Source organism: Odocoileus virginianus, chromosome 1, assembly GCF_023699985.2.
Source record: "Odocoileus virginianus isolate 20LAN1187 ecotype Illinois chromosome 1, Ovbor_1.2, whole genome shotgun sequence".
In the NCBI taxonomy this organism is placed as follows: domain Eukaryota; kingdom Metazoa; phylum Chordata; class Mammalia; order Artiodactyla; family Cervidae; genus Odocoileus; species Odocoileus virginianus.
This window is the reverse complement of record NC_069674.1, coordinates 54,701,366-54,841,620: the sequence shown is the minus strand read 5'-3', so window position 1 is coordinate 54,841,620 and position 140,255 is coordinate 54,701,366. Positions and strand designations below refer to the sequence as shown.

General features: G+C 38.7%; 1 protein-coding gene, 1 long non-coding RNA gene and 1 other non-coding gene across 6 annotated transcripts; 2 read left to right on the top strand and 1 right to left on the bottom strand.

Annotated features, from left to right (window-relative positions):
* Positions 1-19,941: 19,941 nt before the first annotated feature.
* On the bottom strand, positions 19,942-86,904 carry LOC110144898 (uncharacterized). Of its 2 annotated transcripts, XR_011487957.1 has the most exons (6): positions 86,592-86,904; positions 83,491-85,799; positions 49,053-49,129; positions 24,473-24,573; positions 20,708-20,812; positions 19,942-20,313 (listed from the first exon to the last, which is right to left on the bottom strand). It is a non-coding gene; the product is annotated as an uncharacterized lncRNA (long non-coding RNA). The 2 variants fall into 2 exon arrangements; XR_011487956.1 differs by having other exon boundaries at positions 83,491-86,904.
* On the top strand, positions 26,495-26,568 carry TRNAG-ACC (transfer RNA glycine (anticodon ACC)). The gene has a single exon. It is a non-coding gene; the product is annotated as a tRNA-Gly (tRNA).
* Positions 86,905-86,961: 57 nt separating the features above from the next.
* HERPUD2 (HERPUD family member 2) lies at positions 86,962-133,071 on the top strand. Of its 3 annotated transcripts, XM_020905001.2 has the most exons (9): positions 86,963-87,308; positions 87,506-87,916; positions 111,713-111,790; positions 115,072-115,185; positions 117,678-117,832; positions 127,536-127,658; positions 130,619-130,942; positions 131,630-131,747; positions 132,202-133,071. In XM_020905001.2, the coding sequence occupies exons 2-9, from the start codon at positions 87,770-87,772 to the stop codon at positions 132,361-132,363; spliced, it is 1,221 nt and encodes a 406-aa protein (XP_020760660.1). In that variant the 5' UTR covers positions 86,963-87,308; positions 87,506-87,769; the 3' UTR covers positions 132,364-133,071. The 3 variants fall into 3 exon arrangements, with proteins under 3 accessions (XP_070324512.1, XP_020760660.1, XP_070324517.1); XM_070468416.1 differs by lacking the exon at positions 87,506-87,916; XM_070468411.1 differs by lacking the exons at positions 111,713-111,790; positions 115,072-115,185 and having other exon boundaries at positions 86,962-87,308.
* The last annotated feature ends 7,184 nt before the right edge of the window (positions 133,072-140,255 follow it).

Below are 140,255 nucleotides of genomic sequence, written 5' to 3'. Positions count from 1 at the left end.
AATACCTCCTGCAATAGTCTTGTCTGCCTGTTACCCTGTTCTACTCCAACTTATTCTTCATATTGTACCCAGAGTGACCTTTCTAAACTTTAACTATGTCAGGCCCCTGTTTTAAATCTTCAAATTATCCTTCAGGAAAATTACATGATACATTTTCTTATTAATGGCCAAACTACCATGCCTTTCTCTAAACTCTAGCAAATCTTGCTTCTCACTATGTTTGGGCTACTTCGCTCTCCTTTTTATACTTGGATTGCTTACCAGGTTTTCTCCCTTAAGCATCATCATTGTTTCTAAAAGCCTCCCTTGATGTACCAAGATTGGACATGGTACCCTCTTATCCCCATTTTTGTTGTTGTTCAGTCTCTAAAGTTGTGTCTGATTCTTTGTGACCCTATGGACCGCAGCATGGCAGACTTCCCTGGCCTTCACTATCTCCCAGAATTTGCTCAAACTTATGTGCAATGAACTATTGATGCCATCCAACCATCTCATCCTCTGTTGCCCTTTTCTCCTCCTGCCCTCAATCTTTCCCAGTACCAGGGTCTTTTCCAATGAGTTGTCTCTTTACATCAGGTGGCCAAAGTATTAGAGCTTCAGCAACAGTCCTTCCAATGAATATTCAGGGCTGATTTTCTTTAGGATTGACTGGTTTGATCTTACTGTCCAAGGGACACTCAAGTGTCTTCTCCAGAACTACTTTGAAAGTATCTATTTTTCAGTCCTCAGCCTTCTTTATGGTTCAACTCTCACATCCATACATGTCTAGTAGAAAAAAAAAAAAACCATAGCTTTGACTATATGGACTTTTGTCAGCAAAGTGATGTCTCTGCTTTTTAATGTGCTGTTTGGTTGGTCATAACTTTTCGTCCAAGAAGCAAGAGTCTTTTAATTTCACGGTGCAGTCACCATCTGCAGTGATTTTGGAGCCCAAGAAAATAAAGTCTATCACTGTTTCCATTTTTTCCCCATCTATTTGCCCTGAAGTGATGGAACCAGATGCCATGATTTTCATTTTTTGAATGTTGAGTTTTAAGACAGCTTTTTCACTCTCCTCTTTCACCTTCATCAAGAGGCTCTTTAGTTCCTCTTTGCTTTCTGCCATTAGGGTGGTATCATCTGAATATCTGAGGTTATTGATATTTTTCCTGGCCATATTGATTCCAGCTTGTGATTAACCCAGCCTGGCATTTGGCATACATAGAATTTAAATAAACAGGGTGATAATATACAGCCTTGTTGTACTCCTTTCCCAATTTTGAACCAGTCTATTGTTCCCAGCCCAGTTGTAACTGTTGCTTCTTGACCCACATACAGCTTTCTCACAAGACAAACAAGGTGGTCTGGCACTCTCATCTGTTTAAGGACTTCCAGTTTGTTTGACTGTGATCCACACAGTCAAAGGCTTTAGCATAGTCAATGAAGTAGAAGTAGATGTTTTTCTGGAACGTCCTTGCTTGCTCCATGATCCAACAAGTGTTGACAATTTGATCTCTGGTGCCTCAGCTTCTTTGAAACCCATTTTGTACATCTAGAAGTTCTTGGTTCATGTACTGCTGAAGTCTAGCTTAAAGGATTTTGAGCAAGACCTTGCTAGCATGTGAAATGAGTGCAATTTTATGGCAGTTTGAACATTCTTTGGCATTGTGCTTCTTTGGGATTGAAATGAGTTTTTCCAGTTCCATGAGGCTACTTCTGAGTTTTCCAAATTTGTCAACATATTGTGTGCAACACTTTAACAGCATCATCTTTTAGTATTTTAAATAGCCCAGCTGAGCCAAAAAAAAAAAAAAATACCCAGGGTAATTATCTGAATATACATAAATGAAATGTAATTTTTAGGTGAATGTGCTTTGTAAACTATGGAATGTTATATGAATGTAATTGTTTTGGTAATTATCTGTGATAAATATGGACTAACCTTCTAGCTTTGGTAATAGAACCAGGACTACCTATCACAATCTGATAGTTGACTTGAAGATAAGAATTTTTATAGCTGGTCATTTCACATCAATCAAATTTAATCAATAAAACAGTGTGAAATAGATATTACCCTTATTTTTTAAATGAGGAAACCAATGTTCAGAGAAGTAAAGTGATTTACTCGAGGTCTCAGAATTTGTAAAAACCTGAGACAACTTTCAAATACTTCATGGCTTTCCAATACACAAAACCTCATATGAAGAGACTTGTTCCTCTGTTGTCCTGAATCCTATTCTCATTTGTTAGACATTTGGTCTCATGAAAGGGTAAGAAGGCATTTCATTTGCTTGTTTTTTTATAATTTTCAGGTACTTCTACCTTTAATGCAAGAAGAAAGACATATGAATGATATTAGGTCTACCCAAAGATTTTCCTTAAGGACCAACTCAAAAAGTGACAGTATGGGGCTTCCCTGGTGACTCAGTGGTAAAGAATCCACCAACCAATGCAGGAGACTCAAGTTCAATTACTGATCCAAGAAGATCCCACATGCTTGAGCCTGTTCTCTGCAACAGAAGAAACCACTGCAATAAGAAGCCTGCACAATGCAATCAAGAGTAGCCCCCACTCACTCCAAGAGAAAAGCCTGCATAGCAACAAAGACCTAGTACAGCCAAAAGTAAATCAATTTTAAAAATTATTTAAAAAAAGAAAGTGACAGTATGAGATGGCACTTCTTATAGAACAAGTTTGTCCTGTTTACTACATTGCCAAAACTTAGCAGACAAAGTCAGGCTGGGTTATAGGAGTGGAGCTTTAAATTTCAGATGGGTATTTTATGAAGTGGATCAGGTACTCTGCATATCTGTTTGTTAACAGTAATGTCCTAATATTCAAAAAGCCCTTGAGTACTTTTCTTTCTACCTTTGAAGAGAAGTGGAAGAGCACTGAGAAATGATAAGCCTGGCATGCTACAGTCCAGTCTGGGGTCGCAGAGTCAGACACGACTGAACGAACTGAAGTGAACTGAGAAATGATATGTAAAATAAAGTCATTAACTGACTAAAACTTTTTTCTTGTGAAAATAAAGACATAACTTGCAAAGACTGAAGCTAGTTTAGTTTCATATTATTAATGAATATGGGAATATATTTTATTCAAGTCAAATTTTGAATATGAAGCCTCGTAATTCAAGGTATTTCTCAAAAGGAATATTCTACCACCTACAAAATCTCTTTTAAGTGTAATGAAATATAAACACAGGGAATCAAGGTGAGTATGGTTTAAATATTTTTGTATTTAAATTTTAAATATTTGAAAAACAATAATGCATTCTAGTGTTAAATTCATGACTAAAAAGCATAGTTATTAGAGGAAAGTTCTGTTGAGGTCAAATAATGTAACTAAAATGATTGACTGTTAATGTTTTTCAAATGAAGAGGAATAGATATTGACATGCTCTTTTATAGATTAAGAATCTACACAGTACAGGAAGTCAAGTGACACTTGCAAGGTTATACAAGGAGTGAACAGAAATTAGAAAAAAAGAAAGCCTCATACTTCCTCTTTCTTTGTAAAGATCAAACTTTACCCCACAGAGGAAGAGGAGCCAAAAGACATAGCAGTGATAACAAAACAAAAATAAGACAAAATAGAATGAGAGAATCATGTTTTAAAAACAGCAAACAGCTCTCATTCTTAAATTCTTTACCTTAGAAGGAGGAGTTTTTCTTTTTCCCACCAGCCAAGGAGGGTCTGGGGAGAAAGCGGCACAGAAATAGGATATTTGAATCCAGACTGCCCCAGGAGGCCTGATTTATCTCAACATATCACTGGAGCCTCAAAGAATTTTCAAATTCCGGGGCTCTCCTGGAAATTTACTTCTAATGTTGATGAAAGTCCCACTTTCCTCTGAGGACTCCACGTTCCTGATAATAGATCGGTAGCACGGTTGCCCCTGGGGCTGAGGGAAAAGAGGAAGCCATTTACCTTGAGGTTTTCTTGCCAGTCATCACCTTGTTGTGAACCATCCAATCTGATTACACGGTAGAAATACCACCGAGCACAATATTGGAGAAAAATCCAAAGTACATTAAAAAAAATCTATTATGAGTGGAAAATGCCATTGTTGCCAACTCCCTTTGGCATTTCCTACCACTGAATCATAAACTGACTGAAATAGGAAATAGGAACACATGGTTTTATGGGAAACCAGCTGCCTTCAACAACCAGACTTAATATATTGACTTTGGCAATGATTGAATGCCTCCTGCTATTATAAGAGGTTTGAAAAGTGAATTGAATAGTACTTAAGTAAGTTTGTGTAGATGGAATGTGTTACATTAGAACAAGGCTGTCACTTTAAGCAGTAGGAACTTACCCTCTCAAAATCACTTTTCCTAGTAGACCTCTGAGTGACTGACTGTTTCCTGAAGGTGCAGCTCTGAGATCTCACATCCAGGAAAACAGGAAATTCAGAGAGGAAGCAAATGCCTGTGCCAGACTAATGTGCTTGCTTTATGTGAAGCAATTGCATTGGATTACCATGGAGATTTACTGGTGGAGGACAAATGCTTAGTTAAAACAGTCTGTCATCACTTCCTTTATGAGGTTTCCAACAACTAAAAGACTCTTTCTTGTATTATACCTTTAATCATTTGATGTTCATTGGATCCTATTTTAGATACGTGTCTGAAAAAAAAAGATCAAATGATAATGTTGGTGATTTTTACCCACAGGTATGATTCAACTCATGGAAGGAATTATGATTGAGATTTATTCATAGGTTTCAGTTGATACTCTTTTTTCTTTGATTTGCTTCTAGAAATTTGGCAATAAATGATAAATCTTGCCAGTCAACTGCTAAAAACAGATAAACAGATTTTATGAAACAAAAATAATGGCCATTATTAGCATCCAAAATAGTAGCAACACAGCAGCAAACACTGATGCTTAATTATAGGTATTTCCCCCTAGAGTTCTTATTTCAAAAGGCTACATTTGTGTCTTAATAGAATCTACTATCTTAAACTAGAAGAACCCTAACTACATCAGCCACCTACAAATTCAGGAACTTCCTCAAGTATTATTTTTTCATGTTATGTATAAGGCCACAACACCAACTACTGAAACTATAAATGTTAGAATCTGCATTTAAATGAAGCAGATGTATTGCAGATGATATTATATTTTTTATAGCCTATAGTTCACATATACATGAGTGTAACTCTTTTCCTTTTAAAATTTATAATACACGAATGAGTAAACTCTTCTGAAATCCTTCTTTCTGATAAAAGCATTCATTTAATTGTTTATTAGTTCAAAATAGGTTTTTGGTTTGACCTCAGTGTCCATGACATTTAAATGCTGTCAATGAGCATCAGACAATTAAAATGTTTTCTCTTGTAAAATGTAGCTGCTTTTACAGATCATTGAGCAAACATGACCATGAATTACTTTTGCTATGAGACTGCAGACCCTGAAGATAGACTAAAACTTAGCTATCTTTTCATCTTTTGCAAACCTAGCATAATGCCTTGCATATAGTAGACACCCCAAATTTTTGGAAAATACCAAAATGTTTTGGAAATAATTGCATATGTTTTTAGGATTCATATGTGTCTTAGGAAACTGAATAGAGTAGAAAAAGCAATACCAAAAAAAGGTTAAAAAAAAAAAAGAAAGAAAGAAACCTGAAACTATTGTAAATAGGAAGAGATTGCTGTCTCATCCTCATGTTTGGTCTTTATCCTCAACTTCCATTACACACACATACAAACACATTGAGGAAAAAGTCATGCAAAAAACAAAACCCAAAAACACTTTCCTATGCAATTCCCCTCTCCTCCAAGATTTGACATGGTGGAGATTTTTCTGGGTTGCTTTTTTTTTAGCCTCACCATGAGATTTCTGGGTTTGTCTGTTTTCTTTTGGCATCCTCCTGACATTCAAATGAAAGGCTTAGCTGACTTTGCTATTGGCTAAGTTCGGCAGAGAGAAAGAGGTCCACCTTTACTTCTCTCTCAATCCTGATCAGTTCTGAATAGAGGCAGGCCTGACTCTTTGCTTCCTAAGATACTAACCTGTTGAAGAAAAGTAAGCTCAAGCTCCCCAAACCTACGGTTCAGTGTGGTGTATAAGCAACTAACATGTACTCTGGGAAAAAAAAAAAAAGAGAATGAAGAGATCACAGAAGTAAAAGCCTCTTTTTCAATCACAGGCAGGTACTCTCCCTCATCCTTTCCTTTTGTGTCTAACATGCAGCAGTCTTGAGCGAAGCAATCTCTCACTTTATAAGTAAAAGGAATTGCTGAAAGAAGAAAGAAATATTAGGAGACCTGGAGACCAATTATTCCAGCTACTGTGGCTGTGTAACTCTGGGTGAGTCACTCTTCTTCAGGAAATTGAAACTATGTCAAATATGCGAAAGTTACTGAAGTTGGCTGCTGAGGAGAATGTGGATCCTCGGGTAATTTCAAGTTTCCTCCCTAGTTTTTTCTCTGAGAAGCACACACATAAATATAATGAAGGCTGATGGGGAGGGGACGGTCAGGCAGAGGGAATGTGTTAACATACAGTCTCCAGAAATCTGTGAACTCAACCTAGCCACCAGGCTAATATAGGGTGATATAATTATCTTAATCTAAAGATTTATCTAATGAACTTAAAATATTCTGCAAAGGTGAGCTATTTATTCCCATCAATCAGTGGAAGAAATCTGAGAGAAATTAAGTGGGAAAAATTTTTTTTGTTTCATGGTTCACATAATGAAAATGGAGGATAATTCAACAGGAAAATACCTTATAATAACTTCTTCCTCTTAGTGCCATACCAGAATCAGTTCAGTTCCGTTCAGTTCAGTCGCTCAGCCGTGTCCGACTCTGCGACACCATGAATCGCAGCACACCAGGCCTCCCTGTCCATCACCAACTCCCGGAGTTTACTCAAACCCATGTCCATGAGATGGTGATGCCATCCAACCATCTCATCCTCTGTCATCCCCTTCTCTTCCTGCCCCCAGTCCCTCCCAGCATCAGGGTCTTTTCCAATGAGTCAACTCTTCGCATGAGGTGGCCAAAGTACTGGAGTTTCAGCTTCAGCATCAGTCCTTCCAATGAACACCCAGGACTGACCTCCTTCAGGATGGACTGGTTGGATCTCCTTGCAGTCGGTCTCTCAATAGTCTTCTCCAACACCACAATTCAAAAGCATCAATTTTTCAGCACTCAACTTTCTTCACAGTCCAACTCTCACATCCATACATGACCACTGGAAAAACCATAGCCTTGACCAGATGGACCTTTGTTGGCAAAGTAATGTCTCTGCTTTTTAATATGCTATCTAGGTTGGTCATAACTTTCCTTCCAAGGAGTAAGCGTTTTTTAATTTCATGGCCGCAATCATCATCTGCAGTGATTTTGGAGCCCAAAAAATAAAGTCTGACACTGTTTCCACTGTTTTCCCATCTATTTGCCATGAAGTGACGGAACCAGATGCCATGATCTTAGTTTTCTGAATGTTCAGCTTTAAGCCAACTTTTTCACTCTCCTCTTTCACTTTCATCAAGAGACTTTTTAGTTCCTCTTCACTTTCTGCCATAAGGGTGGTGTCATCTGCATATCTGAGGTTATTGATATTTCTCCCAGCAATCTTGATTCCAGCTTGTGCTTCTTCCAGTCCCGTGTTTCTTATGATGTACTCTGCATAGAAGTTAAATAAGCAGGGTGACAGTATACAGCCTTGACGTACTCCTTTTCCTATTTGGAACCAATCTGTTGTTCCATGTCCAGTTCTTACTGTTGCTTCCTGACCTGCATACAGGTTTCTCAAAAGGTGGGTCAGGTGGTCTGCTATTCCCATCTCTTTCAGAATTTTCCACAGTTTATTGTGATCCACACAGTCGAAGGCTTTGGCGTAGTCAATAAAGCAGAAATAGATGTTTTTCTGGAACTCTCTTGCTTTTTCGATGATCCAACAGGTGTTGGCAATTTGATCGCTGGTTCTTCTGCCTTTTCTAAAACCAGCTTGAACATCTGGAATTTCACGGTTCATGTATTGCTGAAGCCTGGCTTGGAGAATTTTGAGCATTAATTTACTAGGGTGTGAGATGAGTACAATTGTGCGGTAGTTTGAGCATTCTTTGGGATTGCCTTACTTAGGTATTGGAATGAAAACTGACCTTTTCCAGCTATACCAGAATGAGGTACATCAAAAACAAATTGTTCACAAACATCCAAAGATCTTTGAAATCCTAGGCATTGTTAGTGACTAACATGTATTACACCCAGTCCTCAAAAAAAACTTTTTGAGGCAAGTTTTACAATTTTGATTTTATCATGGCAGAAATCAAGGCTCTGTTGTGTATTCAGGATACAGAAAATTGCCTTCCAGCTTAATATCTTCTTATCACATTTACAGATCATTACTATATTCTTTCAGTAAACTACCACCTTTCAATAAACTCTATCTCTGTATATATCCATCCATCCATCTCTCCATATTTGATAGTCACTAATCAGAAATATTTGCCAGAACATTTTTGCACTTACAAGTGATTCTGATAAGTAAAGGAAAAAATTCCATAATTTTGGGCTCTCCTTAACAATGATCAAGAGGTGGTGGGGAGTACCAGGAGAGCCACTCTTGTTTACTCTGTTTATTGTAGGGTAGGGCAGTACTGGTGTTTGGAATACTAATAAAGCAGAGTCTGGGTCTATAACTTCAGTTATCAAAAGAAAGAGGCTTTGATGGATTGTGCTCCCTGATTACAATCTCTGTGAGAAACACACACATATGTATTGTTCCCTGTAAAATGAAGACTTTGTACGGATAGGCTGTACAGTGGGATGAAAAGTGCTTTAAGAGAATCTCTGGAGCAGCAGGACTCTTGATTATCACATCCCCTGAAATGTTATCATTTCTCTTCAGATAGCAATGGGATCAATTTAAATGTGCTACCACCTGCCTACAAGCGTGATTTCAGGGAATTCAGCATATCTTCCAATTCCTTCCTAGCTCCTTCCTCTCATATCGACATCATTCTTCTAAGTGCCTACTCTTCAAAAGCAGTAGGTCCCCAAAGCACAAGGCTTCATCTGTCATCAGACATGTACTGCTTGATGTGAATGGAGGTGAAGACTATGAAAACAATAGTCCCCTCCTAAAGGACAGGGGAAGAAACAGGTAAAATTGGGGTGGCTCGGGACACAAAGACAAATTTGTCAACTTCACTATGTTGCCTAGGACATAATCTGGGGATAATGAGAACCCTGTAGGTCAGGAGTCATGGGGAATTTATTTTAACCACTAGTGAATAAAGTGAGTAGGAAATAGATGCCTAATGCCTCATGTTAGCAGAGTCCTTTATAGTCAAATGATCCTCCTAGCTATCACCCCTGGGTGAGCCTAGCAAGCCTTTGCCCCAGTCTCTGTGCATACCATGGATAGAAAGAAAGAGTAAAGGTTTTGCATTCAGAACAGACTTAGATTCAAATACAATTCATCCACTTATTGGCCATTTGATCTTCAGCAAGTTAGCCAGTCTCACAGGGCAGTCAGGAGGATGTAATGTGATTTTGTAAGTAAAGAGCTTTGTACAGTGCCTGTTACACAAAAGGGATCGAATACACGATCAGTTCTTTCTGGATCTCTGCTGAAAATAACACCAGGATAAAAGCCCAGCCTTGAGCCTAAGTCCAGTCAGCTCTGAGTCCTAACTACTTGCCCAAATTCTGCTGAATTTTTATCTAAGCTTGCACCCTCTTTTCTTATACCTTCCAGTAACAGGATGAAGCTTCAGGTACGTATCTTACCTGCTTTATATTTACCAAATACACTCCATGAGTGGCAGTACCAGTTTCAGTTTCAGTCAGACTGGAGGCTGCTCTGGTCCCCTTCAGACTTGGTGTTTTAAACCAAGGGTTCTCAACACTTCCTGGAACCACCCAGACCTAAAACTTCACTGTATGTAGAGCCAGAGAATATGCATTTTTAAAAAAAGCTCCTCTTCCCTCACTGGAAGGGCCATCTCACTAATCTTCACCGATTCTTGATTCTATGCAGAAGTTGCAAGCATGATGTGAAACCAAGACTGAAGTATCTACCTTGCAGATAGTGGGTGCTTAATACATGTTTATAGAACAAATAAATGTTTGCTGTTCGATGTTATTTTTTTCCTTATGAAGATATTTAGCCATGGAATTTAAAAATAATGGCACATACTATACATGCAATGAAGACTGGTTTCTGAATGATTAAAGCTTGTTTTCTTTTGGGATGTATTTTGGGAAGGCAACTATTTGGGAGAATGCCTGTGAGTACAGAAGTTCCATGAAAGTCAATGAAATGACAGCATATGGAAGAGTTTTATGAAGCATGAAGGAGTATTTGAAATAATAATGATGATATGTCATTCAAATCTTAGGGTTGGGTAGTACATTCTAGTTTGTTCTAGAAAAAAGGGAACTGGGGTAAGTACTTTCTGATAGGTTACAGTGTATGCCAGCAGGAAGGGGAAAAGCAAGAAAGGGGTCTCATTGCTCTACAAGCACAATAAAAGGACTTATCTCCTTTTTCTCCTTTTTAAAAAAATTTGTTAGTGTGGGGAATTTCAAACATATCTAAAGTAGAGAGAAGAGTATCGTAAATCTTCATACCCATCACGCAGCTTCAACAATTATCAACACTTTGTCTATATTGGACCAAGGTACATGATACAAAATAAGGCTTCTGGGTTTGAAGAACATTTGAAAAGAATGTGTAAATAAATGCTTTAGGACTAGATCAACATTCTTTGGGGAGATTCAGAGATAACATGTACTCCCAGAGCCCATTTAGATATATTTTTCAACATCTGGCTAACAATTCAGCTTTGAGTTGGATGATTACAGCACCCCAAACTCTGCACAATCTCCTAATGAGTGTATATAATAGAGTACTTGTCTCTAAAAAAAACAACTTATTTATTTTTAGAACTTTAGAAAATTGTGAGTGTGTTTCCCCATCTGGGCTACAAAGAACCAGTGAGCCTACTTTACTGTGGTTCCCACATTTGTGGCCACAGATATTCCACCACCAAGACAATCCAGAGCAAGATAGGCTGGAGGTCTGGGTTCATCAACTGAAGACAGTCTCTGAGTGTGAAAGTTTATACTCTAAGGCAAAATATTAAGATGAGTAGTTTCAAGTTGAGTACAAGTAATTTCCTGGGAATCACTATTACTTGATTCAACCACTTATTTAAGTATATGGTAGTGTGTCAAGGTTTAGCTTTTCTACCATTTCTTTTTCCAAGTAACCAGTCTGTATTTCCAGTTTTTAGTACAAAGTCATTGAGTGCTACGTTGTACTCTTTGACAGTGGAAAGTGAAGGCTGAATCTTAGTGAAACCATTGCTAGGGAGGAATCTACCATATCATGCTTATTACATACAGTTTCACACACAGATCAATATGTATTTGTTGAATGAACAAGATTGTTGTTCAAAAATACATATCTTCCTTCCAAGTATTCTTCTAGCTGCTGATGTGTTTTATTATCACATCAATGTGTTTTAGTCATACAAAAAATATTGCCTATCTCCAGTGTATTTTCCTTTGGGATTCAAATTCCATGTTAATAATCTTTCTTTCTGGCCTATTAGTTCCTTTACCTTGAGCTCTGTGACTCCATCTCATTCTGCCTCAGATATTCCTTAGTATCACCACACCTTAGTTTTTACCACCATCCATAACCTCTCCACATCTGAGACTTTCAAACTGAAGCCTCCTCTGACCTCTACCTATTTCTCTCTTCTGTTACCTCACTTTTTCTGACCCCCTCCCCCCTTCAGATTTTCAGGCCCAGTCCCTTTTCTCTTTTCCCTTTCATCAGCCTTCCTGGCCTCTCAGGATGTACCTCCCAAGGCACCTACTTTAGGACAGCTTTCCTCAGGGAAAGTTTTTCCACTGTGCTCACTGCACCTGCATCCCGATGACTTACGTCACTCATCTTGGGTCAAAATTGTTCTGCCAATCTCCAGCCCTGGTTAGGCCAGCCATCTGTTTCTTGTTCCTTTTCTAGGCAGCCGAACAGTTCTGGTGAAAATGGGCATAACTGGGTTGATTGGATGCTCTAACATATATTTTTCCAATCTGCCTGGAAATTCAATAACCCTGGGAATTCCCTTTCTTCCCTCTCATCAATTCACCCTTAAAATACATGTGGCTATTGGACTTCTCTGGTGGTCCAGTGGTTAAGATCCTGCACTGTCAACGCACGGGGTACAGGTTCGATCCCTGATCAGGGAACTAAGATCCCATATGCTGTGGGGCACACTCCCACCCCCCAAAAAAGAAAATAAACATAGCTGTTGTTCCAATCTTTTGCACTTCCTTTAAATTTCTACACCTACCTCCACCCTCTTTTTGCTACCTTGGGAAGCTGGAGATCATCTGATATGAATTCTACATAAATTTCATTCTGTTCAAATTATCACCCATTCCTTTTGTCTTCTTTCCAACCTCTGAAGACTTTTCCTAATTTCCTTCTAAGGCTAGTGTTTCCATCTCTCCTATTCTCTCCTCCCTCCCTAGGTCCTTCTAGACTATGATCCCCTTCCATCTTCTCCTCTTCATCTACTCCCCTTCCGTTTCTGTGCCTCCCTCGACACCTACAAACCTTTCTCTCCTGGGTTAATCCTCTCCCTTGATTCTAATTTCTATCTTGGTTTCTTCTCCCTCTTGATCCTCAGCATCATCAGCCTATGGAAAGTCCTGAAGCCAAAAATTCTTAGATCTTCTGCTCAAATTCTGTTTTTAGCAGAATTTGACAATATTCACCACCACCTTCTTACTAGAACTGTCATCTCCACTGGAGCCCACATTATATTGCTTTGGTCCTTCTGTCTCAAGGACTGCTTCTGTTTAGCTTTTTTCCAAAATTCCTAACCTGCCTCACACCTTCCCTACCTTAAAACAAGTCCTTTAAATATAAACTTTCCGAAGGTTCAGTGTTCAGTCCTCTTAAGTCTTGACAGTCCTGGCAATCTCATAGTATTTAACAGTTTGATCTACCTAGCTACCCCCTTTATGAGACTGACTCTCAGCTCTGTACCTTTAGACCTCATCCATCTTCCCTTAATCAGATTCTGTTCCTAACTATATGCTGATGTACATATGATCAATGTATAATACACATTGATGTATTACAGACATCTTAAAGTCTGATCTAAATTAAACTCATCACTTTTCATTCCTGGGTTTTTATCTTCTAATCAATCCAGTGAAGTCTCTTTGCACCGTTATCTTTCAAATCAATCTCCTCTGCTTACTACCTTCTTTCAGAAACTCACTTTTCTCGTCTGGACCATTGCATAGCCAGCCTCTTAAATGGTTTCCTTACTTTCCATTTGTTTTTCTTCCATTTAGTGGAATAATAGCAAATCAATTTTGCCATTCACACGTCAAATACTTTTACATTAAAAACAACACAAAAACAAGACAACAATAACAAAAGCTCTTTCCTTTTCTTTGGCTTATTTAATTCTCCCCCTACTCATACCCTAAATGTTAGCTTTTCCTAACATCACTGCTGGAGTCATCTTCCAAATCTTCAGATTTAGGTGAGTCACTTTGGGCTTCAAGATTTTTCTTTCCTCCCCACTGCCTCTGTAGTCAAAGTTCTCCGTGATTTGGTCCAAATCCATCACTCTAACCTTAAATTCCACTCAATCTTGCACCCTGGTGTGTGACAAGTCATATGGACAACCCCCCCCCCCCCAGCCCCACCCGCGAAACAGGCCCTGTGCTCAGTTGCCTTTTATAAAATTATTGCCTTTGTCACTTGCCCTTCCTTCCAGATAAACTTTTGCAAGTTTACCTGGTTGTCAAGCCTAATTCACATCATTCTCCTCCAAAATGCTCTTTCCCCAATACCAAAATCAAAACAAGAGCCTCCCCACATTATTAGGTACTTGGTTTTATTTGGAACACAGAATTTACCACAATCAGTCTTAGTATGCAATTGTTTCTCTTCTCCATTAGACCATGCACTTAGAAGAAAGGGACAGACTAATTTATTTCTGTATCCAACATAATGAATACAAAGTGCTCCTACAGTGGGTGTTTTATTATTTTTTGAATTGTTGAATTCTATAGCAAGAGTTGCTTTGACTTAATTTACAGAAGAAAATTTAGCTTATTTTGATGAGGAAGATTTTTATTTTGTTCTTCATTGATTTGGTCTTTATTATAGTATAAATTTTCCATTCATAATAGAACTTCTATAGCTGGAAATATTCAATGGATAAAAATTCATGATATTCATAATATCAAAACTAGTCATGGACTAGTGTAACCAATAATAACATGTTAAAAGGATAGCACAGTGTAGATGAAAGAATGTATGCAAATGTTAGGGGAGATTGACTATAATTAAAAAAGATAATACATGTAACATGCTTACTCATTCTCTGGTATAGTCTAAGTGCTCGGTAAATGTTACCTAATACTATTAAATAGCAAGTAATAAGTGGCTGGAAAAAATAGTTTCCTTTTCTCTTGTAGTCTACATAGTTTTGTGTGATAGTTAATAGTAACTTTGCATTTGGTTTTAAGTCAGTAAGATATGTCCTTTTATGATTATTTTGAGAGCAAGTAACAAAGATTAAGGCATGTGAGGAGATAGAATGATGTAATTAACCACGTGCACTATTGATGAAGACTTGGCTTCCCTCTGTACCACTTGATATTCAGTGAAATAAATAATGGTGATAATTGTCACATTCCTAACAAAGACATCTGCTAAACCAGGCTACTCAAGCAAAGCTGTTTGCTACTGACAGCTTGCTTCAAATGTGAATGTTGCCATTAAGAAAAAATAGAATTTCTGTATTTATCACATTACCTAATATGTTGTGTTGGCAATGCTTCATCTGGAAACCAAAAGAAGTATAGATGATAATTAAATTTAGCACTCAAACTTCTAAATTTGTTTCAGGGACTATTAGAAGATCTTTAAATCTTTTTATTGTTGTTTTAATGTAAACACAATATATCTACATGTTAAAAATAAAAAATCCACCAGGGACTTCCCTGGCAGTCCAGTGGTTACAATTTCACCTTCCAAAGCAGGGGGTGCAGGTTTGATCCCTGGTGGAGACCTAAGATCCCACATGCCTTGTAGCCAAAGGACCAAAACATAAAACCGAAGCAATATTGTAACAAATTCAATAAGGACTTTCAAAATAAATAAACATTTAAAAATTCAACATTTAAGAATGGTTCCAACTGAAGGGTAAAAGTCTCCTTCTTTCTCTTTACCTTCCCACCCTCCTCTCTAGACATTACCTTTGAAATCACACACCATGTAAAAACTTCACTAAATAGTAATCAAAATCAAACAAAATCAAACAATCAAAAAGCTCCATTGCTAAGTGATATTCAAAAAGACCCAGAAGAATGAAAACTTCACTCTATCCCCTTGTCTAATCACTAAGCGGTATCATCCTTATACTAGGATGAGAAAAGACCCTGACTCTGAGCTCCAAACTTTTGAAGAGCCTACTCTTGCCTTCCTGTCAGTGACAAAAACACATCAGTAATGTCTACAAGGGAAGCATCCATCAGGTTTTAGCAAATATTCTGCAAAGGAAGAGCAATATATTATAATCATTCAAGGAAGCAAATTAATCCTAAGAGCTTTTGAAAGAAACAATTGCTATTTACTTTTCATCTTCATGGAGGACCTGCATGTGAGCCTGGGAAGACTTTATAAAGGATCCAAATAATAAGCTTTTCAAACACAAGTGAGGACAAAATCACAGCTTAAAGGATGATAGAAAATCACACAGTTTTTTTCTTCCCCTATAATTTCTGTAATTTTCTTAATTTAATAATTCAACAGGTTGTTTTGGGCCTACCATTTTGTTAGATACTGGTAAGAGCTCTGGAGATGTAAATATCACACACTCCCTGATGTCCTACATAATTACAATTTAAGTGAAGTTGACAGACTTGGGAAAAATAATGATGAATTTATATTTTAAGTGCTATTAAAGAGGTATGCACTAAGGAGTGCTACAAGAACTAAAAATAATTCTATAAGGGATTAGAGATAGAAATGAGATGTAAGCAAGAAGAGGAAGGAGACTACAGAAGATAAGAGTGACATTTAAGGCATGAAGATGGTCAAGAGAGACTGAGTTGTCTAATCTCACATTGAACCCTCACTCGATTGGTCCCTTTAGAACAGAACCATCTTCCCCAAAGAATGGTCCCTTATGTTGGTCATGTACAAATTGATACAACTTTAGATAAAGCCGATTTACTCAGAAAAGTATTCTCTCTGTCATTCTCATTGAAATTTTCTGATTAAATCAAGGAGAAAGTCTGTAACTGGTATCCTTTTTAATACCTTCTCATAGAGCCTGGTGAGCTACAGTCCATGGGGTCGCAAAGGGTCAGTCACGACTGAGTGACTAACACTAACTAACACTAATATTGGTGTTACTTTTCTTCCCCCTTGCATTACTTTTTAAATATAGAAATATCGGGCCTCAAGTCCAGAGCAATCAGGAAGCAACAATATTTCATAACACTGTGTTATTCTCATTGTATTTATTTTGAAGTTTACTCTCTGTGTCTAGAAAATGATGCTGCCTTTCCATTTACTGTTATCATATAAAGTTTTTATATATTTATTTATTTATTGACTGTGCTGGGTCCTCGTTGCTGTGTGGTCTTCTCTCCAGTTGTGGGGAGCAGGGGCCACGCTCTAGCTGCAGAGTGTGAGCTTCTCATTGTGGCTCTCTTGTTGTGAAGTGCAGGCACTAGGGCGCAAGGGTTGGTTGTGCGTGGGATCAGTAGTTATGGCTCCTGAGCGCTAGAGGACAGGCTCAGTAGTGTGGCACATTGGCTTAGCTGCTCTGAGGCATGTGGAGTCTTCCTAGATCAAGGATAGAATCCGTGTCTCCTGTATTGGCAGGCAGATTCTTCATTACTGAGCCATCAGGGAAGCCCTCCCTCGCACTACTTTTTAAATATAGAAATACCAAGCCTCAGGTCCAGAGCAATCAGGAAGCAGCAGCATTTAATAACACTACTATTCTCATTATATTTATTTTGAAGATTACTTTCTATTTCTGTAAAATGATGCTGACTTTCCACTTACAGTTCTGATATAAAGTTTTAAATTCATTCATTCAATATACATTTTTATTGAGTATCTTTAACGTGCCACGCACTATTCAATGAACTTGTGGTACATCAGTGGAGAAAACAAAAATTTCTATCCTGAGGACCTTATAACATAGCTTACCACTTTGTTTAATTTTAGAGTTTGAAATAAACTGGGTCAATTCTAAAGAAGCTACCAAGTAAATAACGGCAGAGGTGATAGCAGTATTGGAAGGTAATCTAGAAAAGTTACCATAGACTGTGTTAAGCTACTTAAAAGTGAATCCTGACTCAACAACCTGTTAGTTCAGTGATGCTGAGTCATTTACTTCACTATGCTTCAATTTCCTCCCCTGTAAAATATTGTGAGAAAACATTAAATGTTGGGAATACTGGTAAGAATCCTGAAATTGGTACTCAAATGACTGAATCTGGAGAAACTAGAATAGACAGTTCAAACAAATGTTTAAAACAATGCAAAATCAGGGCTTATGTTTTGTTTGTAACTTCTTGTTTTGAAACAATTTGACTTACGGAAAAGTTACAAACATTGAACAGAGTTCCTGTGTACCTTTGATCCAGTTTCCCATAAGAGTTCAACAGTTTATGTGACCCCTAGCATAATAATCAAAATTAAGAAATTAGCATTGGTATAATACCTAATAATAGCAAATAACGAATCTGCAGACGTCCTTTGGATACCCTGTTTACCCTATGGTCCTTTCCCGTGATGCCTTTCCCAAACACCATGGATTTGTCAGCTCTGGTTAGTCTCCAACCATGTGGACCATTCCTCAGCCTCTCCTTGTCTTTCATGACTTTGACACTTATGAAGAATATTAGTCAGTTTTTGGTACAATTTCCTATGTTTGCTATTTTCTCTTGATTAAATTGAGTTTTATGCATTTTTTATCAGAGTTCACTGAAGTGATGTACCCTTCTCAGGACATCATAATCCAGGACTTCACAAAGTTGGTATCTTACGCCAGTGATGTTAAGTCCCATCACTTGATTAAGGTGCTATTTGCCAGGTTTCTCTACTATAAAATTACTAGTTTTATCTTTATAATTAATAAATATTTGGGGGAGACACTTTGAGATTATGAAAACATCCTGTTTCTATTCCACTGATTTTAGTATCCACTGAAGGACCTTGCCTGCAACAAATATTACTGTGGTGTTCTATGTTCAGTTTTCTATTTCTTCACTTCTATTTTCCTTTTTTTTTTTTGTAAGATAGACAGTCTTTTCATCCCCCTCTTATTTTAAAATTCACTTGTTAATATTAGTAAGATTCATGAATATTTTACTCTGGATCATAATCCAATTCTATTGCTATTTTATTTCTTGCTCAGATTGTTTCATCTTTAGTTATTGGGAGTCCTTTCTGGTTGGACCCTATGTCTTTTTCATATGCTGCCACTGGGTTTTGAGTACTTTCTTACTGTTTTTGTCATCATAAGATGCTCCAGACTCACCTTTTATTTTCTCTGCCCCAACTCTGGAGTTAACAACTGCTCCAGAAAAAGAACTTAAATCAAATCAAATCTTACAGTATAAATATTAAACAGAAGAAAATTAAAAAATAAAAATTTAATTTTCACTAAAAACTTTAATTTTTTTAAATTAAAAAGTAAGACAAGATGGCATCATCTTTTCCCCTTGGAATTTGGCTGCTACTTGAATTACAGTTTCTCTCTCAGTCCTAGGTTGATAGCATTCATCTGATGAGCACAATATAATATCATGGAGCGGTGGAGGGGTGTTATATGCAGGGTGAACAATGCTAAAATTCACAGCTTAAAGATTAAGAATGTACACTCTAGAGTCAGATTGGCTGGGCTCAAATTCTAACTCAACCCCTGACGAGCCATATGACATTAGGCATGTTACTTAATTTCTGTGTGTCTCAGTTTCTTCATGTGTAAAAATAAGGTTAATAATGGTACTTAAAATGTTTATAAGAGTTCTTGGTACATAAGCATAAATTTTTACCACTAACTTATAGTGCTCTTTAAATCTTACAAAGGACTTTCAATTATATTAGCTCATTTTTATCACCAATAGTACTTGGTGTATTCCAGAGAAGGTGAAACTTAGAAAGGTTAAGTGATTTTTCCAGGATCATATAGCTTGAAAGTGGCAAAGACAAGACTCAGACTTCAATCATCCAACCGCAAACTCTAGGTAGGAATGTAAGCACCAAGTGTGGAAAGTAGAACATTAAAAAAACTAATAGGACAAAATTCCATCTTAACAAATTACCTGAGAACTTGTAGTCCTAAAGTCAGAACTTTAGCGAGGTCTTTTCCTGAATCTATTTGGATTTCTTAACCTGGTTTATGACAACAGCTTTAAAAAAAAAAAGAACAACCTGATATATTTATGCAAAATTGCGCATCTGTGTCTTTTTTTCCTGGGAAAAGTGTTCACATATTTCATCAAATTCTCTAAGGAGTTAATAAATCCCAAAAGGTTACGAACTTTGCCTAGGCTTCCTGAATTCTTGGACAACATACTTAGGAGGAGTGGTTATTATGTATTTGGATGTTTATTTAAAGAGCCATATTGAGACAACTCTCATCTTGATGAGAAAATAGTTAAAATTTTTTCTTACCTGTTCTTAAACGTTTTAACATGATAATTTTCAAATATTTACAAAAGTTCAACTCCCATATACCCATCACTCAGCTTAAAAAAATGTTTAATATAGAGTCAATCTTGTTTTACTAAAAACCCTCAAACACAAATAGCCCCCCTTTGATTATTTTAACAAAACCCCAATTCATTTCATTTTACCTGAAAATATTCTAGATTGCCATGTAAGTAAATCTCAATATAATCTCAATGTACCATAGAGAACCAATTATAAACTCCATTATTTATTCATTCAACAAAATTTTGTACATTTCAAGGCACTAGAGAAGGAAGATATCACATCACATGTTACCTTACGAAGTTCTAAGATTTGGGCCTTTAGATGCCTCAAAAATAGCTTAACACCAAAAGTTAGGATTATTCCTTGATTTCTTACCTTCTCTCTGCAACTCCACCTTCCTATTAAATCTATGCGAAAAGTCCCATCAGCTGCATTTCCAAAATATATACTAAATTTCTCCATGTCTCTTCATTTCAGTTGCTGCTACCTTAACTGTAGCCACTGCTGGCTTTCTGCTGCACTCTGAAGAGTCTTCCAACTGGTTTACATTTCCACTCTTGTCTCTCTGTATTCCATTACCTGCTCAAAGAGATATGAATAGAAACATTAAAGACAACATAAATGCCCATCAGTCAAAGGATGAATAAATTGCAGTATTTTAATATAAGAGAATACTAAACAATTGTTAAAAATAAATGAATAAGAAGAACTCTATGAGAATGAGCAAATCTCAAAAAAACTATAACAGAGGGGAAAAAGAGCAAGTCATAGAGCTGATACAGTATGGTACAATTCATATAAAGTTTGAAAACATGCAAAGCCAATTACACATTAAGCTTTTTAAAAAACCAAGGCAGTGTTATACATATTGTTTATGGGTATGTATGAGTGTGGTGTGTGTGTGTGTGCGTGTGTGGTAAAAGCACAAAACATGCATGAGAATTGTAAAAATAAAATTCAGAATAGGAGTTACCTTTAAAGAGAGAGGGGATTAGGTTCAGAAAGGGGGGGATTTCAACAGAGTCTAATTTCTTGAGGCATTCATTCTCTTGTTATCCATACATACATTCTCGGATACCTGGAATATTTTATAATTAAAAATAAATCAAGGTCACATAAAATTCTCCAGTGACTTTTCACTGTGTTTCAAATGAAATTCTAACCTCTTACCAAGGTACAACAACAGGTCCTGTACAATCTGGCCCCTTACTGCCTTCCCAACCACTTCTCTTCCCATCTCCTTATCAAGCACCACATTTTGACCTCACTAAATTCGTTTCCTTGAAGAAGTCAAACTTTGTTCTGACCTCAGGACCTCTGGCACTAGCTTTGCCTCTACCCTTAGAACATTCTCCTGTATATTTACCCATTTGACTTCTCTTTATTCAAGTCTCTGCTCAAGCAAATCTTTGTTTGACCATCCTACTTAAAACAGTCCCCACCTATTTTGTTTTTCTCTACACATCACCCTTTCATTCCCTTAACAGCACTCTTTCCCTTCACAGTCTCTTGTCTATATATTAACTGAATGACTTCTACTGGAATGTAAGCTCCTTCTCTGTCTTTCTTACTGCCAGATCCCTGGCAACTGCAGAAGTGCCTCATGCAAAGGAAGCACTTGATAAATTTTTGTTGAATGAGCAAATTCATTCTTATTCTGAATAACCAGACAAATCTCTCTAGCCTTCTGTTTGTAAAGAAATGGAGCCTAGAAACTACTCTTTTTCTGTTGGCTTCTTTTCCAGCTGTTATTGGTTTTCTTTACGACAATTTGCATCAAAGGGTAATAAATCAAAATTTGTATTTTGATGACAGACATTGGTATCAGCTCCTTTCCACTGTTCCTAATGTTGACTATAAGCGTGGGTGATATAGTAAGTCCATATGTACTTTGATGTACTGCCATGTATCAATGCTGAGTAATGTTGCTTTCTTTATCTTATGTTTTGTCCTCAATGCTAACCTGGAAATATATGTCGAAACCATCAGTTCCTTCCTAGAATGGAAGAGCAATCTCAAGGGCATTTTGTCATGTTTCTATTCATCATAAGTAGAATTAGGAATAATTATTGATATTGTAGAATGTTTTTAAAACACGTGCTCCTTACTGAATTCAACTTGGCCTTTTATAAACAATGGAGATTATTTTGTCAGGAGTGTCCCCTTGATTAGCACTGATTTCTCTAAGGAGTGTCTCTGCCCTGTGGAGGTTGCACTGAGATAACACAGTCTTGGGATGCATAGCTCACTTAATTAATTTTCCTCTGGAAGTTACTTCAAATCTTCAATTTTCTAGAAAGTTTTTTTTTTTTTTTGGATTTGAAATCTATGCGGCAATTCTTGACTTCATCACTTAATTCAACAGTAATTCAAAAAGTCTTCCAAGGTTGATAGGTTTAATCTTTGGGTTAAGGATAAACATATATGCTTTTCTTCTTTCTGGCTAGGTCTAGTTCTCCAGCTAAGAAGCAGAGCATATGTCTTACATTAGAGAATCTTATCAGGCTCAGAAGATGTATTCCCGTTTCCTGTTCATACCACGCTTACATGCTGTGGAGCTAAATTATAATCATAGCTGCTATGCTATTTTTAAAATGCAGTTTCAGTTTGAGCTCCTGACTCCCTTTTAGAACCATGACCATACTGCCACTTTCTCCTCACAGGAGCTATTTTAGAGTATTTATGTCGCTGAAATAAGAAATATGAAATATGCTAACATCCTTCTGGAAACCAATAGTTCTTGCTACCTTGTTGGGAAGTTGAGTTGATAAGTGAGATGTACAAAAAGTTTCTTTGAAAGTTGAATAAGGGGATTTGATATCTAAGTTGCATTTACTTGTTTAACAGAGAGAGGTGGGGGCAAAGTTGATCTGACAAGCCTGAGAAAACAACTCTCTTGCTTGAGAATTATACTAAAACCTCAATATATCCTTGAAACTAAATAAAAGCAGAGATTTGGCATTTATCTGTTACCAAGTTAATCTGGGGGGGAAAAGTACCTTGCAAAGTGGAGTCTGCTTATTTATTGTTGGTGGGAGTTGATATTGGCCAGTTGGCTTGTTTGAAATATCTATGTGACTTGCTGCTTACAACTACTAAATTAGCTAGATAATTCTGTGCTGTGTATGTTCAATGATATCCTATTATTGGTTTTCATATGTAAAAGTTTAGACGAGTCCTCTTCCTAGTTTCATAATTCAATTTAGAGATTGAGTGCTCAAAGGGGAGAGAGAGGAGATTGAAGTTAGACCTAGGAAAGAGACTTGCATTTTGATTTGTTTCCATTTGACAGAAATGTTTATCACTTAGAGTATAAACGGGCAAAGATTAAGGGTGGGTCAGCAAGTCACAGAATAAATCTCTTTCAACTGTTCCCCTGGAGAAGAGTTCCTGAAGTAGTTCTTCATATGTTAGAATTCTAACGTTCCTCATCAGAGTCCTAATTTTGGCATCAAGACATTGGATCATTTGCGTTCAAACATCTGTTGTTTCTGGATGGCTTTAAAATTCCATTGCAACTTCAAAAATGCTCAAATTGCAAAGCATGTCCTTATGAGAAGTATCTACTTGGTGGATGCTTGCCCTTCTCGCTCACGAATCTTCCAGGAACACTTCATTTAGGCCTATAATTTCTGCTCTGTTTCTCTATGCTTAGCAGTAACACGAAGTTTTTCTTTTTCTCGGATCCCAGTTTCAAAGATTCAGCTTTGGGCATGGAATGCCTTTCCCTACTAAGTTTATTCTTTATGTGTTTGGAATGCACTGGAATGTATGTAAATACTTTTCAAAGTCAGAACTTGCTGTTTTCTTTCACTCTTGTACTTGCCATTGCCTGACTACTCCATACCAATTTCTGTAGAACTTTGCAAGTTCTAGCAAGATTTTTTTGGAGAAAGATAATTGCAATCAGATAAAGGGCAAATGTAGTACAAACTTCTTTTTCAGAGAAATGCTTGCATTATAGCTTTCTTTTTTTTTTTTTTTAAATCATTCCTTGAAACATCCCATCTAACAGATAGGATTGCAAGTGGAAAATGAATTAGAAGAATAAATGTTCTCTGAATAAATTTCCTACTGAAAAAATTGAGTTTTTGATGAACGTATATTGAAGAGGGTCAAGTTCTTACAACTCTCTCACCAAGCTACTGAACTCCCTAGCTCTGTGTTCTTCCAAAACGTTTGAGAATATTTTCAAGTCAGAATGGATAGACATTTACAAAAAGTAGGATTTTGGGGGGGGGAGTGGGGCAAACTACTCCATTGCCAATTTGACTAGGGTTTAAGATCATTCAACAACTGCTAGAGTTTAGGCAACCCTTAAATAATGAGTCTTGGCATTGATTTCCTACATTCAGTCCTGGATCTAAAGGAAACAATTTGAGACATGTTTTCTTTCATATACAAACTTTGTGTTTTCTCTTTCAACTCGATAATGGTCATAAATTAATACAGAGTATACTATCCTAAGAACTACAGTGTATTAAGTAAATGATTTATAGTAAAACAAAATAAACCATGGAAAGGTCTCAGCCCAAGGACCCTTCAGTGTTAGTGGTTAATTCTGCAATTCTCAGCCTCTGTACTCTTCCCATAGTAGCAGCCAGCCCTCCAGTAACACTCATTGACTACCATGTGGGTCATTAACTCTATTCTTTCCTTGGCCCCTTGATTTCTTTATCTCCAGATGTACAAAACAAGTTTTAAATACAGACCGGCCATTGACTTTCTGGACTTTTACCCTCTCAGTCTTAACTCTGCTTTTCCACAGAAGTAATTGTGATGTTTGGAAGGTTGCCCATCTCAGAATATGCTCTATGGTTTCCTCTTTTCTCCAACCTCCTAAAAAAAAAAAAAATATCACACACAACTTAAGGATTTTCTCTCTTTAAAGAAATCATTACTACTCCTTATCCATTGCCCTGAGAGGGTAATATTAGGTTGCATTCTATCCTTTATTGTTATCCTTGTGAACATTTAAAAAATCTTTGCTACTGGGTTCCAAGTTCCATGCTGGGCTGTTTTCATCTCTGTCAAGGATAGTCAAGCCCCTACCACTGAGAGCAGAAGGGTTGAGACGCGAGGACGTGACCTGAGGCACACCTGTATTGGAGAGCTCTCTGCAAGGCATGCCACTGTTGCTTGGATAATCTTTTGATGTTCATAATTTCTAGAGCATGAAGAAGGTCTTTACAGGAGCACTCAAGCAAATCTCTAATGCAAATTATTTATATTGATAACCCATGTTCATACAAACTAGTTGACAAAATCTAGTGGCAGCCATTTCTAAACACTGCTTCTAAAGTTAATAATTGCCATTTTCAAATCCCAGTGACAAAATGCATGAACAGCCCCAGCCCAGGCAGCATCTTTGAGTCTGGGGTGTGCTCAGCAGCTGGGCAGTGACTTGAAGCAATGACCTGGTGGCTGGAATTGTAGACATCCTGCTGGGCCTGTGAATCTGGGCCTGGCAAGGCTCTCTGGCAATGAAAATTTCTAAATCATGGACCCTTTGGAGAATGTGAAGAAAGCTATTTATCATATGTGGCAGGAGAGAAACAGAGAGAGAAAAGAGAGAGGAGAGAGAGAGAACAGACAGACAGATACAGAAATTGAGAAAAAAGGGACAGAAGAGAAGCAAGAGAGGATTCAAAAAGCCAGCATAGGGGTAAGAACCAGAGGGAGGGAGTAAGATGCCAGGCTCTAGATTCAAACAGATTAAAACAGATTCTTCATTTTCAAGCTGTGTGATTTTGGGCAAGTTACTTAACTTCTCAGTCTTAGTTTCTGTATCTATAAAAAGGAGCTCAAAAGAACACCCATCTCAGATTTTTGTGAGGATCAAATGAGATAATGCATTTAAAAGCATGTAGCCCAGTGAATGGATTGCTTTAAAACTTTCTCACTTCATACTGTGTTGAAGACCCTTCCTCATATATGGTATTTGTGTTTATTTGTTTACTTAGGTATCTGTTGATTAGAAAAGGGTATCACTACAATCTAATGTGTATGGTCCTATATAACACGTGGAGAGATTCTCATTTCTGTTTTTGCAGGGACAGTTGAAAATAAATGATGCTGGGGGCATTTAAAGGGGATGACTGTACCATTTTTAAAAATACTGATTCAATGGTTCAAATGCCTAAATTGGAGTCACAAGGCTTCTATTCATTCATTCTTTCACTTGACCAGGGTTCACTAGGGCCAAGTCAAGTGTCAAGTTAGGTAGGCATCGGAATGTATGGGGTGGATGGGAGTCTATAGTGGGGAACTAAACAGAGGTTCCATCCTGACTGAGTCCAAAGATTTTCCTCCTTGTCCTACCCCTCTGATGGGCAGGAGAAAGTTTCTCCCATTGTATCAGAAGGCAATGCTAGGCCTTCCCAAGTTGTTATACAGTCAGTGGGGAAAGAGAGAAAAAGGAACCTCAAAGCAGATGATAGACTTCATTTCTGCTCCCTCTATTCCCATCTTCACACCGTTCTATTCTGACTCCGACTGACTGACTCACTCTGGCCAGAGCACCTTACACTTCAGTTCTCATATCTGTAAAATGGAATGATGTTAATTTCCTTCCTTAGAGATAGTTACAATTTGAAAAATTAGTGTTATACTTAAAAGCATTTTAACCTCACAACTGAAAAGGAGAAAAGTTCAAGGTATAGTTTATATATTCATTGCATTTAATAGAATATTTCCTTGCAGATGATGTTATTCAACATAGGCATGGATAATTTCAATTTAATAATTCAACCCAGGGACTTCCCTGGTGGTCCAGTGGCTAGGACTCTGCACTACCAATGCTAGCGGACCCAGGTTGAATCCCTGGTCAGGGAACTAGTTCTCATTTGCCACAACTAAGAGTCTGCATGCCACGACTAAGACCTGGCATAGCCAAATGAATAAATATTTTTTAAAAACTAAAAAAAAATTCAACCCAACTATATTTATTGAGCACTAATTACAAAAATCCCTGGGTTGGGAAATCCCCTGGAGAAGAAAATGGCAACCCACTCCAGTAGTCTTGCCAGGAAAATCTCACGGACAGAGTAGATTGCTGGACTATGATCCATGTGGTTGCAGGGTCAGACACGACTAAAGTGACTGAGCATGCATTACAAAAAGATAGAAAAATAATTAAGATTCCATCTTTACCCCTCAGTTGGTAAATTGAACTACTTTCTGATTTTACTTGGGTATTCCCAAAGGGACCTATTTATCCAATTGCATATTAAAAATTAACCTTCGTATGACTAATTTGATCCTTACCTATTCTTCCATGTACACCCCACAAAAAGGTTAGAAAGAAATTCGATACTTAGCACCTGATGATTTTAATCTATTAAAGGCTTCTGAAAACAAAGTATATACAAGAGGAAGGGTGTTTATTTATTCTATTTGCTAGCTAATAAGCAGGGTGAAACAGAAGAGAGAGAAAGGAATGTGCATGGAGGACTGTCTGTCCACACTTGGAGAGCTACTGTCATCAACAACAACTCAGTAATTTCTCACATTCTTCCTTCTCCTTGTCTATAGACTTACCCCAGCCTTTGCTGGGATTTGAAGTCTATCCTATTATTTAAAGATTGAAATCAGGATATGAGAAAAACATGGGGCATCATGTTTACTTTCAGCCTCAGTCTGTGATAGGGTTTTAACTGTTTAACTAAAGATAGTCTCCAGTTTGATTTCACCAGCATACTCCAACATTTCAGTAGCGTATTCCAAATCTCCATGTAAGGTTACAAACCTATTTTAGCTGGATTTATTTTCCTCTGGGCAGATAAAGCTAAGATTGAAATATCAGAAGCAGTTCAACCAATCATTATGTATAAACCTCAGCCCATTTATATAATGCAATCCTTCTGGTAGTAATGACACAAAAGATGCAAATAAAGAAGATCACAAGCCTATCAAAATCCCAAATCATCTGTGGCAACAGGGCCACAGAACCTCTCCCTCCTTGGAAGTAAAATAGTTGCTCCAATGGTATACAAATGTATATAGTCTCTTTAGGAGGTAATTATAAATATTATGCTAGGAAGCTGAAACACCAAAAGATTGAGTACTGTCGTCTAGAAGGTCATCCCACAAATCTCAGAAAAAGTAGTAAGTGTCCAGGCCTGGAATCCTTTATCCAGGCCATGAGATAGCACAGCCCATGTGAAAAAAGGACTGGCTAGTTTTCCAGCATAACATGGTATTTTATTTCACCATAGTAGACTGCTGGGAAATCTCTGGAGGCCCTGGCAGCTGCGTCTTGTCTTTAATATGAAGCCTGGGGGGAAGAGAAAGGGAGAGAGACTCATAATTCACAAGAGGCGCAGCCATAAGAAAGCCATTCTGAGCAACTGAATCAGACACAGAGGGGGAGCTGCTATTCCATTCCACAGTCAAGAATGCTTTTTGTCTTTCCTTCTCTCCTTATCGGCTGTGTCCTCATGAAAAGATCATTTATGGATGGTGGAATGAGTGCATCAGAGCCAGCTTCTGTTCTTTCCTTCTCATCCCCCATTGCTGTGGTTCTATAAAACAGCTCCTTTGTTAAAGACTGAAACAGCAGATGCAGCTCAGATATTATCGTAAATAATTGGGGAGGGAGTATTTTATCTTGAATTGGTCTAACACCATTTTTGTGTTGAAAGTAGTTCTATTGCTGATCCAAATATTCTAGAAAGTTGAGAGGCCTATAGCAAAGCAGTATTTCACATGTATCTCTTTAAAATGATGCCAAGTATGGGAAGAACTAATAATGTCAATTAAGTAATACATAGAATAAATGGACACAAAATGGCTTACGGGCTGGAACGAATTGGGAGTGGGGGTTTGATGAAGAGGTAATAGAAAGTGTTAGATAAAGTATGAGTAAAGGCATAGGGCTGGGCATGGACTTAGTGAGTGTAAAAAGTGAGTGTAAAAAAAGATTTATTTATTAGTTACAAAGAATTAGAATTATTAACAGAAGGAAAAGGTGCTCAGGTTCTGAAGAAACTAAAAGTAAGTGTAATGTTTCAGACTGTTTCAATAATCAATTAGTTGTTATCCATGTTCATATTTGTGAAAAAATGTTTTAGATATAGATGACAAAAGGATTTATAATTTATATTTTATAATCCCACTCGTCACAGAATAACGATGCAGAACATTGTGGTGCATTTTCTTTCAAAAACTTTTTTTTCAAAGTTTAGATTCCCCAGAGGCAGATCCTGATATTAGAATTCAAGTGCAAGTAGTTTATTTAGGAGATGATTCCAGAAAACACCATTAGGGGAGTGAAAGTAGTAAGACGGGAGGAAGAGAAGCCAAAAAAGGGGTATGTTCTCAGATGAATCAATTGGAGTGCAGTCATGCTGGGGAACTCAGAGTTATTTCACTGAGAAATGAGGAAGCTAGAGTATTTATCCACTAACTCCTGTCAGTTGAGAGTTGATATGGGGGGCATTCGCCCTCCAAATGAGTCTCTCTGGGCCAGAAAAAGAATCCTAAGAAGTTGCAACTATTTGCAACCAAGAGCCCTCAGTGTGTAGTGGGGAAATCGTGCTACATAAGTAAACAGAAATTACATTTCTATTTGTAAAAATAGCTTTCCGTGTATCAGGTATTACACTACATATTTTACTTGGATTAATTCATCTATTTCTCATAGAAGTACTATAAGGTAGGTGCTACTCTTATCCCCTGAGGCTTAGATACTTGGATTAAAGGCTCTAGAAGAAAATATGAGAGTCATACTCCCACAGATAAATACCGGAAGTCAAAGAGATGATATACTTTCCAGAAGAGTTTAAATGACAATCTGATTCCCCTAGCTCCTCCCTCCTGCACATTTTCTCCTCTTTCTACCAATAAAGAGTTTTCTTCTTTGCCACTGTAAAAGTCTCTGTCTCTGAAAGAAACATTTATTTGAAAACAAAACCTTGAAACACAAAGGATCTTTAATGGATACCTGTCAATTGTGTCTATTCAGCATCTCCTCCCCTATCTTCTTCCAGTACTATATATTATTTCATTTGGGAGAAATGATCCACCCCTTCTTGTAGCTTTAATGGGTTGCCAAACCAGTCTTCAGTCTGTTGAACCTGAGATCCAGACTCGACCAACATAGTTCCATCTACTTGGCCACAGGGATTGGCTAGAAACGTGTTTGTGCATCAAGCTGAGCCAATTAGGGTCTTTCCCTGGGACTTTATATCAGGCTTGGGGAAAGGAGGTTGTTATCACTAGATGAGATGATACAACCAGTAATGGTCTGAATCATGCTCTTCTTCCCCACAGCAAGGTAGGGCAAGCCCATCTGTAGTAAGAGATAATGTAAACAGAACAGAGAGGTGAAGCAAGTGGACAGAGAAAGAGAGAGAAACAGAGACAGAGATATAACTGCATTGCTAAGTCTCTGTAATCCTTTGAGGTCCACTCCTCCTGGACTTCAACTGAATGAACCAAATAAAAATAAACTGATAAATGGTAATCTTACTCTTTTCTTCCATCTTTCCTTTTTTCTTTCATCCTTGTTTACTTACTTGTTTGTTTATAGCTGGTTTGACTTGGGTTTCTGTTTCTTTTAAAAAAAAATAATTGTATTTATTTATTTATTTTTGGCTGTGCTGGGTCTTTTTTTACTGCATGGGCTCTCTAGTTGCAGAGAGTGGGGACTACTCTCTAGTGCTGTGCAGGTTTCTCATGGTGGTGGTCCCTCTTGTTGGGGAGCCCTGGGTTTAGGGCATGAGGGCCCCACCCAGGTTCTAGAGCATAGGCTCAGTAGTTGTCGCACCTGGATTTAGTTGCTCTGCGGCATGTGGGATCTTCCTGGATCAGGGATCAAACCAGTGTCTCTTGGACTGGCAGGCAGATTCTTTACCACTGAGTCACCAGGGAAGCCTGGGCTTCTGTTTGTTGCAACCAGATTGTTGACTAATTCAGGATCAAGTGCATTCTGACCATGAAGGATATTTGTGGCCCTTAAGTTATATATTGGTGTAAGAGAGCAGGGGATGAAGAGAATCGAATTATGAGAGGACAGGCATGACCTTCTTTCATCCTTCATAACTTTATTTGCCTCCATAATTCTCAGGTCAATTTCAACTCTCTGAGGCATGAAGGAGGCCCCTGCCTTCAGGAAATATTGAATTGCAATAGCAACATGAAGCCTGGTTTACTATTGACTAATGTCTTTGCCTGCAGCTACTGATGGCCTTCATCAGTAGAAAGGTAACCAATCGGACCCTCTGAGTTTTCCTTCTTACTCTTGAAACTCAAGGACATGGAGAACTCTGGTTTTATGGGGCACAAACTGATGGTTCTCTGAGTCCTAACCATGGCTTAAGCAGACTTTGACTTGTGTGATCCTCTAGAGAGTTAGCAGATCTAAGATCTCAACATGCTTTTATTAATCTGGAAGCTCTGACATACTTGAAAGAATAGTTGACATTTACTAAGCATTTACTATATGCAGGTAATGTACACTTGGGTTTCCTGTAGGCTACTGTAATGTAATCCTCATCAAATCCATCAAAGTAGGGATTATTAGCCCCTTTAAAGGAGGAAGAAACTGAAACTCCAAGAGGTTAATAGTCAACAGCGCCACACCCAGGCCTGTAAGACTGAAAACTTCCCCTTACCCCTCCACATACTCTAGTCCTGGAGTAAATGACTAACAGCCTCCCTTGCTGATAGAGTTTTAGGTTTAGCACATTCACTTTTGGGATACACAACAAAGCTAGAAATTTAATCCTAAACTCCCAAGCACAACTTTTAGAAGGGCTCTCTGACGCTTTGCCATTGGTTTAGTCAGCGGTCCTTAAACTGGGTTTGGAGACCCCCTACTGGGTGGATTTTCATACCAACTCAGCTAAACTGAAACTAGGGCACCCAGCACTCTCTTGCCTACATAGCCCCAGGCTAGTGTAGGCTTTAAGAGACACGTTACATGAACTGGGATGTGACACAGTGGAGCAGCAGCTCGATTTGTTTTGCACATGGTAGGCTGCTGTAGGCACAGGTGCTGTTGCAGTTGATTCATGTTGTGGCTGACCTGCTGGCGCGTGTTGGGATGGAAGAGAAGCCAGGCCTCCGGCTTCTCCAACCTCCCCAACTCCTGGACCAGATACGTGTTTAGCTCCCTGATGAAGGACACCAGCTTCTCCTAGAGATTACCACATCATGAAAACTGGTGGCTCAGAGGCCCTTGCTTTCCTCACTTCACACTTTTCTTTCCCAAATGCTTTCTCTGAGTATTTCAGGCTTCAGCACCGAACACAGAACCAAAAGGCTCACATAAGTTGTGTAACCAGGTCCCCCAATTGTTTGATATTAGATTCCTATAATAAATCCCATATTAAATATATATATTTCCTAATGTTCTGCTTTTCTAATTGAACCTTGATTAGTTCCTTACATCTGGGATAGGGGAAGAATTCGAGGATACAGTTTCAAGGGAATCAATTTCCAAATCTTCAACCTCCTAATTCTTTCATAAATATGATCTGCTAAGAATAAGCCAGTTTGGTTCTCCAGGAAGAAGATGCTGAGAGTTCAGAGTGCAAATGTTCTACAGGGAAGTAGCACTCATGAAAGAAAAAAGGAGAAGGCAGGATTGGGCAGCTGGAGTTGCCAGACTATAATAAGGATCCCACAACATCTCTGCCAGATAATTGGGGAGCTCCAGAGACAAGACTGCCCCTTTGAAGTATTCCTGTAGGGTGGAAATAGCCAGGTCCCTATGCAGCAGCCTTGCTCATTGGTGGGGGTCATCCCCAGAGAGTATGACTTCCACTGAGAAATTGAGGAATCTCAGCTAGACACACTCCTCCTAGCTGGGCAGCAAGTTTTTTCTTGGAGGAATATCTGAGCAGCACATTTCCATGTCTGCCACCTTACTCAACCCAAATCTTACAATAGGGTATTGCCCTGGGCTATGAAAACCTTTTAGGACCAAGGAGAGAATACACTGAAATACTGATTTAGATACCAATTCATCAATCCCTTGGTATCATGAAAGAGGGATCATTCTAGATCAGTATTTCTCAAACTTTTTTTCATTATTGTTCATTCCCCTACCCCCTAAGGCCTTTTTAGACATTTTTTCCTGTCTCCCTACCATCCAATATCACAGTCATACTGTGTATATGTTTATGACTACATGTACTGTGCTTTCTACATAAAAAGAGTAACAGTTTTTTCATCCCTTAAGAACCAATTTTCACTCCCTTATGGACAACATCACCCCTGTGTAGAATGTATGTTCTAGATTAAAAGAGACTTAAGGGATATAGCAACCAGATGCAATATACACCCACGATTGAATCCTGGATTGTATGAACCATCTCATAAAGGGCATTTGGGGGACATGTGAGAAATTTTAACATGGACAGGCTATTTTTGTTAAGGGCTACAGTGCTATTTCGGCTGTGTAGGAAAGCATTCATTTTTTATAGATACATATAGAAGTAAAAATCAAGAAAGAAATATTGGTTTGGTAATGACATGTTTGTTTGTTATTAATCAAGCTTCCTTACATGCAAGGAGCCTCCCTCCTTTGCCTGTCTTACTTGTATTTCTATAATGAGTGAAGTTGGCATTAGAAGTAGAATAACTGGGGAACCTCTGTGGGGAAGCTCTAGATTTGGAACAGCTGAACAGTGTAAGTTAGTGATGCTGATTCTCTTAAAGTTAACTGGAATGTCTTGCAAGACAAGCAAATTTTTTGGATTTGGATAGAACTGGTTTATAAAATTTTTACATGACCTCCTTAAGATTTGAGGTATTTTATTCTTTGGGAAGTTATAACCTATTTTACCAAATAGTGTCATGAAATATTTATCTTAATTACAATTTATCATCATCTTATCCTCTGATGAAAATTTTTCAATGACAACTTAAAATATGTGAGGAGTTACATAGTCTTAAAAATTCTTTTGGGGGTTATGTAAGCAACATATTTAAAGATTCCTGGGCTAAGAAAATACACTTCAAGTAAAGGAGGCCCTGCTTTTTTCCTTTCTAGGAGCCAGTGGCTAATTATAGGCACACAGACACCTGATTAGGATTCCAGAATAATGGCAGCCCTTTGCTTTTGTGGATAGGAATCAAGTTTATTTCAATAAAGTAAGTTCCCCCTTTTTTTCTCAATTTAAAACCCACAGTGACAGACTCCACTGTCACATAGCCACAGGCACATGAGTGGTCTTTATACAAGGATCATACATAAGGGTATAATTGCCCCCTGCAACTTTTCTCCCCAAATTGTATAAACCCCACTCCTTGGTTTTCAGAGATACCCCTTCCCCCATCCTGCTTGTTGGTGGGTGAAAGAGAAATTACTCCAAATAGCAAAGAGATCACTTTTGTTATTTCCAATCAGTGGTGAGATTGAAAAGTCAAATGTGAGGGGCTGTTTGTTTTTTCAGACAGGATGAATCCCTGGCATGCTGCTTTTTGAAGGGTTTCTAAATCATTGCACATAGCACATTTTTAAACAAAAGCCCTCCCATAAGGCTGAAGCATCTGGCATGATATATGTTCTTCCAGATTTCTCAAGAGTCTGAGCTTCCCAAGGCACGTTGTGCCCCACCTTTCAGGTTTTTTTCCTACTTAATTTTCTGGCATGTCTCCCTGTCAGGTCCTGCATATCATTCTCATTACTGCTGACTGAATCTGTAGTCTTGGCATAAGTTTGGAAAATTCCAAAGAGTAATGTCCTACCAGTTTTTAGGACAAAAGTAAAATTCTAACAAGGTCTGTCTGTTGCTCACAGAGTCGGTGACTCTTGGAAGATTATTACAATCAGCTGTCAGGATTTAGATGGGCTACAACCCCTCAAATCTCAAACCCTCAACTCTCTCTCTTGACTCTAGGCCTGCATTTCTGACTGTTTTCTGAGCATGATCTTCTTGAAAACCCATGGTGGCATCAAACTCAAGATGTCCATGCTGGAACTGCTATCCTTTCCCTTTAATGTTTTCTGCAGGGTTGCTCTACCAGGTTAAGCTTCCTATAGTACTGTTTGGTTTCTGTCACATCCTCTAGGATAAAAGGCTCCAGCTGATCACCATTGTCTATAAGATAAAATACAGATTCTTTTCCTGGCATTCAAAGTCCTGATACTCCAGTTGGACTGGTTCATTTTATACTGCCCAAGCAAGCCGTCTACTTAAGTCTATCAGGTTTTTGGTCAAATGTTCTCACATTCTGGAATGTTCTATTCTTTGCTATTTATTTTTCCTACAAATATTCATGTTGCTCATCTAATTTAACCCAGATTACTGCATGGCATTCCCCTCATTTCCTTTAAGTCTCTCTCAAATATCACCACATGAGTAAGGCTTTTCTTTAACACTCTTTAATACTAATATTAATATTACAAAAAGTCACCCATGACCATCTCCCACACTTCCTATCCCTATCCTTTCTCTTTATTTTTCTCCACAGGACTTATCACCATGTTATTTATTCCTGTATTGTTTATCTGCCTGCAAAGGGACAGAGATTTTCATTAGTTCTGTCCATTGGTGGAGTGTCAGCAACTAGAAAAGAACCTGGCACATAATAGGAATATGATAAATATTTATGAATTAAATAAGTGAGTGAATAAGCTCTGAAAATACTTAAGAGCATTTAGAATGAGTCTGGCACTCTCCTGGGTTCTGAAGAGATGCAGTTCTTTTAGAAATACACAGTCATGGGGAGAAAAACGTGAAGTTAAAAAATGGAAGTATTTATCAAGTTCAAGTGGAGCATGTACATGTAAGAAAGAGAAAAGAATTACAGTATTATTATTGAGCTCCTACTATGTTTCAGGTACATTTACATTCTGGTCTCATTTAAGTTTCACAATGATGCAATCCAGTAGGTTTTTTTTTTTCTTTCATTTATTTCCACTAGCTGGAGGCTAACTACTCTACAATATTGTAGTGGGTTTTGTCATACATTGACATGAATCAGCCATGGATTTCCAGTAGGTTTTATTATTTCTAATTTTGTGGGTAAGAAAACTGAAGCTAAGTAATTTCTCCCAAAGTTTTTTGCTAATAGGTAGTTAAAATCAGAAGGAATTTTAAATCATGCAAAAATCTTCTCATGCAAAGGTCTTCTCATGCAAAAATCAGGATGCTTTGCACTATACTAGGTTGCCTTTCAAGTTATTAGGGAATTAATATATTTAACTTAACCTGTGGAAGGCACCATGAAGTAGATGCTATTTGCGTGATGAATGATAAGTTCATCAAAGAAGAGAAAAAATGGCAGGATAGTTACCCTCTGTGTAAACTTCCCAGCTTACCACAGTCCACAGGTTCTTTCCATTCTGACCTCTCATTCCCTTCTGTAATACTAATTCACTAAATAAACATTTGACTATCTGCTATGAGCCAAGTAATGTTTTCTGCTCTGGTGCTAAAGTAGCGAATAAAACAAAATTCCTGTTTCCATGGAGATTTCATTCTCTAAATATTTTGTGTAATATTGGGAGAAAGCAGGACATTTCAAATTTAGAGAATTCAGATTAGTGTTATGGCTTCATTATAGCTAGCAGAGGACCTTAGAGAAGTCATTTAAACTCTCTGAATCTCAATGTCTATATTTGGAATAGGAATAACTACCCACCTCACCAAAATATGATGTTGTAAGAATTGAATAGGATGAAAACACTTTGAACCATGAAGCACTGGATAATTCTGTCTTATTAAATGTAACATGCCATTGATTTTAAGAAACACCATTATTTTATACACTATTAAGAAATTTAAAAAATGACATGCCATTGACTGTAAGACCCATGTCAATCTCAGAGATGTCAAAATGTGGGAAAAAATTATGCATCTCAGAATTGTTGAAATGTGGTATAAGAAAGATAGTATTGTCGTTCTAGTATGTAGCTGCTGCTGCTGCTAAGTCACTTCTGTCATGTCCGACTCTGTGCGACCCCACAGACGGCAGCCCACCAGGCTCCCCCGTCCCTGGGATTCTCCAGGCAAGAACACTGGAGTGGGTTGCCATTTCCTTCTCCAATGAAGGAAAGTGAAAAGTGAAAGTGAAGTCTCTCAGTCGTATCCGACTCTTCGCGACCCCATGGACTGCAGCCTACCAGGCTCCTCTGTCCATGGGATTTTCCAGGCCAGAGTACTGGAGCGGGGTGCCATCGCCTTCTCCGAGTATGTCGCTACATATGCTCTATTATGTAGTATACATTTCAGAGAGGAATGGATTCAGCAACATACAATGGAGTAGATCAATAAGACAAGTGATAAGAGTATTTCTTAGAGATTCTTGAGTCTATTTTTGTACATAATTTCTTCTTGGATAAAATAATTGAAGCCTTTTTCTATGTTGTAGAATTTTGGAGCTCCAACCACCTATTTTCCTTTGAATAATGCCACCATTCTGGCCCCAGAGCACTGTGTATGCATGCTAAGTCACTTCAGTCACGTCTAACTCTTTGTGACCCTATGGATTGTAGCCCACCAGGCTCTTCCATCCATGGGGATTCTCTAGGCAAAACTACCGGAGTGGGTTGCCATGCCCTCCTCCAGGGGATCTTCCCAACCCAGGGATTGAACCTGTGTCTCCTGCATTGGGAGGCGGGTTCTTTACCACTCGCGCCACCTGGGAAGCCCCTAGAGCACTACTTGTAGACTAATTATACAAGAGAGGAATGAGTTTTTTACTTGTATAAGAAGTAAAGGTCTCTGTTTCAAGTCCTTATCCTAACTAATAGAACCACAGGCACACGGTACCTTCTTCATGAAAACTTGCCTGTATCAGGAAAAATGGTGCTTTACTAGAACATTTTTTTTCAACCATACAGGCATTGCTAACTGTGTAAATGAGATCTTGCTCTCTTTTCCTCCTTCGCTTTTATCTCTTCCTCTTCCTCTCCTGCACATCATCCACTTTTCCCTTTTGCTTTGGCTCTTAGGAAACTATAAGACAGACCTATACTTCCTTATAAGGTCCTGACTTAAGTTTCATCCTTTTGCCTGAACTTTACTTTTCTTTTCTCCTAAATCCTAACTTATTTTTTCCCAATATTTCATTATATAATTTGTCGACTAGAAAAAGATGACAGAATTTTATATTAACATCCATATACCATCCATCTAGATTCTATGATTAACCTTTTACTGTACTTGCTTTATCACATGCCTGTCCATGTATACATCCTTCTTTTCAATTACTTTTTGATGTGTTTCAAAGTAAATTGCAAACATCTATACACTTTACCCCTATATGTTTTAGTATGCATATCATTAACACAAATTCAATATTTGATTACAGTTCTTTTCTGTTTTTGAGTAATATAAAATTGACATACAACAAAATGCACGTACCTTAAATATACCATTCAAAGATTTTTGAGAAATGAATATATTTGTGGAACATAAATCCTGATCAAGATACAGAATATTTCCATCAGTCTAGCAAATTCTCTCATGTCTTTTCTTTCATCCTTACAACCTCAGAGGCACCTACTGTTCTGATTTTTTCTCCCACTGTAGATTAGTTTTACCTGTTTTAGAACTTTATATAAATGGAATCACACAGTAAGTATTCTTATATAAATCTTTTATCATTCAACATAATGTTTAAAGATTTATCCACACTGTTTCGTGCACCAGAATTTGTTTCTTTATACTGCTGATTAGTATTCCTTTGTATGAATATACCTCAGTTTGCTTAGCAATTACAACTGTTATGAATGTTTTTGTACAAGTTGCTTTGGAGAAATGCTCTCATAACTCTTGGCCACATTCCTGGAGTGGAATTGTTGGGTCATAGGGTAGATGCATGTCTAATTTCATAAGAAACTGTCAGTCCTTTTCCCAAAGTGATTATACCATCAACACTATATGAGAGTTCAGGTTGTTCTATGTTCTCCCAACATTTAGTGTTGCCAGTCTGTTTTGTCAAATTATTTTAGTTTTTCATGCACATAGTAATATCTCAGTGTGGCTTTAATTTATATTTCCCTGATAATTAATGATATTAAGTATCTTTTAAACTGCTTATAGGCCATTAATATATCTTCCATTGTGTAGTGTCTGTTTAAGTCAAACCAAATTGAGTTGTATGGTTTTTCAAATGTTTGAGATATAGGAGTTCTTTACATATTTTAGATACTAAAACTTTGTCAAAGGTATGTCTTGCCAATATTTTATATCAGTATATGATATATTTCTTTGTATTCCATTAACACTGTCTTTTTATGAGCAAAAGTTTAAAATTTTGGTATAATCTATCCATTTTTAAAGGTTTTGCTTATCTTATCTAAGAAAACTTTGCTATTTAAAGTTGTAAAGATAGTCTCCTCTATTTTTTTCCAGAAGCATTAGAGTTTTCACTTTTACATTTAGGTCAGCAATCCCTCTTAAATTAATTGTGTCATGTGAGGTGGGGGGAGGGTGTCAATGTTTATTGTTTTTCTATTTCAGTACCTAGATGGGGAGACAGTGGAAACAGTGTCAGACTTTATTTTTAGGGGCTCCAAAATCACTGCAGATGGTGGTTGCAGCCATGAAATTAAAAGACACTTACTCCTTGGAAAGAAAGTTAATACCAACCTAGATAGCATATTAAAAAGCAGAGACATTACTTTGCCAACAAAGGTCTGTCTAGTCAAGGCTATGGTTTTCCCAGTGGTCATATATGGATGTGAGAGTTAGACTGTGAAGAAAGCTGAGTGCAGAAGAATTGATGCTTTTGAACTGTGGTGTTGGAGAAGACTCTTGAGAGTCTGTTGGACTGCAAGGAGATCCAACCAGTCCATCAACCAGTCCATCTCCATAAAGGAGATCAGTCCTGGGTGTTCATTGGAAGGACTGATGCTGAAGCTGAAACTCCAATACTCTGGCCACCTCATGTGAAGAGTTGACTCATTGGAAAAGACCCTGATGCTGGGAGGGATTGGGGGCAGGAGGAGAAGGGGACGACAGAGGATAAGATGGTTGGATGGCATCACTGACTCAGTGGACATGAGTTTGAGTAAACTCCAGGAGCTGGTGATGGACAGGGAGGCCTGGCGTGCTGCAATTCATGGGGTCACAAAGAGTCGGACACGACTAAGCGACTGGACTGAACTGAACTGAACTGAACCTAGTCCCAGGCTTCCCAGGTGGTGCAAGTGGTAAAGAACCCACCTGTCAATGCAGAAGATTTAAGAGATGAGGGTTCGATCTCTGGGTCGGGAAGATCCCCTGGAGGAGGACATGGCAACTCACTCCAGTGTTCTTGCCTGGGAAATCCCATGACAGATGAGCCTGGTGGGCTACAGCCCATAGGGTTGCACAGAGTCAGACATGACTGAAGTGACTTAGCATGCACACAAGCACCTAGTCCCAATACCCAATTTATTATTATTTTTTAATCTTGTACTTTATACATTTTTGTAAGATTACTCAAATATTTTTGAAACAAGCAACAACTGGATTCTGCTTAAAGGCCGAAGGATGCCCTCATGAGTTCTTCTTATAGTGCTGTGATGGGTAATATTCTCCCAATGTAGACTATTAAAATAGAACTCCCCACTATCCCACAATAAAAGATGTTCTGTGTCCCTTTTAGCCTTGGCCTTAAGTTATTCACTTTCCTGCCTCTCCTGGAGTGGTAAAAGGCTGTTGTGCTCTCACTTATTCACGATAGTTAGCTTGTTCCTACTGTATCACATGGAGATGAGGCAGGAAGAAGCTAAGGAGGATTGTCTTTTGGATCTGAGTGGCCTAATGGGTTTTTACAGGCCTCCAGGGCTTGTCTTCAGTGCTCTGGAAGGGCATTTGCGCTACAGAACTTTCAAAGGTAGAGCTATTAGACTCTGATGAGATCTAGAGACAAAACAAAGCTGTGCTCTGGTTCTTTTGGTAAATTTGATTCTGGTTTCTCAGTTCTGAGTGCCAGTTGCTAAGAGGAGTGTTTTCTTTATCCTCTTTTAAACTCTTTTCTACCTTTCCCCTTTTTGATCAACAGAGAATCAAACCTTGTATGTACGTATGTATGTATGTAGTACATATATACATATGTGTGCGTGTATATATATTATGAAGGCAATTTTTCTGGCTGCAAAAATAATATAAACTTATTGTTGAAAACTTTTATAGTACAAACAATGTACAAAGAAGAAAGCACAGATGAGCTATAATCCTAACACCCAGAGATAAGCCATGGTGGCATTTTTGATCAACTTTGATTTTGAATCTTGGCTTTGCCTCTTACTAGCACCTCTTTGACTCTTAGCTCTCATCTGGAAAATGGGACATAACTTCCTTCATGGACAAGCTGTAAAAATGAAAGATGAGGTATGTAGAATCTTTGGCAAATAATAGATACTTAATAAATAAAAGTTCAGCAAATGATGTATTCATGGGTATAGGGGGAAAAAGTCTCAGTTCCTTTCCCCCCCATTTTAAGTTCTCTTATTAAATTCCTTTAAAGCAGGCGAAACGAGAAGGACAGCACACATGGTAGTGGTTGTTAGGAGCTAAGGGTGAGGGAGGAGTTGATTAAAAAGGAGCAAGAGAGAATTTCGAGATGGTGAAACTATCCTATATCTTGATTGTGGTAGTAACTACACATCTATATGTGATGTTTAAAACTCTCAGAACTATACTCTAAGAAGGTTTATTTTACTGTGTAAAAATTATACTTTAGTAAACCTGACTTTAAAAAAATAATCGTTTATAACAAAGTCCTACATTTCTTCATTGACTTAAATTGGTCTTTTCAGGTCCTCTCAGGCTTTCCCCTCCAGCTTCTCTCTTTTCTAGACACTTGAGGCTTTTTACCTTCCTGATGGTGTTCTGAATGTTTGTTTAGCTCTCCTGTTAATTGTCATACTGGGTTCTTTGTTCCCTGTCTCCTTGCTTTGCTGCATATTTTATTTCCCTCTCTTGAATAGACACTCTGTTGAGCCAGCCTCAGCTGTGCTTAACAAACAAAATGTTTGGCTGTTTTGTGTGTGTGTGATGGAAGAGGTCTGAGCAGTGCAACTAATTAATAATAGTGAGTGAGATAAGACAAAAGCAAATCCAGAGTCCTTGTGTTAAAGGTTAAACAGACATCCTTTAAAATCTTCTGGATTGTTCCTTCTACTATGAACAAAGAGCATGGGACAATTTTTATAATGAAAAATTAGTAGAACACAGACAGTGGAATTTGTTATAGTGGCTTGCTGTAGCTCCTTTACAACAGATGCAGCTATTTGAGGTATATTTTGGTCATACATCCTGAACTTTTCAGGACAGTCTGGATAGCAAATATTCCATGCCAAATTCTCTCTAAGACACTCATACTGTGTAGGTCAGACAAATGTATCTTGATTTTGATTCATACAATATAGCTGCCAGACTCATAAGTTAAATTTATTAATTTTTTCTTCATCTTTCCATTCTGCAAGTTTTTATTGGGCACCCACTACTGAGTGAGTGCTAGACTCTCAGTAGACTCTGGAGAAATAAGATAAATAAAATTATTCTTGAGAAGCTAATGTTCAGTCTGGGGGATGGACAGGCTAACAAATGGGTTCAGTTTCTTTAGAAAATAACTGCATACAGGAAAAGACCAGAGATAAGGCAATTCATGTACAATATAATTTACTCAGAAACTTTTAAATTTTATTGTGTATATATATATTTTTAAATTGCATAAATAATATAGGCTTGTTTTCCAACATCAGTACTAGGAAGATTTCATTAGATAGCTCTCATTTAAAATGTAGTATTTAAGTAAATGTATAATATTACATATATATGTATTTATATATATTTAAAAATTTATTTTCCCTGCATTGGGTTTTTGCTTCATTGATGTGTGCAGCTTTCTCTAGTTGCAGAAGTTGTGGCTAGTCTTTGTTGCCTTTCACAGGCTTTTTTTTTTCACTGTGGTGGCTTCCCTTGTTGCAGAGTACAGGCTCAGTAGTTTGTGGCTTGCAGGCTTATCTATCCCACAGCATACGGAATCTTCTCGAATCAGAGGTTAAACCGGTATCCTTTGCACTGGCAGGCAGATTCTGAACCACTGGACCACCAGGAAAGTCCCTATATATATATATATATATATATATATATATATGGCTTAGAGGGTAAAGCGTCCGCCTGCAATGCAGGAGACCCAGGTTCAATGCCTGAGCCGGGAATATCCCCTGGAGAAGGAAATGGCAACCCACTCCAGTATTCTTGCCTGGAGAATCCCACGGATGGAGGAGCCTGGGAGGCTGCAGTCTAAGGGGTTGCAAAGAGTCAGACATGACTGAGCGACTTCACTTTCACTTTCCATATATATCTCTCTTTTTTTTTAAAGACATAGAGGAATCTTTTTAAAAAAAAATTGGGGGGGCTTTGTTGGATCTCTGTTGCTGTGGGATGGCTTTTCTAGTTGCAGTGAGCAGGAGCTACTCTCTTGTTGAGAATGCAGGCTTCTCACTGCGGTGGCTTCTCTTGTTGCAGAGTACGGGCTCCGGGCGCACAGGCTTCAGTAACCGCGGCTCGTGGGCTCTGAGCACAGGCTCAGTAGTTGTGGTACATGGGCTTAGTTGTGCCACAGCATGTGGGATCTTCCCAGATCAGGGATTGAACCCACGTCCCCAGCACTGGCAGGCAGATTCTAAACCACTGGACTATCAGTGAAACCCTATATATTTTTCAATAGGCAAGAACATGCTGTAATCCCAGGGCTTTTACTAGTACAGTTTTTGATTAGAAATCTTACTCTTACTATCTTAACCATCCTGCAGTTACTTCCAGTAACAGCTGACAGATCTTGAGTTCTGCCAATGCCCGGTAACTTGCACACAGTTGTTCTGTGACTCATTCAGTTCAGTGGAGCAGACACTGTTCTTCCACTTTGTAGACGAGGTGGAGAGTGGGTTTTAGAGAGGGAAAATGCCTTGTCTGGCCCCACCAGCGGACTGGAGGTAGAGGAGGGATCTAAAGTGCGTCTGCCTGACTGAAGGCAGTGTGCTCTTCTCCAGGCTATGCGGCCAGCCCTTCAGTGTCAGGGAGCTTTGAACTGCATATTGGGCATGCGTTTATTTGAATCTCTGCAGCTACCGGAAAGGAAAGTGAGAAAGGGGGAAGTAATTAAGATGCAGCTACTGGCAAAGCATCCCTTGTAATCCAATATTCTCTCTACAGCCACAGAGACCCTTTTAAGTGCCAATTCGGCCATGCTTCTTCACTCCTCAGGATCTTCGGATTTATTTATTAACTTATTATTTATTTTTAAGGTTTAAGAACTTTTTTATTAAGGTAACACTGGGGTTTCCCTGGTGGCTCAGTCAGTAAAGAATCCGCCTGCAGCACAGGAGACCCAGCATCCATCCCTGGGTTGGGAAGATCCTCTGAAGAAGGAAATGGCAACCCACTCTGGTATTTTTGCCTAGAGGATCCCGTGGACAGAGGAGCCTGGCGGGTTACAGACCCTGGGGTCACAAAGAGTCAGACACGACTGGATGACTGAACAACAGCAACATTGGTTTATAATATTATATAAGCTTCATGGGTACAACACTATTTTTCTATTTCTGTATACACTACAGCATGCCACAACCAAAGATTTAGTTTCTGTCACCAGACGTGGATTGCCTTTACCCATTTTACCCCTGCCCACCCCCCCCAATTCCCTTCTTCCCTTCTGCTCTATTCTCTGTATCTATGTGTTTGTATTTGTTTGGTTTTATTTGTTCCTTTACTCATTTATTTTGTTGTTGGCTCCCATCTGTGTTAGGCACATGAATCTGTTCTATCTTTCCAGCCACATGTAGGCATACCTGCCCTCCCTCGGAGCTGTCCCAGCCACACTGGTCTCGGTTCGTCTTTCTCTTCCCCGTGTGCTCTGTCCTAAGTCCTGTCCCCAGGCCTTTCCTCCTACAGTTCCTTTTGCTTAGAAGAATATCCTCAAGCCCTTCCGCCTTCTCATCCAGCAGCTAACTCTGCCTCTGGTTCTCAGTGCACTGTGGCCCCTTCAAAAAGCCTGTCCTATTGTACCAACCCTCTGCGCACATGCCCACATATTCATCTGCATCATGCTTTCATGGAGGCCACCATCAGATGGTCATTTACAGATAGGTGCAACCTGATTCTGTGAAAGTGCCTCCCCCTGGAGAGAGAGGTGGAGGGAGGCAGGGAAGCCTGCAATTCTTCCTTACCATTATCCTGGCCCTTAGGACTGAATGAACAGAGTAGGTACGCAAAAATAACTGTTGAAAGAAGGAATCCTTCAGTCTTTCCTGTCACCTCCACTAAACTAGGCTTTCTCATCCTACGCTCTTAGTAGGACCCTGAACTTTTCCTTCGTAGTCCTGTAATTAGAGACTTGGCTGATTAGCTGATTACTTATCTTTTCTCCTTACAGCCCCATAAAGGCAGAGTTCATGTTTCCTTTCCTCACCATTGTGAGCTTAGCACAGAGGATGCCCTCAATACACATTTGTAGAATGGGCAAGCAAGGGGCCTGTTGACCAAAAGGGAGTGATTCAAAGGTCTGAGTGTAAAGGCTACATGAAGTGGGTCATTATCTACTAATTCAAATTTTTATTAATTTAATAAACAATCTAGTAGTGCTATTAGCAACTCCCAAGCTGAATAAAACATTACTGCTACAAATGAAACCCAAGGAAACCCTTCATACTGGTCCAAAGCCCCTTCTTATAATCAGCTCTCTGGTCAGTGAAGGTAAATTACTTCTTCTCTAGACAGAGGCAGATTTTCCATGAGAAGCTTAATCTCCAGGAGTCTCGCTTGCGGCACACCTTCCAGGACCCTGGGAGAGCCTAGCAATGTGTGCACAGGGTCATATGTTTTCATAAAATTAGCAAAAGTAAGATATTTTAAGACAATTAAAAACGCTGTCTTGCTACATGCTGACTTCCCTTCTGCCAGCTAGTTAGGGGGATTAGAGTGGCCACGGGTATCCTGGGTCTCTGGCTAAGGGGAAGCTGAGTTGAGGACATACTGAGTTTGGATTTAGTGGGATATGTGATTTTTCAGACAATTCTGTGTATAGTTAAGTCATGGCTATTAGTCTCACCATCGAAATGGCTTCTAGGAAAATCCCTACTACCTGCAGTAACATTTGGTATTGTGACACGAAGTTAGTGGCTGGTATCATTGAGGATCCTTCTGAGAATCTCTTGCTTTGGCACTGAAGGCTATGAGGTTATTTGTGGTGGCTTCTTTAGAACTCCCATAATTCGTGATTTCCTGAAAATGGCCTTTCGAGCTTTGCTCTCCTGGTCTAACCGGTGGTGATCAGCCTCTAACTCCCTGCATTATTGACCATTTAGGAAGTACCTAAAACACACAGAAGCTTCATTTTTCCTAGCTGAACTCTGACCAGGCAACAAAAGCTCCTCCTGTGACACTGGTATGACCTTCATGGCAGAGCTGTCTCTTTGGGCACCTTGAGTGCCTGTCACCCTTAATCTGCTCCGTTACCCTTCTCATGTACCCCATGGAACCACAGGCCAAGAGCCACACTGCTCTCTCCCCAAGACAGAACAACCTCCCTCCCAAACTGTGCCCTAGAAGAACAGACCATTCATAAGAGCAAGAAAAAGGCCGACAACAGGGTGAGGAGGAAGCAGAGAGAGAAGACAAGGGGAAAAAGATTGAAAGCAAGATGACTAAGGAAAGGCCATAGACGGGTTGACTGAGAATGATGCAGAAAGGAGAACAAAGCTGAGCTCTTCCCTTGCCAGATGTGCGTGTGTGGAATCATATTCTAATCCAGAGTTGGTTGGGGTTGGGCGCCAAGGTGAGGATGGACTATGCTCATCTCTCTCTAGGATCACTGGAGGAGTTTCCTAACCGGTTTCCCAGCTTCCAGCCCTGCCCTCCTAAGTCCTTCTCAACCCAAAGCCCGATGATCCTATTCAAATACGAGTCAGCACACACCACTCCTCTGCTCTCATGCTGTCTGACCTCACTTCCCTCCCCTGCCCCCGCCCTCAGTCGGTTCCAGCCAGACTCACTGTTCCTCAAACGTTCTAGGCCTGCTCCTGCCTCAGGGCCTCCGGCTCAGGCTGTTCCCTTTGCCTGGAAGACTGCCCCTTGAAAGTCCACCTGCTGCTCTCCATCCCTCGAATCCCCTCCTCACTCAGGCTCTTCTAGTCACTCCATCTAAAATAGCAACACCCTCAATGTTTCTGAGCCCCTTTCCTTTCAACATAGTATATAATTTATTTATTTTTTATTTGTGTTGTCTATCTTCTTCCACTAGAATGTAAGCTCTAGGGTGGGGATTTTTGTTTGTTCATTGGTGAATCTCCCTCTTCAAACACAGTGCCTGGCACAGAGTCGGAGTATATTAAATACTTGTTGAAAGAATGACCTTATGATGCAGGTGCTATTATTAAGCACATTTTACAGAAGATAAAACTTGGGCTTACCAGTGTAAAGTAACCTGCCCAAGATCACACGGGGAAGTGAAAGAGCAAGTGTTGGACACAATCATGTCTGTTTCAAAAGCCTGTGCTCATAAATGCTGCACTGTAACACAGTCTTCCTTTGGCTAGGAACGGCTAAGAGATGCTAATAGCATCTCCCATTAGCCTTTCTTTCTGGTTAACCAGACCACTGGGCCTTCCTGAGTTTGCAAGGTGAATATTTAATGACCGAAGGGGATGAGGAACGAAATCTTTATGCATGTGCTGTTTAAGGAAGTGAAAGAACAGCTTCAGGTCCACTTAGTTGAGAGCAGGGATGTGAACTTGATGAGGTCGACCTCACCTGGGGTGTCTTAGAGTGGAAGAAGTCTCTCCTCAGGGTAGGATCACCCACAGGCAGGCCATACACGTGTCTGGGTAATAGCACAGGGGTTCAGATGGTAAAGCGTCTGCCAGCAATGCAGGAGACCTGGGTTCAATCCCTGGGTCAGGAAGATTCCCTGGAGAAGGAAATGGCAACCCACTCCAGTATTCTGCCTGGAAGATCCCATGGACGGAGGAGCCTGGGGGGCTATAGTCCATGGGGTCGCAAAGAGTTAGACATGACTGAGCGACTTCACTTTCACTTTCAAAGCAGACGCACTAAAATAATGGGGGGAAAAAACTTTTATGGTAGTAAGTGGCTATTTGATATTTTCAAAAACATAAAATGTGTTGTTGTAGGAAAAGTCAGAACTTTGCTGGACTGCCTTGGAGGCATTTGACTGAAGGCATTGCTTGGATATTTGACTACATGTGGTGAGTGTCAACTTCTCAATGCACAGCGTCTCTGAAGGTCAGTCTGGTCCTGCTGACCCTGGTCGATGGGGCCAGTGGACTCACTTTATCTATCATTTACTTTCAAAAATGGTGTATATATATGTGTGTGGTTTCATTTCTTATTATGTAATGAGAGGTAGATGGAGCAAGAACTGTTGCTTTGTAAATCCTTGAAGAATTAACAGTGGTGTTTCAGAGAAGGTTGATTTAATGCTGTTAGCATAAAATTGGAGTTGGAGGTCTGAAGAGCTCCTATTCTTGCTTCTATACCTTCTCTGATGTCACCTTTGTGAAGCCTTCTCTGCCTACCTCCGTGGGCTCCCCTCCCTCAGCAATTATTCACTTCCTCTTCTGTGCTACAGATATTATTAATTTATCAGATCATATCATAATCATTTTTATCCACTGCTGATCCCCTGTGAGACTCAGAAATCCTAGAAGTATATGCTTTATCCATTATTGCACCTAGATTCATCTATCTAGCACGGGGCCTAGGACAGACTGAAGGTTCTGACAAAGGCAATTAAAACCAGATTTGGGAGGCTGGAGGAGTTTCTAAGGAAAATATCTTTTTTTTTTTTTTTTTTTTTGGTGAATTCCTTAATAAGACATGCCAGGTACCTAGCATTGTTTACAAAATAGGTCGTCCTGGAGTAATTGCTTCTACAGCCCCTTGTTTTTCGCCAGCCCTTCTCTGCTGGACTGCTCAGTGACTCCCAGCCAGAAGAGGAGGCATGCTTGCTAAACTGGCCCTCAGCACCTCCCCCATATCATGCCCTTCAAGCCCCCAAATGACAAAAAATAGGCTTGTGGTCTTTTGGCCTGCCTGGGCCCATCACTCCACTTCTCTGCTTTTTCAGTTCCTTATTCTGCAGCAATTATGAGTTGAGATGGGAGACCTAAGCTCCCTCCAGGCTGTGAAATCTCTGAATCTGGAGGCTACTCATGGACAATAAGGAGTCTATAACCCACCCTGCCTTCTTTCTACTCTCTGCAGAGCAGGTCAGACCTGGTTACTTTGGAACAAGACCTGCACCCACCCACACACCAGTCCTTGGAGCTGCTGTTTGTGACAGACCTTTCCCTTAGCTGAGAGTGTATTTCTCCGGTAACAGCACATCTGTCTTTTGCCACCTACCTCTGTGCTCTACCGCTGTATCCTCGATCTTGTGGATCAAGCCTGCTCTCAATGTTCATTTCATCCAGGTTTTGTCCCTATAAAAGTGATATGATAAATTTAGAACACTGCACATACCATGATGCTATTTATGTATTTTATTTTAAGCTATGCATGCTGGTCTTTTGTCTGTTTGCTCTCAGATCTATTCTCTACCATCCTCAATCTTGAGTTTTGCATCCCTTGGAGTTACTTGTCTCAGGCTTGCTTATGGACCTGGCCAAAGAGAGCCAGTGATGGAACCCCAGAAAATAAGAGGGGAAAAGCCTGGTTATCTCTTGCCCTTTCCTCTGCTTCAGATCTGTGTGTCTGGCAACATCATGTCCATGTCTCCAGAGCCTGCTGTACAACCCTCTCTCCATAGTTCCTGATTTATCCTGGAAGTGCTGTCATGGTTCACAGTTCTCCCAAGCAGTCTCGGAACCAGGGTTCCCGTAACTGCCTTCTCTCTTCATCCCTCGAGCCCCAGAGTTGATAGTGGCTTCCCGCTGTTCTCTGGCCTCTCAACTCTTCCATCACCTATTTAAAGTCCCTCTGCAATACCTAGGATGGCTTCTGGAGAGTATTTTCGACTTTGACTAAAATACTCTCAATGTATGAATATGTTGTATATATACATGAATATATGAATATCTATATGTATATATGTGTATGAAACCACACACATGTATGAAGACACATGTATGTATGAAAAAAATACAAAGAGATCTGAAAGTCTGCACATGAAACTGTGAACAGTGCTTTTATGACTGGGAAAAGGAATAAGGCTGGGTTGGTATGGAATTGTGAAGCTGAATGGTAGTTAAAAAAAAAATTTATTTATTTATTTATTTACTGTGGCATAACTTACATATATAGAGGGCTTCCCCAGTGGCCCAGATGATAAAGAATCTGCCTTCAATGTGGGAAGCCTGGGTTCTATCCCTGGGTCAGGAAGATCCTCTGGAGGACGAAATGGCAACTGACTCCAGTATTCTTGCCTATAAAACTCCTTTGGACAGAGGAGCCTGGTGGGCTACAGTCCATGGGGTCACAAAGAGTCAGACACGACTGAGTGACTAATACATAACTTTCATAAGTGTGTATATGTGCTAATTAGATATTTTTTACAATGACCATGTTTTCACCTATTGCATATCTAATATGAAAAACAAATAATTAAAAATATAAATAAGAGGAGTGGGGCAAATGAAGCAAAACACCAAGAGCTTTAGCTGAATCCTTAAGCCATGTAGGGGAAGTCTTGCAGATGACACTTGCAGATCAGATTCATTCATGCAACAAGAATTTTTTATTTACTGTGTGCCAGCATTGAGGGTCCATGAGTGAACAATATAGCCATGATCTTTGTTCATATTATCTGCAGTAATTACATACAGAATTTTGTCAGTACTAATTAGTTACAAAAAAGTAAAGAGGGCAATGAAAGTTCTAACCTAGTCAGGGAGGGCTTCTCTGAAGAAGTGACTTACCAGCTGAGAGCTGAAGGATAAGCAGTTAAAGCTCAGTTGCTAGAGGTAAAGAGACAATATGAGATGGTCAAGCTGGGCTACCACTGAGTGCTGGCTTGGTTCCTGTTCTCAGGGAAGCTGCTTTAACAACAGAGTTTGCTAGAAGGTGTTTTGCATTGGAACTCAAAGTGGGATGCCAGTCAATAGGAAGTGTGTGGAGGTTCTACAGGGCTGGTCTACTGCTGCAGCCACACCTCCTACTGGATTCACTGTCTGCACACCAGGTGGTTCTCACCTGGAGGAGAGGAAACCAATGCCACATGTCCTCTGGTGGTTACAAGGTGGGTTTGGAAGTGGCTCAAAAGCTAAGGGTGCCCTGAGGTCAGCAGTGGTAACAAAGGTACCCATGTCCATCAACCCCTCACCCTTTGATGGAAACAACTGATATTTTCTCAGTCTTAAATACAGTGGCATGTAAATGTCCAAGACAAGTGCTCAGTCCATCTTCTATTCAAATTTCTACTTCCGAACTCTTCTTGAAATAGAATGCTGGAACTTATGGTAAAAAGCTGTTCATGAAGCAAGTCTCATTCTTGCTAAGCTCTGTGTTTTTCTCTTTTTGTTTAACCTAATTCAGATTTTTCACTTGCATCTCAATTTTTCCAATTCATAAACATTTTGTAAATGGCTATAATTTCCTTGTTTTACTGTACTGATAAGTCACTGATCTCGTTTTAGCATAAGCCACTAATTATTCCATGAAATTAAGTTACTTATAAAGTAGTCTATTAATTGCAATTACAGTTTCATTACAGCCTGTTCAGGTCTCCCAGACTATGTAAAATCAGGTTATGTTTCCTTTTGATGTTCAAATTACAAAGGTAACAACAGGATCTCAGCTTGACTTCAGTGTCCTGCAGCTCTTTCTGGGCGTCCCCAACAGGATGTGTCATTCGTGCTTACAAACCAGCTGCTGAAACCACACAGGTCCACCTGGTCCTTTCTCTTCTGCTCTGGCTCCTCCAGGTCTGCTTCCTGCAGGGCCACTTGGAAAGCATCAGTACTGTCACTGCCCATCATGAAATCAGCGCTGATGGTGCCAAGTCCACAGTCTCTCCCAGTGCTGCCAAGTCAGCCAGCCTTTGAGTTGTCAGAGCAGAATGACATTTCCTGAGCAAGCAGGGAAAATGGCCTCTTCCCTCCAGTTCCGTGCTCTGCTTTGTGACCTGGGATCTGAAAGAGTGGTGCTCTGGACTGAGAATCATAAACATTTCTTGTGAATAGTTTTCCCAGTTTCTGACTTTCATCTTTCTAAACCCTGGGGCTTAAAACCAAGTTCAAAGATCTAGGTGGGGGAAACAATCTCTACCACCCCTCAAACCTTCATGGTTCTTGCCTGTCCCAGCAACACCACTGGGGTCTGCTCTCAAGTCACACACAAAAAGCTTCCGCCCATATTAATAGAGGCAAACAGATGCTATAGAGTCTGCGGGGGTGGTAATTGTGCTGATGGGTATCAATACCAACAATCTAAAATTAGGCTCAGCTGGCCAAAATATATTTTATGTAGGGTTTAGTAGTTTTAATTCACTCTCATAACTGAAATAACTAGTTTCAAGCAGATCTTGAAGATAAATGCCCCACATCACAATGTCTTCTCCAAAAAAGACTGAGCATACATGCACATTTATGTCAAAAAAATCCACAAGAGTTACACAGGTGCAGGCCTGTTTGTCATGGAGACCAAGCAAGAGCTCCTCCCCAAGGCTCACGTGAGGCTGGGGTAAGCGGCTGCGGTTCAAGAGCGAGCTTTGTGGTCGAGAAGGCTCTTGCCTCTGTGAGGCCCTGCTTTACCCTAGTAGGAGGCTTCTACTATTTCCTGGTGAAACTAGTAATACTGAGAATGGTCTTGGTGGGATATTGAGCTCTCAAGACATTTATAATTCTTTCATTTAACCCTCATTACATCTCCTCCTGCTAGAGGATTTGGAGAATTTTTTGAAAAGTATAAAACATTCTTTTTAAAAGTTTAAAATTTAAAAGAAGTTTGTTTTTGAGGTCCTTGTGCTAAGTGAAATAGGTCAGAGAAAGAAAAAGACCATATGATCTTGCTCATAGGTAGGATTAAAAAAAGTAACAAGCTCATAGAAGCAGAGCAGACTGGTGGTTGTCAGGACTGGGGGTGAGGGTAGCGGAGCAACGGAAGCAGGTGCTGAAAGGGTGCAAACGTCCAAATGCAAGACGAACATGTTCTGGGGCTGGAACATACGGCATGGTGACTAGGGTCAATGACACTTTACTTTAAAAGCTCTTACCAAGTGCACACGTGCATATTTGTTACCATGTGAGGTGACAGAAGTGTTAACTAACCTGGTGGTAATCATACTGCAATATAAGCATATACAATCATTATACAGTGTATTTTAAACTTATACAATGTTACATGTCAATTATACCTCAGTAATGTGGGGGAAATGGATTTTTTAGTGAGCCAGACACTGTTTAATTACATTTATGGATTCTCTCACTTAATCCTCATATAAGGTAAAAGCTACTATTAGCTTTATTTTACAAATAAGGAAAGTGGAATTGAGGACACAGCAGAGCTCACACAGCAGTTAGGATCCAGACCTGGATAGCCAGATTCTATAATAGAATCTTAGCTCTTATCCAATGCATTGTGTCTTTCCCTCTCAACTTCCATTAAAAACCCTAGGACTGTTGCCAATAAGGTAATCAGATTCCCCTCAATACATATTTGAATTGAACAAGCAAAGTCTGTAAGTTAGTGTAAGGTAGTTTCTTCACTGATTGGTAAGAATTGCCAGAGTAGTCTCAACAAATTACAGTGTTCCAGTTTTCTGCATAGAAATTTGGATTAAAAAGCTTTAAGTTCTTAAAAAGTAATGGAATCTTTAAAACACTACAACTGATTATAATCAGTTTATATAAACATAAACAAACAGGAAGACTTCACTAGATGCTTCACTAAGATGTACAAGCATTTTAAAGAACTAGATTGTAGTAACTATATGTTATTTCTATAAATATGATAATAAAGAAGTCTATTTATAATAAAATAATAATCAGTTTAGTTCACTTAGTCGTGTCTGACTCTTTGTGACCCCATGGACTGTAGCATGCCAGACTTCCCTGTCCATCACGAACTCCCGGAGCTTACTCAAACTCATATCCATTGAGTCAGTGATGCCATCCAACCATCTAATCCTCTGTCATTCCCCTCTCCTCCCACCTTTAATCTTTCCTAGCATCAGGGTCTTTTCTAATGAGTCAGTTCTTTGCATCAGGTTGCCAAAGTATTGGAATTTCAGTTTCAGCATCAGTCCTTCCAATGAACACCCAGGACTGATCTCCTTGAGGGTGGACTGGTTGGATCTCCTTGCAGTCCAAAGGACTCTCAAGAGTCTTCTCCAACACTACACTTCAAAAGCATCAATTCTTTGGCACTCAACTTTCTTTATGGTTCAACTCTCACATCCATACATGACTACTAGAAAAACCATAGCTTTGACTATAATGACTGTTGTTGACAAAGTAATGTCTCTGCTTTTTAATATGCTGCCTATCTTGGTCCTAGCTTTTCTTCCAAGCAGCAAGCGTCTTTTAATTTCATAGCTGCAGTCACCAACTGCAGTGATTTTGATGGCCAAGAAAATAAAGACCGTCACTGTTTCCATTGTTTCCCCATCTATCTGCCATGAAGTGATGGGACTGGATGTCATGATCTTAGTTTTTTGAATGCTGAGTTTTAAGCCAGCTTTTTCACTCTTTTCTTTCATAGTCAGGGATTATTTCCCTTCCAGGAAGCTTTTTTAGAAGGCATAGCAAAGCTGTGGTCACTATAGGACAGGTTTAAAGTTCTACTAGGGGTTGGTGTTGTTAGACGGCACATTAAGATTCATGCTAGGTGATGAGAGACAGCACAGCACAGTGGCTAAGGGCATGATGCTGAAGTTCAGATCCCAGTGTTGCCCTTTGCTACCTCTGTGACCTTGGGCAGGTTACTCAACCTGTCTGGACCTCAGTTTCCTAATCTGAAAAATATGGAGAACATTATCTACTGCTATGGATAGCATGCTTGGGTTCCCCACAAATTCATACACTGAAGTCCTAAACTCCAGAGTAGTATTTAGACATGGGACCTCTAAGAACATAATTAAGGTTAAATGAAATCCCAAGGGTGGGGCCCTGATGAGGTACGATTAGTGTCTTTTAATAAAAGACACTAGGAAGATTGCTCACCTTTCCTCTCTACACAAGCACGAAGGAAAGGCCACGGGAGCACCCAGCTGGAAGGGCTGCCACCTTCCAGTGACTGCCGCGTGAAGGGACAGCTCACGACACCGACACTGCCGTTGGCACCTTGGCCTTTGGACTTCGCGTCTTTAAAACTGCGAAAATATAAATGTCTGTTTGAGCCAGTCTATGGTATTTTGTTATGGCAGCCCCAGCAGACTCAGTCACCTACTTTGTAAGGTTGTCAAAGAATTAAATGAGTTGATAGATCTGAAGAACTTCATATAATGCCTGGCACGTGGGAAGTTCTATATGAGTGTTAACTGGCATTGCTGGCCTCAGATCTGTGTGTGGGCTTGGGTTTTTGAGAACTGGTGATATTATGCACAAATGTGGCAATACATAATTGCACAAGGGCACACTGAATTCTGAAAAACAAATTTGAGAAATTTAAAATTAATTAAGCAGGAAGACGTTTACATTCTGAAGTGAACTCAGTTAGGCAAAATTAAACATGCCAGCCTAGGTCAGGGCCAACATCTCATGCCTTTTTCCACCTCTCCTGGAGAGTTTGGATTCATGTTAGTTTAAAAAGCCTTTATGTCCCTCTCTTTCCCCAATGAGACCTCAAACCAACAATAAGTAAGTTGTTATGGGTCTCTGGAGAAAAAGAAAACAGAACAGGAAATGTTTGGATAGATAAGGGAAGCCTGTAAAACACAGATGATGGTTGTAATTTTAGGAATTCCAATATGAATGGCATCAAGTTAAACTCTCATTTTAAAATGATAGAGGCCAGAATGCTTAAATGTTAGTCTTTAAATATATTTTTTTCCTTTTAATATACTAAATTCACACATATACGATCCTTTAATCTTCAGGTAATTATTATGAAAGCCAATTTAGGAGAGAAGAGTCATTTTTTATGAAGGATCAGAAAACACTATGAAAAAGAAATAATTGCTTTCATTAAACAGTAAAGTATACTTTCAGTTCCAAGGAAGGAGGAGGAGGAAGAAGAGTTGAGGAAGCAGGGGAAAAACAGGGAGTCACAAAAAAAAATAGAGAGGAAGGGAAAGGGAGAGAAGAATGGAGAAAGAAAAGAAAGGAGGAAAAGGAGCAAATAGAGGAGAGGACTGTCAAGTTTTGGTTCTGTAGCTTTGAGGGGGAATTTGTAAGGTCCTTTGTAAAGTTTGGGGTAAGGGGGTGGGGTGGGAAAGTGGAGAGGAACAGCATTTTCTTCCATTCTTTTGAAATTTAGATGAGCTCATTCATCAGTTCACACAGTTTCCCACTGCCCAGACTCTGGGGAGAACAACCTTTGGCCTGTGGACACCAGGCCCTTTAAGCTTGCAGATGTAGCACTCAGGTCTAAATTTAGCAGTAAGATTTAGACCAGGGAATAATAGTTGTGCCCCCAATCCCAGCACCTCCACCCTTACTCAAGCACAAGGATGAAGAAGGCTTTCCCTGATAGGAAGGCATCTTCTTGTCCATTATATGCTGCCCTGGGACTGGGGTTCTGTGAGCTGCTGTCTCCACTGGGCTTAGGTCCTGGTAGAGGACCACATAAATAAGGAGTATGACAGATATAAAGACTATCTTTGTATATTCTTTGAAAGAGCAATACATTTAGTTTCCTTCCCTTCTTCTTGAGGCTATGGTCCAGCAAGAACATGGCTTTCTAGGTTTTTATAATACAGGAGTAGAAACAGAAAATTTTAATTAAATCAATATTTACATGTACAAAATGACAGGCATTGGGGATACAGATAGGTATGGGAGAAGATGTCAGAGTCCCTGCCTCCTTAGGTTGACAATGCAGAGAGGGAGGAACTAAAAGTTCCACTTTTGCATCATATTTTGTACCACCCTCAGCAATATGTTCACATCTTCCAACACATTCTGACTCCTGTTCTCTCCTGGACTCTCCCCTCATCTGGCATCAGATTAAGAGGCTTTCTTTGTCTCTGGTCTGGTCTCCAAAAGCCTAAATCCCTTCCTCCTGTTCCAAGGAGTTATATCTTACACAGCAAGGAATCAACGACAAGTGATTCCTTAAGAAAAGAATCAATGACAATGCTGTACTGGGTGCTGTGCTTGAAGGTCAGACATTTGGGGTAAATTTAAAAAAAAAATCTTTATGAGCAGGTCTTCTGCTATAGCAACCTCTATCCCCTGCTCTCCTCCTAGTTCTGTCTCCAAGGCGTGCAGGGAGAGCCATTCTCCATGGCTCCATGGTGTGGAATCAGGAACTGGCTGTAAAAGTGTTCGTTTCATTTGTTCTGTGGGGTCTAGCACCTACTCCATCTTCATCACTTTCTGAGCTTGTGTCAAAACTTTCTGGGAGACTCCATGGCTGAACTGCTGAAAGAAATGTCTGGGAACCTTCTTAGAACAACTCTCATTCCACATTATTACGGCTCCTTGGTAATGGATTGCCTACTCATCACCCTGTCTGTCCTTGGCTCTTGCTCACTGTCTAAGTGCTGATTTTTTCAGATGTAACCATCTCCCACTCCCAGGGATTCCATCCAACAATAATGGCAATCCTGTCACACTGGCCAGTGATCCACCTAGGGAAGTGCTTGTGATGTGATTCTGGTAAATGAAAATAAGTGGGCAAAGAGAATGACTAGAAAGACTCGTAAACGTTTTCCTTGCTTTGAAAATGAGACTTGTGAAAAGAAATAATTTCTGCATCGGCATGGGGAATATGGCATGATAACAACCAGCTTGCAACTGTGACAAAGTTAGCCTGAGGACAAAATTTATTAATATTTGCTGCAAATGACAGGGAATGTGGGCCCTTGATGATGATGTTGAGCTGGTGAGTCAATTGACCTAGGACTACCTTACTCAAGACTTCTCATGATATAATCCACCATATTTTCCTTATTGCTAAAATCAGTTGGGTCAGCATGCATTATCTGCTACTTATACCTGAAGGTTTCCTGATAACACCTGTCTACGTCCATTAATATGGACGATAAAGAATCTCAGCTCTTGGTCATAGGTAGGTTTTTATTAGACCTTTCTGAGATCTTAGGAGGAGGAAAACAACAGGAAAAGAAATCTACACTGTGGTTTTTATTTATTTTTTAATGAAGATTTTTATTTTAAGGTGATTGTAGACTTATATGCAGTTGGCAGAAATAATGGAAATTCTCTGTATTCTTCACCCAGTTTTCCCCAGCTGTAACAACTTCCAAGGCTGTAGCATTAAAACAATATAGTCAGGAAATTGACATTGATACAATCCACCAATCTTATTCAGATCTCACCAGTTGTACATGTATGTGTTTGTATATGTGCATAGTTTGTTCTATGTACTCTAATCACATGTGCAGGCTTGCATATTGACCACCACCATCAAGCTACAGACAACTGGGATTTATTCATTTATTTATTTTTTGGGGGGGGATTTATTTTTAAAAGAAGCTGCTAAGCTCTTCATCTTTTGCATTGCTTCTTTTTAAACTGTGCTCCTTGGAACCCTTGTAATTCTCCCTTTCTATCTGACTTCAGTCACAGCAGGTCATTTTATATCTATTTTATATTTTAGGCTTCACAATAAGCCTTTATCTGGAGAATAAGTTCCTAACTTAAAAACAAAAAGAGAATGGGACTGATAATCTATAGTAAATACATTTTTGATATTTAAATGATGGTACCTAAATAGAACTTTATATTCTCTCAAGGTACTTTTCAGGCCATTGTCTCTCTTAAGTCTTGAAACAGCTTTGATAAAGTAACTAAACAAATGAACAAATATCTCTACAATCCATCCAAACAAATAGTGGAGGGAGGTTTAAGACAGGCACTTTACCTGAGCAAGCTCTGCATTTGACAGCTAGGAAGGGCAGCAGACAGCTTTCCACTTCTTCCCTTGGCCAGAAACCCCAGCAGAACTGAAAATGAAACCCTGTTTGTTGTAGTACAGGATTTGTTCCGGAACAGGTGATTTTGGCATTGTTCCAAGTAGTTTTACTGAAGCTGGGAGGCACTGTATAAGACAGATCCCCTCCTTTGAGGAGGAATGTGATGAAACCAGGCAACCCAGAATGAGTCACCTAGGTCAGTTTTGGCCAGTCCTAACTGTTGCACCACAAGTCTTTTTCATCTTTATACCTCCATCACTTAGCATAAAACCCAGCATGAAAGGTACATGAGCAGTGCCTGATGATTTAATAAATAAATCTGCTTCTGGGTCAGTTGAAAACAATGGATTTTGTTCTTTTTTTTTTCCATTTATTTTTGGATTTTGTTCTTGCTGAGTAAATGAGAGGAGGACTAATAATAGACATTGCCTTCTACATTTCTTTAATCTGTGGAAGCCTATGCATGCTTTGCCTCTGCTGTGGCAAAATGTTTTTGAAGAATCTGTAACTCTATGAGAAGGCTCCCTGGCTTAAGCAAGACCTTCTTTTACGGAATTTCTACCATTTCCTTGCAGCTCTGGCAAATAAGGCAGTGTCTGGGATCTGAGACACTCAGTAAAGGAAGTCTCCACAGGCGGCAGCAGCTCTGGAATTTCCCACAGCCACTCCTTTAACAATCTTCTAAAATCTTTAAGCTTTGATTGAATCAGATGCAAAGTATAATGGGAAGTTAGCCACTGTCTGCAAATTTTTATGAAAACAATTTGAAAAATAACATCCCTTAAACGGTTTTCACCAGCATGGTGTTTTCTAATATCTTCCTCTTGGAAAACCCCTTTTAATATGATTTCCTCCACAAAATCCCCGTTGAAAGAATTTCTTTATAAGCAAACACAATTTGTTAAATAATAATAAATTTCTCTTCCCAAGAGGAAACCAAAAAGTCAAGCTTTTTTTCCCGCTATAACTAAAAGTCATCCTTGAGCCTTGATTTTGAGTAAACAATTATGTTAAGCTTCTTGACAAATAAAAATAGCTAAAGAAATTCTTCCTTGCCCCCTTAGATGGTGCTTATTATTTTCCTAAACGGCGAGGTTTCTAGGTTTGAAGCTAGGTTCCAGAGGACACCAGGTAGACAGCACCCATTTAACAAAGGCCTGTGACTTCTAAGTCTTTTGCTATCGATTTAGCCTCCTTACTTGTAATGAGTGCTTTATGATGGCAGTGGCAAAAACCAGCCTACCAATACAGAAGTCATAAGAGACACAGGTTCAGTGCCTGGGAAGATTGATCAGGAAGATTCCCTGGAGGAGGAAATGGCAACCCACTCCAGTATTCTCGGCTAGAGAATCCCATGGACAGAGTAGCCTGGTGGGCTAGGGTCCATGGGGTCACAGAGAGTCAGACATGACTGAAGTGACTGAGCATGCACGCATGCATATCTGCCTAAGGTTCTGCCCATGTAGATGTCCTGCTGAGTGATGAGATTTCTGTCTGCCAAGCAGGCAGAGGCCAGACTTCAACTCCAGCCTTCTGTTGACAAGACATCAAAGGATGGTCAACAAGCAAGCTGTCCTATCCATTCCCCTCACCTAAGGAGTTGTCCATTTGAGGTATAGACTAAGTCACTTGTCTTCCTTGAACCTCTTCACATGGTCTTGCTACATTTGTGGTATGAAGCTTTTACATTAGGATGGGGAAAAAGTTCTCAAGCCAGAGCATACTACAACAGTAAGTAACACTATTTTCTAAAAGAAGAAACGAGTGTTTTTATTACCTTCATAAATTGCAATAGCACTTTTTTGGGGAATGATTAGAATAAACAGGAGCTTGGAAATCTGACCTTGGCTGGTGCAAGAAGAGAGAGAATCTGGTACTTCTGAATCTCCCATTCAGGTTCTCAATGTTCCAGGAAGCCCTGTGCTCAAGTTTCTTTTCTCCATTTAGTTCTCCTGAATGCCCAGCTTCAGTGCCTGGGCATTGCTGCCAAAGATCCTGCTGGCACATTCAGCTGCCATTCAAGGAAACAGCCCTCCACACCGCCTCGCACTTGGAAGTCTGTCTTACAGAATAAAACAGGTGGAAGGACATTTTGCCTTTAGAGTTCTACTGGCATGTCTTGCTACTTCTATTGCCCGGTGCCAAGAATGACAAAAATCTTTTGTGTATGTTTAGGGGTGGGAAAGACCAGATATTACTGTGAATAGCAGTTAACTTGCTGTTTGGATAAGATTCCCAGGGCAGCTGTTGTAACTCAGGCAACACTAACTAACACTTGGCTCTGTTGCTAGGATGAATTGATAGAAACTTTGGAAAAACCATGTAAAAAATTATGCTCCCATGACACTGTTCAATAAATTGCAGGTCAACTTAAAGACTGGATATCTGCTAGCATAATAAGGAAGTACAATGAGCACACTAATCAACTGGGGTTATATTTACATTTCCATTCTAATTATCTTCTGCTTTCGGTAAAGTCATTAGCATCTGTTGTCAAAAATTTGAACTGACACAAAATTTGCAATCTATAGGTACAACTGAGACAAGATTACCCTTTTTTTATGTGCTGACAACCTTATCTATACTAACCAGTTACTCAATGTCACAATGGAATTACAAATTTTAACTTATGAATTTGCTAATTAATTGTTCTTAGCCAAAGACTTGAACCCAAGTTTAATGTTCAGTCTTCACAAATACAAAAACAATTTTTTATGTGTTGTATAAAGAAAAAGATTACATTAGTATTTAAATGGTAGTTTTTTCATTAAATTAAAATTATACTTTAGTGGAAGATTAAAATATGACTAATTGAAATAAATTATTTCTGGAAAATGTGTTTGCAACATAGTTATAGCAATCTCAACTTTGTCTGTTAAATCTTCTTAAGATTCCCTAGACCTTATTAGACTGCGTTAATTTTTTTTAAAAAGTTGCATGGTCTTGCCTTCATCCTCTCCTTTTTGTTGAACATATTCAGACCAATAATAAGGGACACAATTGCTTCCATTTCAAAACGGGTTTAGCATGGCATTACTGATATAGTCAATGATCCTGTATTACCAGCAAAACATAGGATTAAAATCGATCTTGGCATAAATTGACTTATTTTAATTTGATTATTTGATCGCAGCTGGAAAGTTGAACACATAGTAAGAAAGCCATCTGGCCTGGCCTGTCTATTCATCCTGACCACTCACTACTTTGGCTTATCTATTGCATTTCTTCCACGTTCTCCTAAGTGCCCCAGCTTTTCTAAGTCCCTGAGTCAAAGCCCACATGGCCTCAGCTATGGTACTGGCCAATCTGGTCTGTCATGCCCAGCGGTCACATGACTAACCTGTGTTGGCCTCTCTGTCATTCCTGGTGCCTGATTAGGCCCAGCAGCCTCTGCCAGTTTTGCAGTCTACTTCCCAACACAGGCCTCAGCAACTCCTGTGGTGTCTTCTGCCATCACGTTTTCTCTGACACTCTTGCTTGCCTCTCTTGGCAACTATCAGCTTAGCTGATAGGACTGACATACACCCACATACTGATAAAGCCAAGCCACAAGATAAACTCTTGGCCCTACCTCACTGACTTTTGGACATAGCACTGGAACTTGATCATCCTGGGATTTCAATCATGGTTTCCTACTTTTTCCTTGAGAATTCTTTCTCTTTTGATGTCCAAGGAGGAGCACCTTCTTTGTTTCTGCTCTGGGAACTTAAAATAAAGGTAATGCCTCCTGCTTCCTGTTGCCTTCTCGTTGCTGTCTCTGAGCTGGCTAGCTCAGCAGGTCCCCAGGCCTGGCCCAGATTCATGTGAATGCCCATTACCTCTGCCTATCTACGCCTTACAACTGCAGTGCTCTTGGGCAGGTTGATAGTATTGCCTCTGTTCCTCTGCCTAGGGTTTAAGGCAAAATGTGACTACAGATTAGAGCAGATGTGACTGAACCTAAGTGGGAAAAATGAAACTGTGAGCAAAGAATTATGGGAAAGCAGGTGGGATAAGAGGATCTAAGTGGAGTAAGTAAGAACATATAGCAGTGAAATGAAAGACTTTGGTGGTGGGGAATGTGAGAACAAGATCATTGACTATTAAGAGAGCTATACTTAATCATGAAATCTTACCGACTTAGAGCCTTGATGTTTGACTAGTAACATGCCTTACACACTTAATGGACATAGTTTAATAACCATCTTGTTTAATGAATAAATGTCCTAGAAGAATTAATGAGAATAAAATTAATGAAGGAAGTTCCTCAATTCCTTAAATATAATTTGCAAAGCCTAATGGGGATAAGGCTGTTACATACAGCACTAATGGAAGTCTATAGCTTTAATACAAGTGTTTAACATAATTTTATCATATCCCTAAAAGATGATAAAACTAGTGTTTATGAATGCAAAAATCTTAAGAAACAATGGACTAAAAGGATACATGATGAAGATGGCTTTCCACAAAAAGTAGATTTTTTTTTTTTTCTAAAAATAAGGCAAAATAGGGCAATTACCTATAGCAATCAATTAGGGGAAAACAGGCTGTTCAAAGGCAAATCATCATTATAATCCATTATTTATGTGAATTTATATTTTTTAAGCAGAGTATTGGTGAAAAAGCTATTAGATATTTGGGCGATCTTCAAAATTTATTTTCATAGCTTTTTAGCACCTATGTTGTTTATATTCCTGATCACACTTTTAGGTTTACTTCAAGGTAAATGATGGTTTAAAAGGATTTTCTATTGTCTCTTTTGTATTGTGGACAGGAGTTGGTAGGTGGCAGTTCTTAGGTCAGAGTTGGTAGGTAGGAGGAGGAGGATGGAAGTAGAAGGAGAGCATCTTTGTGTTACTATAAAGCTTCTAGTTTTATGGGGAAATTATACTTTTTATTATATTCAGCCATTTTCCAAACTGTTATTTACATCTGCAATTAGGAATTTAAAAATCCTCTAAAATGAATGATATTGTTTTTCTGATAAAAAATTGAGGGAGGATTCTGTAGGCTGCAGCTTTAAGAGCTCTATCCTTGTATTTGAAGGGCCCAGAAATACTAACCAAGACTGCCAAATAATCTGAGGGTAATTCTAATACCATATGCGCACATTTGTAGCCCTTATAATTTGCCTATACAGAGTGTTCCTACAAAGTGCTCCTGAGTCCACATGATGAAATGCATCATGGAAGTGGATCCTATTTCCTCATAAGAGCAACGTCACACCTGGGACAGGGGCTTATCACCAAGGACTCAGAAGTAAATAGATTAAAGATGTGAACAAAATGTGTGATGAAAGCAAAATTAGAACTATACATTTATACAATAATTTAATACCTAAATATAGTCCATGTCCCTAAAGATTGGGTATTCATACATTATGTACTTTCCTTATCAAAGAAGTATAATAAAATTTATTTCATACAGAAAATGAAATTCTACTAAAGCATATGACAAGAATTTTAAGCCTATATAATTTTTATTTAACTATTTCATAGGTCATTGAAAATCAGCACCAGATTCTCTGGTTCAACTGATTGATTTTGTATATGAGAGAAACTAGAGTCCAGAGAAGTTAAGTAAATTGTGAAAGATACTGTAGGACTACTAACTCCTAGGACAAGATCTCTCCACTTTTATCTGTTAACCAAACAGCTCAGTGATATATTTATTGGTCTTCATAACACATAGAAGAACTGTTTGGAAATGACTTGAATAGCTCAGTCCAGACTATATGAGAAAGTCTGAAAATACACATTTTTTTCCTTAGTTTCTCCACGGTAAACAGATGGGATTAAAATCATGGCTGTGTTTCAAAAAGTTGTCTATTTCAAAAAGTTATTCACTTTTTCCACTAGATGGTAAACTTCTATATGGACAAATTGTCCAGTGATTTGAGCAAAATCAGAGAAAACTGAGCTATTGGTCTAAATTAAAGCAAAGATTGATGGTGAATGTACCATAATAGATAAAAATATGACATTAAGTAAATAAATCAAATTGTAGGTTATATACAGTGTGGTGCTATTTTTATAAAAGGTTAAAACATTCATATACTTTTTTTTTAGGAATACATACAAACACTGTAAAATATAAAAACATGCATGGGATGATAAACAGCAAATTCATGGTAGTGGTTACTTTTTGGGCAGGATGATGGAGAGAAGGCTTGGCAGGGATGTTACTAGGGCTTTCGTTTGTATCTGAAATGTTTTAATTTTTTTTTTTTAAAGATTCTAGGTAAAGACATCAGGCAAATAAGGGAAATGTTAAAATTAGACGTGGCTTGACAATGGGTACCTGGAAATTCATTATATGACTCTTTATAATTTTCTGTATTTTGGAAACACCTCATTATCAAAATAAAAAGAAGGAAAAAATGATGGACTCAGGTTTCAGCAAGAGGGGATGGCATAATTTGCACCAATACATTAGACATTTAAGAATATTTGTTTTTAATCTAAATCTTTATCTATACAAGTTTATTTACAGATGAAGAATTTTACAGATTTAATCTCATTCAAAAGTTATGTGACTCAAATAAAAACTGATGTTTCATGGGCCCAGCCACTGCAGAGCCTGATTAAACAAAGCCTAAGTCTAATCCCAGGAGCCTTGGGAGATAATGGAGCCTCGGGGTGGAAATGGCTACTGCTGTTTGGCTCTCACACTCTGGAAATATTCTTGTTTTCAACAGGAGAGATAGTACAATTGATGTATATGATAGCCAGAAAAGGGCTTTGACGCATGACTGGGCTTGTAGGTTTTTGTGTGGATTTGTCTTCTGGTAGGAGGATAGTTGAGATTCATCCTCTCTCCTGGATCAGCAGTCAGATTCTTTACTTCCCTCTTCTTCTGCAGAAAACTCTGTGAATTTCATATTAATTCAGAAACCTAGGATCTAAGACCTTACCTTACTTCTTCATCTATTTGAATATATTTTAAATGATGTATTCTGTAACTCATGACTGTATTTTTTTCTGATAAGGTGAACTTGATATTTAAATTCTACTCACTTTAAATTCTACTTTCTGTCATCTACACCACATTCTGGTTTTAGTTACTCTATTTATAGTTTATGATCAAAAACATGCTCTCTCTCTAATTTCACTGTTGATTGAATTCAAATGGTTTTCATCTGATTCTGCCATTCATGAGTTTCCCCCAAGGAATAAGGAAATTAGTTATACAGCTAATTTATTAAAAAATAGTGATTACTAGCTCAAATATTTAATTGTATTCATATTTGAATGTCTGAGCCATTTATGTTAGATTTCTGGAATTTCTTTCCTCTAAAGGAATGATTCAGGTCTAAAGCAGAATTTTTAAACAATAACTGTCATTCAAAAATTATGCATTCAATCTCACAAATGAAAAGGGACGTTGAAAAAAAAAAAGATAAATAAGGATAGGAAATTACAAAAGGAGCCAAGAACACAAAAGAAAGTAATAGGTTTGGGCTAGAAAAATTAGACTAAAAGAAGACAGGATGGAGAAGAAGTTTATCATGAATGCACAAAATGCAAATGTAATGGCATCTAGAAATACAAATTGAGGTCAAGTTTTTAAATTGTGATCAGTCCCAAGGTGTAGATCTGTGACCCCAGGAAGAGTTAGCTGTAGCGATCCCTTCTACAATTCTACATCTTTGTGGGTTATTTCTATCTCTTTTTTCTATTCACCAGCTCTTACTGAAACACATTGACATCTCTTAGAGATGGAAGCTATCAGCAATGTAGCTTTCTACCTTTCCAAAAGGAGAACATAATATACTTCTGGTCTAGTGGTAATTTCTTGTTTTCCCTCGAATTATTTTATTATAGGGCTCTATTTATTATTATTTTATTATAGGACTCTGAAAATGATACCTATGAAAATAGACAAGATGTCATCAATGAAGAATTCTTGATTCTGATTTAAAAAATGGAATAGGAAATGATGCAATACTAAGGGAAAAAAAATACAATTTCCTTTCCCCTCCTTGGCAAGTTAAATGCCCAGTTATCAAAGGACAGAAGAAATATTGCATACATGAGCAGAACTGTTTCTAAATAAAATGTCTAGAATGTAAATGCTGCATCAGTTCCTAATTAAGCATTCTGCAAATAAAGCCCTGCTCTTCATCTCATGTTTTCATTGGAAACTTCCATCATCAGAGACAGTGAATGGAACGAAACAGTGGAGCCACCCAGTGGCTAATGCGGTTAACCGCAGCAATAGAGCATTTCACGGTGCATTTCGTCAGTTTCCTGTTTACAAATGAGTGTATTTCCTTTTGAAAATATGGCACTAAGCACCTCTAAGAAGAAATTTAAAAGTGTGATAGTAAAGATGAAGCTCATAACTTGACTATAACCTTCAAATGAGGCTTTTGTCTAAAAGACTGAAGAATCTGTGAGCAAAATTTTAAAAAATAGAATAAAAGAAAAATATCATCTAATCCTGTCTAAAATACTTTTTAAAACTACAGCTTCTAAAAACATCAAAATAGTTGGTTTTTTTTAGTACCAATTTTGATTTCAGAAAAGATTCCTTATAGAAATTAAAACTTAAAACATGAAATTACCTTAACACTTAAAAGTGCCTAATTCCACTCATTCATATTTAAAAATATAAGGGTTTATGAAGAGAACTGATCATCCTTTTAAAATGCTTATTTATTTAAAAAATTTAAAAAGTCAAAACTGAGAATAATGCCAACAGGGCTTTCTGCTGGCTCAAAGGATGAGATTTTAAAAATTAAAAATAATTTTTCTTAACAAAATAGTAAAAAACAAGTTTATTTAGAAAAATTAGAAAATAAAAGTAAGCAAAAAGAAATAAAACTCTCACCACAATTTGACTATTAATCCTCTGGTTTATATATTTCCAGAAAGTCTTCTTTACATATGGACTATGTAAGTGAAATGGGATATTACTGAACATGGTTTTTTGCAATTTGGTTTTCACTTAATGTCATTCTATTTCCATACTTATTTACCTGTATATAATTTTTAAAAAGCAGTATAATATTCCAATGTATGACTATGCTACACTTTATTTAACCAAACCTTCACTATCAGGTATTTAGCCTTTTCACTATTATATATAATAATATAAAATTACTTCTACATATTTTTTTAAATTTGGGGAGAACTATTTTAAGTGAATAATCTAGTAAGTATACTTCGCTATAGTTTTGAAATTCTGCAGTATACTTAGAGGAATACTTTCAACAGTTATAAAGTAAGTAACAGTGTATCCACCACTATCCAAGTCAAGAAAAAGAACATTACTGGCCCCCAGACACATCCTCATCCCTTCCCAATTACGGTCCTCTTTTAAGATTCTGACAAGCATCATCAAATTGTCCCTTTCCCCTTAGGTGTCCATCTGAGAGAAGGATTGGGGAGTAACTGCACTCTGTTGGTTCATGGACTTAATAGAAAAATGTTGTTGAATTACATCAAATGACATGTCGGCAGTACTAAAACTGTACTTTTGATTCACACACAGTATTTGAAAATATAATTCAGTTTTGAATTTCAGTTCACTGTGACTGATATTTCACACAGTTGTAGCATTTTGGCCAATAGTGAAAGGGAAGCTCCACCCACGCCAGTAAGTGTCCAACAAAAGTGAGACACCCTTGGGTCTCATTAGTACAGAATTGGGCTGTTTTCTCAGTTCCTTGTCCTTTTTTTTGGGTAGATCATCTCAGTGTTTAGACTGATGCCGTGCTGGACTTTGATGTGGGTTTAAGAAGAAAGGGGTGGGGGGAATAGGAAAAGGGCCTGGGAAGGAAAAGCAGTGCAGCCTACTTTTATTGGTATGGGACTTGGTTCTCCAAACTATCTGTATGAATGTACAACTGACCCTTGAAGTAGGAGTGGGGGGTGGTGATTGAGAGTGCTGCTCCCCAGGCCCACCCCACGCAGTGGAAAATCCACTTACAATTTGCAGTTGGTTCTTAGTATCCACACTTCTGCATCCTTGGATTCAACCAGCCAGGGACTGGGGATTGTGTATTTCTTTAAATTTTATTTATGTATTTTTGGTTGCACTGGGTCTTTGTTGCTGCGTCTCTGGAGCTACTCTCTAGCTGCAGTGCACGGGCCCCTCACGGTGGTGGCGTCTCCTGTTGTAGAGCACGGGTTCTAGGGTGGGGGACTTCAGTAGCTGCAGCACTGGGGCTCAGGAGTTGCAGCTTACAGGCTCTAGACGATGCAGGTTTCAGTAGTCATGGCACACACGCTTAGCTGATCCGTGGCATGTGGAATCTTCCTGGTCCAGGAATCAAACCCCTGTTCCCTGCATTGGCAGGTGGATTTCCAACCACTGGACCACCAGGGAAGTCTGATCGTGTATCCCTGAAATGTGTAGTTACTGAAAAAATCCAAGTGTAAGTGGACCTGCTGTCCAAACCCATGTTGTTCAAGGGTCAACTGGGTATAGATACCTGATAAATGTATATGTGTATATAGGTATATAGTCTTTTACTCAGAATTCATTTCCCTTCACTTTTCTAGAGAAAAAAAAATTATGATGGCTTTATAATTAAATTATATAACAGATATGGGCCATGAACAAAACAAGTGACATCTGTAGCTCTGAGATTTTCATGAAAATATATTTTAAGCTTAGCCATTAAAAGAATTCATTTGAATCAGTTCTAATGAGATGGATGAAACTGGAGCCCATTATACAGAGCGAAGTAAGCCAGAAAGATAAAGACCATTACAGTATACTAACACATATATATGGAATTTAGAAAGATGGTAACGATAACCCTATATGCAAAACAGAAAAAGAGACTCAGATGTATAGAACAGACTTGTGGACTCTGGGAGAAGGCGAGGGTGGGATGTTTCAAGAGAACAGCATTGAAACATGTATATTATCTAGGGTGAAACAGATCACCAGCCCAGGTTGGGTGCATGAGACAAGTGCTCGGGCCTGGTGCACTGGGAAGACCCAGAGGGATCGGCTGGAGAGGGAGGTGGGAGGGGGGACCGGGATGGGGAATACATGTAAATCCATGGCTAATTCATTTCAATGTATGACAAAAACCACTGCAATGATGTAAAGTAATTAGCCTCCAACTAATAAAAATAAATGGAAAAAAAAAGTCTATTAAAAAAAAAAGAAAATATATTTTAAGCATATGGTAATGGCAAAAGTGTAGTGAAAGTAACAAACTTAAAATTTCCTTTTCTGACCCTAGAAGATTAAATAAGTTACTGCCAAGTAAAAGAAAAAGAGGTGTAATTAAAATTTTGATACCTTGTTATAGGCTTGGGAACCCTGGATATTAAGAAAGTGAATGACAGTAACAACTAGCTAAAAGTGACATAAAAGTTTTATTTGAAAAAGCCACTATTTGTAAAATGCAGGAATGTCCTTTCTAACTATTTAAACTCGAAAGAAAACCTTCAGATGTCAATTTAAAAGTAGAGGAGGAGGTTCATAGTTTAAAAAATTATTTCAGAGGTATAAGGACAACACTTTTTGAAGACCATTATCTTAGGTCCTAAGACCAACTTGCAGCCAAGTGAAAAGAAGTTTCCTTTGTGATATGCCTTCTTCCTTCTCATCCTCATCCTCTTCCCCGTTCTCCTCCCCCTCCTTTTCCTCTCTTCTACCTCCTTTTCATCCTTCATCATCATCAAATGATTCTCACTTATTGAGGGCTTACTATGTGCCAGTCACTGAGCTAAGCAGTCTGTATGAATTATTTAAAAAAAATTCTAACAGCACCCCATGAGGTAGAAATTACTATCCCCATCTTATAGTCAAGGTACTAAGACTCCTGGTAATAAATGATAGAGCCACTTTTGAGCACACGTTGGGCTGATTCTAGAGCTTATGCTTTTGACTATTTCTATTTTTTTAAATAGAGGGGTTTGAGCAAAAGCCTCACCACTGCATTGGCTAGCCTTGAGTTCTACATGTGATTTCCTATGGCGTGCATGTTCTCAGTTGATAAGTCACACTCTGCAACCCTATGGACTGTGGCCCACCAGGCTCCTCTGTGCATGGGATTCTCCAGGCAAGAATACTGAGGTGGGTTGCCATGCCCTTCTCCAGGGGATCTTTCCAACCCAGGGATGGAACCTGCAACTCCTGAGTCTCTTAGATTGCAGGCTGATTCTTTACCATCTGAGCCACTGAAGAAGCCCATTTCCTACGATGAAAGTGTTAGTCGCTCAGTCATGTTCAACTTTTTGCAACTCCATGGATCTTCCCAAGCCAGGGATCGAACCCAGGTCTTCCACATAGCAGGCAGGTTCTTTACCATCTGAGCCACACAGGGAATGCTAACTAGACAGGATTTAAGTTAAAGATCCTGGGTCCTAGTCATCTCTTGCATCCTTTCCACTAAAGATATTACTAGCAATTGAAGGGAGAAAAATGAATTGCTACTAGAAGGGGATTATTTGAAGGTGCTCAGATGTCTCCTTCCCCTGCAAATTTTACCTTACTTAGTCTTATGTGATTGTCCTTGAAGAAAAACTAATCAGCTCTATGGAGGATAGTAATTTGAATCCTGAATCTTAATTTGATTTTTCTGGATTCTTTTCAACTCCTGTTAGCCAAAAGTAAGTTTTGATGGGAAACAGATTAGAAAATACCGTAGGTCACTGGACAATCATGGTAGGTCTGGGAGAAAAGGAGAAGGATACAGAAAAGGGGAGATAAGAGAGCAAGAAAGTAAAACTTCTTACTTCACAGTCTTAAATAGGGTCAAGTCTATATTTACATTTATAAATGTGAAGGAGTTTAGAAACAATATGAAATACCACATATGATAGATACATTGTTTTTGTCTGCTAATAGCCCATCTAAGACCCCTTACCTCTTTCCACGTCCACGGTTCTTTCAGGACTGTCAATCACGGTGCCCTGCCTTCTAACCCATATGGTCATCATGTGACCAAGATGGGCCATCCAGAGTACTATGTCTTCAAGAGCAAGATGATTCCTTAGTGTTTTCTTCTGCCCTGCACAGTGTGTGGGATCTTAGTTCCCTGACCAGGGATGGAACCTGTGCCCTCTGCATTATAAGGGCAGAGTCTTAACCACTGGATGGCCAGCAAAGTCCCCACGGACAAAATGATTAATCCAGGGTGGGCATCAGAGCCAAGCAAGGATAATCAGAATCCTTTAATGAGATCTGGTGTGTGAAAGCACAAGTCTTAAATAAATAGAAGAGATCTCTGTGTTGTGTGCTTATACTCAGTCATGTCTGACTCTTTGTGACCTTGTGACCTGGTGGACTGTAGCCTATCAGGTTCCTCTGTCCATGGGGATTCTCTAGGCAAGAATACTGGAGTGGGTTTGCCATACCCTCCTCCAGGGGATCTTCCCAACCCAGGGATTGAACCCAGATCTCCTGCATTGCAGGTGGATTCTTTACCATGTGAGCCACCAGGGAAGCCCTTGAGATCTCAGCTGGCCATTTTTCCTACTATGGAGAAAGCCCAACAAGGAATGATATGGATAATATCAATGGGAAATAAACGAAGAATGGGAAAGATGATTCCTGAATCTATTCATGCCTTTTTGATAAGACTATTATCACTTGCCACAAAATGGACTAAATGATGTATTTTTGACATATTTTAAAATGTTGGATGACCCCACATAATATATTAATAGCAGGACTGAAGCAAGTTAAATAATACCAAATTCATGGGCTTCCCTTGTGGCTCAGCTGGTAAAGAATCCATCTGTAATTTTTACTTAAATTTAAATTTATTTTCAATTGATTTAAAAATATAATGGGCCAATGTATATCAAGAGTTCAGATCCCTTGACTTAGTAATCATTCTTATGGGACTATATTTCAAGTATAGGGCTAAGCAAACCAGGATGTTTATAGAAGCATTCTTTTTAATAATGAAAAACTATGAATCTACATATCTAAGACTTGAGAAATGATTAAATAAAATTATGGCATGTTTATACAGTATTTTGAAACTTTAGCACTAATAAATATGACTATGTAGAAATAAAAAATAATCAAATAGAAATTTAGAAACTTATAAAAACGAGTGAAAAAAGAAATTTCTAAAACTGTGTGTATATATTATTACAACTTTATAAAACTCTGTACATATGAATTAATTATAAATATGCACTCAGAGATAGTGGAAATCAGAGGAAATAAAAAATAATGATACTTGCTAACTTAGGATGGTGAGGGCATACAAATTAGACTAGAATTTCTTATAAAGTTAAAAAATGTTTTAAATAAAAGAAGATTGAAGCTGATAAAAACCTTATAAAATAATTTTTTAAAAAAGGTTTATGTTGCTAATAAGACAAAATGAGACCCATATGTGGCTTCCTAGGTGGTGCAGTACTCAAGAATCCACCTTCCAATGCAGGAGACTCAAGAGATGTGGGTTTGATCCCTGTGTCACGAGAGACCCATATCCACAATGGAGGTTTCTAAATAAATTTTGAAAAACAACAACAACGAAAAAAAAACCTGAAGAACCAAGATATAAATGGTGGGGAGCAAAGACGACCATCTCTCATATGAACCTGAGAAAAAGTACTAATTTACACTGAGCTTTGTTTTCCTTCTTTAAGCTTATTTTCTCTCATACATACAAAATAAAATGCTACAAGTATATAGTAATTATAGGAGACTATAGTCATATGTGCAGTAAAAAAAAAAAAAAAAATCGATTAAAATCCTGAGTTTGGCAGAGAGGTTAGTAGGAAAAGGCCTGTGGTATGGCTAATCATTAAATGACAGAGGAAAGTGTATAAGAGATAAGAATTAGTACAATGTTCAAATTTCTGTGGTTTTTCTTTTTCTGGGCAGATAACAAGCATGCTTATAGTTAATCAGAGAGGTTGCTTTTGGCTCCCTGGGATTCCTAGCAGATGTCTGAAGAGTGATGTCCTCCCATCACTTAGGAACTTTGTCCCTGTGACGATTCTGTAATCCTTTTGTTGACCTCATGGTACATCTCAATTTGGCCCAGATATTTGCCCTGTAGTTCTCTTAGACACTCTACTGTCTGCTATTGCATACATGAAAGAGGACATAGATGGTTACCCCAAATCCTACAAATATGAAAGCCAGAAGTGGTGTTAAATAGAAACAAATAGGAAACACCATAAAATTCACGGGCTTTTGTATCAATAAATAACTTTATCAATTATTAACTGAGTCACCTTGAGCAAATTACTTAACTCATTTACATTTTCTGTAAAATGAGTATTATAATTTAGTCAATAACATTCAGTGTTATTAAAGAAAAAGGGGTTGTGCGAGGCAATAGTGATAAAAAATTTAAGGCATAATATCCAGCCTCAGGGAGCTCACAGATGATAAATATCAAGAGATAATTATCACATGGTAAGCGCAACAGATTTCTCATGGAAGCACAGACAAACCATGTAAGGATGGGACAGGGTAAGTTTGAAAGTGAGGGTTCAGGGTTTATCTTGAAGGGATTCAAAGAGATCACTAAAGAGATCACTATATAAATGCACCAAGCATACCCCACATTTGTAACAAGTACTTGATTAATTTGCTGTCCTCATTCTGGAGTGACCTTAGTTACAAATTCTTGCAACAGAGCTGAGCCTTTTGTACTGGGCAACATCAAAGTTGTGAAACATAAATTCTTTCAGGGAGATAAAATCAGGCATTCTTTAAGAATGAGCATTACAAAGACTATACACAAGAAGCTGTCTTATTACTCTCTAAAACCTGGAATTTAACAAATTTTCTTAGTCAAAGCTAGTTTGCTGTTTCAAAGACTCAGCCTTGTTTACAAACCCCAGGGAGTCATGACACAAAGAAAGAAACTAAGAAGGAGGAAAAAAAAAATGTGAACTCAAAGACAAGATTTTTCTCAAGAACTTTGACCTTTTCTATTGACCAATTATGAAACTATTTAAAAATTGTTATGCATGTTTTTGGAAACATTTTTCAAGATAAGACAAAAAATACAAAACCTCTGCAATGTGAAATACTTTGAATGAATGAAGTGGGTTTCTAGCACACAGTAATTGAAGTACTTGACCTAGCTGTCATTCCCTTTCCTTATCCATGTCAGTTAAATCAGTTATCCTGCTGATCCCAGATCTGGCCTCTGAATCTTAACACAACTACTTGGGATACCACTACCAAAATAGAGAAATTGCTGTAGTTACTGGAAGTGAAATGGGAGGGATGGTAGAGAGGGTGATGAAGAAGGATGAGGCTGTCCTTAAGAATGGCACAGTGTGCACAGGTTGGATGCATGAGACAAGTGCTCGGGCCTGGTGCACTGGGAAGACCCAGAGGGATCGGGTGGAGAGGGAGGTGGGAGGGGGGACCGGGATGGGGAACACATGTAAATCCATGGCTGATTCACGTCAATGTATGACAAAAACCACTACAATATTAGTTAGCCTCCAACTAATAAATGGAAAAAAAAAAAGAATGGCACAGTGAAAAACAGGACTTAATAAGGGGGAAGTGGACATACATGCCTGGTAGTGAGAGGTCCATCTTACTTTCTGGGGCATAGCTGGGGCTCTCTGATATTACAGTCTCTGCTGGGCCTGAGGAAAGGCAGTGGATTGGTTTTAATGAACACATAAGCTGCAGGAAATGTGAGAAAAAGTTGGGAAAAGCTGAGGAAAGGAAGAATCATGTCAAATTACTGTTTGCCTCTTGCCCTCAGCCCACTTTAATACAGCAGATCATAAACTCTTCCTCACTTTTCTTTTTTTTTAGGGGTGAGAAATAAACTGGCTGGGTTGTAGAAGGACCTACTTCCCTTACTCTGTTTTGTTTTATAGTTATTTGTGAGTCTGTCTTACTTTCTTCTAAGTTGTAAACTCCTTGAAAGCAAGTACATCTTACAATTCCTTGTGTCCTCTATAATAGTAACACAAATATCATTGCAAATGGTGAACAGTAAATATTTTTGCAGTTGAGCTAAGAACTGGTAGTCATCTGCATACAGTGGTCTCTGATCCTACAAAACAGATCCTCGTCCTTTCAGGGGAGTGTCTTCCAAATGGCACTGTGACTCGGAGTTCATCTCAGGGGCAGTGTCTCCTTTAGTCAGGCCTGGTCTACAAAAAGGGGAACGGAGAGCTTTACAAGGATGTGGGGACCCCCCTCACTCATGTATTTCTCAATGCCTGGGGTAAGTGAGCATCTACTGGGCCTTCTAATGGAACGCTGAAGGGTGGGTGTGCAGGTAACAAATGATAGTTTAACATTCCTATCTTCCTAGGCCATTTGATTCCTTTATTTACATGATATAGGTGGCTCTGGTATCTCAGCTGCATTAAACGTAGGTTGAGTCCAGGTTTCAGTCAACCAGTAAGTAAATTGTGAGAGCTCCCTTTAGCTTCATTAACTAACACATTAAACCTGGAATCTCTACAAAGTGCACTTATATCCAAAATTTGGCTTAATCTAGTGTTATAGTTCATCCTCTGGGATCTAACACCCTTAGGATATACTTCCTGTTTCTACTGATCTAGATTAGTTAAGTCTTGCAATTACTTTGGTGTGTAAGCTATTTCTTCCTGGGTCAATGAGTGTTCCTGTCCCCGTGGAGCAGGCTGAGATCTAACCTGTTATAGGTCTAGGGGCAATAGGGGGTGGTTCACCACCGTTATGGCAGAAAGTGAAGAGGAACTAAAAAGCCTCTTGATGAAAGTGAAAGAGAAGAGTGGAAAAGTTGGCTTAAAGCTCAACAATTCAGAAAACTAAAATCATGGTATCTGATCCCATGACTTCATGGGAAATAGATGGGGAAACAGTGTCAGACTTTATTTTGGGGGGCTCCAAAATCACTGCAGATGCTGACTGCAGCCATGAAATTAAAAGACACTTACTCCTTGGAAGGAAAGTTATGACCAACCTAGATAGCATATTAAAAAGCAGAGACATTACTTTGCCAACAAAAGTCCGTCTAGTCAAGGCTATGGTTTTTCCAGTGGTCATGGATGGATGTGAGAGTTGGACTGTGAAGAAAGCTGAGTGTTGAAAAATTGATGCTTTTGAACTGTGGTGTTAGAGAAGACTCTTGAGAGTCCCCTGGATTGCAAGGAGATCCAACCAGTCCATCCTAAAGGAGATCAGTCCTGGGTGTTCATTGGAAAGACTGATGCTGAAACTGAAACTTCAATACTTCATGGCCACCTCATGTGAAGAGTTGACTCATTGGAAGAGATCCTGATGCTGGGAGGGATTGGGAGCAGGAGGAGAAGGGGACGATGGAGGATGAGATGGCTGGATGGCATCATTGACTCGATGGACATGAGTTTGAGTAAACTCTGGGAGTTTGTGATGGACCTGGAGGCCTGGTGTGCTGTAATTCATGGGGTCGCAAAGAGTCGGACACGACTGAGCAACTGAACTGAACCGAACTGATGGTGTGTCTTGTGGGGAATAAGAGGCCCTTTTAAGGCCTCTTCCCTGGGTAAAGTTATCACAGGGTTTTTAAGCAAAAGAAGGCTAGTCTCCGGAGGGCAAATGTCTTTCTTGAATACAGGGAGCTTAGAGTGACTTGTAGTTTCAAGATGATCGGCTTTCTCTCTAATAAAGCAGCTGCCCTATGCCAATTTTCAGAATCCTGTTGTTTCCCATTGAGTGCTTTAACTTTTAGGTAAACATTTAAAAATTAGCCACTTTATTTTAGTAATAATAAAAATGATGATAACATTTAAAAAATGCAGGTTGCATCCACTTTTGGTTTTCCTTTCTCTTTCTTAGTATCCTTTTTCTTTATGCCCAGTATATTTTGTTTTTCTCTGTAATCCTGGTCTTTCTTCTCTGTTCACTTTTTGCTGTTTTGCCCTTTTTAAATTTTTTATACAATTTTAAAGTTTACACTCCATTTACACTTATTACAAAATATTGGCTATATTCCCCATACTGTATTATACATCCCTGTAGCTGATCTTATAGCCAATAGTTTGTACCTCCCACTCCCCAACTCCCCACTGGAAACCACTGATTTGTCATGTGAAAAATTTGATGGGTCTGTGAGTACAACTATCACTACAATTCAGCAATCCTTAAAATAAAATTGGTTGATTTTTTACAATATCACCCCTATGTCTGAAAGAACAAAATGATTCTTTTATAGTTATCACAAAGGCTTTCTGGTCTTAGACTGTGACTTGCCCTGAGAGTTGAAAGACATGAGCTTGTCATTTTCTTTCTGTAAGTGCTAAAGGACACTCAGAAGACTTTATCCCATATCATTGTCCTTACAGACATATTAACTGCCACTAACAGTCAAGTGTAGCAACTACTTGGGCAATCATTTGCTTCAAGATTAACCACAACTGAAATTCTGATTACTTGTAATGCCCTCATCTTACTTCTCAACAGGGAGGAACCCAGCCAAAGGACATGACCAAAGCAACCCTCAAATTCTTTGTGTGTTTATCTCCTGGGATCACTACTGATACCAATTCTCTATCAGTTAGGGTCCATTCAAGGGACAGAAATCAAACAATATTTTGAACACAGAAGGTTAAATATAAAGAATCACCACTTATAACAGGGAACTGAACTGATAAGGAGATGCCAGTAAGGAATTAAGAGAATTCTAAAGATTACAGGAAAATCAGATATAGTGATGATCTACTGCCTTTAGGGCTGAGAGAGACCCTCCCTGAAGAAGAGCAGTAACTGTGGCTCATTTCACCTCAGAGAAGTTTGCTGCGGATGCAAAGCTGCCTGAGGGGTCTGAGGGGAAGCTGTTCAAGGACAGCTTTGTATGGGTGGTTCTCCACGTGAAGCCACTTGATGGGGTTCCAGGGAAAGCTGTTGCCTGAATGGCTGTTGCCTGAAAAGTTGCCTGACAGGGTCCCTGGAGAAGCTGTTCATGGGATATGCTACACACCGCTGGCCACAGGACACTGCTGGCACTGAGGGCTGCAGAACCACCCACACTCTAAGAGCCTGTCTATAGGAGCACACCACACCACACAGGCGGAGAAACCGTGTCCCTCCAGTGCCCCAGGCTGACAAAGCTTAGCACAGTGAGAGCTGGGAAAGGAAAAAGAAGATGTGCTGAGCGCGCACACTTCTATTATCTTAAAGCAGTCAATGGAGTGTTTGGGGCCCTTGAGGCAATAACTTGGTAACTGGTTCAATAAGCCATTTCCTTTGATTGGAAAAACCTTACAATGAAGACTAAATTTTGTGGTGGTTCTCAAAGATGTTACAAAGGGCCCCTTCAAGAAGCTGATAAAAACTGTGGACTCTCCCTCTGAATAAATGCCCATGTACACAGTGCTACAGATAATTCAGGGTACATCTCTAGACTCAGATTAAGAACCCCCGAGTTAGGCCAATGACTACTCTCCATATTCACTTTAGTAATTATTCTTAAAGTTATCTGAATGTAGTAAAGCAAAGTTAATATTCCTAAACTCAGTTAAACTATATTTGCATTTAGCAAAAAACACGTATAAACATTTGATAAATAAGCCAATGCAGCTGTGTGTGTGTGTGTGTGCGCTCAGTCATGTCTGACTCTTTGTGACCCCAAGGACTGTAGCTCGCCAAGCTCCTCTATCCAGGGAATTTCCCAGGCAAGAATACTGGAGTGGTTGCCACGTCCTCCTCCAAGGGATTTTCCCGACCCAGGGATTGAACCCACATGTTTTACTTCTCCTGTATTGGCAGACAGATTCTTTACCACTAGTGTCACCTGGGAAGCCCAGCCAGTATAATTAGATAGTTGTAATTTTGAGGAGAGGAAATTGGTGAAACAGCTCTGAGAAGTGAGGGGCCAGAGGAAAGGTAAGCAGTTGTAAAACAATTGCCAGGTTATTGGGATTTGGACTTGGATAGCTGCACATAGAAAGAACAGGGTATCCATTATGACCTGCTATGCTTTGGTAAGGTACAGTATTGTAACTGGCCCCCAGTATGACAGGTGGTCCTTATCTCCTGGTATTCATGCTCCTATCTACTCTCCTCCTCCAACTCAGAGCTGATCTTTGTGACCAAATAGAGCATCATGTAGGTGACAGTATATGATTTCAGAAATTAAGTTACGAAAGGTATTGCTGCTTAAGTCTTGGTCTCTAGTCTCTCTAATTTGGGAGGATTCCAGCTGTCCATTGCAGATATTCAAAACCAGTCCTGTGGAGAGACCCACATGAGGAGGAACTGAGACTTCACACCAAAAACCAGCCCAACTTGCCACCCTGGAATTAGGTCCTCCAGTCCCAACTTAGCTTTCAGATAACTGAATGCCAGCTGAAATCCTGACTGCAACTTCACAAGAGACTCAAAACCAGAACCAACAGCAAAGACGTTCCCCAAATTCTGACCCACGGTTTTGGGGGCCACTTGTTTTGCAGCAATAGATAACTAAAACCTGCATTTAAGTCAAAATTCTTTAGAGGGTGAAAAATATAAGGGGTTTCCTCTTCCTTCCTTCCTCTGGTCACCTAGAAGAGGCCAGTGAGATGCCATTTGCTAAAATTTTCTCCAAGCATTATCATAAATCAATCAATGGATTAAATTATCAGAGAAATTAGACTTCAGTCATAGCCAAATGATTGCTCTAAGAATTAACTAGACACATGTTTCTGAAGAGCAGGAAATCCAACTGCTAAACTAGCTTATGAAGTTTTATATTAATACGAAATTAGTAGAAATACAGATGTGTCCTTATGAAGACTATTCTAGGGAAATCACATGTGAAAATGTTCATTATGATCACGTAATTGAGGAGGGTTATGCAAACTAGTGTGTTCAAAGGTGAGTCAATATTTCAAGTGCTCTGGAAACTATTCTTTCTGTTGTTGTTGCTGTTCTGGAAACTATTCTTAAAGATGGTTGATGGATCTGGGAATATTTAGTCTGGAGAAGATGCAGACAGCATTTAACCACTTAAAGGGTAGATATGGAAGAAAAAAAAAAAACGTATTCTGGATTAGTCAAGATGAGAAAAGTGGCCTATGACAAATTACAGCAATTTTTTTTTCCATTTATTTTTATTAGTTGGAGACTAATTACTTTACATCATTGCAGTGGTTTTTGTCATACATTGAAATGAGTTAGCCATGGATTTACATACAGCAATTTTTATAAATTTTAAACTCACAATAATCATGGCTTTTTAACAACATGTCATACAGTAGTAAAAACTGTGGTGCCCCTTCTGCCTGGAAGGGTTTAAGTCAAAGCTGGCTGATTGCCTTTCAGAAATATAAGAAAAGTGATTCTGGCAGTACATGGAAAGTTGATCTAGAGGACCTCTAATATGTTGTTCCTGAAAGGCTTTTCTTCCTGAATGTGTCTTGTTATACATGAATATCTTTAAATAAGACAGTTCAGTGGAGTGGAAAGAGTGTGCATTACAGAGGAATCAGAATTCTATTTGGAAGTTACTAGCTGTGTGACTTTGGGCAAGACACTTACCCTTTCTGAGCTTCACTGCCCTCACTACCTCTCAGGGCTGTTCTGAAAATTCATTAAATGACCCATCACTCAAATCACCCATTAGGCATTTAATGCATGTGTGGTTTTCTTCCTTCCATTTTCTACAGTATGGCTTATAATCAAACATCTGGAACCAATTAAGATTTTGAAAGTGCAATGTTGAAATGAGCTAATTTTCCTAGGCTTCAAGTGTAGGATTTCACTTGTTTTTAAACAATAAATTTGATTGAGACTTGATTAGATGCTTTGTGGCACAGCATCTTAAGGAAAAAGACAAGTCTGGTATAAGAAGAAATAGAAGGAATCAGAAGCCAGATGGCCAATACCATTTTTGAAATCTGCAACTGCAAGATCATCACTTAACTTTCCTCCCAAGAGAGTTATCAAAAATAAAAAACCAAAACACTGAAAACTACATTATTCAACATCAGAAAATATGTTAACTTTCAGAAAGGTATTCCAAGTTTAAGTAAGAAAAACTTGGTAATAAGCACTTTTCTTTAAAATTTTAAAAGAAAGTGGAATCTCACAGGAGTCCATATAAGCTTCTCAACCTGCCCTCCTTCTCAATGAAAAGAATTGGAAGTAAATATCTCACAAATACTGGAAATTAATATTATTACTTGCAAATAATTTTCTTTCAGTGTTTTGCTTGTCGACAAAATTACTCCATGGGCAGAAATCACCCTGAATTACTGAACTAATTACTAAGGTTATGTCTATTGAACAAATAGTTAATATTGTTAAAGTGGATTTGGTTTTAACAAATCATAAATCCAGTATTACCTATTAGTATCCCACCTTAAGCACCTGAAAGTGGAAAAACTGAATGGCTCAAATTTGGGAAAGGAGTATGACAAGGCTGTATATTGTCACCTGGCTTATTTAATTTCTATGTAGAGTACATCATGCAAAACGCCAGGCAGGATGAATCACATGCTGGAATCAAGACTGCCAGGAGAAGTATCAACAACCTCAGATGTGCAGATGATATCACTCTAAAGTCTCAGTAGGTAAAGAATCCACCTGCAAAGCAGGAGACCTGGGTTTGATTCCTGGGTTGGGAAGATCCCCTGGAGGAGGGCATGGCAACCCACTGCAGTATTCTTGCCTGGGGAATCCACAGGGACAGAGGAGCCTGGCGGGCTACAGCCTAGAGGTTGCAAAGAGTCGGAAACAACTGAGCAACTAAGCACAAGAACCACCCTAATGGCAGAAAGCAAAGAGGAACTGAAGAGCTTCTTGATGAGGGTGAATGAGAATGAAAAAGCTGGCTTAAAACTCAACACTGAGAAAAACTAAGATCATGGAATCCAGTCCCATCACTTCATGGCAAATAAAAGGGGAAAAAGTGGAAACAGTGACAGGTTTTATTTTTTTGGGCTCCAAAAATCACTGAAGACAGTGACTGTAGTCATGAAATTAAAAGACGCTTGTTCCTTGGAAGAAAAGCTATGACAAACCTAGATACAGTATTAAAAAGCAGACATGTCACTTTGCTGACAAAGTGTCAAAGTTATGGTTTTTCCAGTAGTCATGTATGGATGTGAGAGTTGGACCATAAAGAAGGCGGAGCGCTGAAAACCTGATGCTTTTGAATGTGCTAGAGAAGACTCTTGAGAGTCCCCTGGACTGCAGGGAGATCAAAAATCCTAAAGGAAATAAACCCTGAATATTCATTGGAAAGACTGTTGCTGAAACTGAAGCTCTAATACTTGGGCCACTTGATTTGAAGAGCTGATTCACTGGGAAAGACTGTGACACTGGGAAAGATCAAAGAAGGCAAAAGGAGAAGGGGGCGGCAGAGGATGGGACAGTTAGATGGCATCACTGACTCAATAGACATGAATTTGAGCAAACTCTGGGAGATACCGGAGGACAGAGGAGCCTGGTGTACTGCAGTCCATGGCGTTGTAAAGAGGCTGACATGACCTAGCAACTGAACAACAAGTAGTACATAAACACTCTCATTGCACACTGTCTTTAGCAAATGGTAAGTGAAATGTGTAGTTCTTTCACATTTCCCTTTCTTATCTGCAACATGGACAAGGAACAAACAGCTCATAGTGGCCTCTAAATAACTGCTGACTTGTATACACTACATGCTAAATATTTTTCCTATCCCAAATACCAAGTTAAACACCACCAACCAATATTCTGGGGACTAACCTTTCACTGATCAATGAAAAGAAATAGAGGAAAACAATAGAATGGGAAGGACTAGATATTTCTTCAAGAAAATTAGGGACACCAAGGGAACATTTCATGCAAAGATGGGCAAAACAAAGGACAGAAACAGTATGGACCTAACAGAAGCAGAAGATATTAAGAAGAGGTGGCAAGAATACACAGAAGAACTACACAAGAGAGATCTTAATGACCCAGATAACCACGATGGTGATCACTCACCTAGAGCCAGACATCCTGGAATGTGAAGTCAAGTGGGCCTTAGGAAGCATCACTGCAAACAAGGCTAGTGGAGGTGATGGAATTACAGCTGAGCTATTTCAAGACCTAAAAGATGATGTTGTGAAAGTGCTGCACTCAATATGCCAGCAAATTTAGAAAACTCAGCATTGGCCACAGGACTGGAAAAGGTCAGTTTTCATTCCAATCCTAAAGAAAGGCAATGCAAAACAATGTTTGAACTACTGCACAATTTCACTTATCTTACATGCTAGCAAAGTAATGCTCAAAATTCTCCAAATGAGGCTTCAACAGTATGTGAACCAAGAACTTCCAGATGTTTAAGCTGGATTTAGGAAAAGGCAGAGGAACTAGAGATCAAACTGATCTGTTCGACCATCGAAAAAGCAAGAGACTTCCAGAAAAACATCTACTTCTGCTTTATTGACTATTCCAAAGCCTTTGACTATGTGGATCACAACAAACTGTGGAAAATTCTTAAAGAGATGGGAATGCCAGACTACCTTAACTGCCTCCTGAGAAATCTGTATACAGGTCAAGAAGCAACAGTTAGAACTGGACATGGAACAACAGACATTCCAAACTGGGAAAGGAGTACATCAGGGCTATATAATGTCACCCTGCTTATTTAACTTATATGCAGAGTACATCATGCAAAATGTCAGGCTGAATGAAGCACAAGCTGGAGTCAAGATCGCCAGGAGAAATATCAATAACCTCAGATATACAGGTGACACCACCTCTATTGCAGAAAGCAAAGAGGAACTGAATAGCCTCTGGATGAAAGTGAAAGAGGAGACGGAAAAAGCTGTCTTGAAACTCAACATTCAGAAAACTAAGATCATGGCATCCGGTCCCATCACTTCATGGCAAACAGATGGGGGAAACAATGGAAACAGTGACAGACTATTTTCTTGGGCTCCAAATCACTGCAAATGGTGACTGCAGCTGTGAAATTAAAAGATGCTTGCTCCTTGGAAGAAAAGCTATGACAAACTCAGACAGTATATTAAAAAGCAGAGGCATTACTTTGCCAACAACAATCCATATAGTCAAAGCTATGATTTTTCAAGTAGTCATGTATGGATGTGAGAACTGGACCATAAAGAAAGGTGAGTGCCAAAGAATTGATGCTTTTGAACTGTGGCGTTGGAGTAGATATTGAGAGTCCATCGGACTGCAAGGAGATCCAACCAGTCAATCCTAAGGGAAATCCATCCTGAATATTCATTGGAAGGACTGATGCTGAAGCTCCAATACTTTGGCCACCTGATGCGAAGAACTAACTCATGGTGAAGACCCTGATGCTGGGCAAGACTGAAGGCAGGAAAAGGGGATGACAGAGGACGAGATGGTTGGATGGCATCACCAAAGTTGTGGACACGAGTTTGAGCAAGCTCTGGGAATTGGTGATGGACAGGGAAGCCTGGCGTGCTGCAGTCCACGGGGTCACAAAGAGTTGGACACAACTGAGCAACTGAACTGACCTGAACCTTTCATACATTGTCCTATACACATCACATATACACATAATTTAACAAAAATGGGATCATATTTACATACTGCTTTTATTGTGGCCAAGTTCAACAGAATCAAAAGCATTTTCAGGTATTTAATTTAGGTGGCTGTAAAGCAAAAAAAAAAAAATCATTTCTGTCAGATACTCTTATCACCTTTATACTCAATCTCTTGAATGTTCATTACATTTTAAAATGATTTTGTCCATGTTACTGAATCTTTGATGAACCCTACTTTAGTGTCTATCAGTAAAATGTACAATCTGTCTTAATAATTTATATTTCACTAATAATGTACACTTCAGCGAGCTAAGTGAGATGACCACATTATTCTAAAGGATTCCTGGAAGTCTGAGTCACGAGCATTAGTGACATGAGCTGCAGGGTTGGTTGGCGGTGTCGAAGCAGTTGCAGGTCAGGAAGACTTCCTGGCTTAAAAAGGAGTTGGACATCAAAGAATTCTTACAGCAGTCACTTGGGACTTAAGTGGTGTTTAATTATGCCATAAAGGATCCAGTCTCTTTCAGTTGTTCTGGTCCGCCATCTTTGTGTTTATAGGCCTTTGTTCTATGTGTTGCTTCATGACTGAGCTGTGGCTGCCCCACCACTGGCATCATACTCCTCCAGGAAGAAAGACAGGTGTAGGGCAAGGATGAGCTCTAGTCTACAGAACATGTCCACTTGAACACTCTCCTAGAAGCCCCAGTAGCAACTTCACCTTTCTTCTTATGGGCTTTAATTGTGTCAAAAGGCTGCTGCTAGATGAAAAGGAGTCTGAAAAAGTGTTTGAAGCTAGAATTAAGTTAAGGTTCTATTAAAATGACTAGAAAAAGACCTGCTACAGAAAATACAAGTCCTAGCAAGTTGTTCTCATTCCATGACAAGAAATAAAGGAAACTTCACTCTTACTTCAGAAGCGCATTACGAGTTTATAGCTAAGATATGGTAGGTGTCCTGTCACAAAGAAAGAGGTGGAGAGGATGTAAGGGATCCTGCTGCATCAGCTGTTGAGAGGAAGAATCTCCTCTTGGTCACTAACTTTCCTGAAAGTCTTAGGAAGCTGAGAGGATTAGAGACCAGGTCTCTAAAGCCCCCTGCAGTATCTGCTTGTATTCACCTACAAGTGAACGCCTGGAGCTGCGCAAATACGCATCTAACAAACTTAACTTACTGCACTGACTCCTAAGCCTGTGCAGAGAATAGAGAGTAAGTCAGCTTGGGGCAGTAGCCTGAACCTTCGCGGTCCCACGTCTCAGCCATAAAACAGAAAAATAACACTGCCATCTGTCTTCATCTCTTACTGAACACAAGATACCTGCTCAGTAAACAAATACTTGTCAACTTCTGAGAAGATGAAGAGGAAGGACATGGAAATTAACATTTAGTTGAGAGACTGCCATACGCCAAAACTGTACCAAATGGTTTACATAGCTCAACAGCACGCAGTCAGGTAGGCATCATCCTCCCCATTCAGAGAAACAAACTGAGGCTCAGAAAAGTCAACCTGGATCACAAGAATAGGCAGACTTCAGGTTTAACTGAAGGCCTTCCCCATAAGCAACGTACCCATAGTCTCTCCTCCACTAAAGATCCAGGTACCGTGCCTTGCACACAGTCGACACAAGAAATTTTGGGCAGAAGTTTGATTCAGCATTCGACAACTCTAAGGATGGAGCAACACTTCCCAAGTCTTCAGGGTGTGGTCGAAACAGAATGTGCTAGTGCTAAGGCCCAAGTGCTGCGGGAGAAGCGGGGCGGAGGGCATGGTCTGCCATGGAGGGCTCGACGCACGCAAGTGGCTTCCGGGAGACCAAAAATTTGGCCCAAGGTGTCGGGAGCCAGCCACGACGGGCGGCGGGCGGCGCCGACAGGACCTGGAGTGCCCCGTGCCCGGGCAAGCCGCCCGTGACGCACTTCCGCCCTGCGTTTTCCGGCTTAAAGGGACCCGGACCTTCTTCACAACAACAACAAAACCAGCGCGCTCGCGGCCGGCGCCCCGACTCTAGTCCCCGCCCTCCTGCCACCTGCCGCCGCCTCGGCCGCACCCGGCAGTGAGCCGCGGCTCCCCTGCTCGAGGGGTCGGGTGGAGAACGAACCGCGCCCTTCGGCCAACTTCTCCAGCTGCCACCGCGCCGCCTCGCGAGACCCGGGGCCGGACCCTGGGCGCCGCGGATCAGCAGGAAGGGTGCGGCCGCCGCGAAGGACGCCCGGCCAGACTGTGCGATCGGTGGCCGTGCTTGGGCGCGGAGGGTAGCGGTGGCGGGACCTGCGGCCATCTCTCAGGTAGCCTTGCCTGTCGCGGCTGGCCGCCCTGAGCGGCCCGTCCCCTTCTCTAACCCGCGTGGAGGGACCATCGCGTAGGGGCCTTGTTGCGTTTCAGGCTAGGGGTCGCGGCGGGGGCGGGGCGGTGGCTCGGGCTGTCTCGCCCTCACCCCTCCCTCCCTTCTCACGGCTTTCTCTCTCACCCGGGCCTCCTGCAGTCCGGAGCCCGGCGGAGCCCGGCAGAGCCCGGACCTGGCGGGGAAAACTGCACTCACGGCCGGGCCCCCAGACCTCGCCGCCGCCGCTGCCCATCATCGTCGGTACCTGCAATGGCCTTTGTATCGCCCGATGACTGACTTGGACAAGGAATATTAAGAACACACTCGCTTGCGTCCCCATCCCAGCTGCGCCGGCGGTAACAGTCTCGGCTCATTTGGGCTTAACTGCTGCTCCTCTTGACTCTGTAAGACTTTGGGGGCACCATGGACCAAAATGGGATGGAGATTCCTGTGACCCTCATCATTAAAGCACCGAATCAGAAATACAGTGACCAGACTATTAGCTGCTTCTTGAACTGGACCGTGGGGAAACTAAAAACGCATCTGTCTAACGTGTACCCTAGCAAACCAGTAAGTGTCTACAAGCTGGGCACAGCTGCTCTGGCCAGCAGCGTTTCGTGCCCTGTACTCCCTTAACCCCTGCTTATCCCCTCCCCTCTTGAGTCAAATAGGTCCCTTTTTAATTGTGAGGTATTTTGCATCCCGAGGTTATGTGTCTCTCTTGAGTGTCTGAACAATCATTAATGTCTTCCTGATGAGGTTCAGTTAATTAGTAAAGAGTATACAGAAATATCAAGGGACGTGAGAATTGGCAGGCATACAATAGGACTGTTTTCCTTGTACGTAAAGTCATCAACCTAATGTGAGAATGACAGATGCATCCTTAAAAAAAAAAAAAGATAAGCACTACAACCCATTTTAAAGCTTTTATTACTTATTAGACTAAAATTCCTTTTTACTTTCAACACCTGGCCCAGAAATTTGCTCTCTGCTGAAGAGTGAATTTTTTCTTGGAAATAAGCCTGTGACCTCTATAAAAGTTACAGTTTCCACACTAGTATATATGTTTTAAGAAGCAAAGAGTTTTTAGTTTGACTTTCTCCTGCCCCTCCCTCTCTCATTTTTCTGTTGTAGAGGACACAGAAATTTTCTTAATTTAGAAGAGAACAGTCCTTCCACCCCCCCACCATTTGGTACATCGTTTCATTCCGTTCATATAGCCATTTTTTAATCAGTGTGGCAGTGTTTTCCGTTCTGAATCATATCTGGATATTGCAAACATAATAAAACGGACAGTACACCTCCATCTGTTCTGAAAGTTAGATTTGAAAGTTATCAACATAGTTGATAATTAAGTCTTGGAATAATTTAGAGAAATATGTCATGTACAGTGTGTGAAAGTGAGGCTTTCTTGTTCACTGTGTAAAAATTTCGTCCCTGAATAAGTAGTTTTCAGCGATTACTAAACTTTTTTTTTTTTTAATTAATGAAGAGGCTTGGATTTTTAGGGTGGCAGATATTTTTGGAATCGGGCAAATTTAAGCCAGCAGTAAGGATGTGTTGGAAGGCAACTGTGCTTTCCAGGTTTTATTTAACACTTGTTTTATGCACACAAGTAAGGAAGACACTTGATCTATATTAAGGTATTAATGAATGAGTATTGTTTCAGTGTTACAGTATTACGTTTAGTTAGGCGTTTAGGTTTCTAGAACAACTGTAGAAATAAGGCAGTTATTGCAAAAACAGGAGATGTAGAAAAACAACTGTTAGTTGGCATTAGCTATGTTTGTCAGTATTTTTTCATACAAATATTCTTAGAAGGAAAAGTAAAAACCCTGATGTATTTAAGTGCTTGGAACAAAATTGTTGGAACTCTAATTCATTCACATCTTGTCTTGAAAGCAAAGATTTACACAGGGGTAACAATTTCTTTTTAAAAATTTCTGTTGTGCAAAAAATTTCCTATTGCATATGATGAAGTAGAAAATAGCTTTTTAGGGTAGTTGGAATTGAAAGTCATGGATGTCCATAGTACTGTTCATAACAGAGCCATTATTGAGCATATATCTTAAGTACTTACCTAAGATATGTGCTCAAATATATACTTATGTGAGGATCTTTATGTGAGTAAACCAAAAGGGACTTGATTTGTACTGTGATAGGACGAGTTATCACTTTTCTGAAACTTTTTCTTTTTAAAGAAGTATATAAGAGAGGAGTGTGAAACACATTTGTCTTAACCTGAACCTGAGATAAGTCTGTTTTTGCCAGAAGTTCTGCTCTCTTAGCGCTAATCTCCAGTGGAGGGCTGTCAGTGCCCATCTGGATCAGTCAGCTGCTGGAGGATAGATAAGCTGCAAACTTCTCTACACCCCACCCTCCTAACCCGCTTGTGTCTAGGCCACGCTGGAGGCACTTTTGGAAGCTGTACCAAATAATATGTAGCCTATTAATTACCTAGCCTTGTGGCACACCTTTTTTTCTCCTCCAGCAGGTTTTCTCCAAGTGAAAATATCTGAAGTTTATTTCTAGGTTAATGAGAGTGGGGATGGTGTACATATGTTTATTTTCATAGAACTTCACTGAAACTTTGTAAGGTTATTAGATTTGACACATGTAACATTGTGACTTTTTAATCACCTAGACCTGATTGGAAGTAGCACAGTTGTTGAACAGACCAACTGTTTAATGATACTCCAAAGCCATAGGGAGTCCTCAGCATAGGAATTGGAGTTCTTAAAGTTTACTTGTAAAGTTGTTATTTAGAACAGAGAAATTTAACAATATAAACAATATTATATCAATGATTTAATATAAAGGAAGCTTAGGTTCTTATGACCACCCACAGTGACTACTTAATATTGATTCTGTTTCAGAGTATCTTAAGTGCTAGTTGGTGTTTAACAGATCATTTCTCATGCCTAATTCTTTGCATCTCTGCCTGGTGGAGGTGGGTGGACTTCAAAGCAGAGAAGAGTTCAGTGCCTGGTAGAAGCAGCTGTTTCATAGCAAGAAGTAGAAAAGCTTGTAACTCTCGTCATTACTGCTCTTATTGGGTCTGGTGGGTCAGGTAAAGTAGAGGGCCTTGGTCCCTGTGAGCAGTGGCTTCTAGGAAAATAAATGAGAGCTGTCGGAAGGAGAAGAATGGAGATTTGAAGTTGTTCTTTTAGGATCTCTACATGCTGTTAATGGAATTCTGGCTAAACTTTGCAACAGTGTGTAAAATCTTAAGATTTTAGTTTTGTGGTCAGATACTGACTTCATTTAATTCAACCTCTCCTTCCCTCAATAAACCAAACTCACAACAAATATACTCCTCCTTCCAAAGCACATGTTCTTGGGCTTCATTTGTTTATTTAATCAGGATTTACTGATCTGGCATATGAAGGTCTATGTGTATACTAAGCTAAAAGGTGATAGGAGTCCTTTGCTCTTAGGTAGCTCAGGTCTAGCGGGGGATACAGACTTACAATATCATGTGACTGGTGTCATACAAGAGGGCTGTACTGAGTGTTGTAGGAACACAGGATGGGAACAGTCCACTCGAGAGCCGGGTTAAGGGAATGTGAAGCTGTTTTAGAAAGGATTCACAGAAACGTTTTTCTTAAGGAATTGATACAGTTTTAAGGAGGTAAGATGATAGTTTGTTTTTTTAACTGTTCTTTCAGAGTTCTTGTTGCCCTGATGATTCTGAGTGCTTTATATTATCTAGTACTTGGTAGTATAGTACTGTGTTAAAAGATTATAGATCTATAATGGGCTGCCAGGGGGGAAGTGTTTTCCAGTTAGGAAGCAAGGCAGTTGCTACATTTATGCAGAAGTTTAAACAGTCATTATAGAAAACTTCAGATCTGAAATTGAGCTCTGGTGGAGATTTATCTAACTTTGGTGTTGATACTTGGTTTAGAACATGGTTTAAGACCTGGTCAGTGCAGCAGTTCCCACTCCAGTGCTCTTGCCTGGAGAATCCCAGGGACGGGGGCCTGGTGGGCTGCTGTCTATGGGGTCGCACAAAGTCGGACACAACTGAAGTGACTTAGCAGCAGCAGCAGCAGGGCAGCAGTTCATGTTGATAGTGTATATAACTGTGAATCATATTCTAATGTGACATTTGTCATCACTTAATGATTTTAGGTTTTCAGTTCTTAAACTTGGCCTGTAGTGTGAAATAATTATTCTGAAATTTAGGTAATTGCTACTAGTGTGTGAAGATAGCCTATCAAGAGGACTACTTTTACTTGAGCAGTTTCAGACTTTGATCTAGTTTAGACCAGGTATGTAAATATCAAAACTGTTGAACTTAATGTTATTCAGTAGAATGGACTATCCTAGAGAAAACTTTAAAAATGGGAAATAAAAAATAAGAATCTGTAAATCCAATTAGGCACCTTTTTCATTATCTTGTTTTTTACTATTTGCTCTTATACACAAACTAAGATGAACGTGATTTACCCTTGAAGTCAGGTTTGAAGGGACTTGTATCCTTTTGCTTCCCCTTTTTCAGTCTTGAACTCAGAGTGCCTGTTGAGCATGTCCCTCAGTTCTGGATAGATTTCCCCTCTCTTGCTGCCTTTTCAAATTGTGCCTTTGCTCTGATTCTTTTAGAATTAAAGAAATTGGAATAGAGCTAGTTGTATAGATTCTATTCTGAGAATATAACATTGCATAATCAAATTGCCTAGAGTTCAGATAGGAGTCTGACTTTCATTGTCAGTAGAAGTAGCTTTTATAACACAATTTGAGGTTTATATCTCCCTTACTTTTGTAATTCCCTATTACCTTACTTAGGAAGGTCGTTTAAAAAAAAAAAACTTGTAAAATATTGGCTATATTCCCTGTGTTGTGCAATATATCCTTATAACTTAAATTTTACACATTATAGTTTGTATCTCTTAGTCCCCTACCCTTTTATTACTGTCCCCCTTCCCTCTCTTCACTGGTAACCACTAGTTTGTTCTATTTGTGAATATGTTTCTTTTTTGTTATATTCACTAGCTATATTTGTTATATTCACTAGTTTGCTATATTTTTTAGATTGCACATATAAGTGATATCATATAGCATTTATCTTTCTCTTTCTGACTTACTTCACTTATCATAACTAGACAGGTCATTTTTAAAATCTGCTTGCTTAATCACCTCAGAACTATTGATTTAAAGGGGCTATAATCCACACTAATTTTTGTTTTATAAGATTTTTATCAAAGGTTGATGGAAAGTTAAAAGGTTTGAATGAGTGCTGACCAAAGTTTGTTTTATTTAGCTCCTCTTGTAGCCTTTTTCTAATGTCTTTTTTGGAAAATAACAGTACTGTGAAGGTGATGTTTTGTTTCATCATTCATCAGTGCTTTTAAAAATAGAATTTTTCTAGAACTTTATTCCTTTCCTTTACATAATAATTTTTTGGTGTGTGTGTGTTTGAGGGGGTGGGGGTGGGTTGCAGCACTGTGCTGGTTGTGGGATTTTGGTTCTTTGATCAGGAATTGAAACTGGCCCTCAGCAGTGACAGCATGGAGTCCTAACCACTGGACTGCCGTGGAATTCCCATACATAATAAATACAGATTTGATGGTCTTGAATGCTTTTACTTAACTGTCATATTTGGTGCTCTGATTTTAAACTGACATTTACTAAGTGGTTGTTATGTATACCAGTCATTCTACTAAGCATTTTATATATTTATCACATTTATTCCTAATAGGTTATGCTGTAAGTTTTATTATCAGCTCTCTGTTATAGATGAGGAAGCTGAGACTTGGTTATTTTTTTTGCCCAAGGTCATAGAACTTTAGAATCAGAATTTGTATTTAGGTTGGTCTGGTCTGACTTGCAAGCCTCAGATCTTAAACATATGTGGTTATATATAATAACATGAAGAAAGGCATTTAGGGCTTGGCTCTACCAGTTATATACTTGCAAGTTAAAAAGAAGTAAATAAACTGTAAAAAGATGTGTGTGTTCAGATGGTTTATCATCTAAAGACTACAGGTGAATGGGTAAACATAGTTTTAATACTGTTCTAATGTATCAGCTTAGACTGTGGTTATTTTTGTGATTTTGATAAATTATAAAGAAGGTATGGGACCATAATATCTTAAGACTTCAAAGTACATAGCTTTGCCTATCATTTCACATTCCTGCTTGTTTGTATGAACCACAACAGTCACACATTCTGGCATCTCTGTTGTAGGTACACAAAATTTGGCCTGTGAGTAGAAACAGCTAAGCAGAGAATGTCCCTTTGGAGTTCTAGAGGAAATTATTGTTTAAGCTCTGTGAGCCTGTTTTGTTTACTATGTTGTAAGAGGATAAGAGGTAGAGGCAGTTTGGTTAAGCTGTGCTTCCATTTACAGTCTCTAAATTTCCTGAAGCATTAGATTGGGTGGACCTAGTGGAAATAAGAGGGAGATACATTTCAGTATGAATTCACAGAATTCATTTCCCATAGAAAATGATACTTTGTGCACTTCCTGTGAACTAGTTCTTTAAGGCTGTTTGACATTTGTAGCTGAATTATATGTAAGTACTGAAATGTTAATAGTTAACTATTTTCAAAGAAATTGGACTGTAGTTCTTTGAACCAACATGTAAGTTGACTGTTGCATTTACTGAGCTGTTTGATTATGTTGAAGTTGGATATACTAAGGACATGATTTTTTTAAGCCATGCATAATCATGAGAGACCCATTGAGTCCTTCACATAAAAAATCTAATCTTTTGATAGCAACTACATGACTTTCTGGGCTTCCCAGGTGGCTCAGTGGTGAAGAATCTGCCTGCGAATGCAGGAGATGCAGGTTTGATCCCTGGGTTGGGAAGATCCCCTGGAGAAGGAGATGGCAATGCACTCCATTAGTCTTGTCTGGAAAATTTCATGGACAGAGAAGCCTGGTGGGGTACAGGCCATAGGGTTGCAAAGAGTCAGACATGACCTAATGACTGATGAGCAAGCAACCACATGACTTTCCAGAAATAAAAAAGTGTTGTTCCCTTAGTAAACTCATGTTAGACTCTTGTGAGTATTTTAAATGCATTAGGGATATATGGTATTTCATTTTGCTATTGAGTTAAACATTAAAAAGTCAGACACTTCAGATAAAATATATGTAAACCTTTCAGAAAGAAAACATCTTTTCCCAGTTTAGGATTTATTTTTGCATATTATACTAGCAGATGAGCTTTCCTCACCTTGGTTTTTAGCAATCTCTGTTAAGTAGGTGGTTAAGTTTTGGGGCCAGCTGATTAAGCAGCTGTTTGTTTGGAGTGGTATAGTTCTGTCTCTGGGCTACTCAGAGTGCCAACAGGATGTTTCCAGCTTGGTAATTTAGCTGCCTCTGCTCTGCCATATGTCGCCAGGCTTCATCTAGGGTGGAGCTGTGGAGATGGTGAGAGTATTAACAGTGTGTAGTACTAAGTCCGGAGAAGGCAGTGGCACCCCACTCCAGTACTCTTGCCTGGAAAATCCCATGGATGGAGGAGCCTGGTAGGTGACTGTAGCTGAGCGATTTCACTTTCACTTTTCACTTTTATGCATTGGAGAAGGAAACGGCAACCCACTCCAGGGATTCATCCAGAATCCCAGGGATGGGGTCGCACAGAGGCGGACACGACTGAAGTGACTTAGCAGCAGCAGCAGTACTAAGTCACTTCAGTCGTGTCCAACTCTGTGTGACCCTAAGGACTTCAGCCTGCCAGGCTCCCCTGTCCTTGGAATTCTCCAGGCAAGAATACTGGAGTGGGTTGCTGTGCCCTCCTCCAGGGGATCTTCCCGACCCAGGGATCGAACCTGTCTCTTACGTCTAACCTGCACTGGCAGGCGGGTTCTTTACCACTAGAGTCACCTGGGAAGCACTGTTAATAGCATCCCTGTTAGGGTCTGCTGACTATTGGATGTAGGGTGTGAGCAGCAGGAAGAATGCTGGTGCTGTTACAGAGGTAGTCAAGTGTATTTACATGTTACTCTGTGTAGACAGTATCTTAACAGAAGAAATTTTTAATTGACAATTTCACTAGTACTTTGTTTTATATTTACCAGTCCTGAGTCTTATGAATTTTTATATTTAAAGGATACCATGTAATGTTGTTTTAATTGAGAGAAAAATGAACTTCTGTTGTGCTAAGCTACTGAGATCTTCAGGTTTGTTATAGCAGTTAGCATTACTTACCCTAATACAGAAATGAATTTTTAATCAAAGTAAAAAATACTGTCATTAGTATGTCTGGATAAATAAAATTGTCACTTTTACGAGTTAAACTGAGTTTGAATTGAGATCTCAAAATCCGTTCTTTTCCTAATACTGTGGTTTATAATCCAAACCAATTGAAAATTCAGTTGATTGTTGTGTGGTTTGTTACTGTGTCTAAGCACTGATTTTCCAGATATTTAAATTAAATTACTGATATTTAAACTGAATTTTTTCAGTATTTTTTTTTAGTGGAGAAAATTTCAGGTCTTATTCAATTTATGCATCTGAAAACTTTTTATCTATTTTCAACCACAGTAAAATTAAAGAATTCTTTTTCCTTTTACTTCTGATTACCTGAACGTATTTGAATATTCCATTTAGAGAAACAGTTTTAAAAATTGAGATATAATTAAATGAGATATAATATAAAAATTGAGATATAAAATTAAGCCTTTAACACGTACAATTCAGTGGCTTTTAATACTTTACAAAGTTGTACAGTCATCGCCACTGTCTGATGTTCTAATGTCCAGAACATTTTCATCACCGCATACTCACTAGCCGTCTCTCGTTCTCTGCTCAGTCCTTGGTAACTGCTAATCTGCTTTTTGTCTCTACGTGTTCACCTATTCTGAAAGTTTCACACAAATGGAACTATAATTTATATGATCTATGTCTTACTCTTTCATTTAGCATGTTTACACGATTCATTCATGTTATAACATGTATCAGTTCTTCATTACTTTTTATGACCAAATAATATTCCATTGCTTGTATTCATAGATGTCACATTTTGCTTGTCCATTCATCAGTTGATAGGCGTTTGAGCTGTTTCTACTTTTTTCTGCTGTGCATTTTCTCTCACAGGCTTTTGTGTGGATGTAGGTTTTCACTTCTCTTTGGTATATGCCTAGGAATGGAGTGGATGTATACTGAATCCTATGGTAGTTTTCTGAGGAACTGCTAAGCTTTTTAAGAGGCCATGCCATTTTATATTCCCACTAGTAATGTATAAGGGTTCTACTTTCTTCACATTCTCATCCATACTTGTTTTTGCTTCATGTATTTTTTTCAGGGTACAATGTAATTTTGTTCTGGTTTTTTGAAAATTTGATGGTCCCTTGCTGTGGAAAGATAAAAGTTTATTTGAAGTTGACTATTTATTTAGAGAAAAGTTAATGCTAAGATACGAACACATGATTGTTCCTTGATAATAATATGCTAATATCAGTACCATTTGCAGAAATGAACCAGATGAATTTAGCAGCAGCAAGTATTTTAAGCTAGTATTGTGATTCATAGACTGACTACTAACTGAACACTTCATTTTCATTCTTAATGATTACATGTAAAATAACTGATACAATGAATTTCAAATTAGTTATGTCTTCCAAATCTGTGTAAGCACTTTGGGACTCATAACACTTCATTTAATAGAGTGGCATTTAGCATCTCTGCAGGACACATGGCTAGGCTGTGGGAGCAAAGGGATGAACTAGACAGACATGGACCCTCTTTTGTTCTTGATAGTCATATCCCACTTAGGGAAATAAACTCATGCACATAATTACAGATTATGGTTTGTGTTATGAAGAAAACAAACTGGGTGTGTAAAAGAGTATACTCTTCTTTAAGGTTGTAAATCAGGTAAGGCCTCTCTGAGAAGGTCATTTTTTTAAAAAATTTTTTGATTTTTTTTTTGAGAAGGTCATTTTAAAGCTAAGACCCAAAAGATGATTAAGAGAGTTAGGTCTGCAAGAGCTGGGAGAGAATACTACGGTATGGTGTCTGAGTTGGTGACGAGCTTAGCATATTTGGAGATCTAAGTGATTGCCCATTTGGCTAGTGAGAGAGGAGGAAAGAATAAAATCAGAGGATGTGGGAAAGAGACAGAAAGCAGATCTGCTGGGACCATCTGGTTATGGTAAGGAATTAGAATTAAATCCAGACTGGTAGAGATCTACTAGAGAGTGACAGGAGTGATTCACATTTTTAAAAGATCACTGTTTACTGACTGTAGACCAGAGTGTATGAAGACCAATTAAAGATGCTATTAATATTACAGAAGTTCAGGCAAGAGGTAATGGTTTAGATTAATGACAGTGGAAATGGAAAGAAATGGATTGAGAGGGGCTTCTGGAGATAGAGTCCATGAGATTTGCTGATGGTTAGATATGTTAGACAAGGTGAGAGAAAAATTGAGGATAATGCCCAGAGTTTTGGCTTAAACAGCTGGTGGCAAGTTGTTTAAGAAATAGGGAACAAGTAAGAGAAAAGATCTGGAGAATTGGGAACTGAGAACTGTTGTAGATGTTTTGACTTTGAGTTGCTTACTAAGAACCTGAAGGTGGGGACTTCCCTTGTGGTCCAGTTGTTAAGATTCTGCATATCTGCTGCAGGGGGCATGAGTTTGATCCCTGGTCCTAGAACTAAGATCCCACATGTTGCCTGGTGTGGCCAAAGGGGGGAAAAAAAAAAACCTCTAAAGATATCTGAAGGTGTTAGATGTCTAATAAATGGTTGGGTATATGGATCTGGGTCTGAGAGGGAGAGAAAGGCCTTGCATAGAGAAGCAAATTTGCATCTCAGCTGAAGAAGCTTTCTTAACTTTTAGAATTGGATGGAAAATTTAGCAAAGGACTCTGGAGGGACAGTGACCAGTGGTATGAATTAAATATAAAAATGCCTTTTAATGGATTTTCTAAACTTTTATTGCTCTTCCAGAGGTACAAATGGTGAACACCATGGTCTTTTCTCCTTGCAAATGTCAGAACTTTTGCTAGGCACTTTCGGCCATGCTATTCCTCATCCTGCTGAGGGACTTGCTTGGCCATTACCCAGCCTTTCTGTTCAGTGGGTATGAAAGAAAGAAAGTGAAGTTGCTCAGTCATGTCCAGCTCTGTGGCCCCATGGACTGTAGCCCACCAGGCTCCTCCATCCATGGAATTTTCCAGGCAAGAGTACTGGAGTGGGTTGCCATTTCCTTCTCCAGGGGATCTTCCTGACCCAGGGATCGAACCTGGGTCTCCAGCATTGCAGGCAGATGTTTTTACCATCGGAGCCACCAGGGAAGCCCATGGGTATAGGCTTTAAAAAAATAGGACTTGGCGATAAGGGATTATCAGTCTCTGGGCTTCTAGTAGTGCTATTTCAGTCAGCTATATTTTGGGTTAAATAGATTATGTGCTGTTAGGTTTGAAAGTTTGATGAGTATTTGTATGTATTTCTGAAACTGGGACTCATAGTTTTAGGACTAGGAATTCTTTTTTTTTTTTTCATTTATTTTTATTAGTTGGGGGCTAATTACTTTACAATATTGTAGTGGGTTTTGTCATACATTGACATGGATCAGCCATGCAGTTACAGGTATTCCCCATCCCGATCCCCCCTCCCACCTCCCTCTCTACCCGATCCCTCTGGGTCTTCCCAGTGCACCAGGCCCAAGCACTTGTCTCATGCATCCAACCTGGTCTGGTGATCTGTTTCACCCTAGATAATATACATGTTTCGATGCTGTTCTCTTGAAACATCCCACCCTCGCCTTCTCCCACAGAGTCCAAAAGTCTGTTCTGTACATCTGTGTCTCTTTTTCCATTTTGCATATAGGGTTATCATTACCATCTTTCTAAATTCCATATATATGTGTTAGTATGCTGTAATGTTCTTTATCTTTCTGGCTTACTTCACTCTGTATAATGGGCTCCAGTTTCATCCATCTCATTAGAACTGATTCAAATGAATTCTTTTTAATGGCTGAGTAACATTCCATGGTGTATATGTACCACAGCTTCCTTATCCATTCATCTGCTGGTGGACATCTAGGTTGCTTCCATGTCCTGGCTATTATAAACAGTGCTGCGATGAACATTGGGGTGCACGTTTCTCTTTCAGACCTGGTTTCCTTGGTGTGTATGCCCAGAAGTGGGATTGCTGGGTCATATGGCAGTTCTATTTCCAGTTTTTTAAGAAATCTCCACACTGTTTTCCATAGCAGCTGTACTAGTTTGCATTCCCACCAACATTCCCACCAACATTGCATTCTTACACCAAGTGTAAGAGGGTTCCCTTTTCTCCACACCCTCTCCAGCATTTATTGCTTGTAGACTTTTGGATAGCAGCCATCCTGACTGGCATGTAATGGTACCTCATTGTGGTTTTGATTTGCATTTCTCTGATAATGAGTGATGTTGAGCATCTTTTCATGTGTTTGTTAGCCATCTGTATGTCTTCTTTGGAGAAATGCCTGTTTAGTTCTTTGGCCCTTTTTTTGATTGGGTCATTTATTTTTCTGGAATTGAGCTGCAGGAGTTGCTTGTATATTTTTGAGATTAATCTTTTGTTGCTTCGTTTGCTATTATTTTCTCCCAATCTGAGGGCTGTCTTTTCGCCTTGCTTATAGTTTCCTTTGTTGTGCAAAAGCTTTTAAGTTTTATTAGGTCCCATTTATTTATTTTTGCTTTTATTCTGGGAGGTGGGTCATAGAGGATCCTGCTGTGATTTATGTTGGAAAGTGTTTTGCTTATGTTCTCCTCTAGGAGTTTTATAGTTTCTGGTCTTACATTTAGATCTTTAATCCATTTTGAGTTTATTTTTGTATATGGTGTTAGAAAGTGTTCTAGTTTCATTCTTTTACAAGTGGTTGACCAGTTTTCCCAGCACCACTTGTTAAAGAGGTTGTCTTTTTTCCATTGTATATCCTTGCCTCCTTTGTCGAAGATAAGGTGACCATAGGTTCGTGGATTTATCTCTGGGCTTTCTATTCTGTTCCATTGATCTATATTTCTGTCTTTGTGCCAGTACCATACTGTCTTGATGACTGTGGCTTTGTAGTATAGTCTGAAGTCAGGCAGGTTGATTCCTCCAGTTCCATTCTTCTTTCTCAAGATTACTTTAGCTATTCGAGGTTTTTTGTATTTCCATACAAATTGTGAAATTATTTGTTCTAGTTCTGTGAAAAATACCATTGGTAGCTTAATAGGGATTGCATTGAATCTATAGATTGCTTTGGGTAGTATAGTCATTTTGACAATATTGATTCTTCCAATCCATGAACACGGTATATTTCTCCATCTGTTTGTGTCCTCTTTGATTTCTTTCATCAGTGTTTTATAGTTTTCTATGTATAGGTCTTTTGTTTCTTTAGGTAGATATACTCCTAAGAATTTAATCTTTTTGTTGCAATGGTAAATGGTATTATTTCCTTAATTTCTCTTTCTGTTTTCTCATTGTTAGTGTATAGGAATGCAAGGGATTTCTGTGTGTTAATTTTATATCCTGCAACTTTACTATATTCATTGATTAGCTCTAGTAATTTTCTGGTAGAGTCTTTAGGGTTTTCTATGTAGAGGATCATATCATCTGCAAACAGCGAGAGTTTCTCTTCTTCTTTTCCTATCTGGATTCCTTTTTCTTCTTTTTCTGCTCTGATTGCTGTGGCCAAAACTTCCAAAACTATGTTGAATAGCAGTGGTGAGAGTGGGCAGCCTTGTCTTGTTCCTGATTTTAGGGGAAATGCTTTCAATTTTTCACCATTGAGGGTAATGCTTGCTGTGGGTTTGTCATATATAGCTTTGTTATGTTGAGGTATGTTCCTTCTCTTCCTGCTTTCTGGAGAGTTTTAATCATAAATGGGTGTTGAATTTTGTCAAAGGCTTTATCTGCATCTATTGAGATAATCATATGGTTTTTATCTTTCAATTTGTTAATGTGGTGTATTACATTGATTGATTTGCAGATATTAAAGAATCCTTGCATTCCTGGGATAAAGCCCACTTGGTCATGGTGTATGATTTTCTTAATATGTTGTTGGATTCTGTTTGCTAGAATTTTGTTAAGGATTTTTGCATCTATGTTCATCAGTGATATTGGCCTCTAGTTCTCTTTTTTTGTGGCATCTTTGTGTGGTTTTTGAATTAGGGTGATGGTGGCCTCATAGAATGAGTTTGGAAGTTTACCTTCTTCTGCAATTTTCTGGAAGAGTTTGAGTAAGATAGGTGTTAGCTCTTCTCTAAATTTTTGGTAGAATTCAGCTGTGAAGCCATCTGGTCCTGGGCTTTTGTTTGCTGGAAGATTTCTGATTACAGTTTTGATTTCCTTGCTTGTGATGGGTCTGTAAAGATCTTTTGTTTCTTCCTGGTTCAGTTTTGGAAAGTTAGACTTTTCTAAGGATTTGTCCATTTCTTCCAAGTTGTCCATTTTATTGGCATAGAGCTGCTGGTAGTAGTCTCTTATGATCCTTTGTATTTCAGTGTTGTCTGTTGTGATCTCTCCATTTTCATTTCTAATTTTGTTAATTTGGTTCTTCTCCCTTTGTTTCTTAATGAGTCTTGCTAATGGTTTGTCAATTTTGTTTATTTTTTCAAAAAACCAGCTTTTAGCTTTGTTGATTTTTGCTATGGTCTCTTTAGTTTCTTTCGCATTTATTTCTGCCCTAATTTTTAAGATTTCTTTCCTTCTACTAACCTTGGGGTTCTTCATTTCTTCCTTCTCTAGTTGCTTTAGGTGTAGAGTTAGGTTATTTGTTTGACTTTTTCCTTGTTTCTTGAGGTAAGCCTGTAATGCTATGAACCTTCCCCTTAGCACTGCTTTTACAGTGTCCCATAGGTTTTGGGTTGTTGTGTTTTCATTTTCATTCATTTCTATGTATATTTTGATTTCTTCTATGATTTGTTGGTTATTCAGAAGCGTGTTATTTAGCCTCCATATGTTTGAATTTTTAACAATTTTTTTCCTGTAATTGAGATCTAATCTTACTGCACTGTGGTCAGAAAAGATGACTGGAATGATTTCAATTTTTTTGAATTTACCAAGACTAGATTTATGGCCCAGGATGTGATCTATTCTGGAGAAGGTTCCGTGTGCACTTGAGAAAAAGGTGAAGTTGATTGCTTTGGGGTGAAACGTCCTATAGATGTCAGTTAGGTCTAGCTGGTCCATTGTGTCCTTTAAAGTTTGTGTTTCCTTGTTAATTTTCTGTTTAGTTGATCTATCCATAGTTGTGAGTGGGGTATTAAAGTCTCCCACTATTGTGTTACTATTAATTTCCTCTTTCATACTCGTTAGTGTTTGCCTTACATATTGCGGTGCTCTTATGTTGGGTGCATATATATTTATAATTTTTATATCTTCTTGGATTGATCCTTTGATCATTATGTAGTGTCCTTCTTTGTCTCTTTTCACAGCCTTTATTTGAAAGTCTATTTTATCTGATATGAGTATTGCAACTCCTGCTTTCTTTTCTTCTCCGTTTGCATGAAATATTTTTTTCCAGCCCTTCACTTTTAGTCTGTATGTGTCTCTTGTTTTGAGGTGGGTCTCTTGTAGACAGCATATATAGGGGTCTTGCTTTTGTATCCATTCAGCCAGTCTTTGTCTTTTGGTTGGGGCATTCAACCCATTTACATTTAAGGTAATTATTGATAAGTATGGTCCCGTTGCCATTTACTTTCTTGTTTTGGGTTCACGTTTATACAACCTTTCTGTGTTTCCTGTCTAGAGAAGATCCTTTAGCATTTGTTGAAGAGCTGATTTGGTGGTGCTGAATTCTCTCAAATTTTGCTTGTCTGTAAAGCTTTTGAATTCTCCTTCATACCTGAATGAGATCCTTGCTGGGTGCAGTAATCTAGGTTGTAGGTTATTCTCTTTCATTACTTTAAGTATGTCCTGCCATTCCCTTCTGGCCTGAAGGGTTTCTATTGATAGATCAGCTGTTATCCTTATGGGAATCCCTTTGTGTGTTATTTGTTGTTTCTCCCTTGCTGCTTTTAATATTTGTTCTTTGTGTTTGATCTTTGTTAATTTGATTAATATGTGTCTTGGGATGTTTTGCCTTGGGTTTATCCTGTTTGGGACTCTCTGGGTTTCTTGGACTTGGGTGGCTATTTCCTTCCCCATTTTAGGGAAGTTTTCAGCTATTATCTCCTCGAGTATTTTCTCATGGCCTTTCTTTTTGTCTTCTTCTTCTGGGATTCCTATGATTCAAATGTTGGGGCATTTCACATTGTCCCAGAGGTCCCTGAGGTTGTCCTCATTTCTTTTGATTCTTTTTTCTTTTTTCCTCTCTGCTTCATTTATTTCCACTATTTTATCTTCTACCTCACTTATCCTATCTTCTGTCTCTGTTATTCTACTCTTGGTTCCCTCCAGAGTGTTTTTGATCTCATTTATTGCATTATTCATTTTTAATTGACTCTTTTTTATTTCTTCTATTATTTTATTTCTTCTATTATTAAACATTTCTTGCATCTTCTCAGTCTTTGTCTCCAAGCTATTTATCTGTAACTCCATTTTGTTTTCAAGATTTTGGATCATTTTTATTATCATCATTCTAAATTCTTTTTCAGGTAGATTCCCTATCTCCTCCTCTTTTGTTTGACTTGGTGGGCATTTTTCATGTTCCTTTACCTGTTGGGTATTTCTCTGCCTTTTCATCTTGTTTAGATTGCTGTGTCTGGAGTGGGCTTTCTGTATTTTGGAGGTCTGTGGTTCCTTTTTATTGTGGAGGTTTCACCCAACGGGTGGGGTTGGACAATTGGCTTGTCAAGGTTTCCTGGTTAGGGAAGCTTGTGTCAGTGTTCTGGTGCATGGAACTGGATTTCTTCTCTCTGGAGTGCAATGGAGTGCCCAGTAATGAGTTCTGAGATGGGTCTATGTGTTAGGTGTGACTTTGGGCAGCCTGTATGTTGACGCTCAGGGCTGTGTTCCTGCGTTGCTAGAGAATTTGTGTGGTATGTCTTGCTCTGAAACTTACTGGCTCTTGGGTGGTGGTTGGTTTCAGTGTAGGTATGGAGGCTTTTGGATGGTCTCTTATTACTTAATGTTCCGCGTAGTCAGGAGTTTTCTGATGTTCTTAGGTTTTGGGCTTAAGTCTCCCGCCTCTTGATTTCAGTTTTATTCTTCCAATAGTCTCAAGACTTCTCCAACTATACAGTACTGATAATAAAACTTCTAGGTTAATGGTGAAAAGATTCTCCACTGTGAGGGACACCCAGAGAGGTTCACAGAGTTACATGAAGAAAAGGAGAGGGAGGAGGGAGATAGAGATGAGCAGGAGGAGAAAAAGGGGGACTCAAGAGGAGAGAGACAGATCTACACAGTTGTCTGTTCCCAAAGAGTTCTCCGTAGCCCAGACACCCACAAAGATTCACAGAATTGCATTGGGAGGAGAAGGGGAAAGGAGGAAATAGAGGTGTTCTGAGGTTGAAAAGGAGAGTCAAAAGTGGGAGAGAGTAATCAACACACTCCTGAATAAAAATGGGAACTGAATATTGGATTCTTAAATGTCCAAAATTTATACCACATACTGAAAAACAAAGATTAGAAATCTAGAGGAGAGGTTAGACTCTTAAAAGATACAATATTAAAAACAAAAACACAAAAAATTTTAGAAATATATATGAAGTTTGGTTTAAATAATAGGGCTTCTCTTTTTTTTTTTTTGCAAGGTTATAGTGAAATGAAAATTAAAATTAAGGAGTAGCAGAGGAGTAATAGAGGACTTTAAAGGAAAATAAGAGAAAAAGAAAAAAAAATTTTTTTTCCTAATTAAAAAAATCATAAAAATATATGAAAATGAAAGTTAAGGAGTAATGGGGGAGTAATAGGGAATTTTAGAAGAAAATAAAAGAGAAAAAATAAAAAAAAATTAAAAAAAATTTTTTAAATTTAAATTTTTAAAAAAATTTTAAAAAATTTAATTAAAAAGGGTAAAAATATATCTAGGAATTTCTCTGGAGCTATTGTGATCAGTGTGGGTTTGGTTCAGTTTCAGATAGCTCCTCGTTCCAGCTTACACTTCTCGATATCTATAGGCCCCTTCTGGTGTAGTTGGTGTTATCTACAGGGATTTTATTTATTTTTTTATTTATTTATTTTTTCATTGAAATTTTTTTTTCATTTATTTTTATTAGTTGGAGGCTAATTACTTCACAGCATTTCAGTGGGTTTTATCATACATTGACATGAATCAGCCATGGAATTACATGTATTCTTTTAATCTGTTGCACAGGTCCCTTCTGAAGAGGTTCCCTTTGTTTATTTGGCTTCTGTTTGCTGGTCTCTTCAGTGCCTAATTTCCGCCCTGACACAGGCGGGCGGAGGTGGTCTCTTGTTCAGGTTCGCTAGTTCCGTCGCGCTGCGGAGAGGGAGGGGCGCTGCTTTCCCGTCTACTCTATAGGGAGCGTGCCCTGTGTTGCGTGCGGTTCCAGTTTTCGGGTACTCACACAAAAGCGCGGACTCGGTTGCGCCTGCGTTTTGTGCCTTCCCCGCCGAGCAGCTCAGACAGCCAGGAGCTTGACGGGCGCACTCTTCCTGGGTGCGGTGCGCCTTCTCCCCTCCGCAGCCCCAGCCTCAGTTTCCGCTGGCGCCAGTCGGGTGCATGCGCCTTGTGTTTAGCCGCGACCCCCCCAGCGGATGCCAACCATCCAGAATCTCAGGAAGTCTTTGGTTAGAAACTGGAGGCCTGTTTGCAGTGTGGTAGGGGATGCCGTCTTTGGGGCCGAGTTTGCCCCTTTCCCCTCCCCCTGCCTCCTGCCTGTGGTGGGGCTGGGCCGGTCCGCAGCCGGCTAGCTCCTCTGGACTTGCTCGGTCCCTTTGTTCTGTGAACGGCCGGCAGTGTGTTCGGGCCGGTTAATTTTCTCTCTCTCGTTTGCTGTCCCACAGTTTAAGTTGCTATCTCACAAAAGCTCCCTCCGATTGCCCTCAGGGCACTCAGACCCGGTCCTTACCCTAAGCAGTGCCGCCCGCTCCTCTCCGTTCGGCCCCCCACTTGCTGGTGGCGGATGCGGGCGTCTGGGGTACTTTTCTGCTGGGAGTTGCTTTTAGGCAGGTAATCTGTGGGTTTTATTTATTTTTCCTCCCAGTTAGGTTGCCCTCCGAGATTTGAAAACTTCTCCCAGTCCCGCCAGTGCCAGGGTTTCCTGGTGTTTGGAAACTTCCTCTATTAAGACTCCCTTCCCGGGACGGGTCTCCATCCCTAGCTCTTTTGTCTCTCTTTTTATCTTTTATATTTTGTCCTACCTCCTTTCGAAGACAGTGGACTGCTTTTCTGGGCGCCTGATGTCCTCAGCTAGCGTTCAGAAGTTGTTTTGTGAAGTTTGCTCTGCGTTCAGTTGTTCTTTCGATGAATTTGTAGGGGAGAAAGTGGTCTCCCCGTCCTATTCCTCCGCCATCTTGGCTCCTCCCCTAGGAGTTCTTAAAATTTTTAATTTGGAGTTTTTAATTTTCATATAAGAAGTATCATTATAGATAACTGAATGAATACTTTATAGCTGACTCTCATGAGATTTTAGTACCTATATTCTAAACGAAGTGATCTTTCTAAATGTGTTTAATTTATATGGCTAAGTTTTTCAAGCATGGGCTTCTGGAGTCTATGAGGTTGCTGACTAATAGTGGTCTGTATTGTTTCTGTGAAATAATTGTTTTAAACCTATCTACTAAATAATTATGAGAGTAAACTAAGTTGGATTGCCATTGTACTTAATTTATATATATACATGTCAGTAGTCCAAAATAGAGTATTCTAGCATACTTTTATGTCCCATCTTGTTTAAAAATGATACTTGTGATAAAGTACATGAGTAATTCCATTACTGCTACAGTTTAATAGTAAAATGGAGATTACCTATATAGAAAGTAGCTAATATATATTTTCTTACATTTTGAAGTAGTTGATAAATACTTCTTGCATCCTTCTTTCATCCCATCCACTCAGTACATCCTTTCACTAAAAATCTGAAGGTAAGTAATTTATGCTTTGCACATGGACTTCTTGACTTTTTTTTTTTTTTTTTACTAATTTCAAATATTTTTCTATGTAGAGGTGAAATGAATTAAAAGTTTTCTTTTTGTTATTTATAAACGTCATTTTAGACTGATTCTTGAAAGCTCTTCAAACATGGATTAGGGCTTGCTTTTTTAGTCATTAAATTGATAGTTATTGCAACTTTAACCAAACCTATTTAGCAGTATCCTAATCATGTTCTTATACATAATGAACAAAGGTAGTCTGCTACTGGTCATACAACTTACCAGTACTGTCACAAAATCTCTCATTAGATCTTCATGAAACTGCATGATGTCAGAGAAGCAGTTGTTAGAGATTAGTGTCAAATGCTCATTGAATGTTTTCTAAGTGTTCTGCTCTGTTGTTAGAGGTTTGTGTGCATTTTTATTGTTGTGAAAATTCAACCTTGTGAAATAGGTACTATTTTGCCCTCATTTTTTAAATAAGAAAACTGAAGCAAAGAGTGGTGGTAGTGGGATTGTGTACAAGTTTCTTAACATTTCTTCGCCTATCTCTGCCATATTCTCTAAGTTCAACTCCTTCACACAAGATTTTACCCGTTATGAGTTACTCAAGAACATTGCTCTTGAAATTTTCTGTTTTTCTCTCCTGCATCATCACTTTGGAATCATTCTGAGGATGATTATTTCTATTGGCATACAAACATGTTATTTCTCTTTCCTCAAAAAAAACAAAAAAACAAAACAGTAAAACAAACAAGACCCTCTGTTGACTCCACTTCCCTTCCAGCTATTACCTTTATTCCCGTTCTGTCTTTAGTGCACAACTCCTTATAAATTCTGAATATTCATTATTTGTAACTGTATTCCTATCCTTTTCTCTTAAATACATCCCAGTAAAGTTTTTACCCTACTGTTCCACCAAGATTGCTTTTATCAAAGTCACCAGCGAGCTCGATGTTGCAGGATATGGTGGGGGATATAGAGAAATAAATAGAATAGTGTGAAAGAAGGACACTATGAATATATAACAAAAACCTAGAAACATTCAAATATCCATGTTGTAAACTTTAGTATTTCTGTGTAATAGAGCATTCAAAAAGAGTGGGGAAGACATCTTTATACTGCTAAGGAGTACTTGCCAGGGTAAAATAAGAGAAAACAAAGTACTAAAGAGTGAGTATCATGTTCTACCTTTTATGTGAGAAAAGAAGGGATACACAAGTGTGCTTATATTCAGATTTTTTTATGTTGTTAAAAAACCATGGAAGGGTAATTCAAAGTTACAGAGGAAGAGGATAGGGGACAGAAGCTAAACCTCTTTGTACGTTGTTCTATAATTTTTCCTTTGTTTCTGTGTATTTTATATATAATTTTAAAAATTAAATAGCAAAAAAAATCCTAGATGGTAACAAAACAATTTAACAATGTCAGGATGTTAACAAAATTACAAGAAGAATTATTACAAGTAATTTTGAAACAGTATTTTGACTTCATATCTCTAGTAGGATATATCTAAGGACTGCAAAAGTGACAAGAAATCTTAAACCTCATCCAGTATTATTGAGATTATACATAGTAGGATAAAGCACATAAGTACTTTTGCTAATGGCATAATTTTGTTAATATCATTAGTAAAAAACATTTTCAGGGTGACAGATGTATAAATAAAATAAAAAACATATACCATTCAATTAAAATCAGAAAAATGAATATTCACTCAGGGTTTTAAGTTTCTCCTTTTGAAAAATACATATTTGGTATCTCTCTTGAAGAATCTTAGAAATAATAGCAAGTGACCATACGTACCCTTAGACCCCAGATTTTGTCTTTAGATGCCGTTTCCTATTAAAAGGAATCAAAGCCCTTGGAACTGTGGCTGTTTCCAGGCCTGGCAAAAGAAATGTGGAAAGTGAACCTTATGTGCCCGAAAGCAAGGAAGCTCTTACAGACTACGAGGTCAAAATTATTTCCTACCCCTAATGAAATAATGGATCTAGGCAGTTTGATCTAAGTTATTAATAAGGTGAATGTTTGATGGCAGACTTCATAGGGGATGAATCAGGCTGACAATATTTAAATACACTGATCGATCTTAACATGACTAAAAGTAGGTCACCCAGTCTACATGTGCTAATAATGATGTGATACAACAGGAAGTTCTCTTGTCAAACAAAAAAGAACTTGAAGTTAATCAACCCTCCAGATCTAACTGCATTTACAGAGACTACAGGACAAACTATACCATACCAGAAGAACACAGTCACTTAACATCCAGACTGCAATATGTTTTCTTCAACAAATAGCTAGGGAAAATTTTGAAAGAAGTGGAAGCTGTTAAAAGATTAAAAGAGACATAACATCCCAATTCCATGTGTGAACCTTGTTTGATTCTGATTTAGACAAACCATCAGATGGTAAAGAATCTGCCTGCAATGCAGAAGACCTGGGTTTGATCCCTGGGTTGGGGTGACCCCTGGAGAAGGGCATGGCAACCTACTCCAGTATTCTTGCCTGGAGAATCCCCATGGACAGAGGAGCCTGGCAGGGGCTGCAGTCCATGGGGTCACAGGGTCGGACACAACTGAGCGACTCAGCACAGCACAGCACACATCCCTAAAAAGACATTTTTGAGCAAGTGGGGCAAATTGAACTGTACTGGATATTACTTAATAAGAAATTAATGTTTATTTTATTGAAGGTGGTAATATTGTGGTTAGTTGCAAAAACAGCTGCTCCAGATACATGCTGTTTTTTAACACGTGAACAGAAATGATATGGGGTGTTTGTCTTAAAACTCTTTTCCTTGCCAAAAATGAAATGGGGGTGGGTAAATGAAACAAGAATAGCAAAATGTTGATAATTGTTGGAGCTGGATATTTGGGAATTCTAAAGATGGTAAGGGGCTTCATTTTATTCTCTCCACTTTTGTGTTTGATAATTTAATAGTAAAGTAAAAAACTTCATAAGAAAAGACTGATTTTTTCTGTATCAAATGATATGACATAGGAGTACCTATTAAATGCTTGAGCTGATAGTTTATGATGGCTATAGTATTTATCAAAGGAACTTCTTTAGGTTGCAGCTGAAGTAATAAGTATATTGTAGAAACTTATAAAGCATTATCTAATTCATTTCTTCAGGGCTTAAATCAGTCTTTATCTGCTTAGCATTTAACTTATGTTATATAATTTACTATTGTGCCCCACTCAGTGTTTATTTGTATTGTATCAAATACAATATCGTATTTGATACGATACGTAGTTTTTAAAAAAAATCCTGTGTTGTATTTGGTTGTTTATATATAAGAATTTGTATAGGTGCATTTTTGGAATAGTGCACTCAAAAATACTTCTGGGGAAATTAAATTACGCCTAAAAGCTAAGTATCTTGGAAGGACAACTATACCTTCTTTTGATCTTTGGTACCTAAGATACCCTGAACCACAGATCTTAACTATAGAATGGCTCTTTTTACTGTGGTTAATTTTAATGTAGACCCTTTTTTAGTAGCCATGTTGCATATATAGACTGTTTAAAAATTGTTATAGTTGTTGCTTGGATTTGGCATGTTTAGTAGTTGTCAATATAGCCAATATTTTTTTTAATAGAGTTCAAGGAACGCTTGCCTGTTTCTCCATTATGAAATAGGAGGTCTTACAGGGACTGTACATAAGTGTTTTTATTTTAAATACCTAATGCTTGTAGTGTGAGCATTTAGCAGATTTATTAGAAGTACAAAATAAGGCAGAGATAACCAGAATTTATTTTATATTTTGGGTTGTATATGGAGATGGCCCTTGGATCTCCATGCACTTGAGCTTGTTTTTCTTTAGTCTTGTGTTTTTGAAAAATGTACAAAGGTATTCATGAGAATGGCAAGAATGATAAAAACTAGAATAGTTATCTAAGACTGTAAACTATATCCAAATGGCTTTTGAATTTAAAACTGATAAATTACCCTGCATGGTGTTACTGAATAAGAAAATAAATTTTATGTATACTTTTGGTTAAAAATACTGACAAAATAATGCAAAGTAACACTGGTGACCTTGAAATTTTATCCCATTGTGGACTGTTAAATAGAAAGCCAGCCACCTTCTCATTAGTAGTCTTGAAGGTTTTTAGTGATAGTCACATATGCATTGTATTGTGGCTGAAAGACCGACTTCCAATTTACCTGTTTTTCCCCTGTTTTAAAGATAATTTGGTAATTATCTGTATTTTATTATATCTACAGTAGATATGTTACCATTTGCTGAACTTTTAATGTCCTAAATGGAATTTGGAAAAACCAAATTCTTAAATTATGTCAGTTTTCTGCTTACTTGTGCCTAAGGGGAAGTTTACTTTACCCATAGTAAGGCATCTTATTCCCAACCTTCTATTTGTATAATTAGAAAAAGTTGAATTTTTTTCTTTATCCCATTTCTTAGTTGACGAAGGATCAGAGATTGGTGTATTCGGGCAGACTGCTTCCCGATCATCTGCAGCTGAAAGACATTCTCAGAAAAGTAAGCTTTTCCACCACTATTCAATACCAGTTACTCAGAGTGCCAGAGGAAATATGTTCTGAACTTTCTTTTGATATCCAACCAATTTAGTTCTTAGACACTTAAAATCAACCCTTTTGGGTAGCATAATAGGTGATTCTGATTGGTTAACAGTTTTATATATCCATCTGATAGCTAAATCTGAAATAGCATTACATATTTGTGTTCAGGGATTTGTTATCTTGTGGAAGATCACTAATGCAGGAGTAGATCGGTCAAGTAGACTGGTAACAGTCCCCTCTCTTAAATCCGTTTTTGATGAAACTACATGACATTTTAATACAAGTTAACTTGGGTTAGTAGTTTAATTTTGGGACATCAAATATTACAGAAGGAAGCTCACTTGGTCCATCAGCAAACTTTGAATCCTGGTACTCAGAGTTAAATATATTTTAATATAATTTTTTGATAGATAGAATACTAGTTACTTTAATGGCAGCTTTTAGCTCATGTTTATTTGTGGAATTTATACTTTTAGAATTTTTCTGCATTTGAGATTCTTTTTGCTTGTGAATGTAGCAGAATTGAATATATAGCTGTTAGATTTCACTTTAGATTTTTGACTTAACTCAGTGTTTTCCAGATATCCCTAATCTCTTTATGCTCTTGTGTATGTTTGTGATCACCTGTGGGAAATTTTAAAAAACCTTACACTGGTGTATTCCTTCTGTTTAGATAGTTGACATTTTAGCTTTGTTAGTGTGACTTCCTACTGTCATTTTCATTTTAATTATGTAGTTTCAGGTTGCCAAAGTGGTTTAATAACATCTGTCACTGTCTCTCTCTCTCTACTTCTCCCTCTCTCTCAAAAATACTGGCTTTTGTAGCATATATCCTCCCCTCTTTCTTTTCTTAATAGACTTTATTTTTTAGAGTAGTTTTAGGTTCATAGCAAAATTGGGCAGAAGGTATAAAGATTAGCCATATAACTTCTGCCTCCACACATACACAGCTACTCCCACTAACAGCATTCTACATCAGTCTACATTAGAGTGCTACAGTAGTTAAAGAGTTGAAGCCTGCATTGACATCATCACCCCAAACCCATAGTTTACATTAGGGTTCACTCTTGGTGGTGTACTTTCTGTAGGCTTTAATAAATGTATAATGACAGCTATCCACCTTATAATACTGTACAGAATATTCACTACCCCCCAAATCCACTATGTTCCACCTCTTCATTTTCTTTCCTAGTTTTATCCTTAAAAACTTTTTTTACTATATGCTCTTTGAAATATAGATGTATTATTTTAACCCAAGGATAGCTAGAGTCTGAACATGCATACTTCTAAAAAGGGTTTTGCTGCCATAAACCATTTCCAACCAGAATACTTAACATGCTTTGGGATTTCCATGGTGGTCCAGTGGTTAAGACCCTGCACTATCACTGCAGGGCGCTCGGAACTAAGATCCCACATGGGCCTCTCTATGGCCAATCCCCTGCCCGCCCCCCCCCAAAAAAAAAACAACAAACAAAAACCACCCAGCTTCAGTCAAAGGACTGTTGTGTCCCTTATCATAGAACGTTTGAACAGTATCTTTGCAATTTGAGCAGATCACTGAACTGTATAACCCTTTACTTCTTTCAGTTAAATGCTGTCATTGACTTTACCTGTTTAGTTATAAAATGTTTTATAGAAACATTTCCCAAAGGTGAATAAATACTATGAGGTAATTGTGGTTAATATGATCTTTGAAACTAGGTTTGTACGGATGAACATCTTACACTTGGATGCTTTTTTTACTGTTCTGTATTCCCAAGCTAAAGGGACATTTTAAATCAGGCATCCTTTCTACCTGCTTTGCTTGGTGAACCTCATGTAATGCTATTTCTGGGAATGCCTTTCTTTAGTATTCTAACTCCTATTAACTTCTTCCTCTAAACCCCTAAAACAGTCATGGTTCATGTGTCTCAGTTTTGTGCAAAAGACTGATTTATGTATTTCTCTAATTGTGCTCTAATGTGCTAGTCTGTCCTTTTAACAATTTATTTATTTGTTTGTTTTTGGCTGCTGGGTCTTCATCGCTATGCCAGCTTTTCTCCAGTTGGAGAGTGGGAGCTACTCTCCAGCCGCAGTGTGCGGGCTTCTCACTGCGGAGACTTGTCTTGTTGCCAGGCACAGGCTCCAGGGCGCGCGGGCTTCAGTAAATGCAGCTCTCGGGCTCTAGCGCACAGGCTCAGTAGTTGCGGCGCCTGGGCTTAGTTGCTGCATGTGGGATCTGCCCAGATCAGGGGTCAAACCCGCGGCTCCTGCACTGGCAGGCAGATTGTTTACCACTGAGCCGCCAGGGAAGCCCTAGTCTGTTCTTTTAACAACATCATGAGTCTCTTTAGGGAGGGACTGACTCCTGCCCTCTCTTGGATTCACCTCAGAATTAAGCACAGTTCTTGTTTATGGAAGATGATGAATTCCTAGAGCTTTGTTTCTCTTTCTCACAACTGGGCATCTTTTCTTTACTTCCTGCCGCGTCCCCTCCCCCCTCCCCCCACTTAAAAAAAAATCATTTTCTGACTTTTTAAAATTACTGCGCCATCCTTTGTTCTTCTCTGCCTTTCCTTACTCTACCTTATTTACTTGCTTTATGCCTATGATAAATATACTCATGAAATCATTAAGCTAGAATGTCAGTTAGAGTATTTTCCTTCACTCATAGTTGTAGATTTATGGAGACACATTTGGAATATTTACAGAATATAGTTCAAATAGATGCTCTACATCTGTGTATCGGTGATAGAGATAAAACCAGTTTTTGACTTAAGAAATAAAATACTGTTGCTAAAATTCAGACAGATGAGATTATAGTGAGGTTATTTGAGTTTCCTTATCATTATAAGTTTTCAAATAATGAAAACATTTACTATTCAAAGTTTGTAGGCCTCAGCCTCAATGTGACTGTCACAGTACTGATATTAATGTGTGTAGTATTTTTATATTGAAATAATAGATTGCATTGATACAACTTTACAGCAGTGTTTGCTTCAAAATCCCTTGGTAAACAAAATAATAATTTTTTTCATATAGTAGTTCCTGAGTATTGAGACCATTTTCTGAGCATGGAGGAAATATTGAATTCAGAAGGGTCCCAATTTATGTGCAGGTGACAACAATTTATTATTGAGAAAATGGCTATGGTAGGAAGAAACTTAAGTTTTGAGTTAAGTATTTCTGCTTAGCTACTGACATTTTTGAGCTGTGTACTTTCCAGTACTACCCTTTAAATGTAATTTTCTTTAATTTTAGCAAGATGAGTATCATATGGTTCATCTAGTATGTACTTCTCGGACTCCTCCCAGTTCTCCAAAATCCAGCACCAATAGAGAAAGTCATGAAGCACTGGCATCCAACAGCAATTCTGTGAGTTGTTTTGGGCAGAGCAAATGCTGAAGTTTTCTGATTGTCCCTCTTGCCTCTAAAAACTAAGTGGAAAACAGAACAACTGGATCTTGTGGGTGGTGAGACTGTGTTGTGAACAGCTTAAGTTAATCATTTAAACTTCATTTTTAGAGATCCAATATACAATGTAATCCCTTGAAGCCTGTTTCCCATGAGTTATAATTTACTATATGGCAGGTCAGTAATAGAGCCAATCTTCAAGGGTTTAATTACTGAAATACTAAAAAGACAGAATTATGATATGGTTATATAATATAAACTCTACAGCCAATATTTCAGAAATGTTTAAGGTATTTTATATATTATATTTAATCAAGGTAGATTAAATTATTTAAACTTTAAGTTTGCTAAATCTTCTTGAAGAAGATTGCTTGGTCAGTAATTATTTTTTAAAATGACTGGATTTGAATATATGTTCCAACTCTGAGAGGAATAATTACTTGATGTACCCAGTTCTTTCAGGCTTGAGTATTCATTTTTCCCTCCTTATTTTTCCATCTGCCTGAAATTGTTTTGGAAATTTAAAAAACTAGTTGAACTTTTCAACTTAGACGTCTTTTACACTGTCCAAATTCTCTTACAGTAAATTATTTTGGTTTCCTGTCAGCGCTTTGTGGGACACTGTGGAGGTGCCGGAAAGGGCTGGCCGAGTGGGCCGCTTGTGTAGAGCCTCCTGGGTCGGGAGCTCTGTGCTGCTAGGTGTGCTTTCCTCCTTGTCCGGAATCCAGCCGACATTTTGAGGGGGGGACGGGATGGCAGGGATGATGACGAGATACTGATTGTTAACTGCTTCTTTAAGAAACTAGATCTTGTAGTTGCTCTCTTTAATTAGCATAGCCTCGATGATAAGTATTTTCTAGTACTGGTCATGGGAATTCAGCTTTCACCAAACTGAAATTTGTTTTGTCGATAAACCTAAGGGTCTGTCTATGTTTCCTACCTTGCATAAGAAGGGACAGAACCCTGGTACTGGCATAGAATTTTGTTTATAGTCTTTGAACAGTTGTGTTACTCCTGTTTCTGTTGACAGAGAACTTTCTTTTCCCTTTTTTAGTGGTTCCTCAGCCATGATTTCATTTCTTTAGAATATATATTCAGTTTTTCAGAGGTGTGTTATAAAAAATCTAAGAAGTATCAAAGGAGAATGAAATTGAATTCCTCTTAATTTTTTTATGGCTGATAAATTTCAGTGGGACTTGATAATGTCTTAAAAATCTGGTCATGAAAGTTATATAATAAGGTCAGGAATAATTAGTTCTAGAGAAATTAGGGTGTGCTGCCAAATGGCTAGGCCTTTCTTCTATTAAATTTTTTTAGTGAATACCATATTTTGATGACCCATTTAATTTGAAATCTTGCCAACAAAGAAGACTTTGCAGGTTGTGTACCTAATAATCAGCCTCCCTAGTGGATATTTGGTGTCTGTTTGGTATGGAATGACATTCTAAAGCTTTTGCTAATTTTTCAGAGGTCCTTAGGACCGTTCACATGGCAGGAGTAAGGAAGGTAGACATGCAAAAAGACATGCTGTGAACAGGAAGGCAGTACCAGTAAATGTGATTTCAACAAACTTGGAAGGATGTTGAAATTATCTTGTATCCAGTTTTTTAAAGTAGGTAATTTATATAAACTGTAATTGTGTTTTAAATTTACATAAAACACTTGACAAACTATTTTCAAACAGCAACAAGTTGAGGTGGTCTTCAAGGGGTTATATTGATTGAAGTTGTTGAATCTGTAAGTTACTGACACCATTAATGCATGAGAATTTTAAAATTCTGTTTGGTATCTTGTTCATTTTGTTAAAAAAAAACAGTATTTGTTGGTAGTATCTTTAAACTAATAGGATTTTAGGACTGAAAGGAATTGTGAAAATCTAGTTCATTCTCATTTCTTATAGGAAAGCTGTAACTTTAGGGGGTTAAGCGAATTGTAAGGTTATGTTCCTTGTTAATGTCAGAGATAACACCAAATTCTAGCATGCTCTTCAGTGTTTTAAACCAGTATATGACTAATAGCATGTTATACAGTAGCTGGCGCATAGTAACTGTTTAAGTGATCCAGTTATTAGTACCATTATTGAACACTTCCTTATGTGTTAAGCATCATGAAAAGAGCTTTGCATGCATTAATTTTCACAAATTTTGTATGCTATTTTTGGTATATAATGACTACTCAGCCTTTTATAGTTGAGAAATGGACTATTATTGTATAATTAATGGATTTTTATTTTCTAAACTCTTTAGTCTCATGAGAATTAAATTATTTATACCCATATATATAAATAAATACATATACCTATTATGCTGGGCACACAAGTCAAATCAGTAAATTTCTAGAATTCACTCTTTGAGGAGGGATTTCACAGATACATTTTTAGTAATGTGTCTATAATATTGTGATTATAATGAGTTAAATCTCCTTGAAAAAAATAATTACATTTTTGTTTGTAGAGTTCAGATCAGTCAGGATCATCAACTCCATCATCCAGTCAAGAAACCTTGACTTTAGCTACCAGTTCTTCCTCAGAAGGATTGAGGCAACGTACCCTTCCACAAGCACAAACTGACCCAGCACAGAGTCATCAGGTCCCATATGTAATGCAAGGGTGAGTGAATCTCTGATAGCTTTGGTCCTCTTAAAGATCTATGACTCCAGACTTTCATGGTAGCTGCCTTCACTAATCAAAGTACATTTGAAATTTATTCATATACCTGATTATATGTTTTGCGAATTAGAGGTGCAGCAGTTTTTTGGGGGCTGTCCTGTGTGGTTTGTGGGATTTTAGTTCCCTGACCAGGGACTGAACCTGGGGCCTCTGCAGTGAGAGCACTGGACTGCCACCGAATTCTTTGGAGCAGTGCTTTTGAAAGCTGGTTGTACATTAGAATTGTCTGGGGCAGTACCTTTCAGTCTTTAATGTTTGTGCTAATCACCTGGAGATGTTAACATGCAGGTTCTGATTCAGTTGGTCTAACAGGGCCTGAGATTCTGTATTTCCAGTGAGCTCTGCTGTGATGCTGATGCTTCTGATGCTTTGACTGTAGTTTGAATAGCAAGGATCTAGTTAACTAAAATTTTTGTTTTTACTCAATCTCACTATGTCATGCTCAAAGTGCTCAGTCGTGTCCAACTTTGTGACCCTAAGGACAAAAGCCCACCAGGCTCTTCTGTCCATGGAATTTTACAGGCAAGAATAGGCTGCCATTTCCTCCTCCAGGGTATCTTCCTTACGCAGGGATTGAACCTGTGTCTCCTACATCTTGGGCATTGGCAGGCAGATTCTTTACCACTAAGCCATCAGGGAAGCTCCGGTCTCACTATAGATCTACTCAAATTAGTCTTCTGGAGAAAAGATGGGTGAATAAGAGTGTTCTTGAAAGAGTATAGAGCCTAGTAATCTGTTTTTTAAAAGTTCTACTGATGTTTATGATCAGCCAGGCTTGGTAACAACTAAGACTGAGTATTATGATAAGTATTATGGGGATGTATTATGAAGATATGCTAACTATTGCGTGTTATCCAGAGACTTTCTTAAGAGTTTACTCAAGAAGCTTGCTATGGCTACCTTATATTTAGCAATTACAATAGGCCTCTTGGGTTAGGCAGTTCAGGGGGAATGCCGCCAACAGCCACAGCAGCTGTGGACAGCTCAGAGAGGAGGATCTTGGGGAATACAGTTTAGATCTGGGTCTGTCTGAAACTGGAGTACTTTTGAAGTAAAGGAAACAGGAATAATAGTTACTGATAGTTGTTTTGCACTGCATATTGTGCTGTGGGACTGCAGTGTGTGACAGTGCTCCAGATCTATGATGGTGAGGCTGGAAATAAGCAAATGGCTGGGACCCCCCAAAATGGTAGTAAGTGATGTAACCAAGGAGTAGCCATTAACTCTTAAGCCAAAGGGGATGTAATAACATGTGGCTACTTTTTACTTAGAACTTTATAAACTTAATTCAATTCTTAATGTAGAAAAACAAAGCTGAGTATATAGACAAATAATAAGACTCATTTGTCTCATATTCTTGAGTTTTTCTTCTAAAAATAAGTGTTTAGTGAGGCCGATTGTAGACTTTTGTAAAGCACCTCATGAAACTATTTTTGTTTTCAGAAAATGATTATTACAAACCAGAACTTTGTTATTTGTAAAAAAAGTATTGTCACGATTTATATGGTAGAATAGTGGCTTAAAATAGTTTGTCTTATGACAGTGATTCCTTTTCTGACTTTTTTGCAGAATAAGACAGTTCAGTTCCTCTCAATTTATACAGAGTGCTGTTACTAATATTTTACCAAATATGGTGGTAGTGATGGAAAGTGAGAATGGATATAATAAACCTTGAAGAATATATAATGATATGTTGACAATAGTTATATCTGCACAATAATGTTTTTAACTCTTTCTCATACTTACAGTGAATATATTAATATATATATTTTAACTCTTGATTTATTAAATTAAGGTAAAATATGCATAAAATAAACCTTTTAAAGCATTTTTAAAGTGCACAGTTCACTAGCATTAAGTACCTATACAGTGAATATATACTCTGTAATAAAGTATATAAAGTTGCATGTTTTCAGAATAAGACCATGGATATCTTGGAAACAGATAATAATTTCTTTAAACTAGTCTGTTGAGAAAATAAACAGACTTTGGAGCAAATGCATTTAGCTCTTAGAAGTATATAAAACAGATTAGAAAAATCTGAAATAGTGTTTATTTTGCTAAAAATGAGTAGTAAGATGAAAAGAGGTAAAATCCTTAAATAATATTTAGTTTTAAATCAGGAGAGCAGTATAGCTTAGTGGATGTACAGATTCAGGAGTCAGCCTGCCCTAGTTTGAATCCTAGCCCTATCCACTGACTAGCTTGGGCAAGTCTCTTCTCTTCTTTGCCTCAGTTTGCTCATGATCTGGAGATAATAGTACTTATTATACAGGATTTCTGTGTGGATTAAGAGTTCATGTATGTAAAGAGTTCAGTGATATGTTAGCAATTATTTATAAATTCATTCATACTTATAAGTGAATGCTGTATGTTCATTCAGCAAACATATTTATAGGCATTGGTGAGTCTGACACGCTGAAACATCTGAATGAATGCCAGTACCAGATGCTGAAAAATAAGTCTGTATTTGGAAAGAGCACTTTGTGATTTACAAAGCAATTTAAGTGAAAGTTCAATAAGTAGGTTATTCGGCTTAACAATGAATGTGATTTAACCTAATCTTATAGTTGTAATCTTTTACTAATGAAGACTTTACATCTGTCTTTAAGTAAATTTTATTTAATATAGCCTTGCCTTAAATGTGCAAGAGCAGTAATTTAGTGACCTTGAAGAATTCACCAACAAAATATAATCTCTCCACATCATTTTTAGACTCCCATCACAGCTTATATTTAGCTAGTCACATGTGTTTTCCACCATGTAGGTTAGTACTCTCAGTCTTTAAAATTGCTAAATTCTGATCACTGTTCCTTGAGTTTTTGAATCACTAGGTCTGGGGTAGTGTTTAGGACTCTGCCAACTTAACAGCATTCTGGGAGCCTAACTCGTCAAGACATCCTAATGCAGGTGATTATTTGCCCATTAAGCTCTTGAGGAAACAATGAGAAGACCAAACAGTACATGTGCATCACCACATTAGCTGTCCATTTATAATGTCACATTTATAAATCTTGAGTGTTTTGTACTCACAGTGTGTTATGCTGTCATGTTTATTTAACTCTAAAAATTGCTGACTGGTTCATAAAAAATTGCCCACTGTTTTGTACACTTAATTTCCCTGCCTGAAATAATAGCAGCCTTGTTTTATAATTAAAAAAACTGAAAACCTACTCATTGTAATCTTCTGTTATTTGATTTTTTATATAAAAAACTGCTTATAACCCACCACCCAGAAATAAGTGTTACTAACATTTTTGTAGTTTCCTTCTAAATACTTTTCTAAGTATACTTTTAAAATAGAAACATCATACTATTTTATTTTATAAATCTTTTAAAAAAGAATGTAGTCTGGACATATTTCCAGATCAAATATAGATATACAACATTTAAAGTTTGCATTAGCAATTACCTCAAAGGCCTATGCACTGAAAATTATAAGATAATGAAAGAAATTGAAGACACAAATGCTCATGAGTTAGTGTTGTTAAAATGAAGAATTAGTGTTGTTAAAATGTCCATACTCTCAAAGCAATCTATAGATTCAGTCAGTGTCTGTCAAAATTGCAAATATTTTTCACAGAAGTGAACAATCCTAAAATTTGTACAGAACCACAAGATCCTAAATAGCCATAGCAACCTTGAGAAGAACAAAGCTAAAGGCATCACACTCCCTGATTTCAAACTATACTATGGAGTAATAGTAATTAAAACAATATGGTATTGCCATAAAAACAGATTAGTGGAACAGAATAGAGAACCCAGAAATAAACCCATACATATATAATCAATTAATTTATGACAAGAAGCAAGATTATACAATTAGGAAAGGACAGTCTCTTCAATATATGGTGTTGGAAAAACTGCAACAAAATTAAGCTAGACTACTATTTTATATCCTACATATAATTAACTCAAAATAAGAATTCTCTGGCAGTCCAGTGGTAAGGACTAGGTACTTTCACTGCTGAGGGTGCAGGTTCAATCCCTGATTAGGAAACTAAGGTCCTGCAAGCCACACAGCTTGGCCAAAAAAGAAAAAGTTAACTCAAAATGAATTTGATTTGAATATAAGGCTTGAAACCATTAAAATCCTAGAACAAAATAAAGCTCCTTGACACTGGACTTGGTGATGATTTTTAGATTTGACAATGAAAACAAAACTAAATAAATGGAATTACATTAGACTAAAAAGCTTTTGCACAGTAAAAGAAATCATCAGCAAAATGAAAAGGCAACCCACTGACTAGGATAAAGTATTTACAAATCATATGCCTGATAAGGGGTTATATATAAAATATATAAAGAACTCATACAATAGCAGAAAACCAAATAATCCAGTTTATAAACGGGCAGAGGACCTGAATAGACTTTCTTCCAAGAAGGCATACAGATGGCCAGCAGTTATATGAAAAGATGCTCAACATCACTGATCATCAGACCAATGCAGGTCAAAAGCACAGTGAGATACCTCACACCTGTCAGAATGGCTGTTATTAAAAAGACAACAATTAATAAGTGTTGTCAGGATTGTGGAGAAAAGGGAACCCTTGTGTACTGTTGCTGGCAATGTAAATTGGTACACCCACTATGGAAAACATTATGGAGTTTCCTAAAAAAATTAACAGAACTAGCATGTGATCCAGTAGGTCCAGTTCTAAGTATCTGAAGAAAATGAAAACACTTAATTTGAAGAGATATATGTGCTCACATGTTCACTGCAGCATTATCTATAATAACCATAAGGAAGCAACCTCAGTGTCCCTAGGGAGAAAATGGATAAAGAACTCATGGTACATTTATACACAATGGAATACTATTCAGCCATAAAAAGAAAAGTTATAGTGTATCTTTCAGTAACAGTTGTTAAGAGCCTGATTCACCATACCATTACAAATTCATACATCCCAGTGCAGTAAGTTGGAGTGCCCTTGTTTTAGTTTAGACATGATAAAGAGACATTCTTTTTATTCTGTTTTGTGAACTGTTTATTTGTTGGCATGTTGGTATTTTAAAAAGTTCATTTATGACAGTTCTTTATGTAAAAGAATATTACTAATTGATACCATTGAGTATTACTTAGTATTAATAATTACTTAGCATAAGCTCAGCATTGTATTAAGCACTTATACATGCTTTATTTCATTGAACTTTATACCAACTCTGTGGCTTAGGTACTGTTCTCTCCCAATTTATGAATGAGGAGAAGGAGGCTAAAAGGTACGTAGCCTGCCTTACTTCAGCAGTCAGTAGCAGGACTAGAATTCAAATCCACATCTGACTGGAAAGTCTGTGTTTGTTAACTGTCTTGTTGAAGTGAATATTTTATCATTTGTTTCAGTATATTTTTCTGTGTTACCATTTGTGTTTTGATTTCATTTATAATGGTGGTTCTCTCCCCTCTACTCTCCCATTTAAAACTTTTCTCTAGTCAGATCTATTGGTCAGATTTGAAGCAACCTGACTGAATAAGCAAATTTGTCATATAAGGATCATGTGGCTTTCTTCAGGAAAGATTTACTTAGAATTTGCGGTAGCTGGGCACTGAAGACAGGAAAATGAATTATGTAGTTGCCCTCAATGGAAGTAGGTCAGATTGGCAAATACATTGCCATTCCCTGATGTGCTTCTAAGGCTTTGACAAAATTCTGCAGGAGCCTGGAGGAGGGAGTGACTGTGTGCTTTCAGAGGGTGGGAGAGCTTCATAGCTGGTAACATTGGGGCTGATTTTAAGGAAGTTCAGCAAGGGAGAACAAAGTAGTGTGGAGAGTCTTGAAAAGGCATATTCTGAAATAAAGTGGGAATTCCATGCAGGTTTTCTTTGAAAGAATTTGTTTCTGATTGTTGAAGTTTCCAGTTCATCTCCTCTCCTTTATAATTCTTAACTTTAAAAGCATACTAATGAATCTCTATTATAAGGATCTTATCTAACATCCAGCTTCAGCAACAGTTAATAGACAACAGCTCTTCAACCTTTCCCGTGTACCTCTTTTTTTTTTCACTTGGGCTGAAGTATTTTTAAAGTAATCTTAGACATCATATCCCTTCATCTGTAAATACTGTGTATCTGTAACAGATATGACAGATATGGACTATAAGAATCACATACCATTAGAACATGCAACAGAATTAAAAATTCTTTAATATCATTTAATACTCAATTCAAAACACAAGAGAAGACTCTACACATGGACATCACAAGATGCTCAACACCGAAATCAGATTGATTATATTCTTTGCAGCCAAAGATGGACAAGCTCTATACAGGCAGCAAAAACAAGACCGGGAGCTGACTGTGGCTCAGATCATGAATTCTTTATTGCCACATTCAGACTTAAATTGAAGAAAGTAGGGAAAACCACTAGACCATTCAGGTATGACCTAAATCAAATCCCTTATGATTATACAGTGCAAGTGAGAAATAGATTTAAGGGACTGGATCTGATAGACAGAGAGCCTGATGAACTATGGATGGAGGTTCGTGACATTGTACAGGAGACAGAGATCAAGACCATCCCGATGGAAAAGAAATGCAAAAAAGCAAAATGGCTATGTGAAGAGGCCTTACAAATAGCTGTGAAAAGAAGAGAAGTGAAAAGCAAAGGAGAAAAGGAAAGATACACCCATTTGAATGCAGAGTTCCAAAGGATAGCAAGGAGAGATAAGAAAGCCTTCCTCAGCGATCAGTGCAAAGAAATAGAGGAAAACAATAGAATGGGAAAGTCTAGAGATCTCTTCAAGAAAATTAGAGCTACCAAGGGAACATTTCATGCAAAGATGGGCTCAATAAAGGACTGAAATGGTATGGACCTAACAGAAGCAGAAGATATTAAGAAGAGGCAGCAGGAATACACAGAAGAACTGTACCAAAAAGATCTTCATGACCCAGATAATCATGATGGTGTGATCACTCACCTGGAGCCAGACATCCTGGAATGTGAAGTCAGGTGGGCCTTAGAAAGCATCATTATGAACAAAGCTAGTGGAGGTGATGGAATTCCAGTTGAGCTATTTCAAATCCTAAAAGATGATGCTGTGAAAGTGCTGCACTCAATATATGAGCAAATTTGGAAAACTCAGCATTGGCCACAGGACTGGAAAAGGTCAGTTTTTATTCCAATCCCAAAGAAAGGCAGTCAGAAAGAATGCTCAAACTACTGCACAATCACACTCATCTCACATGCTCAAAATTCTCCAAGCCAGGCTTCAGCAGTACGTGAGCCGTGAACTTCCAGATGTTCAAGCTGGTTTTAGAAAAGGCAGAGGAAGAAGAGATCAAATTGCCAACATCTGCTGGATCATTGAAAAAGCAAGAGAGTTCCAGAAAAACACCTATTTCTGCTTTATTGACTATGCCAAAGCCTTTGACTGTGTGGATCACAATAAATTGTGGAAAATTCTAAAAGAGATAGGAATACCAGACCACCTGACCCACCTCTTGAGAAACCTATATGCAGGTCAGGAAGCAACAGTTAGAACTGGACATGGAACAACAGACTGCTTCCTAATAGGAAGAGGAGTACATCAAAGCTGTATATTGTCACCCTGCTTATTTAACTTCTATGCAGAGTACATCATGAGAAATGCTGGGCTGGAAGAAGCACAAGCTGGAATCAAGATTGCTGGGAGAAATATCAGTAACCTCAGATATGCAGATGACACCACCCTTATGGCAGAATGTGAAGAGGAACTAAAAAGCCTCTTGATGAAAGTGAAAGAGGAGAGTGAAAAAGTTGGCTTAAAGCTCAACATTCAGAAAACTAGGATCATGGTATCCGGTCCCATCACCTCATGGCAAATAGATGGGGAAACAGTGGAAACAGTGTCAGACTTTATTTCTGGGGGGCTCCAAAATCACTGCAGATGGTGATTGCAGCCATGAAATTAAAAGGTGCTTACTCCATGGAAGGAAAATTATGACCAACCTAGATAGCATATTAAAAAGCAGAGACGTTACTTTGCCCACAAAGGTCTGTCTAGTCAAGGCTATGGTTTTTCCAGTGGTCATGTATGGATGTGAGAGTTGGACTGTGAAGAAAGCTGAGTGAGTGCCAAAAAATTGATGCTTTTGAATTGTGTTGGAGAAGACACTTGAGAGTCCCTTGGACTGCAAGGAGATCCAACCAGTCCATCCTAAAGGAGATCAGTTCTGGGTGTTCATTGGAAGGATTGATGCTGAGGCTGAAACTCCAGTACTTTGGCAACCTCATGCGAAGAGTTGACTCATTGGAAAAGACCCTGATGCTGGGAGGGATTGGGGGCAGGAGGAGAAGGAGATGACAGAGGATGAGATGGCTGGATAGCATCACCGACTTGGTGGACATGAGTTTGGGTAAACTCTGGGAGTTGGTGATGGACAGGGAGGCCTGGCATGCTGGGATTCATGGGGTCGCAAAGAGTCAGACATGACTGAGCGACTGAACTGAACTGAATACTCAGTTGATGTTCCTTTTTCCCAGATTGTCCCAAATAGCTTTTTATGGTGGTTTTGATTGGATCAGTATTCAGAGATTGACTTACTGCATTTGGTTGATGTTTCTTAAGGCTCTTTTTAATCCAATCCCTATCCCTATCTTTTTTTACTTTATGCTTTTTCTGTTGTTCTATGTTCTAATTTCCCATAGTAGTCTAGATTCAACTAACTACATCCATGTGGTGTCTTTAATATTTTCCTCTGTTTTCATAGATTACCTGTAAACTTGTAGTTAGATCTAGGACCTGATTAAAGTTCAGTCCTTTAAAAAATAATTTTATTTATTTTTGGCTGTGCTGGATCTTTGATGCTGTGTGGGCTTTTCTTCAGTTGCAGCAGCGGGAGGTACTCCAGTTATAATGTGCTAGCTTCCTGTTGCGGTGGCTTCACTTGTTGCAGAGCACGGGCTCTAGGGCAAGTGCGTTTCAGTATTTGCGGCTCCCAGGCTCTAGTTGTGGCACACTGGCTTAGCTGCTCCAGGGCATGCGGGATTCTCCTGGGTCGAGGGGAGAACCCATGTCTCCTGCATTGGCAGGCAGATTCTTTACTGCTATGTCATCATGGAAGCCCAGAGTTCAGCTTTTAATTTTTATTTAACTTAAGCTTATGTGGAAAATGTGATATTTATTAAATCACTTTTACAAAACATTTTGACAATTGACTAACAATTAACAACGTAACTAAAAATTTTAGAATCTTAACATCATAGAAGTTTGTTTCTTACTCATGTAGTAGTCTGATTCTAGGCTGTGATGTTAGTTGTTCCGTATATGTGGGATCAGGATCATCTTAGATAAGCTGTAATGTCTTTCCTGGTGGCTCCGATGATAAAGAGTCTGCCTGCAATGCAGGAGACCTGGGTTTGATTCCTGGGTCAGGAAGATCTGGAGAAGGGAATGGCAACCCACTCCAGTATTCTTGCCTGGAGAATTCTATGGATAGAGGAGCCTGGAGAGCTACAGTCCATGGGGTTGCAAAGAGTCGCACATGACTGAGGGACTAACACAGATACACAGTGTCTTACTTGAGGAATGTTGAAAATAAGTATTTTTTTTCAGTAAGTTTTAGTATGTTTTGTCAATGGATGACTTAGTTTGGAAATAAAAATGTAGAGAAATGCTTTCAACTTCTGGAGCATTAAAAGACACTTTTTTTATTACTCTATTGCAGAAATGTAGACAACCAGCTTCCTGGGCAGGCTGTTCCGGCTGGATTCCCAGTGTATCCTGCTTTCAACCCACTGCAGATGTTGTGGTGGCAACAGATGTATGCTCATCAGTATTATATGCAATAGTAAGTCAGTTTGAGTTGATTTTTTTACACATTGTGTTATCTGCTTTATTTTCTTTTTCATCCTAAGTGAGTTGATTTGGGATTTTATATACTGATGTATATCATTGGTTTTTAAAAATTATTTTAAATTATTTGGCTAAAAGAAAAAGGGTACACATCCTGTTCACATCAACTAAACCTATTCTCTGCTTCTTCCCCTCTCCCTTAGTTATATTTGGCAGTATTCAGGTGCTTTCTTAAAGAGAACATTTTATCTATTTAAGAGGGGAAAACAGGAAAGTTTCACTGGAAGGCAGCAAATCTAAATGAAGATAGGATGTCAACTAAAAAAGGGAATAGAAAGAATCATACATCAAGGAGGCTGATCATGATGTCGCCTTCACTTGTGGCTAATATGCCTTCTGGACTTCTCTGTATTTTAGTAAGTTTTGCTTCTGATCAGCATGAAACAGTCTCAGCATGGAATAGCTTTTTGGTGTTCTTTGTGCTGGACTTCCTATGTATTCATTTAACATTTCTAGCTTCTCTTTAGTGTTCTCCTCTCCTGTTTCTGTGATTCTGTTATCCTGTTCACTCTTTTTCTCTTTCTGATTACTCATTTTGTATCCTTTGATAGCCTGTTATTTTCCCTTTTTCTAAATGGTGACATTTCTTGTTCAGTTAAGTATTTGTATACTTACCATGTGCCTTGCAATACGCAGTCTGGTAGGGAAGATGGGATTCAGCCCCGGGCTAGTCCTCTTGGATTTCCTTTTTCTCTGGCCTTAGTTGTTAGCTCTGTGTGATGGCTCCCAGTTCTTCCTCTCCCATGCCTCATCTTGTGTCGCCACTTAATTGTTGGAGATTTCCATAGAGAAATTTGCCTTTCCCTTAAATTCAGTTAGGTCTGAACTTTGCATCATCTTGTTATGTGCATTCTCCTTCTTGACTTCCTTGTCACTGATACTGTCTCTTCTTAGTCATCCTTCAAGCTCTTAACATTAATCAGCTTTGATTCTAGCTTCTGTTATCCCTGAACTCAACAACTTACCAAGATGAATTAGTGTGTTGTTCCTAGCTTCTGTCCTTCCCTATATTTTACTTCTAATGTTTTGCCTAGATCTTTCTAATATTAGACCCACTTTAATGCAATCACTTTTCCTCCTTTTAGGCTCTTGACTGTAATTCATTGTGCTACTTGCCAGGTTAACTTAACACATAATTGAGTCCATCATTCTCCATTCCCTAAAACATTAGATGGCCCTCTTGCCTACAGTGTGAACTCTGTATCCTTATTCTTCCTCTAGACCTTACCCCATAAAGCTAACCTGCTTTATTAACTTCGTATCCTCATGCTGTCCTGTGTAATCTCTTGGCTCCAGGCAGGCTCTTTATACCTTACCTGTTGTCATGGTAATCATTATCATAATTAGTCACTTCGGTCGTGTCCAATTCTTTGTGCCCTATGGGCTGTAGCCCGCCAGGCTCCTCTGTTCATGGGATTCTCCAGGCAAGAATACTGGAGTGGGTTGCCATGCCATTCTCTAGAGGATCTTCCTGACCCAGGGATTGAACCTGAGTCTCTTATTGGGCTCTTTATCATTAGCGCCACCTGGGGAAGCCTTAGTATTACACTATATCTTTACATCTCTTGTCTTGTTTACATCACGGGAACTGTGTAAGATAAGTGGGGCTTATTGGAGTTAGCTACTGAATCATATAATCTTAATGTGCATCATTTAACTTCAGAGACTTAAGTTTTCACCTTTAATGAAATAACTCACTTATGAATCAGAATGTCCACAAGGTAGGAAGTAGTCTGGAAATGAATACGGGGCTTCCCTTGTGGCTCAGCTGGTAAAGAATCCGCCTGCAATGAGGGAGACCTGGGTTCGATTCCTGGGTTGGGAAGATCCCCTGGAGAAGGGAATAGCTACCCACTCCAGTATTCTGACTTGGAGAATTCCATGGACTGTGTAGTCCATGGGGTTGCAAAGAGTTGGACACGACTGAGTGACTTTGACTACAGACACAGTGTATTAGCATACTAGCTTAAATAAGCTTTTGTACCATGGAAAACTTCTATTTCATTTTGCTATCTTGATTTTAAAACTTTCTTGTAGAGAAAATTCAACATATATAAAGACAGAATAAATAAAATGAACTCTTGTGTTCTCACCACCCAGCTTTTAAACATTTATCAATTCATGACTGTCTGATTCTACAACTTTCCCCTCTTTGCTGAATAGTTTAAAGCAAATTTCAGATATATTATCACTTTACTGGTAGTCTTTTACAGGAAAATTTATTTTGACTCTTAAGCAGTCAAATTATAAGCAAACTTCAGGACCACACATCTTCGTAACTTGACGAGGATCTACACCAGTGTTTTCCAGGTGGAGTTCCCAAAAGTCAGGATTGGGATTGAGGGATTGTTGTCTGGGACCTGGTTAAATTTGAAAATACCAATACAAATCACTTATTCAAATCACCAATACAAATCGTTACACACAGGGTAATGATTAATGTACTTAGTTAGACAAATCTTTTAAAAGATTTGTCTGAGGGAGAGGTGGTGGTGTGCGCGTGGTGGGGCAAGCGGTATTTATCCTACGTAGAATAGCAAAAGAGGCAGTTAAGGAAAATTTTGGGGAAAAGATTTGGTCACAGCCTTATAATCTGGTGAAAGAACCAAATAGTGATAACATGGCTGCTTTTTAATCTCTTCCATCTCTCCCCTGCTGTCCTAGACTACCAGGCTGGGAGAACATCCTTTCCTGAACTATTCCTACTATCTCTGTTGGCTCTACTTTTGCCCTGGGAATTATACTTACCTAGGAAATGTGGTATAGGAGTTGTGATATTCCATGTAAGGTTTATGAAAAATACATATGGCTTCCCGGGAAGTTCTGAAAAATATAATGTTGTATGATAAATGTTTTTCTCTTTCTTTGTAATATTTATTTCGGTGACTATTTCAGTCAAGCTGCAGTTTCAGCTCAGGCCACGTCAAATGCTAACCCAGCCCAGCCTGCTGCTACACAGCCGCTAAATTTGGCACATGTGCCTGGGGAAGAACCCCCACCAGCTCCAAACCTTGTGGCCCAAGAAAATCGACCCATGAATGAAAATGTTCAAATGAATGCACAGGGAGGGCCAGTGCTAAACGAGGAAGACTTCAATCGAGACTGGCTAGACTGGATGTACACCTTCTCTCGGGCGGCGATCCTGCTTAGCATTGTATATTTCTATTCTTCATTTAGTCGCTTTATCATGGTGATGGGAGCCATGCTGCTGGTTTATCTGTGAGTGGTGTTCATTCCTTACGATTACTTTCTAAAACTGTTAAGCATGGAATCTGGCATGTGGTAGTCTGTTGTGAATGTTGAGTGGAGGAATATGAATGTTGGGCTTCAGATACCTAGCATCAAGAGCAAAGCAAGTTATGTTTTGTAAGAACGTTTATGACAGTTGTCTAGAAGCAAGATTTTTTCCCTTTACTACTTTTTATAAAAATGGTTAGTTCAGTTAGGTATGCTCTCTAGTAATCATTTAGAACTTGAGTACATGATGCAGTCTTGTAGAAGAGTTTCTTTTTAATTAACTATAGTTATCGATAATAAGTCTGTTAGATATAGGTCAGATTTTTTTTCTTAAGTAGACTAACTGTCCCTTGCTCCCCTTTTTTCTTAGGAAGCAAATAAATATCTAGTTGAATTTCATTTTGAAAAATATCAAAAAATGATTTTAGGACTCCTGATATGTCTTACTAGCTCAGGATAGACTTAAAATGATTCCTGTTTTCCTGTCATTGCTTTGAGAGGAGTAGTTCTTGACCTGAAGAAGGAAATTTGGCTTTTTCATTTATCATAGTTCAACCCATGAATGAAAATGTTCTAATCATTTTGCTCTTGTAGGACCCTAATATTTCATAGTGTTACGAGTAAAAACAGTTGTGACTTATTTTCTTTTCTCTTTATTTTACTGAGCAGACACCAAGCTGGATGGTTTCCTTTTAGGCAAGAAGGAGTTCAGCAACAGGCTCCCAACAATAATGCCGAAGTTAACAATGATGTACAGAATGCAAACAATCTAGAACTTGAAGAAATGGTATGCTCATGAGGTTTTCATATAGTTAAATATAGGTGTTTCTTCAGCACTGTATGAGACCAATATAATAAAAGAATCTCGGGTATTTCATAGTATTGAAGAAAAGTTAACATGTAAATGTGTGGTTTAATCCCAGAGAACCTATAATACTGAGTCAGTCAAGTATTAGTAAGTGGAAAGAACTAACATCATTCTTTCTAAAAATAGCCTAGAAAGTTATGCTCACAATGAGAAATTATTGTATTAAACTGGCAGTTATTTCTTTGAACTTGAACAAGGAGGAGTTTATCAGTTTTGGGCTTAAGGAGGATCTCTAATGACCAGATAGTTCTACTTCCTTATTATATACTCATATTCCTTCTTTGGGAAGAATTTAACTCTCTCCTTTTTTTGTAATGAGTTCATGGTAGCTGTTAAGATCACTTAGGAATATGTTTCTTGTTTTGTTTGAAAGGAGCGTCTTATGGATGATGGGCTTGAAGATGAGAGTGGAGAAGATGCAGGTGAAGATGCCAGTGCGATTCAAAGGCCTGGATTAATGGCGTCAGCCTGGTCTTTTATCACCACATTCTTTACTTCACTAATACCAGAGGGGCCTCCCCAGGTTGCCAATTAGACTTGAAAAACTGTGCCAGCTGCAAAGGAGGGTCTGAATTTAGGAAAGTGTTTTAAATAACAGTGCAATTTCAAAAAAATTTATTACTTTCTTTTCATCATCATGTACAGAGGTGTTTTTTTCTTTAAACTTCTCATGCATATGAATATTTTAAGCACAAATAGACTACTAAATGTGTGATTTTTTTTTTTTTAAAGATCCTAACAGAACATAGCTTAACAATATTGGTCTTCCAGGTTTTATTAATTTCAATTATGTATATTGTATCAAGACACACTTGTGTGTCTTATTTCTTTAAAGAGCTGCTTCACATATAAATGTCTATAGCTTATAGCCCAGCCCTTCAATGTATAATTTGAATAAATATATCTATTTTCTGTGAATTATCCTAAAAGTTTTAAACAGAATGACCTCATAGTTTTTAATGAAGAATATTAATTACCTAAAATGTGCTAGTAGCATCTTGCCCAGTCATAAAGCAATAAACTTCTCAATAATCTTCATTTTGACATTTGAATAAATGGAAACTTTCTATTTTAAGGGCATGTGTCCCATCAATTGGAATTAGTACTTTTAAAAAAAAGGCAGCTCTTCAGTGGAATTAATAGTGATATAAAATATTTGATATAGGCAGTACTTTTATAAAATAAGATTCTGGAAATCACTCCCTGTAATTTTTTTAAAAATAAAAGGTCAATTATGGTAAAACTGTCTTGTATATTTATTCAAACTGTCCCATATTATACTCTCTCCATACAAAAATCTATGTAAATTTCAGTAGTTCTGGAGTTGCTGAAGTCTTCAAGGTCATTTTCACCTCTTTTTATTCCAGATGGATATCTTCTAGTTCTCAGGTAGTCTGAAACCTCTTTAGTTTATTTAAAAATCCCTGTGAAAGTCAATTTGATCTTTCCTAAGAAAGGAGTAAGTCTCTTATAGGGTAGCTAATTAAAATTGAATAAATGCAGATAGGAGAACTTAACTATGAAAGAACTTTAACTCATGTGAAATGTATATAAAAGTATATATAAAACTGTTACAGTAATATACGATCGCTGTCCACCAGGCTGAGGTGTGGTACATTTTTACACCGTTTGGGTTCATGGTTAAGGATGGCTTGTTTCAGGGCTGATACAATCATTGCATCCAGAGGGAGCGTCTGGATTTTAACCTGGGAACTAAATAAATAAACTGTCAGAGTTGAAAGAAATGTTCCGTAGGTCAGATCCTAAAAATAGAGTCGGTGGGTAGAGTAGGAACGCAGATGTAATTATGAGATTGAGCAGCCTCAGTCTCGTATCTTCAGTTGGGAGTTGGACAGGGGAGAGCTGGAGCCGCAGAATTCATAGAGGGGAGCATTATTGTGGGGGACACCCATCTGAAGGGAATGAGCGGGTCTCTGCATCCTAACTGCAGGTTGGGCCCTAAGGAGAAGGATGTTGGTAGTAGACCCCCTGTGAAAGGCTGTGGCTAAGCATTCTAATAAAGATGAAATGTATTATACTACTCTATTTTAATTATTTTCTCTACATTGTTAATTCCCTCATATTAGTCTTACTTCTAGTAAGTCTTTGTCAGAAACTACAACCCAGTGTCAGCTATGGTTTGGATGATTAAGGGAGGAGCTGTGCCCATGCTGTGGCCAGATGGTGCTTAGAAGGCAGTTGTAGCATGGAGATGGTTTCCAGATGGAAAAAGAGCCACACAGAAGCCCAGATACTGGTCTCCAGGCTAAATGGTGACTAGCAACAATCAGGATGGGACTGAAACACTTCCCAGGCAAAGACTAGACTTTCTGTGTCTCGTCTAGTGTTGGTCGCTCAGTCGTGTCTGACTCTTCGTGACCGCGTGCATTCTAGCCCACCAGGCTCCTCTGTCCATGGGGTTTCCCAGGCAAGAATACTGGAGTGGGTAGCCATTCCCTTTTCTAGGGGATCTTCCTGACCCAGGGATCGAAGCTGGGTCTCCCTCATTCTTTACCCTCTGAGGAGATTCTGGGTCTCCTCAGATTCTTTACCATTTGAGGCACCAGGTCAAGCAGTATGGGTGAAAGGGTTGGTTTTTATTAGCTGGGTAAAAGGAAAGAGTGATCCTGAGGGCTGAAGAATTGGAACTGTTTTCACCATAGCTTGATGCTGCCACCTATCATCATTCTAACTAGTTCCTCTGGCTCCATCATCCCTATTGAAATTTGGCTTTTCAGAGTAGGGGAGGCAAGGCCAGGTTTGGAGCCTCACTAGTGTAGTCCCCGTGGGTGCTTTGCTTCCCTGAGAAGAGACTAAGGTGTGCTGCTCTGTTGTCGGCTCTCTGTACGTCCGGTGTAGAGCAGACCCTGAGGCCTGTTGTATCTGGAATTATGTTGATGGATGGAATGTGGTATTCCCAACTACTGGTCTTTCCTGAGAGTCCTGATGTGGTTAGCTGACTCACCCCCCAAATGGCATCACACACTCTCACTGCAACCTGGGAAACGGGCTGCATGGTGGGTATAAAACATATATATTGTATTTTATATCTTACGAGGGCTTCCCTGGTAACTCAGCTGGTAAGGAATCCGCCTGCAATGCACAAGACCCTGGTTCAATTCCTGGGTCAGGAAGATCCCCTGCAGAAGGGATAGGCTCCCCACTCCAGTATTCTTGGGCTTCCCTTGTGGCTCAGATGCTAAAGAGTCCCGCTGCAATACAAAAGACCTGGGTTCGATTCCTGGGTTGGGAAGATCTCCTGGAAGAGGGAATGGCTACCTACTCCAGTAATCTTGCCTAGAGATCCATGGACAGAGGAGCCTGGTGGGCTAAGAGTCGGACACGACTGTATGACTTTCACTTCACTTATCTTACACATAAATGATATTTTGGTTGTTTTAATATTTAAACATTAATTTTTTTTGAATTTGAAAAACTGTGACAAGAATGTTTACCATGAAGTCTACTGTCAACAGATGTTTAAGTGTATAACAGTAGCGTTTAAGAACATTTAAATAAGACATGTAAAAATAAAGAAGAATAATGATACTTCTTGAATAAAAGTGTTGGGGAGCAATGCAAGCCTTTTAAAATTAAAATACCATGGCATCTTTGAAATAAAAGTTTTTCTTACAAAAAGAGCCCAGAATAATTAGGGTTCCTATTCCAAAGCACCTGGAGCTTCTCGACTGTCCAAGAGTCTTAGTAGGTGGAAGGCTTTTTCCAGCATCATGGGGCCTCAGCCCAAATAGGGACGACAGCAGGAGATCTGACTCCTTCCAGAGCACATCTCAGTGGTTAATGTCTCACATCACACTTGGGGGATAAGCCCTGGAGGCCCCAGTATAGGGTGCTAGTTTCAAGAGCCTTCTTGCCAAAGCTTACTTTAATCCTGCTGCTATATTCTAACTCTTTTACTCCAATTGATCTGTTTTCCAAAGTGAAAATATTGATGGCTATATAAACTATTTAATGTGGTGCAGTAAGCCATTTTGCTCAGCTATTCCCAAGCCATAGGAAAGTTGGAAAAATTAAGATCTATATAGCATCTTTACCAGTTATTCCTCACAGAGGGTGCATGGAGAGAGGCTATCATTATGTGTTAATTTATATAATTAATAAAAACCATGATAATGTTTTAAAAGCTGCTCTACTAACATCTGAACATTTGTTATATTTCTGGCTCTGTGCTGAATACTATACCTGCATTGAAAAAATATTTAAAGCAACTCAAGGTAAGTGCTATTGTTAGTTCCATTTTTCAGATAAGGTAACTAAGACTCGTGAAAAATAGCTCACTTTAAGTCATATAGCTAGTAAGTGACAGACTCAAGTCTATTTTACTTCAGAACTTGAATTTTCTAAAAGTAACTTTTCAAATAAAGCACATAGAGACTTCAGTTTCCAGTAATGGGTGATTAGCTTGTTTTGCCCCAACCCCTCTGCTGAGAAAACTAAAACAGTTAGGATATAGATATCTATTAAAGCATCAGAGAGCTATCAAGAAAGCAGGGGCAGATACTCCACACAGATGAGACCTATGTTTGGTGCCACGTTTTACTCTTAGAAGCACTTTGTAATTCAAGAACAAGTGAGAGAAACAGCAAAAATTTTGGTAGACTCATAGGAAACAAAATTTAGAGTTCTGATTGCACCAAGAAGAAATGTCCTTTAAACGTCCTAGGTTTTCTTATTGGATCCCCAAAGGTCTACCCCTTGAGTGAAGGAGAACTGGAAATTGAGTCTATACTCACAAGCACTGAAGCCCAGCCTCAAGTGATCTCAGTCCCTAACTGAATGAGGCAACTGGTCCCAAACCTAGTGGACAGCCAAAAGCAAAAATAACCCCCTCTGAAGAAAGATAACATCATGCAGTTTCTCAAATTGTCTCTATAATTGTTCAAAGTCTGTTAATCCCAATAAAAAGTATAACTAGCAATACAAACACATTAAGATTTGACCAAAAAGGAGAGAATGAAACAGATAAACCTCAGAAAATTAAGATATTCAGCATTATCTGATAGAGACCTTATAATAACTGTGATCAAAATGTTAAAGGATTTACAGGACAAGATGGAAAAACTTCAGGAGACAATTGGAAATTATATAAAAATAAAATTCTAGAACTTAAAAATAATGTGACTGAAGTTAAGAAATCAGTAGATCGCTTTGATAGTCACAGTTTAAGAGAGAATTAGTGAATTGGAAGGTAAAAAAATTATCCAGAATGATACTGGGGGGAGAATAGGGCAGACAACACTTGAAGAGATAATGGCTAAGAAATTTTCAAAACTGATGAAAGACACTGAGCCATAGACAGTAGAAATATTATTGGCTTCCAAGCAGAATAAATACAAAGAAAATCATGACAAATTACTACAGAGTAAAACTGCTGAGAAACAAACTTTTAAAAGTAGCCGGAGGAAAGTGTAGCTCATTTCCAAAGGAGCAACAGTAAGTAAGCCTCGTAAGTGATATTTTCAAAGAGCTTATAGAAAATAACAGCCAATATGGAAGATAATGTGCAGCAGAAATATCCTTTGAAAGACATTTTCAAGCAAATGAAAACAGTATTTGTCACCATTGGAAAGGGAAATACTAATGGGTTTTTGGGCAGAAGGGAAATTATCACATGTCATGGCTTGGAGGTGCAGAAAAAAGCAGAAAAGCATTGGAAAGGTAAATCTGTGCATAAATCTAAAAGGATATTGCCATAAAATAATCCATTTATGCTTTATGGAGTCTTACGTGTATAAAGAATTAAAATACATGACAAAAATAGCATGTAACTGATGGGAGGTAAATAGGATTGAGTATCCTGAGGTCCTTGAATTGTCTTGGAAATGATCAAGACACTATATGAAAAATGAATGAAGCAGGGTGCAATTTCTACGATATTTTCTAAAACCAATAAAAGAATGTAAAACTAACAGGACAGTAGAAAAGGAATATAAAATTTAAAATTCAAATGAAGGCAAGAATGGAGAAAAGAGATGGGAGCAAACAGAAAACAAAAAATCAGGAAGGTAGATTTAAATCCAAATGTATCAATACATCAAGCATGAATGGACTAAACATTACAACTTAAGGACAAAACCTGGGGATTCCTTTGTATGTTATTTGTTGCTTCCCTCTTATTGATTTTAATATTTTTTGTCTTTGTGGTGGTTTAGTCGCTAAGTTGTGTCTGACTCTTGAGTCCATGGACTGTGGCCTGGTGGGCTCCTCTATCCATGGAATTTCCAGGGAAGAATACTGGAGTGGGTTGCCATTGTCTTCTCCAGGGGATCTTCCTGACCCAGGAATCAAACCCGGGTCTCCTGCGCTGCAGGCAGATTCTTTACTGAGCATTGAGAGAAACCATAGATAACTATGTGTTTCAGCGTGTTCCTCCTTGGGTTTATCCTGCCTGCAACTCTGCACTTTCTGGACTAGGGTGACTGTTTCACTTCCCACCTTAGGGAGATTTTCAGCCATTGTATCTTTAAATATTTTCTCAGGTCCTTTTCCTCTCTATTCTCCTTTTTGGACCCCTATAATACAAATATTGGTGTGTTTAATGTTTCTTGTATCTTCTTGATCTGTGCTTCCATTCTTTTTTGGAAGTATTGGATCATCTTTACTATCATTACTCTGAATATGTTTTATGATGAGATTAGAAATTAACTACAAGAACAAAACCCAATTCTATGAGACTTGAAAACAACATGCCTTAAATACAATGTAAGGACAGCTGAAACTCCAATACTTTGGCCCCCTCATGCGAAGAGTTGACTCATTGGAAAAGACCCTGATGCTGGGAGGAATTGGGGGCAGGAGGAGAAGGGGACGACAGGATGAGATGGCTGGATGGCATCACCGACTCGATGGACATGAGTTTGAGTAAACTCTGGGAGTTTGTGATGAACAGGGAGGTCTGGTGTGCTGCGCTTCATGGGGTCGCAGAGTCGGACACAACTGAGAGACTGGACTGAACTGAACTGAAGGATAGCTGAAAGTAAGGTTGAAAGTAAAAAGATGGAAAAAGACTTCTCATGCAAGTATTAACGAACAGAAAATGGGTGTGCTTAGTATCCAAAGCAGATTCAAGGGTAAGAAGCATTAATAGAGTAAGAGGGTATGCAGTCACTCAGGCATTTTGCCACTCAGAAAGGCTTTGCACCAGCTTAGTGATGGACCAGGAAGCTAGCTTAGTCAAGAGGCATCAAATTATAAGTATCTGAAGATAGAATGTGTGTGTCTGTGTGTGTGTATTTTGGGGAAATCACAAGAGATAGAGTAGTAACATTCAAAAGGATGAGAAATGTGGAACGTGTAACATTTTCTTTTACAAATCAAATAAACTGACTTGGAGCCTACCCAGCCTCACCCCTGCTTTTTGGGATCAGCAGGTGGCGCTAGTGGTAAAGAACCCGCCTGCCAAGGCAGGAGGTGTAAGAGACTCCGGTTTGATTCCTGGGTTGGGAAGATCTGGAGTAGGGCATGGGCAACCCACTCCAGTATCTTTGCCTGGAGAATCCCATGCACAGAGGAGCCTGGTGGGCTACAGTCCATAGCGTCGCAAAGAGTCGGTCTCAATTGAAGAGACTACCCACGCACACACGCACATCATTATGAAATGTTACTGATAATAGATCCACACATCAAATGCATATTGTTCTAAGTGCTTTGCTGATATTAATATATTTAATCCTCACAAAAACCCTAGGGGGTAGGTATCTTTATTAATATTTCTATTTTACAGATGGAAAACCAAGCAACTGGCAGAGTTGCTATTCAAAACAAGGCAGCCCCAGTGCCAGAGTCCCTGGCCTAAATTCTATGCAATATGGACTCTGAAATTTACAGTCTGTCCAACGTTTTGGAAAAACATTTTTGAACCTCTTATGAATTATCTCTTTCATTTTGATGACTCCAGCTTGTCATGCAAATTGTGCACAAGGAGGTAGAGAGGAGTGTGAGAAGGAATACATGTTTATCTGGGATTTACTGTGAACTCAGGACTCATCAAGGTGTAACTACCTTACATGTAGATATTATGAGCCCCCATTTTAATATGAGAAAACTAATGTTCAGAGACATGTCAGAGACTTAACAAAGTCACTTTAAGTAAGAGCAGGGAAGAGATTATATCTTGGTCCATTTATCTCCATCGCCTCTTTCAAATAAACCACATTGGCTTGTTTATGTGGCTTCTAACACGATGAAGTTAGAGCACGTGTGTGCCTGTTAAGTTGCTTCAGTCGCGTCTGACTGCTTGCAACCGTATGTACTGTCGCCTGCCAGGCTTGCCTGTTCACGGTATTCTCGGGGCAAGAAGTCACAGTACATTGATTAGATCTTGGTGAGTTGCTTCTGCAAGGTTGTCAACCTCTGCTAAACGACTTGTTAGACTGTCAGAAGTGTGACTGGCGCGGCGGGGACGGT

Excerpts from the sequence above, each read along its gene's own strand:
- HERPUD2 (XM_020905001.2), top strand. The coding sequence starts at position 87,770 with ATGGACCAAAATGGGATGGAGATTCCTGTGACCCTCATCATTAAAGCA. Across the intron at positions 87,917-111,712 it reads ACGTGTACCCTAGCAAACCA|TTGACGAAGGATCAGAGATT; the intron begins GTAAGTGTCTAC and ends CCCATTTCTTAG. Across the intron at positions 115,186-117,677 it reads TGGCATCCAACAGCAATTCT|AGTTCAGATCAGTCAGGATC; the intron begins GTGAGTTGTTTT and ends TTTTGTTTGTAG.